The sequence below is a fragment of the Pelodiscus sinensis genome, chromosome 12 (assembly GCF_052426305.1).
Source record: "Pelodiscus sinensis isolate ZL-2025 chromosome 12, ASM5242630v1, whole genome shotgun sequence".
In the NCBI taxonomy this organism is placed as follows: Eukaryota; Metazoa; Chordata; order Testudines; family Trionychidae; genus Pelodiscus; species Pelodiscus sinensis.
In genome coordinates this window covers 4134414-4268872 of record NC_143063.1, presented here as the reverse complement: position 1 = coordinate 4268872, position 134459 = coordinate 4134414, and the positions used below count along the sequence as shown (strand labels likewise).

At 53.0% G+C, this 134459-nt stretch overlaps 5 protein-coding genes across 12 annotated transcripts; 3 read left to right on the top strand and 2 right to left on the bottom strand.

Moving 5' to 3' along the window:
- The first annotated feature begins 10062 nt into the window (after positions 1-10062).
- Positions 10063-62915, top strand: LOC102462653 (uncharacterized). The gene is made up of 9 exons (XM_089781608.1): positions 10063-10442; positions 10922-11048; positions 11601-11702; positions 14346-16080; positions 17824-17902; positions 49750-49830; positions 50324-50450; positions 51003-51104; positions 53786-62915. The coding sequence occupies exons 1-9, from the start codon at positions 10419-10421 to the stop codon at positions 55519-55521; spliced, it is 4113 nt and encodes a 1370-aa protein (XP_089637734.1). The 5' UTR covers positions 10063-10418; the 3' UTR covers positions 55522-62915.
- On the bottom strand, positions 32630-40675 carry LOC102462165 (uncharacterized). The gene is made up of 4 exons (XM_089781414.1): positions 40289-40675; positions 39502-39587; positions 38759-39002; positions 32630-36847 (listed from the first exon to the last, which is right to left on the bottom strand). Exons 2-4 carry the CDS (start codon positions 39523-39525, stop codon positions 34866-34868), a joined length of 2250 nt encoding a protein of 749 aa, XP_089637540.1. The 5' UTR covers positions 39526-39587; positions 40289-40675; the 3' UTR covers positions 32630-34865.
- Positions 62916-70556: 7641 nt separating the features above from the next.
- Positions 70557-78546, bottom strand: LOC149523684 (uncharacterized). 3 transcript variants are annotated; one of them, XM_089781412.1, is made up of 4 exons: positions 78479-78546; positions 77423-77508; positions 76681-76924; positions 70557-74780 (listed from the first exon to the last, which is right to left on the bottom strand). In XM_089781412.1, the coding sequence occupies exons 2-4, from the start codon at positions 77444-77446 to the stop codon at positions 72793-72795; spliced, it is 2256 nt and encodes a 751-aa protein (XP_089637538.1). In that variant the 5' UTR covers positions 77447-77508; positions 78479-78546; the 3' UTR covers positions 70557-72792. The 3 variants fall into 3 exon arrangements, with proteins under 3 accessions (XP_089637538.1, XP_089637537.1, XP_089637539.1); XM_089781411.1 differs by lacking the exon at positions 78479-78546 and having other exon boundaries at positions 77423-77658; XM_089781413.1 differs by lacking the exon at positions 78479-78546 and having other exon boundaries at positions 70557-74777; positions 77423-77587.
- An 8009-nt stretch (positions 78547-86555) lies between these two features.
- On the top strand, positions 86556-95601 carry LOC149523683 (uncharacterized). 4 transcript variants are annotated; one of them, XM_089781416.1, is made up of 5 exons: positions 86556-86664; positions 87706-87791; positions 88284-88410; positions 88963-89076; positions 92443-95601. In XM_089781416.1, exons 2-5 carry the CDS (start codon positions 87768-87770, stop codon positions 94338-94340), a joined length of 2163 nt encoding a protein of 720 aa, XP_089637542.1. In that variant the 5' UTR covers positions 86556-86664; positions 87706-87767; the 3' UTR covers positions 94341-95601. The 4 variants fall into 4 exon arrangements, with proteins under 4 accessions (XP_089637542.1, XP_089637543.1, XP_089637544.1 ...); XM_089781417.1 differs by lacking the exon at positions 86556-86664 and adding an exon at positions 87131-87206; XM_089781418.1 differs by lacking the exon at positions 86556-86664 and having other exon boundaries at positions 87220-87791; positions 92446-95601.
- Positions 95602-104132: 8531 nt separating this feature from the next.
- KATNB1 (katanin regulatory subunit B1) lies at positions 104133-130631 on the top strand. Of its 3 annotated transcripts, none has more exons than XM_089781419.1 (20): positions 104133-104154; positions 106286-106596; positions 109783-109913; positions 114942-115059; positions 116674-116774; positions 118041-118082; positions 118812-118895; positions 119694-119809; positions 120326-120397; positions 120650-120800; positions 121883-122070; positions 122188-122318; positions 123107-123157; positions 123348-123424; positions 124347-124451; positions 126734-126883; positions 127301-127377; positions 127760-127834; positions 129272-129388; positions 129635-130631. In XM_089781419.1, the coding sequence occupies exons 2-20, from the start codon at positions 106557-106559 to the stop codon at positions 129765-129767; spliced, it is 1959 nt and encodes a 652-aa protein (XP_089637545.1). In that variant the 5' UTR covers positions 104133-104154; positions 106286-106556; the 3' UTR covers positions 129768-130631. The 3 variants fall into 3 exon arrangements, with proteins under 3 accessions (XP_089637545.1, XP_075796564.1, XP_075796563.1); XM_075940449.2 differs by lacking the exon at positions 104133-104154 and adding an exon at positions 104258-104407; XM_075940448.2 differs by lacking the exon at positions 104133-104154 and adding an exon at positions 104366-104517.
- The last annotated feature ends 3828 nt before the right edge of the window (positions 130632-134459 follow it).

The following is a 134459-nucleotide window of genomic DNA, read 5'->3' as shown; positions in this document are numbered from 1 at the left end:
TTTCCCTTGGACGGAAGCCCGGCGGGGACAATTTTCCTCTGCCGCGTCTGGCGGGAGTGAGTGAAGAGCGCGGGACCATTTAAAGGCACAACACCCCCTTTTTTTTTATTGCTCGACATCTTTGGTCTCCCCCCTTTTTTTTCTCAACAGAATTTTTTCCCAGTATTTTTTTTTGGGGGGGGGGGGGTTCAGTGTTTTTTGTTAAACCATCTGGCAACCCTAAGTCTAAACGAGCCCTTAGCTTTAGCCTCTGAGCCTTTGTCTACACTAACCCCTGCTGTTGATCTAAGCAACATGAGTTCAGCTATACAAATAATAATAATGTCACTGATGTCTATGTACTTACCACAGCCTCTTCTGAGTGGTAAGGTTGGCAGGTACTGCTCTCCTGTCGACTCTGCCTACTCTTCTTACGCTGGTGGAGTGCTGGAGTCAACAGGAGAGCGTTTAGAGATTGATTTATTGTGTCTGTGAGGAGTAGAAGAGCTGTCATTTGATAGAATTTTCAAGAATTTTGTTAAAGAAAAATAACTTTTTTTTTTTTTACTGTAACTCCAAAATACCAATACACAGATTGGAGGTCTGGCAGCTCTGATCTTGGAGCTGCATCCTGAAGTTGGTTCCCAAAAAAATTCCTTTTGGACCCCAGTTTACACAGTGAAACTTGAGTCCTGCTTAGCTCAACCTTGACCAATTATTTTACTAAAAATTTGGCTAACAGAATTGTAATAGAATGATCTAACCAATCATGCCTCTCCATTAAGCAGGAGTCATATAAAAGTGGAAACTAGGTCAAATTACAAAGGATGAATATAAGCAAACAACACAGATATGCAGGGGCGAGATTAAAAAGGCAAAGGCACAAAAAGATATCAATCTAACTAGAGACATAAAGGGTAGCAAGAAGACATTTTACAAATGTATTAGAAGCAACAGGAAGACAAAGGACAGGGTAGGCCAATTGATGAGTGAAGAGGGAGAAACAACAACAGAAAACTTGAATATGGCAGAAGTGCTTAATGACTTCTTTGTTTCGGTTTTCGTCAAGAAGATGAATGGTGACAGGATGCATAACATAGTGAGTGGTACTGGCGATGGGGTAGGTTTAGAAGTTAAAATAAAAAAAACAGAACAAATTAAAAATTACTTAGAAAAGTTAGATGTCTGCAAGTCACTAGGACCTGATGAAATGCATCTTAGAATTCTCAAGGAGCTAATAGAGGAGGTATCTGAGCCTTTAGCTATCATCTTTGAAAAGTCATGGAAGTTGGGAGAGATTCCAGAAGACTGGAAAAGGGCAAATCTAGGGCCTATCTATAAAAAGAGAAATAAGAACAACCTAGGAAACTACAGACCAGTCAGTTTAACTTCTGTGCCAGGGAAGATAATGGAGCAAAAAATTAAGGAATTCATCTGCAAACATCTGGAAGATAATAAGGTGATAGGAAAGAGCCAGCATGGATTTGTAAAGAACAAATCATGTCAAACCAATCTGACAGTTTTCTCTGATAAGATAATAAGTCTTGTGGATCAGGGAGAAGCAGTGGACATGGTATACCTAGACTTCAGTGAAGCATTTGATACGGTCTTGCGTGACCTTATAAAACAATCAGGGAAATGCAACTGGTTGGATAATCATTCTCAGAGAGTAGTTATTCATGGTTCACAGTCATGCTGGAAGGACATAACAAGTGGGGTTCTGCAGGGGTCTGTTTCTGGGACTGGTTCTGTTCAATATCTTCATCAACAATTTAGATATCGGCATAGAGAGGACTCTTATCAAGTTTGCAGATGATACCAAGCTGGGAGGGGTTGCAAGTGCTTTGCAGGACAGGGTCATAATTCAAAATGACCTGGACAAACTGGAGAAATGGTCTGAGGTAAACAGGATGAAGTTTAATAAAGACAAATGCAAAATGCTCCACTTAGGATGGAACAATCAGTTTCATGCATACAGAATGGGAAGCGACCGTCTAGGAAGGACACAGCACAAAGGGATCGAGGGGTCTGTGCCGGGGTGTATCAACCCCGCACTGAGAACCAGGGAGTTGCCCTGGCCCTGCTGGCTAAAAGGGCCACATTGCCACAGCTCTACTGGGCATGCTCCCAGGGGAAACTGAGTATAAAAGCCTCTGGAGCCACTTGGTCAGGGCTGACTGCAGAAGGGGGAGGCAGCAGGGAGGGAGTGCCAGACCCAGGGGGGTGGAGCCAGCTGGAACCTCCAGCAGCAGCTGCAGCCAGGGAGGCCGCTGGAAAGGACGCTACCCCTAAGCAACACAAGGAAAGTGCAGCAACCCAGGATGGGGGATTGTCCTCCGGGTGCTCAGCGTGTTGCAGTAGGCATCCCGCGGAGCAGGCATTGGGTTGCACCACCACCAACAGGGCCCTGGGCTGGGACCCAGTGGAGCGGGAGGGCCCGGGTCCCGTACCCCTCCACAACAAGCCAGTGCCATAGAAATTTGGAGGTATATCTCAGGTCTAGACCTCTGGGCCGTATTGCCTCTAATAGGAGGGACTTCTCTCGGGACTAGGCCTCTGGGCTGTAATGCCTCTAATAGGAGGGTCCTACCTCTAAATAAGGCCGCTGAACCATATTGTCTCTAATAGAGGGGACTTACCTCTGGACTAGGCCTCTGGGCCATATTGCCTCTAAGACAAGGACCAGGGCTCCAGGCTGTATTGTCGTAATAGAAGGGACTGACTTCGGGCCAACGCCTCAGAGTCGTATTGTCTCTAATAGAAGGGACTGACTTTTGGACTGGGCCTCTTGGCCGTATTGGCACTAATAGAGGGGACTTATTTCTGGACTAGGCCTTGGGGATGTATTGTCTCTAACAGAGGGGACCCACCCAGGTACTAGGCCTCAGAGCTACATTGTCACTAACAGACTGGTATAGGGATGCTGAGTTAGCACTGGGTGAAGGGGGTGTGTGAGCAGCCTTGGGAGAAGGCTGAGCCCCACTCTTAAAAGGGCTAAAATTGAGGGGCAGCCCGGGATAAGACACTCCCCAACCTCACCCCTCAACAAAGTCATCCTGCACCACAAGCTAAATATGAGTCAACAGTGTGACACTGTTGCAAAAAAAAAAAAAAAAAGCAAACATGATTCTGGGCTGCATTAACAGGAGTGTTGTGAGCAAGACATGAGAAGTCATTCTTCTGCTCGACTCTGCACTGTTTAGGCCTCAACTGGAATACTGTGTTCAGTTTTGGGCATCACTTTTCAAGAAAGGTGTGGAGAAATTGGAGAAGGTCTAGAGAAGAGCAACAAAAATGATTAAATGTCTAGAAAACATGAGCTATGAAGGAAGACTGAAGGAATTGGGCTTCTTTAGTAAAAAGACCGAGAGGGGACATGATAGCAGTTTTCAGGTATCTAAAAGGGTGTCACAAGGAGGAGGCAGAAAAATTGTTCTCCTTGGCCTCTGAGGATAGGACAAAAAGCAATGGGCTTTAACTGCAGCAAGGGAGGTTTAGGTTGGACATTAGGAAAAACTTCCTAATTGTCAGGGTGGTTCAACACTGGAATAAATTGCCTAGGGAGGTTGTGGAATCTCCATCACAGAAGCTATTTAAGAGCGGGTTGGATAGACATCTCTCAGGGATGATCTAGACAGTGCTTGGCCCTGCTGTGAGGGCAGGGGACCGGACTCGAGGACCTCTCGAGGGCCCTTCCAGTTCTAGTGTTCCGTGAGTCTATGACATTTGTAAACTTTGTGATTCACCAGGTACAATGCGATATAGTCTGTGAAAGGGTCAGTCCTCTGTCCATGCCCACCCACAGATCAAAATTCCTAGAGATTTTGAACAAGTCGCTCAGTCTTATTAATTGTATGAGCGTGTGTGTGTGTGTGTGTCTTTAGGTCTCTGGATGAGTGTATTGTGATGTCATGTGTGACAATAACAAAGACTGTGGCTGCAGCGTTCTTGTCCTGCCTCCAGTCCAACTGGCTGGCAACGGCCGGCGCCCAAGGATCCGAGAGACGAGAACTGAGCCTCTGTCAAGAACCTCAGGCAGCCGCTGTCCCCGCGGGCGCTGGAGAGAGGATGAGTCTGTACAGAAGGTAATTCCCGGAGCCTTTCCCAGCCCACCGCAGAGATTGGTGCCTCCTCGGCCTAGGGACGGGTGGGGGCTGGGGCTGCAACAGGCGCTTCCCAACACTCCGTTTTGATTTGACTCAGAGCATCTTCCCCTCTCCTCCTGCTTCAGCCTTTCCCGCACTCCTGAGGCAGATGGGGATGATTTTCTCTCACTGCTGACTCGTGGGGGCGAATTTCCATGTTTCTTACCTGAAGGGATCATCACAAAACTTGAGTAGAATTTGGGTTTAGGTCTCCATAACAATTGTTTCCCTTGGAGGTGCCCCGAATCTATTCCTTGCCTTCAAGGTGGGAATGTAAATATACATGTCTGTGTACGGAGACAATATCTAGCTCCGAATTTACATGACTAAAATACACATAAATGAGACCAAATCGTGCACCAGAAATAAATCTGATAGTGCAAGTGCTACATCTCCACTGCCAGTCTCATCGAGAGAGCATGTGCAATTCTTCATTGAAATGTTATTGGTTCTTAGCCCCATGCCTATAAATTCCAGATTTTGAAAAAGTTGAGAGCAATTAAACATCTTCTCCACTGCTAAACCATCCTTCTAGACCAGTGGTTTCCATCCTTTTCAATCTATTCAAATTTCACAGACCCTCCAAACAGTCCATTTTTGCAAACAGCCCAACTGAACGCTTCCTGCCGCTTGGCAATGTAACCAGTACCTGTGCTCGGAGTGAAGGAATTACATCCACGGTGGATGGAGGTTTCCTGTTATAGAGCAGGAGGGAGAACCTAGCACATGCTCCCTCCTGGGCTGCCGTGACAAAGGGGGAACAGGGATCCTGGTGCCTCTCCCCAAGGAAACCTCAGACAAAGCCTCTCCTATTGTATGGACAATAACCTTCACGCCAGCACCTCGCGCCAACTTTAGGATCATCAGCTCCTAGAGTCCCAGGCCGGAAGGCCAGAAGGGACAGCCCTGCTCACTGAGTTTGACCTCCTGCCAGGGCCGGCCCGAGCCCTTTTGGGGCCTGCCCCTGGGATGCTCAGTGCATGCACGGGCTGGTCACGGCCACTGGCGTGCAGCCTGGGGCCCGCCCCCTGAGGCGCATGGCGCATACCCTGCCCAGCCGGGCCTGGCCAGTGCTGCTGGCGCACGTGCCGGACCGTGCAGGGCCCCGCAGCTGTGGGGGCAAGGGAGCTGCTGTCCGGCGCCGCGGGGCCGGCGCTGCGGGAGCCGGGCGCGCGGCTCCTGATGGCAGCTGGTAGGGACACTGCGTGCCTCTTACAACTGCCATCAGGCACCCCCCCGTGGATTGGCGCCCTGGGCAGCTGCCCGGCTTGCCCATGCCTCCCTCCGGCCCTGCCTCCTGCACAACACAGGCCCGAGAAATTCCCCACAATAATTCCTGTCACCCATGACTCCATGGCTACGTCTAGACTGGCATGATTTTCCGCAAATGCTTTTAACAGAAAAGTTTTTCTGTTAAAAGCATTTGCGGAAAAGAGCGTTTAGATTGGCACGGACGCTTTTCCGCAAAAGCACTTTTTGCTGAAAAGCGTCCGTGCCAATCTAGACGCGGTTTTGCGCAAGAAAGCCCCGATCGCCATTTTCGCCATCGGGCCTTTTTTGCGCAAAACAGTTTGCAGCTGTCTACACTGGCCCTTTTGTGCAAAAGCATTTCCGGAAAAGGGCTTTTGCCCGAACAGGAGCAGCATAGTATTTGCGCAAGAAGCACTGATCTCAGACAGTAGGAAGTCAGTGCTTTTGCGCAAATTCAAGCGGCCAGTGTAGACAGCTGGTAAGTTTTTCCGCAAAGGCGTTTGCTTTTGCGGAAGAACTTGCCAGTCTAGATGCAGCCCATGTGTCTTCACCTTTGGCTGGGTTCTATGGACGAGCTCTGGCTCTTACGGGAGCGGATGGGTTCAGGAGACCGCTCTTGTGTGTGAATCCTGGGCAGACTAATTCCCTGTCTTTCCAGATGGAAAAAAAAATCCATTGGCTCCTTTTTATTCCAGGCTGTGTTCCCTCTTGCGAAGACTCACGTCAAGGAAGCACAGACACAGCCAGGTGCTCAGGGTGGTGGTCCAACCTGCAGCAGCCGAGGCATGCTCCGGCCTCAGCCAGGAGGAGCAGGCCTTGCCAGAGGAGCCCAAGAAAACCAGAGGCCCCTGGAAGTTCCTATCTGGCCTGAAAAGACTCTGTGTCTGTGGCCAGTGTGGCAGCTCCATGGCTGATGAGGAGAGAACAGATTCCTCTCCAAGAAGGTGGACACACAAGAAGAGGGAAGGGGAGAGAGGGGGGAAAGGAGAGGGGGAGGAAGGTCTGTCACTGTGGGGTGGGGGGAACTATCATTTCTCCAGGCCTTAAGGAGAACAGAGAGGCCAGGCGTTGTAGGAAACCATTTCTTGTCTCCTGCATCAGGCCTGTTTCATCAGGAGAATGTTCCAAAGGTCTCAGCAGCTTGCAGCTAGGAACTGGGCTGGGTCTGGGCCATTCCTTCTTGAGGGACGGGGTCACACACAAAATGAGGCCTGTTCCCATCACTGATGGGAAGGGGGCGAGACCGGGGAGAGCAGAACACGCCATGGGAGAGACGCTGCCCCTAGGTTAGAGGAAGCCCAGTGGGGAGAACACCGTCGACAGACCATGTAGTCTAGACATCCCCTCAGTGACTCTCCCTGCCTGGCACTGCACAGGGGAGGGTGTAACAGCAGAACGGCCACACTGGGTCAGACCAAAGATCCATCCAGCCCAGTATCCTGTCTGCCAACAGTGGCCAGTGCCAGATGCCCCAGAGGGAGTGAACCGGACAGGTAATGATCAAGCGATCTCTCTCCTGCCATCTCCACCCTCTGACAAACAGAGGCTGGGGACACCAGCCCTACCCATCCTGGCTAATAGCCATTGATGGACCTAACCTCAATGAATTTATCTAGTTTTTTTTTTTAACCCTATTAAAGTCCTGGCCTTCACCACATCCTTTGGCAAGGAGTTCCACAGGTTGGCTGTACACTGTATGAAATACTACCTTTAGTTTGTTTTAAACCTGCTGCCTAATAGTAGTGACTCCTAGTTCTTACGTTAAGGGAGCAAGTAAATAACTTTTCTTTATTCCCTTTCTTTATTCCTGATCTTTGTACACACAACAGTGACTGAATCCCATGCCTGCAGCCCTGCACAGATGAAATGCAATGCGGGCTCTGTTAAGGCAGAGGCAACCTAAGCATATGTCCAGGGCCCACTGTGTGTGTGTGGACCTGCCCCATGGCAGAGGGAGGAGCAGGACTTGTTGCCCCAGTGCTCACTGAGGTTTGTCCCAGGCCTGCTTCTCATTTCCAGTGGGGTGGGGGTGCATGAGGCCGAAACTGAGCAAGTGGCAAGGTACCCTTCCCCCCTGCGCACCCATGTGCCAGGTCACACCACAGCTCACTCCATGTGCATCCCCCACACCATGCCCCTTGTAATATGGGGGGGGGGGGGCAATAGAGCCAAACCTGAGGAGGCAGTGCATGAGCCAGCTGTGTGACAGGGAGCTGCAGTCGAGCCCAGGTGGGGGATCCGGCTGGGAGAGGGGTGGGGAGATCCCTGGTGGGAGGAGGCAGAGGGATCCTGGTGGGGGGATCCGCCTGGGAGAAGGGCAGGGGGATCCCTGGTGGGGGGGGCAGGGGGATCCCTGGTGGGAGGGGCAGGGGGATCCCTGGTGGGGGAGGCAGGGGGATCCCTGGTGGGGGGGAGGGGGATCCCTGGTGGGGGAGGCAGAGGGATCCTGGGGGGGGCAGACGGGAAGGGGGTAGCCTGGTGCCCAGGAGGGGGAACGCGGCCCCAGGGAGCCGGTGGCTCTGACGGGCCCAGGGGAGGGGAGCGGGGCTGGTCCCGGGGGCGCTGCCGGGGAGCCCGGCTCTGCCCCGCCGCTCCCAGAGCCGCTCCCGGCCCGCGGGTGTCCCCGAGACTCTGCCCCGGCAGCTCCCGCTCCGGGCGGGCTCCCCCGGGTCTGCGGCCCCGGCTGCAAGACCCCCCCGCCCCGGCCCCCGCGGGAGACCTGCCGGGCGGGGCTGTGGGGCGGGTTCCCGCTAGGACCCAGCAGCAGCGGCAGCGGCGCCGGGACCGGGGCTGGGCTCAGGCCCCGCAGCGGGAAGCGCCTCTGGGCCGGGTCCCGGGCGGTAAGAGAGCCGGGGAGCGCACGGTGGGGGGAGCCGGGGATGCTCCCCGCGGGGCCGGGCCTGGCTGCAGCCTGGGGGCGCTCGGAGCCGCCTGCGAAGCCCTTTGCGCCGCGTGGGAACCGCCTGCGCGATCCGGATTCAGGGGCGCTCTCAGCGTCGCTCCGGTTCAGCCGCTTCCCTCGGGACCGCGCGGGCGGGGGGCTCTGTCTGTCTGGCTGCGCCTGGGAGTCGGGGCTCCATGAGCGGGGGGGGGGAGCCAGCACCCCGCCCCCCACCGCAGCAGGAGGGGGGGGGCTGGGCAGCGCCTGTCTGCCCACAATCAGCACCGGAGTCCGTGGGGTGGCCCCCCCACAGGCACCGACCCTGCATCGCCCGCGGGCGCCTTCCTTCCCTGCCGGGCTGGGGACCGTTTTGGGGTCGGGGGGGGGGGGGGCCACTGACCCGCAGAAGAATCAGCGGGAGAAAAAAGCCCCCTCACGGGTGGCCCCCGCCGGACATTCACCCCCCTGTCCCCAAGCTCCCCCGCAGAGCCGAGGGGGCAGGGCCCAGGCTGCAGGGTGGGGCCAGAATGTGGGGTTCAGTGCACAGGAGGAGGCTTCGGAGGATTGGGTAATGGTGCGGGGGCAGGCTGGGGGTGGGGGCTCTGGGCGGGAGGTGGGGTACAAGGGCAGGCTGGGGGTGAGGGGTCTGGACGGGAGGTGGGGTACAAGGACAGGCTGGGGGTGAGGGGTCTGGACGGGAGGTGGGGTACAAGGACAGGCTGGGGGTGAGGGGTCTGGACGGGAGGTGGGGTACAAGGACAGGCTGGGGGTGAGGGGTCTGGGCGGGAGGTGGGGTACAAGGACAGGCTGGGGGTGAGGGGTCTGGACGGGAGGTGGGGTACAAGGACAGGCTGGGGGTGAGGGGTCTGGACGGGAGGTGGGGTACAAGGACAGGCTGGGGGTGAGGGGTCTGGACGGGAGGTGGGGTACAAGGACAGGCTGGGGGTGAGGGGTCTGGGCGGGAGGTGGGGTACAAGGACAGGCTGGGGGTGAGGGGTCTGGGCGGGAGGTGGGGTACAAGGACAGGCTGGGGGTGAGGGGTCTGGGCGGGAGGTGGGGTACAAGGACAGGCTGGGGGTGAGGGGTCTGGGCGGGAGGTGGGGTACAAGGACAGGCTGGGGGTGGGGTACAAGGACAGGCTGGGGGTAAGGGGTCTGGGCGGGAGGTGGGGTGCAAGGACAGGCTGGGGGTGGGGGGTCTAGGCGGGAGGTGGGGTACAAGGGCAGGCTGGGGGTAAGGAGTCTGAGCGGGAGGTGGGGTACAAGGACAGGTTGGGGGTGGGGGGTCTGGGCGGGAGGTGCAAGGACAGGCTGGGGGTGCAAGGACAGGCTGGGGGTAAGGGGTCTGGGCGGGAGGTGGGGTGCAAGGACAGGCTGGGGGTGAGGGGTCTGGGCGGGAGGTGGGGTACAAGGACAGGCTAGGCTGGGGGTGGAGGGTCTAGGCGGGAGGTGGGATACAAAGGCAGGCTGGGGGTAAGGGGTCTGAGCGGGAGGTGGGGTACAAGGACAGGCTGGGGGCAAGGGGTCTGAGCGGGAGGTGGGGTACAAGGACAGGCTAGGCTGGGGGTGGGGGGTCTGGGCGGGCGATCGGGTGCAAGGGCAGGCTGGGGGCTGGGGTCTGGAAGGGAAGCCTGCTGGGTGTGCAGAGTCTGGAAGGGGGCATAGAAGTGGGGTGGGAGGGAGGGTGCAGGAGAGTGGTGGGTGCAGGCAGGGGATGGAGGTGGGTCACCTGGTGCAGCTCGAGGGGGGGCCATGTGGCTCTGCACGCGGTAGAAAAGCCCCTCTCCCCCCCCCCCCCCCCCCCCGCTGTTCCCATTAACCGTGATTTGGCCATTACTGGGTGTGGGGAGGTACCTACAGCCCCAGCCAGAGCAAGTCAAGTCACAGGCTGTAGGTTCCCCATCCCGGGTTCAGGGCCCGTGTCAGAGGGAATCCCCCAAAGTGGCTCCTTCGGCTCTGCTCTTGCCCAGCCTTTGTCTCCGAGACTGAGTCCCTGGGGGTTAAAAGTGTCCCGGGGTCCTGGCTGGGGGAGGGGCTGGAGGAGTCAGGGTGTGACATGGACTCAGGCTCCTTCTGAAACCTCCCCCTCTTCCCCTGGCAGGCTGAGGAATCGCGTCCCCGTTTCGCTCCAGAGCATCCCGTCTTGCAGAGACAGGGCTGGGAATGGCTGGGATGGAGCCAGCTCAGGTAGGGGATTTTCAGGGAGCTGCGGGAGGTGAGGGGGATGCAGGAAACACTCAGGGAGGAAGGGAGGGCTACTGGGTGATACACCTGCTGGGATGAGAGCAGCCTGGGACAGGCCCCTTGGCAGGGCTGCTGGGGACGTTCCCCTGTTGCTGGGCCAGGACACACCCCACGGGGCAGGGCTGAGCAGACTCCCAGTGGCGGAGCCTGACCCCACTGGCCGGAGGCTGCTGGTCCCTGTCCCTGTGCCCAGCTCAGAGCTCTGCTTCCCGGAGCAGCCTGTGGCCGGCAGCCATGTAGGAAATGAGAAGCTCCTGCCCTGCTCTGTCTGCTGGGGGCAAGGAGCTCTCCCCTTCTCCCACCCCCTCCTGGCCGCTCTGAGCGGGAGGGGGGAATTCCGCTGTTGTGGGCCCCTCCCCTGTGAATCGCGGGATTGTGGGGTAGGGCAGCCGGTGCTGAGTGGGGGACTTTGGCTGTTCCAGGTGCCGGTGACCTTCGAGGAGGTGGCTGTGTATTTCACCCAGGGGCAGGGGGCTCTGCTGGGCCCCGCTCAGAGAGCCCTCTACAGGGACGTCATGCGGGAGAACTATGAGATGGTGACCTCGCTGGGTAAGAGATTCCCGTGGGGCCGCGTGTCTGAATCTGCTCAGGTTCTGCCCTGGGCAGGTGGATTTAGCAGGGGAGGCTCAGGTAGTCCCCAGCTCCAACAGGAGAGACTCTTTCATCTCCGTACCCCCTTCGAGGGAACAGGGTCAGAAACTTAATGGACATGCTTGTTCATCCCCATCTCCCTTGTTTTCAAGGGGCCAGAAGCAGGGAATTGCGCTTCCTGTATTATTTCTCCTCCACGCCCGGTTCAGCTTCTTGCCTGGGACTTTCTCCAGCCCTGGGGAGGGTTCTAGGTTCTGCAGACTTGGAAATAGGCCGAACTTTACCCCCTGAGGTTGTGTGTGTGAGAGAGCAAGTCCCCCAGAGCACGTCTACCCTGAGACTCCTCATGAGGCTGTGACAATGCCCCCTCCCAAAGTCTTCTGCTTGCCAAGGGGTCTGATTTCCCACTGTCCCACGCAGGGGCCGGTTACACTCAGGGCATGTTCCTCGCGACAGATACTTTCCCCTGACTCTGTGCTTTCTGACCTTGCCTGATTTCACCCTCTGCAGGATTCCCTATTCCAAAGCCTGACCTGGTCGCCCGGCTGGAACGAGGGGAAGAGCCGTGGGTCTCGGATTGTCAGGCTAGTGAGGACGGAGGCACCCGCAGAGGTGAGGAACAAGGGAAACTGAGACACAAACACCTGGAAGTGAGGGGAAACTCGGACTCCTAAAAAGCTGCCCCCTTATTTGCTGAGAAAAGCGGCTACTGCTGAGCTCTGTTTGAAACAATCCCATTGGCTGGTTTCTGACCAATGGGAGCTGCCTGTTGTCAAGCAGGAGAGTTTCCTGGCCAGAGCCTGGCTCTTGCATCGCAATCCTTTGCCTCTCTACCCCACATAACCACACCCTCTGCCCTTAGATCCTGCACCCCAATCCTCTGCCCCAGGTCACAACCTAAACCCTCTATCCCCCTCCTTCACCCATATACCCTCCCTGACCCCACACCCTCTCCTGCACCCCAGTCCCTTATTGCAGGCTCCCTGCTGCACCCAACCTCCATCCCAAACTCTGCATGTCCTCCTTTAACGTGGAAGAGTGCAGCCCTTGACCACTTCCCAAATTCTTGGAATGCACTTGTTGAATCTACACACCCCCCCATCAAAAATTATTACCCACCCCTGGGTTAGACAGACATCTCTCAGGGATGATCTAGAAGGTGCTTGGTCCTGCTGTGAGGGCAGGGGACCGGACTTAATGACCTGTTCAGGTCCTTTCCAGTTCTAGTATTTCACAATTCTACAATTACCAAACTGGTCTGGTAATTACTGATCTGGGTGTGGATTCATTAGCACCAGGAGCAGAGATTTCCCATCAGGCACTGCTTTCTTGCTTTCTGTGTCCCTCCCAGAGTTCAGTTCGGTTCTTGCCTTGCAATTCCTGTTCTTCATTCCGTGTACTGATACTGCCCTGTCCTGTCTTCACTGCGTGTGAGCCCGGGGTATTTCCTTGACTCTGTCACCCTTGTCCGGAGGGGTTTGGTGCGTCTGCCCCTCCCTTTTCACTGCTTCTTTGTAAATCTTCCTTCTCATCAGCTTTAGTTCAAGCAGAGGCTGGGGGGAGAGGGAGGGGAGGTCTTTCCTGAGCTTTACGCCCTGGTTTCCCAAGAACACAAAGCTGGTAGGTAACACAAGGGGGATGTTCTCCCCCATCTCACCCAGGGGACAGAGAGAATCAGAGAATCCCAGGGCTGGAAGAGACCTCAGGAGTCATCGAGTCCTGCCCCCTGCCCAAGGCAGGACCAATCCCAGCTCAATCATCCCGGCCAGGGCTGTGTCCAGCCAGGACCTAAAAACCTCTAGGGATGGAGATTCCACCCCTCCCTGGGGAACCCAGCCCAGCGCTTCCCCCCATCCTAGGGAAATAGTTTTTCCTAATATCCAACCTAGACCTCCCCCACTGCAACGTGAGTCCATTGCTCCTTGTTCTGCCATCCGTCACTACTGTGAACAGCCTCTCTCCAGCCTCTTTGGAACCTCCCTTCAGGAAGTTGAAGGCTGCTCTCAAATCCCCCCTCACTCTTCTCATCTGCAAACTAAACAGACCCAACTCCCTCAGCCTCTCCTTGTAGGTCGTGCTCCAGACCCCTAACCATTTTGGTTGCCCTCCTCTAGACCCTCTCCAATCCATCCACATCCTTTCTCTGGTGGGGGGCCCAGAGCTCGACGCAGTACAGGCAGTCCCTGACTTACGCGGATCCGACTTATGTCAGATCCACACTTACGAACGGGGCTTTTCTCGCCCCGGAGCTCACGGGCAGCGGGTCACCACCCGTGTCCTCCGGGGCAAGAAAAGCTTCTCCCGGTCTCCCTGGTCTGCTGGGGGGGTCCAGCAAAGCCGCTGGACCCCCCCAGCAGACCAGGGACACCCAAGCAAAGCGGCTTTGCTCGTTGCTCCGCCTGTGCGGCTTTGCTCGGGTCTCCCTGGTCTGCTAGGGGGAGAGGGGGCGCAGCTAGTGCGCCCCCCCCCCCCAGCAGACCAGGCTTTTGTTGCGGGTCGCCTCGGGTAGAGCAGCTGGGGTGCTGCCCGGTTGGTCCTGTGGGAACCTACCGGGCAGCGCTCCAGCTGTTCTGTCCCAGGCTCCAGATTCAGCAGCTGTTGAAACTGATCAGGCTGATTCCAGGAAGCTGGGGGCAGAGCAACTCTGCCTCCCGCTTCCTGTAGTCAGCCCCTGGTCAGTTTCAGTGGCAGCAGCTGAATCTGGAGCCAGTTCTGACTTACATACAAATTCAACTTAAGAACAAACCTATAGTCCCTATCTTGTACGTAACCCGGGGACTGCCTGTACTCCAGATGTGGCCTCACCAGAGCCAAATAAAGGGGAATAATCACTTCTCTGGATCTGCTGGCCATGCTCCTCCTAATGCACCCCAATATGCCATTAGCCTTCTTGGCTACAAGGGTGTCCTGTTGAATCATCTCCAGCTTCTCATCCACTGTAACCCCCAGGTCCTTTTCTGCCAAACTGCTACTTAGCCAGTCGATCTCCAGCCTGTAACAATGCTTCATCCAATTACAGTCAGCCAGTGCCATGTCAAGGTAAAGATGAGTCCTGGCTTCTCATCCATCCTGACAGCTGTCAGTAATTTCCTTCCTACATTCATTTCCCTGGGAGTGTTTGAGTGGGATGTGGAGCTGGAATCCAATGTCTCAATCTCTCCAATAGTTACTGTGCTGTGTTCTTCTTCTTTGCCTTCTGCCCTTTCCTCCCGCATTGGTAGTGACTCCTGTCTAGAGTCTCTCTCTTTCTCCCAGCAGATGATAGGACAGTGAATGACAACAAGGACGTGAATCAGCAGGAAGATCCTGGGGAAATGGAACCTCTGGAGGCGTTTTTGGGCAGAGCTGAAGGGAATGTTCCCCAGGACTTGGAACAGGGAATTGCCTGGGGAGATGGACACAGATCAGAGGTTCAGCTGGGAACCTATCCCAGAAAGAAAATGGGTGAATCCATTCCATGTGGTGGAGCATCCCAAGGAAATGATCCCAAGGAAATGACCGTCCAGCAGACAAGTCACAATGACAAGAAATCCTACAAATGCCGTGACTGTGGGAAAAGCTTTCGTCATAGCTCAAGGTTTATTATACATCAAAGAATCCACACAGGAGAAAGGCCCTATAAATGCCCCGAGTGTGGGAAAAGTTTCAATCACAGCTCAAACTTTTTTCAGCACCGGAGAACACACACAGAAGAAAGACCCTATAAATGCCGTGAGTGTGGGAAAGGTTTCAGATTGAAGTCCACTCATATTAAACATCAGAAAATCCATATAGAAGAGAAACCCAATAAATGCCTGGAGTGTGGGAAAAGTTTCATCCAGAAGTCACATCTTATTATACATCAGAGAGTGCACACAGGCGAGAGACCCTTTAAATGCCATGTGTGTGGGAAAAGTTATATTGACAACTCCAAGCTTACAAGACATCAGCAAACCCATGCAGTTGAGAGACCTTTTAAGTGCCTTGAGTGTGGGAAAGCTTACAATTGGAAATCAAGCCTGACTGTACATCAAAAAATCCACACAGGAGAGAAACTCAATACATGCTTGGACTGTGGGAAATCTTTCAGCCAGAGTGCATACCTTACTTATCACAGGAGAACGCACTCAGAAGAAAGACCCTATAAATGCTTTGAGTGCGGGAAAGGTTTCAATTGGAAATCTACCCTTAATTCACATCAGAAAACCCACACCAAAGAGAAACCCCATACATGCTTGGAATGTGGGGAATCTTTCAGTCGGAGCTCACACTTTCTTGATCACATGAGACTGCACCCAGGAGAAAGACCCTACAAATGCCCTGAGTGTGGGAAAGGTTTCAATTGGAAATCAGCCCTTAAATCGCATCAGACAACCCACACTGGAGAGAAACCCTATACATGCTTGGACTGCGGGAAAGCTTTCAGTCGGAGCTCACACCTGACTTATCACAGGAGAACACACTCAGAAGACAGATCCTATAAATGCCTTGAGTGTGGGAAAAGTTTCAGTGTGAAATCAACCCTTCATGCACACCAGAAAACCCACACTGGAGAGAAACCCCATAAATGCTTGAACTGTGGGAAAACATTCAGTCAGCGCTCGTACCTTAATAGACATGAGAAAATCCACCTGAGAGAGAGGTCTTATGAATGCCTTGACTCTAGTCACCTGTCCTCACCCCTGTCTTCCTCCAGGCCCCAGACTGTGCTCCCCGCTCACCTCGGGCTGTTCCCTGCAGGAGAAGTGTCCCTGGGGGCTGGTAACGCCTCCCCTCCCTGGATCCCCCAGGGTTCTGGGCTCTGGGGATCAAACAGGAAGGGATCAGGCCAGTGGGTTCTGGAGAGAAAAGTGGGGATTGAATGGTGGGGGCTAAGGGAGCTGGGCAGCAGGGGGAGCTGGGTGCTGGGGCCAGGCGTGCCCCGTGGGGAGGACACGAGGGGGCACGTGCCCCCTGAATGCCATGGGCAGGAGGAGCAGGGTGCAGAACTTCCAGGTGGATCAGAACACTAGCAGGAGGCCTGACATCCAGAGCAGAGTTCGAGCTCCCCAAGCATACCGGCATTGGTGGGGGGAGCAGAGTGACGAGGCCCCACCTGCCATGTTCCTGCAAGCGGGAGCCGGGAAGCAGAGCGGGTTTGAGCTCCACTGCCCACGCACCTGCCAGTGCATGGGGGGCACCCGAGCCCTGCTCCTGCCACCAGACTCCTAGTCACCTGGGCCTCGTTGGAGGGGCGGTGCAGTAGAGGTGGGGGCTGGGATAGAGGGGTGTTGTGCTTCTCCTGGGCTAGTAATGGCGCAGGGAGGAGTCGTGGCGGGGGGGTCACATGGCCAGCACCCTCCCCTTGAGTCCCTCCTTAGTCGTCGCCCCTAGCTGGGGCTTCCAGGTGTTTTTGGGAGCAGGGGATAAGGGGCGAGGGGGAGCACAGGGAGGTGCTGAGTCTCATCACTCACCCCCTTGTCCCCGCCCCGCTGCATTGCGACAGCACCGCTGGGGGGTTCTCATTCCCCCAGGCCTCTTGCGGGAAACCTGGAGATCTGGCCTCTGCAGGATCAGCCCCCAGGCGTGTCTGGAAGGGAAGGGCCCTGTGGCCCTGCAGCAGATCGCTGAGTGTAAGCCCGTCCCCTGGATCGTGCGTGGAAGGCTCCGATTTCGTCATGGCTGTTGGTAGGATAAACGTCCCGGGCAGGTCACGGGTAATAAAGAGAAATGCACAGAGCCCAGGCACTTTTACTACTTATATCCCTGAGAACTGGGAGGGGGACGGCTCCGGCGCCCATTGCTGCTGTGACTGGGGTCTCATGTCAGCTGTGTGGCTCTGGCTGGGAGTTCCATGAGTCCCTGCTGCCGGAGGCTCAGGGATCTGAGGGACTCCCTTTGCCCATGGCAGCCTGGAGCTACAGGGGGCCCCAGCTGGCCACAGAGACCCACAGCTCTGGGGCCATCTACTGTGGGTGGGGGCTGTGGATTGCCCCCAGGTCCTGCAGCAGCTCTGAGCTCTGGTAGGCAGCTTTGGGGTGTGAAGGGGACCCTGCAGCTCGGAGCAGCCGCTGGCTGTCGTCAAGGGGGTCTCTGGAAGGCCCCAATTCTATGACTTTTTTGAGTTCTGAAAAAGAAACAAGTGGCTTTACTCGTGTTCTGGGCCAGTCGTTAGCACAATGATCATTACACTCCTACTCCCTTGCCCCAGTCTGGAGTCCCCTCCTCATCCCAAAAGCCTCACCCCCCCACTCCTAGAATCCTAGGGCTGGAAGAGACCTCAGAAGGTCATCAAGTCCTGCCCCCTGCCCAAGGCAGGACCAATCCCAACTAAATCAACCCAGCCAGGGCTTTGTCAAGCTGGGACTTAAAAACCTCTAGGGATGGAGATTCCACCCTCTCCCTAGGGAGCCCATCCCAGTGCTTCGCCACCCGCCTAAGGAAATAGTTTTTTCTAATATCCAACCTGGACCTGCCCCACTGTAACTTGGGACCATGCTTTTCACTCTGCCATCCTTCACCACTGAGAATAGCCTCTCTCCAGCCTCCTTGGAAGCCCCATTCAACTAGGTGAAGGTTGCTATCAAACCCCCCCTCAGTCTTCTCTGCCCGCTCGTCAAACCCAGAGCCTCCCCCCTCCCACAAATCGGCCATGTGCAGAATGGATCTTGTTACGGGTGCCCATATGGAGACGAGGTAGACATAAAAAAAGAGGGGACTCTGCCTCTTTGCCCACCAGGTGTCTCTTACTGTGTCCCTGCTTCTCCATGCTTAGCAACCACCGTTTTGATGTCTATGACCCTATCTCAGGCTCCACAGGACTGGAGAAGAAAGTGCCCTTGACTTGGGAGGAGGTGGGGAAATCCCACGGAACCGAAAGCCCAGTTTGATCTTACAGATCTCATACCCCTGTTTGTGTCATTGGGAAAAATGCTTCCCAGCTTTTTGAGGCTTGGTGCGGATCATTTCTAGATGGGAAGATTTGTCCCTTTCTTTCATTAAAGTGATGTGAAACGTTTTACAACCAGTACAACCAAATGCTGAGGTGAGAAGTGAAGCCAGTTTAGCCGCTTGAGAGGAAAATGGGAACATTTCTTTTCCTGATGTTGAGTCTCAGGCTACATCTAGACTACACAGTTTTTCCGGGATACTGGAGGTATCCCGGAAAAACTGTTCCATGTCCAGGGAACACGTTTGTTCTTCTGCTTTTTTTGCGGAAGAGCAAACACGCTTTTTCAGAAGCCCCTGTAGTCCTCCTTCCATGAGGAGTAAGGGGGCTTCTGAAAGAGGGAGTTTCCGACATGTGGCCCAGTCTATCGGAAAAACCTACGCAAAATGCCGAGTGCTTTTTGAGTAGCTTTTTCCGAAAAAAAGCAGCAGTGTAGACCTAGCCTCAGAGTATTTGTAGCCTGACTTGGACTGGGTGGGGTTCTCTCTGTGAAGGCTGATTAGTCAGATATTTTGATATTAGTTGAGTTGCACAGGATGGAGCTCAGATTTCTTGAGGACTTCACAGGAAAAATGATCATTTGCCCGAATAGTCCCTTTGTACCTTTTATTTTACTCTTTAGCTCTTTGTTGTGAAATCTGTTTGTGATTTGAGCAATGAGAGTGATCAATATCGCTAAGCACAAACGCCAAGGGTGCAAGCAAGATCCACTCTGTGAGAGGCAGAGGCTGAAAGAGAGAGAAGTCCCTGCCGGATCCCTGCAGTGATGTGAGATACCTGCGGGTGGGGGTCAGAGCTGGAAAACGGCTGGCTTTGCTCCTCAGAGCCAGACGGCTGAGAACTGTGGACTCATTGCGCTAATGCCAGCAAGAAACCAGCAATGGATGATGAGTGTCGTGTGAAGCTGCCCCTTCGCTCTAACGCACCAGGAAAGGCCCCCCCCAAAAAGAATGGTGGAGGAGGGGCCGCATTTCCATTTTGTATCTCGTTATGAGTATTGCCTGTGCATCTGAGGACTTGTCTATCAGTGGGAGGAGTGTTGAATTTGCTGCAAGTGGCCTGAAGGACGTGGGACACGTACGGTCACATTCCTAGAGCCCTTTGGGCAAAGGTACCTTGCACTGCAGAGCCAGGACCGAGGCAGGTGTACCAGGAGGCAAACAGCCAGTCTGGTGCTGCCCCCAAAGCATGCCGATTTTATACAGCACTATAAGCAACCCTGGGTGGGGACCCCACATCCACGGCCAAGGACCCTGGGGGTACTTTCCACACCACAGTCAGAAACAGGAACCCGGAGGCAGATGTTCTGGGAAGAGCTCACTGTGGGGCCAGCCTGTGCGTCAGGCAGTGAAGAATTGTTCTGAAGTCCAAAGGATTCTCAGCATCCGTATGTAGAGCAGTGGTTCCCAAACTTTTCAGCGTCATGCCCCCTTTTTGATTTTTGAGAAACCCTCACTCCCCCCCCCCCCCCGAAAATAGCAGCAAAGCTTGTTGAGCAAAAAAAAAAAAAGGAACTGACCAGGGCTGAAAAACAGTTGCTGCCCCTTTAATTCCTGGGACCAGTGTAAAAAAAACGGTATTCCAGGGGAAAAGTTGACTTAAAAAAAAAAAAAGTTGCCCTTTTAAGAGCAGGCATTGCCCTTTTAAGGTGGCCACTTTGAAGTCTGCCCAGGACACTCCATTCTCTTTCTCTCCCCCACTCTCCCCCATTCTCCCCCAAGCCAGCCTGAGCTGCACGTGTTCCGGCAGACGCCCGAGTCAGGAAAAACAAAATTCTGGACATTTCACGTGGTATTTTCTGAATTTTTTTACTGGACAGACCAGGCTCTTTCTTCGAGGAGAATTGACGAGGGGGAGGGGCGGGGGGAGAGGCTGGGTCACCTAATCCCCCCCCTGAAATTTCTTCATGCCCCCCAGTTTGGGAACCTATGATGTAGAGCATGTAGAGAGGGGTGGTAAGTTGCCGTGTATTGCAGTGGGATGGGGGAGGGGTAGTCGCAGCACAGACAATTGCTCTGGCTGCCAGGGGCAGTGGCGTGGGGTGATGGGAGCTGGCCATGCCCTACCTGGCTCTGCATTGTGTCCAAACAGAGCATGGACGTACACAGAAATGTCGATAGAATCGTGCTGGGAGATGGTGTCAAAGCTTTTCCCACGGTATTTACTAACGGTCCCATGGAGATTCTACGGCCAGGCTGCTATTTTGCCACCACCACGGTACGATGCCCTCCCAAACCATTCCTCAGACTGCTGCCGGAAGCCAGGCAGCACCGAGTCTGGCTGCAGAGGGAAACCCGCACTGGCATCCAGAAGCAGAGCCCGGGTTTACCTGTTAACCGTCAGTAGGGGTAAGCCAGCCAGAGGAACAGCAGCCTGTGGACAAGAGTAGGATCCTCGCAGATTGTTCCATGTACACCTGCTGCACAAGTGTGTCTGGAGAGACCTGTGTTTGCGGCCAGCATAAGAAGAGAAGTGGCCAGTTTTGTTCTGAGATGCACGTTAGTGAAATGTTGCAATCTTTGTCATGACTAGTGTCGGGGACTCAAACCCAGACGGCTTCAGTTCGTTGTCTGACCGCAAAGAGACAGGCAACACCAGCAAGGTCTAATCACAAAGCTCTTTATTGAAGAGTGCACACGCCAATAGAGAGCAGCCCGTCTCTCCGAGAACCAGCCCCCGATTTCTATAGCAAGTAGGGTTATATAGACATTTCCGTCGCGTCATAGACTATTTACTTAAGCAACTCACCCCCCTTTGTTAGTTAGAAACTTCTAGCATGGGTGCATACCTTGCCAACTATACAAGGTGGCCTTGATACATTAGCAACTTTCTTATTAAGACAGAAGGCGAGTACCAGACAACGAGGAGACGGGGAGTTTTCTTATCGGTTTCTTAAGCAAGCTGTTCAGCTCAGCAAGTACAAAAATGCAGCTGTTTGCTTATCTCATGCCCTTGCTCAACTCATGTCTCAAATTTTGTTCAGGGACTACCCAGAACCCTTTGCTGGACTCTTCTCCGTCTGTCTTAGCATAACTGCCGTAGGCCCAATTTTCTGTGGCCTAACAGTTCCCCCTTTGTCCCTAGAGTACCACAAAGGGACTCTTGGGACAACCTCGCGGTACTGGATGGCGCGCTGATCAGAACCTTGTTCATTATATTTTAACATCATGAGTTTCACATTCCTTTTGGTAAGTGTTTTTTAGAATACAAGAAATACAGCATTTAATTAACAAGAAACAGCAATAAGCACAAAAGACTATAACCAATACTAGAACTATTCCTTGCAGAATCCAAGTTTCCACATGTTCAAACCAGCCTTCCCACCAACCCCAGAGGGTCCAGTTTTTCTTGTCTTAGGCTTTCCACAGTTCTTTTAATTTCTGAGGCATCTTCCTTTACTTCCTTGCTGGTGTCAGAAATATATACACAGCATTCTCTTCCCACTAAGGCACAGACCCCGCCCTTACTTGCTAGGACGTAGTTTAGAGCCATCCAGTTTTGGCTTTTTCTACCCTGGCTCCGTAACGATTACATGTTCAGCAGTACTCTCCAATTGGGGTCAGGGCTAGGCGGATATACCCTGGGTTAGTAAACCCTTTATCCTGCCAAGTATTATTTTGGGCCCAATTTACTAAACAGTGTGCCATTCATTTGAGTGTTGTTCAGTGGGACTGGAATTATTGGGATACCTCCTTTTGAATGTACAGGACTGAGAGCACATATCCAGCAACCTGTGGAATTAAATTTTTGGGAAACTTGGTTCATTAAAAGCATAAACACTTTTGAACTATATAAATTATAACTGCTAAGTATTAAAAACAAAATTAAGCATAAGTTTAGCATGTATTGTTTGTCCAGCCTTATGCTGGCTGTTCTTCAGGACTTTGTAGTTTGCTTCACTTATCGCTGTAATAGGGTATGAAGATTGGGAAGTTGACGGGGAGTTTCAACCACATAACCAACACTTGGATCAGTGTAAAGCTTGAGCTATAACTACAGTCGCATGGATATAGGAATTTATGAATTTTCTTTTCACTCATTATCAGTATTCAAGGGAGGGCTCCTCTAATTGGAGCCTGAACGTGTTACATTCCATACCACTGAAAAAGAAAGACGACAAATAATAAACAGATTGCAAACCCAAGAACCTAGGCAAGGAAACGAGGCCATCTTTCCGGGAAAGGACACCACTAATCTAAGGTGCTCTCAGTTGAAGGCGAAGCTTCAGGTTGCCTAAGGGGGTAGCAGTTCATTTGCCTCGGGCACAGATGTCATTTGCTTCTGGTTCACCCGATTCGCGGTGGGGTGAACGTGCGTGGCTCCCTTGAAGTCCAACGTCGTCTGCTTCTGGGCCTGGATTGCCGGTACCAGGCCTGCACTGATCCCCGTCTACTTCCGGACCTGGGTTTCTGGTACCAGGTCTGCGGTGCTCCTTGTTGGGGCTAACCTATGTAGGCACTGGAACCAGTTTGCAGTGGGAGGCGTGAATCCAGGTGGGCAATTCCTCGCACTTTACAGCAGTATGAGTGGTCAGAAGCACTTGGTAGGGACCCTTCCACCTGGGTTCTAGGGCAGTCTTTCACTGTGAACTTTCACGCAAACTCAATCTCTAAGTTGTTGTTTATGGCACGGCTCAGTCAGGGCCTTCTGGAAGGCGTCCTTAACCTGTGAATGATAAGACTGTACACACCTCATAAGTTCCTGACAATACTTGACTATGCTTCCTTTAATAAGTGTGGCATCAGCCAGGTCAATTTTTGGGCTGCTTAACAATTTCATAGGTCGGCCACATGCAATTTCATGGGGACTGAGTTCAGTTTTCTGATTAGGAGTCGCTCTCATGCTCATTAGGGCAATCGGGAGTGCTTCTACCCATGTTAAGCCAGAGTTCTTACATATTTTTGCAAGTTTGTTCTTTAAAACCCCGTTTCATTTCTCTCCTGCTCCTGCGCTCTCCGGGTGTCACGCGCAGTGCAGTGCTTGTCTGATAGAGTAGTACTTTTGCCAGTTTTTTTAAACAATTTGCCCAGTAAAGTGGGTACCTTTATCACTGGAGATCACAAGGTGTATTCCTCATAATGGGATGTAATGATTTAGAAGTTTCTTTGCCACTGTGATGGCATCAGCTTTCCTGCAGGGAATAAGCTTTTACCCATCCCAAAACAAGCAAACAATAACCAACACATATTCAAAAGATTGACATTTAGGCAATTGAATAAAGTCCATTTGTAAATTCAAGCATGGTCTCAAAGGCGGAGGTCAGGTTGCCGGAACTGTCTTTACAGGTTTACCCACATTGTGGGCTTGGCAGACAGGGCAAGCCAGACAGTAATCTTTGGCTGCTTGGGAGAATTTGGGAGCAAACCAATTTTGTTTTACCTTTGCCAACGTGCGACAATCCATGGAGCACGGAGGCAAGGTGAGGTAGCAAGACCACTTAGGCAACAATGCGGCCATCAGAGCTGCACCACAAGTGGTCTGGGTGCAAGGTGCACCCTGCCAGTCTCCACTCCTGCTTTCCCGATTTGGGGGCTTGGTCTTGCAGGAGGGCCAGTTCCGAAAGAGATGGCAAAGGAGCTGGCGATGGTAGGAGAGAAGGGAAAAAACAGCAGGTACAGGAGCAGATTCCGCTACATTCCAGACAGTACAAACTGCATAGCCTGCTGCTAAAACTTCACTAGATTTATAAAGGCAAAAACCATCTGTGTAAAGCACAAAGTTAAGATTATTTAAGGGACTTAAATTATTCTTTCATTAAAACAACAATATTGTACACACAACAATGCTCGAAATACATATATCACAATTAAGACACACAAGACCAATTTGGATAGAACACAGAACATAAACTTATTATGTCATGACACAGAACCATGGTTTTTTTTCTTCAGTTAACTTTTCAGCTGATATTAGCGCTTTTTAATGATCTGAAAGACAAAGAAAACATTTCTACCCACATTGGGGTGGTGCATTATATTTTAGAATACTTTTTCTTTATAGATGTTCTTTGCTAATTTTTGTATTAGCCTGCTATTACCTAATGGTATGCTTTGTTTTGCACACCAGTTTCAGAGGGTTTGAGTAAATTACTTCATTGTTCAATTATTAAGTTAAAGATGGTATGCTTAAGTTTCTCTCTTGTACTGCAGACTAGGCCTTTTTTTGTCTTTAATGTGTGAAGCTTCAAATAATTTACTGCCACAGAAACTTTTTCTTAGAACAAGGCCCTTGCTAGTTACTATTCCAGCAAGCAAAAAGGTTTTCTTTTCCTGAAAAGAATCATATACAATGTTACAGGCTTACTTATGGGGGACAGTGCTCTTCCTCCCCCCCCCCCTCCCCCCTTCCAGAACAGACAGGCAGTTTGCAGACACACACAACCTTGGATCTGAAAGCAAGCCAAAAGTGCTATCAACTTAGCCTTGAACAGAAACACAGTGAAGTTTCTGGGCTTGGATTTTTAAAACAATAATTAGTTTCCTTAGAAGACACATTTAACCCTTAGGGTGCAGGTTTTACAAATTTGCAATGTATAGCTTTTATTTTTTATGCAGTTAACTAATAAAGTTTCAGTAGAATTCCTTATTTCTCTATAATAGATTTAACAAAATGTCTGTAGCCTAATGTTTAAACTTGATTGTTTCTTTGCCTAGATCAGGCATGTCCAAAGTCCGGCCCACGGGCCAATTGTGGCCCGTGTTCCGATTTAATACGGCCCCCACTTCCTCCCCCTCTCCTGGCTCCCCGGCGCTCTTTTGAACCGGCGCGCCCAATGCGCCGCTTCCGGCCGCGCCGCCGCCGCCACCGCCCATGGCCTCCGCGGTCCTAGAGCCTGCCCTGTAGGGCACATCTGCAGCCCCACTCCCCCGCTCGGCTGCGGGTTCGCCCTGCCCCCGGGCCGCCGTGAGGCCGGCGTGCCCTGCGCCCTCCGCCTTGGGGCTGAGTGCGGGGACGGCCCTCACGCATGTTCACTTCTTCAAATCTGGCCCTCTTTGAAAAAAGTTTGGACACCCCTGGCCTAGATGATTAAAAGAGGCTGCAAGAAACGAGTCATTTTTAAAGCAGGTTTCCCTTCATATATAACAACAATCGCTTAATTCCTGCTTATGGTCTGTCCTGATTCCTGCTAAATGACTTTTCCCAATGACACTGGTTTATCCAGTATTAATTTGGTAAGGAGGATGGACTTTCCAATTAGCCCCACCCTTCCTAATTCCTTTCGGTAGGTAAATCGGAATGTTTAGTATTGCAGTCAGCTATTACTAATTTTAAACTTCTCAGTATAGGGTTTTCATAACATCTATGCTGCAGCAGTTGATCTATGCTGCTGACTCTGGGGTGAATCACTCGCCCATGTTCTGTGAGGAGCTTTATGTTGCAGAATGTGTCTCCTTGTTACGGCAGATTTAGCTTCTAGTGATTACATCTTCAAATTCAATTTCTACCGGTTGACTTTAAGGTGGCTTTTAGGTTACCTCCTCCCACGCCCTCAAGCCAATTATAACAGCGTGTGAGGGAAAGGTTTTAACTGTTTATTTTTTCTCTGGACGGCCCCTGCTCGTGCGTTGTGAAACATCCTTGGGTTGCCTGCGATTCCAGCCGGAGAGGCTGTAGTTATCTATTTGCTAACAAGGGCTTGAGAATCTCCTGAAGTTGCTCGGCAGCTCTTTCCTACTCCTGTATTGTGTTCTGTGTAAATGTTTCCAACCAAAATGCCTAGGGTCAATATGGCTTGATGGCCGGCAGGCATTCCTTCCTTCAGAATTTGGAGAAATACTTTCCACAAGCTGTTAAGTCTATTTCAAAACTTGGTGTTTTGCTTTGGATCGGGCAAGTTTGTTACAGGAGCCCGTGTTTCCAAAGGGAAGAGCTAATTCCTTTCAGTTATTTTTCGTGTTTCCTCTTTATCTGTGTATGCATCATAAAGAGGGGTAGGGGGTGATGTTGTGCCGAATTCCCCCCCTACGCTTGGTTGATACGGGTGTGCCAACTGAGAAATCCTTTTTTTTTCTTTTCTTTTTTCTTTTTTCACTTCTTGTGCATTATTTTGGCAGCAGTTTGTAAGTTACATTTTGCACTGCAGGGCGGATTTTTGCTTTTCTGAGCTTTACTTTCATCCCTCAGGGCTTTAATTTTTCCTCTTTTCCCATTCGTTAAATGCTTACAAGTCCTTGGACCATTATGTACGTACATGTAGTACATAGGGGTGCCTTCAGCAGTGTGGGGGGATATGTTTAGACTAACCCCCACCTAAACTAACTCTACACACTCCAAAGAAAGAGTCTGCCGGGTCTAGCGTGTCAGACCTTAGCAGCTTATGAAATAAGGGGAGTCGTCACTACCTTACATACCCGCTGAGTCTCGAGATTCAGCTGACTCACTACCTCAGGCTTGCAATCAGGGTTTGGTCTGAAAGGACATTCCCTTTTCCAGTGTCCTGCCTCACCACAATAGTGGCACTCATTATGACCAGGGTCAACACTACCTCCGCGTCTTCGCCGTCTTGCTATTCCACCCCTTCCCCTTCCAATAGGTCCTCCCTGATTACCACAACTCCACCCGCGGCCCCCTCCTCTGCCTCCTGCTACAGCCATTGCCAACAACGATCCCTCATATCCTTCTGTTTTTCCTTCCTTCTTTTTCTCTCTCTCTTCTCCTCTTTCCCATTGTACACCCGTGTCACAATGCTAACCACTTCAGGTAAACTTTTCCCTTGCATCCCGTCTGAATTCGGATCCTAATTAGGCTCAGCGGTGAGCATACCTCCCCAAGCTTGATTCTGGTGATATGCTACAGCCTTTTCTTTAATCTTTTGATGCTCATCTTCCGTGAGGAGGGTATCCAACAATTGGTTCACATCAGCCCAGGTTGGTAGATGGATAGAGAAAATGGTACGGAATGTTCTTTCTACCACCTCCAGGGCATAGGGTGGGGGAAGTTTAACAGACTCCTCCATACAAACGGCCTGCAGGGCCATCTCCCTCTCTTTTGGCTTATAATTGTACCATACAAATAAATATTCCATTTGTCCCGGTCTAAGACTGACCAATACATCTCTCAAGGCATCCATCTTCTCTATGGAGAAAGTTCCGCAGTCTGGACAATCATTAGTGGGGGACAAATGGGCAGTAAAAGAAGGCCATTGAATTTGACATAAATTTCTCATTTTTGACTTAGCTAAACCGGTTGTTCCAAAGATACCCTTCCAATCTCTGAGTACCAGGCACAACGGGGCGTCCCCCGGGCAGTAAGCCAACTTGTCCCATTTTCCACAGTTAAGGGACTCCAACCCCAACCTCTCAATACCGAGCGCTTGCTTACCTGTCCCGGGACTCGAACCCCGAACACTCCAGGGACTCGAACCCCAAACACTCCTGGGACTTGAACTCCGAAGACCTGGATCCTACACAACGTGTAGGTCGACGTTGCTGGATTTCTGCGGGCTTCGGCTGGTTCACAGGACATGCCTTATCACCGACACAGGGATCAGGCCACCGGGCAAGGCTCCTCAAAGCCGGAGGATGCGCGCTGCATTGCTTCAGAGTCTGATCCCGCACCGGAGAGTCAGACGAGTCTCATCTGAGGTGCCAAATTTGTCGGGGACTCAAACCCAGACGGCTTCAGTTCGTTGTCTGACCGCAAAGAGACAGGCAACACCAGCAAGGTCTAATCACAAAGCTCTTTATTGAAGAGTGCACACGACAATAGAGAGCAGCCCGTCTCTCCGAGAACCAGCAACTCACCCCCCTTTGTTAGTTAGAAACTTCTAGCATGGGTGCATACCTTGCCAACTATTCAAGGTGGCCTTGATACATTAGCAACTTTCTTATTAAGACAGAAGGCGAGTACCAGACAACGAGGAGACGGGGAGTTTTCTTATCGGTTTCTTAAGCAAGCTGTTCAGCTCAGCAAGTACAAAAATGCAGCTGTTCGCTTATCTCATGCCCTTGTTCAACTCATGTCTCAAATTTTGTTCAGGGACTACCCAGAACCCTTTGCTGGATTCTTCTCCGTCTGTCTTAGCATAACTGCCCTAGGCCCAATTTTCTGTGGCCTAACACTAGTACATCTGAAGAAGTGGGCTGTGCCCACGAAAGCTCCTGATCCCATCGACATGTTTTGTTAGTCTTTAAGGTGCTACCAGATTATTTGTTGTTTCTTAAGTTTATCCTGTACAGACTAACTTGGCTCCCCCCTGAAGCTTCTGAATAGGACAGTCTCTCTATAGCTAGGGGTCACTCTTCCAGACCAGACCCATTTCCATCAGCAAGGGAAAAACCTCAGAGGACCTGAAAGAATAACCCGACCCATCCCTTGCCACCAAGCATGCACCCGCTGTGTGCGATTGATTCAAAGGCCTCAATAAAGACACGAGTGATGCAGGTTTCCAAGAGTTTATTTTGTGTGACGCAACCTGCCGCAGTTGCTCTGGCCTTGTGGAAGCCTGTGATATCCCTTGGTTTCACGGGAATGCCTCCCTCAGGGTGACGAGGCAGGGAAGCAACACCCACAAATGTCAGTGCCCCTCATGGTCAGTGGTTTCTCAGGGCCTCCCTGCATATTGATGGCCGCCGTGTGGGCCCTCTGACAGCACGGGTGTCTGGCTATTCTAACTGCCCCCGGGCGCTGTCCTCAGTGCTCTACCCACGGGCAAACACGGCCCCCGTACTCCCCCACAAAGCATGCGGTCGCCACCGTGGGGATATGATTCTCCAAACGGCCCAGCCTGCCATAGAGACACCTCCATCACTGTCCCCTCCGCATCTGAGTCGGCTCCCTCAGTTACTCCTCTCTGCTTCCGTGCCTGATGTGCTGAGCACGCTGAACCCAGCATGGCACAGACGTCTGGATCCAGGATTTCCCACAGCAGCCGGAAGCCCAGGTAGGGCTGGGAAGCAAAGGGGGCTGATGGGGCATTTTTCGTGTTCCCAGAATGCCTAGCAATTGACGGTACGGCCGGTGCTCACTGAGGCCTGTGGCTCGTTTTCGGGGGTGGGTGCATGAGGCTAAAGCTGACCCCATGGCAAGCTGGCCTGCCAAGTCCCAGCACAGCTCGCTCCATTTTGTCCCCAGCACCATGCCCCTTGTCAGATTGGACAGGGGGAGGAGCCAAACCTGAGTGGGAGGAGCACTACCCCTGAACTGGACTCGCTGGTGCATCACAGCGGATATCAGCTGTGTGGCAGGGAGCTGCAGTCAGTGCCCAGGTGGGGGATCTGTTTGGGAGAGGGGCGGGGGGGATTGGTGGGGGGTAAGGACAGGGGGATTCCTGGTGGGGGGCAGACAGGAAGGGGTTTGCCTAGTGCCCAGGAGGGGTGAACGCGGCCCCAGGAAGCCGGTGGCTGGTCCCTGGGGCGCTGTCGGGGAGCCCGGGGCGCAGATGAGACCGGCTCTGCCCAGCCGCTCCCAGACTGTCAGGACAGGAAAGCATGTCACCTGCAGCTCTAGCGCGGAGCTGGCTCTTTAACACCACACCCCAGAGGCATCCTGTCCATAGGACAGATCTGGGTGTCTGCCCCAGGCCCTCAGCTTCCATGGTGGCTGCCTCAGCTCTCGGATGGATGGGTGAAGGGGTATTACCACGGGGCCTGGTGCCAGATGGCATCAGGATTTGCCCCCCGCCTCTACCCACGGCAGGAGCCTGAGCAAATTGGAGCCTGCTCCGCTGCTCCCGGCCCCATCGCCGACTGTTTTATAAGAATTATGAGAACAAATATCTTAATCTGAATATGCGGCGCTAGCCCCAGGAACGGGACTGAGTCCACATGCTCCATCCTGCTCACGGTGCTGGTTTTACAAATCCAGGGACCAACCCTCTGGCCAGCTGACTGGTTCCACGCTTCAGTGGACTGCCGCCTTCAGCGCCACAGTGGCATGCTGAGTCCGTTGAAATCAACATCAGCACGGCCTTGGTCTTCAGTGGGGCTAGGATTTCACTCTGTGGGGCAGATTCTGCCGCCATTAGACACCCCACTGTATGTCGGGTTCCCTGGGTTTCCGTGCGGTTGCCCACGGATGGCCCCCAATTGAGAAGCAGAAAAAAAAATACTCTCTATCCCCCTCACTATCCTCAAGCTAGGGTTGCCAGATGGTTTCACCAAAAATACGGGCTACACTTGACATGACATCACATCTTATTGCAAACATACCAAACAGTTCTAGTTTCTCAATTTGTTTCCCAAACAGAAAGCGCAAATACTGGACTCGCTGGTTCAAAACTGAACACCTGGCAACCCTACGAAGGGCCGGGGCTAGTAGATTTTGGGGGGAGCCTGCCTAGGCTCTGGGGTGGGGGCCAAAAATGTGGAGTTCAGTGCACAGGAGGAGATGGCTGGGGTGAGGTTGAGGGGGGGCCTGGGCAGAAGGTAGGGCGCAGGAGCGGGCTGGGGGTGCAGAGTTGAAGGAGGATGCATGAGCAGGGTGGGGTCTGGGCAGGACATGGCGTTTAGGAGTGGGGTAGGGCGGGGGGGTCTGGGCAGGAGGGGGATGGGATGGAGTGCCTACCTGGTGCAGCTCGGGGGAGGGGGACAGGTAGCCCCGTATTCTCTTTTTCCATGCCATTCATGATTGTCTAGACTTCTAACATATTCCCCCATCCTTTAGTCATTTCTTTTCTGAGCTGAAAAGTCCCAGTCTTATTAATGACTCCTCCTAGGGAAGCTGTTCCATACCCCTAATCATTTCTGTTGCCCTTTCTGTACCTTTTCCAAATCCAATAGATCTTGTTTTAGCTGGGGTGACCAGATCTGCCTGCAGTAATCAAGATGAGGGTGTACCGTGGCTTTAGATAGAGACAATATGGGATTTTGTCCTATTCTCAATTCCTTTTCCTAATGATTCCCAATATTCGGTTCGCTTTTTAGTTTTCAGACTGCCACTGCATGTGGAGATGTTTTCAACGAGCTATCCACAATGACTCCAAGATCTCTTTCTGGAGTGGAAACAGCTATTTAGACCCCATCATTTTGGGATCTATAGTTAGGATCCTATTTTCTCGTGTGCATTGCTTTGCACGTAGTGACCCTGAATTCCATCTGCCTTTGTGTTGCCCAAGCACCCAGCTTTGTGGGGTCCCTTGGGAACCCTTTGCAGTCAGCTTTGGAGTAGTCAGTTTATCCCTTTTTCAAGAACACATATGAGAACTTTAACAGCCATGATCCAAATGCAGATCCTTGTAGCACAACATTTTCCCCCTTATTTTTAAGTGGCGTACCCAACAATGTTTTCATGACAATCTAACACAGTGTTTCGTAAACTGTGTTCCACAGCTGCAACAAGGCAGTCGGAGGTGTGCGGCAGAGAACAACAGTTCAAAATGGCCACCCTTAAAGGGGCAGGCGACCTTTTTTTTCCCCTCAATAACTTTCCCCTCATCTTTTTGGTCAATAACTTTTCCCCAGTTTCCCCTCCTTTTTTTTTCTTTTTGCTCAACAAAAAAATCCTTGATGTTCATCATAAAAAAAAATTGTTTGGTGTTCCTCGGTCTTAAAAAGTTTAAGAAACACTGATTTAAAAATTCTTCAAATACCTTTTGATATTCTTAATCCCCTTCCCCCTCCCTCTTTTTCTAACAAACTCCCTGCCCCAAGGGCAAAGCTGCAAGCAGCCTGAACTGTTGCATTTGAGAAGTGCCTTTGGAGGAGTCAGGGTGTGGGCTTTAAGCAGACCCCAAGTATGAAATCCAGGGGTTCAAACTCGGGAGTGAAGGCTACTGCCCCCTCCCCCCCAATATCCCCTAAATGGTGTTCCTGCCCTGGACATATCCTTAAGTTTCCTCTGCCTTAATTCAGCCCTCACTGCATGTCATCTGGCCAAGCCTACAGGGGCATGATTCAGTCACTGTTGTATCCATAGGGGTCGGGTCCACACTAAGAGGAGGGGGCTTTGCTCGTACTGTGGATGCCTTGTACTGGAAAGGGGTGTCTGTTCTACCCTAGCTCACTGATTAACATGACCCCCACTATGTTTGGCATCAAAGGGAGAAAAAATGGGATGGAGCAGGGATTTTCTGTTATAAATTTGTATGAATTGTGTGTACCTTGGTTTCCTCTAAATGTGGCATGGTTAACTAGGACTATGTCTACACTGCAAATTCACAAAAGCATGTTTACACTGCTAAACTCTGTCGAGATACCATGGCCTCTTTCTTAGCTCCACCTTGAAGAGTACTTCTAGACTACAGAGCTTTTCCGGGATACCAAAGGAATCACAGAAAAGCTCTACCGTGTCCAAGGAACACGTCTGCTTTTCTGAAAAAAATCAGAAAAGCAGACGCGTTTTTTTCGGTATCCCTGTGAACCTCCTTTTACGAGAAAGAAGGAATGTTCCAAAAGAGGGGCCAAATGTCGGAAAAGCCTCTTTCAGAAGAAAGATGGAAAAAGGGCGGTTCGCAGTTTGCGTATCGTTTTCCGACTTTTCTCTGTAGTGTAGACACAACATGATAGAAACAGCAAAGCAACATGGGTATGCATCTCATGGTGCGTAGTGTTATCTGCAGTCGCTAGGCACTGGGGGAACAGGCAATGCAGCTTTAGACATATTGGGAACGTGAAAAACATCCCATCAGGATTTTACAGGCTCCAACAGGGGCCAGAGTGACTGCAGTGGGTTGTGTCACACACAAACTCTTGGAAACCTGCATCACTTTTGTCTTTATTGAGGCCTTTCAATCACAGTGACACACATCAGGTGAATGCTTGGTGGTAAGCGATGTTCATGGTTATTCTCTCTTGTCCTGACACACACACCTGGCCCCAATTCCTAGGGCTCAGGGCATAACTTCTGTGGGGTTGTAGGGTCTTTCACCAGGACAGAGCCTTACACACGAATATCCATGCTCTCTACTTATTAGTAATTACTGAGCAAGCAGAATACACATGCTGAGCACGAGGTGCCATTCTCCCCCAGCCTGAGCAAGGCAGGCAAACGTCCACTGTTGGCCAGGCAAGCTCAGTCTCCTCCGAATTCGGGTTGCTCCATGTCACAGTCATGCAGAGGATTCCTGGAAGCTCTGCTCTTAGGCTGTGCCCTGTAGGTCAGCTGCTTTTCTGGGTCTTTTCTTTTTCTTCCTTGTTTCCTTTCTTCTGGTCGTCTTCTTTGACCCCAGGTTATATTGTGAAATGTGAGTCTTGCTTACCTCTACCATACCCAATTATTGTACTAAAATTTTACTAACCAATCATTACATAACTAAATTACCTAACCAATCATATCCCACCACCTTAAATGATTTACACAGTGTAATTAATTACACAGCAGAGAAATAAAACCAGAGATTGTACAAACAATAGGAAAGTGAGCAGAACGAGGATTCCACAACCCCCAACTCTTAATAGGGAGTTTTGTGTCAGACAAAATGCTACCAGTAAACTAAGTTTGCTTTGCCCATCTTGAGATCTGTTTCTCTGAGTTAGTGGGTGCCACTGGAACGGGGTGTCCCTCTACACAGCCGGGCATTCTGCTATTTTAATGCGATTTAGATGGAATACAACGATGTGACTCTCTGCTTTGCAACTCGTGGCTGCTGATCTTTCAGTCTGGCTGGAGACAGAAGCCCTAGGCTATAGGCCTTCCAATACGGCTATAGAAGAAGCCCATTTCCTTACAGCACAGGGTGGCCCCGCAGTGAGTCCCTCCTCCTCATCCCCTTCCACCTCTTCCTCATCTCTGGGCTCCTGTTTCTGACTCTGTGCTATAAGGAGTACCCCCAGGATCCTTGGCTGTGGACATGGGGCCTCACCGAGGATTGTGCCGAGTCTTTATGAAATGAAATGTTTTGGCAGCAGCACTGAACCGGTTGCCTCCTTGACCTTGTGACTCACCTGCTGGAGTCCCCTAACTTGGCTCTGCATTGGAGGGCGTCTCAACCACACCCCTTTGCACAAAGGGCACAAGAAACGCGACGGTACGTGTCCCAGTTCCTACGGGCCACTTGCAGCTCTGATTGCACCGATTCTTCACCCTCACGCCAATAAGATCCCAAAGCCTCTCCCCCATCGTTCTGTGTGGGGTGCTGTTCATGGCACATGAGTGTTAAGGGGCAGCTTCACGCGACACTCATCATTCATTGCTAGTTTCTCAGTGGCACTGGTGCAACGAGTCCAGAGTTCTCAGCCTCAGCCGTCTAGCTCCGAGGAGCAAACCCAACCATTTCTCAGTGCTGTTCCCCCAGCTGCTGGTATCAGGCAGTGACTTCACTCTTTGTTTCGGTCTCTGCCTCTCCCAGAGTGGATCTTGCTTGCACCCGCTGAGTTTGTGCTGGGTGATGTCAATCACTCATTGCTCAAATCTCACGACCAAGAGCAAAATGAAACGTAGAAAAGGAGTATTGGGACAAATGATCGTTTTTCTTGTGAAGTCCTCAAACCTGTGCTCCATCCTGTGCAACTCAACTACAAAGTTTGTGACCAAACAGCCTTCACAGAGAGGGAAATCCCAGAATCCAGAACTACAAAAGGCTTTCAGATTCCTACAGTGAAATCTCGGAGAACACTCTGAGACCCCACATCAGGAAAGAAACGTTCCCATTTTCCTCTCAAGTGGCTAAACTGGCTTCACTTTTCAACTCAGCATTTGGTTGTATTCGTTGCAACACTTCACATCATTTTAATAAAAGAAAAAGAAGGACAAATCTTCCCATCTAGAAATGATCCGCACTAAGCCCAAAAAGTTGGGGAAACATTTTTAGCGATGTTGCCTCTCGCCCTGCTGAAAGGAAGGGCCGATCCAGAACACAGCAGCTTTATGGGTTGCAGCCCAGGACCCCGGTCGAATAGATCCCCGCTTATCCTGGGGCCTGCAGCTGCAGCCCTTAGAGCTTCTTTCTTAGTCCGACTGTTCTAGGGCCAAAGGAGCAACTGGCCCCCCTTCTAGTGTTCTGGTCCACCCAGAAGCTCTGCACCTTGCTCCTCCTGCCCATGGCATTTAGGGAGCACGTGCCCCCTCGTGTCCTCCCCACAGGGCACGTCTGGCCCCAGCACCCAGCTCCCCCTGCTGCCCAGCTCCCTTAGCCCCCACCATTCAATCCCCACTTTTCTCTCCAGAACCCATTGGCCTGATCCCTTCCTGTTTGATCCCCAGAGCCCAGAACCCTGGGGGATCCAGGGAGGGGAGTTACCAGCCCCCGAGGACACTTCCCCTGTAGAGAACAGCCCGAGGTGAGGGGGGAGCACAGTCTGGGGACTGGTGGAAGACAGGGGTGAGGACAGGTGTCTAGAGTCAAGGCATTCATAAGACCTCTCTCTCAGGTGGATTTTCTCATGTCTATTAAGATACGAGCGCTGGCTGAACTTTTTCCCACAGTCCAAGCATTTATGGGGTTTCTCTCCAGAGTGGGCTTTCTGGTGTGCATAAAGGGTTGATTGCCAACTGAAATCTTTCCCACACTCAAGGCATTTATAGGGTCTTTCTCCTGAGTGCACTCTCCTATGGTGAATGAGGTATGAGCCCCAAGTGAAAGATTTCCCACAGTCCAAGCAGGTGTGGGGTTTCTCCCCAGTGTGGGTTTTCTGATGCGATTTAAGGGCTGATTTCCAAATGAAACCTTTCCCACACACAGGGCATTTATAGGGTTTTTCTCCAGTGTGGGCTTTTTGATGTGTATGAAGGGCTGATTTCACACTGAAACCTTTCCCACAGTCAAAGCATTGATAGGGTCTTTCTCCTGAGTGTGTTCTCCTGTGATGAGTCAGGTGTGAGCTCCGACGGAAAGTTTTCCCACAATCCAAGCATTCATGGGGTTTCTCTCCAGTGTGGGTTTTCTGGTGCGATTTAAGGGCTGATTTACAACTGAATCCTTTCCCACACTCAAGGCATTTAAAGGGTCTTTCTCCTGAGTGCATTCTCCTGTGAGCAAGAAGGCGTGAGTTGCAACTGAAAGTTTTCCCACAGTCCGAGCATTTATGGGGTTTCTCTCCAGTGTGGGTTTTCTGATGTGATTTAAGGGATGATTTACAATTGAAACTGTTCCCACACTCAAGGCATTTAAAGGGTATTTCTCCTGGGAACATTCTCATGTGATGAAGAAGGTGTGAGCTCCGACTGAAAGTTTTCCCACAGTCCAAGCATGTATGGAGGTTGTCCCCAGTGTGGATTTTCTGATGTATAGTAAGGTTTGATTTCCAAGTGTAAGCTTTCCCACACTCAAGGCACTTAAAAGGTCGCTCACCTGCATGGGTTTGCTGATGTCTTGTAAGCTTGGAGTTATCAATATAACTTTTCCCACACACATGGCATTTAAAGGGTCTCTCTCCAGTGTGCACTCTCTGATGTATAATCAGTTGTGACTTCTGAATGAAACTTTTCCCACACTCCAGGCATTTATTGGGTTTCTCTCCTCTGTGGATCAGCTGATGCTTAACTAGGGTCGATTTCAAGCTGAAGCCTTTCCCACACTCACGGCATTTATAGGGTCTTTCTTCTGTGTGTGTTCTCCGGTGCTGAAAAAAGTTTGAGCTGTGATTGAAACTTTTCCCACACTCGGGGCATTTATAGGGCCTTTCTCCTGTGTGGATTCTTTGATGTATAATAAACCTTGAGCTATGACGAAAGCTTTTCCCACAGTCAAGGCATTTGTAGGATTTTTTGTCATTGTGACTTGTCTGCTGGACGGTCATTTCCTTGGGATCATTTCCTTGGGATGCTCCGCCACATGGAATGGATTCATCCATTTTCTTTCCGGGATAGGTTCCCAGCTGAACCTCTGATCTGTGTCCATCTCCCCAGCCATTTCCCCGTTTCAAGCCATGGGAAACATTCCCTTTGGTTCTACTCAAGAACGTCTCCAGAGGTTCCATTTCCCCAGGATCTTCCTGCTGATTCATGTCTTTATTCTCATCCACTGTCCTGTCACCTGTGGGGAGAAAGAGACAGAATACAGAAACAAGTCACTGTCGGTATCAGGAGGAAAGGACAGAAGGCAAAAAAGGAGAACACAGCACAGTAACTACTAGAGAGATTGAGACATTGGATTCCAACTCCACATCCCACTCAAAACTCCCAGGGAAATAAATGCAGAGAGGAAATTTCTGACATGATGAAGGGGAAACCAGCTCCGATCTTTGACTTGATGATACAGCACCTGCTGACTGCAACCTTCCCCTAGGTGATACGGGGGAGAACTGCGGTCTCTTGTGTTACCTACCAGCTTTGTGTTCTTGGGGAATCAGAGCATAAAGCTCAGGAAAGATCTCCGCCGCTCCCGCAGCCTCTGCTTGAACCAAAGCTGATGAAAAGGAAGATTTACAAAAAGCAGAGAAAAGGGAGGGGCAGATGCACTAAAACCCTCCGGACAAAGGTTACAGGGTTAAGGAAACACCCCAGCCTCACTTGCATTGGAGGAAGGAGAGGGAGGCCTTTCCATCAGCATACAGAATAGAGAATAGCAATTCTAAGACAAGCACTGCAGGGAATTCTGGGACAGGGAAGCAGGATAGCAGTGCCTGATGAGAAATCTCTGCTCCTGATGCTAATGAACCCACACCTGTCCATACCCAGATCAGTAATTAACAGACCAATGTTAGTAATAAATCCTCTATTGGTATCCAAAATACTGAAGCTGACTAATTGCATTCGGAGCTCCCTCAAATGATCTCCACCCCATCGCCAGGAATGAGCCGTTCCTATTGTCTAGCCTTAACAAAACAACTTTGGGATACTCCATGAGCCCTCAGTTTACCAGAAACAATCCCGTGTTCCCCATTACACTGTTGTTGTTTCCCTACATAACTGCCCCCAAAGCCTCCAGTGGCCTTCTGATGCCTGGATGTCCATTCCGCATCAGTCCCATTGACACTGCATCTGCTCCTGACGGACCCTGCTGGGAGCTTTCCTCTGTTTGTCTCCAACGCTCTGGACCCTCAGCTGCCATCACCACCTGGGAACCCCGATCGAGTCAAGCTTCACGGAGCGGTGAGATCTCTCTGTAGGCAAAACCTCCCGACCCTGCCTCGTGATCAGGGATGGATCACTAGCCCTGACACTTGGATTCAGATTTAAGTCAGATATAACAGTGTAACTGTTTTGTTTCTTAGCATCCCCTTATATGGTTCTTGCATGGAAATATAAAATTTCATGGTTCAGCAGACTGTTTCTCTCTCTGCCTTCCTTTCTCTGCCCCCCTCTTTGGGGTGATGTTTTTGGCTTCCTCATTCACTCTGCAACACCACTCCTTGTACCAACGCTGAAGATCCCCGTGTCTCTCAAGAATCCGGTGGGGTTTGCTCAGCAAGCGGGTTACTACCAGAATGGTCATGGCGTAAAAGTGGAGATCAGGACGTGCTGTACCTGAGAGTATATGAGGGTGGCAGCTTAAAATGCTGTTTAAATGCAGCTCCCTGAGTCCAAAGGCACAAGACGGCCACATGCTGACATTGCTGTAAAACCCACCTACTCAGTCCAGGGACATATCAGAGGTAAGCTGTTGAATGCTGATTAACCAGTCCTCTCACATGTGCTCAGTTAGCGGGTGTGAGTATCTGTGCTCCTCTGATTCTAGGGCGGGCAGAACCCAGTTCCGGGAAACCTGGATCCCACAGGAGAGCTCCATTGGGAGGGAACTGGCAGAAGGTAGAAGTCGAACCCCATGTGAGAGCACAAGTAACAAAAGCAGCACATTGACAGAGTTACCACCCCCACCCTCTTCAGAAGTGAAACCCCAATCAACAAGCGTACCCCATGGTAACACTTGCTCACAGGACATTTTAGGACACTGAGCTTCCCCTCACTTCCAGGCATTTATGACTCAGTTTCCCTTGTTCCTCACCTCTGCAGATGCCTCCTTCCTCACTAGCTTGGCGATCCGGGACCCACAGCTCTTCCCCTCGTTCCAGCCGGGTGACCAGGTCAGGCTTTGGAACAGGGAATCCTGAGCAGCTCTTACCCAGCGAGGTCACCATCTCATAGTTCTCCCGCATGACATCCCTGTAGAGGGCTCTCTGAGCGGGGCCCAGCAGAGCCCCCTGCCCCTGGGTGAAATACACAGCCACCTCCTCGAAGGTCACCAGCACCTGGAACAGCCAAAGTCCCCCACTCAGCACCGGCTGCCCTACCCCACAATCCCGCTATTCACAGGGGAGGGGCCCACAACAGCGGAATTCCCCCCTCCCGCTCAGAGCAGCCAGGAGGGGGTGGGAGAAGGGGAGAGCTCCTTGTCCTGCAGCAGACAGAGCAGGGCAGGAGCTTCTCATTTCCCACATGGCTGCCGGCCACAGGCTGCTCCGGGAAGCAGAGCTCTGAGCTGGGCACAGGGACAGGGACCAGCAGCCTCCGGCCAGTGGGGTCAGGCTCCGCCACTGGGAGTCTGCTCAGCCCTGCCCCGTGGGGTGTGTCCTGGCCCAGCAACAAGGGAACGTCCCCAGCAGCCCTGCCAAGGGGCCTGTCCCGAAAATCTGGCCCAGGCTGCTCATATTCCAGCAGGTGTATCACCCAGTAGCCCTCCCTTCCTCCCTGAGTGTTTCCTTCTCCGCCCTCCCTACAGCCCCCCAAAGCTCCTTGAAAATCCCCTACCTGAGCTGGCTCCATCCCAGCCATTCCCAGCCCTGTCTCTGTAAGACGGGATGCTCTGGAGCGAAACGGGGACGCGATTCCTTAGCCTGCCAGGGGAAGAGGGGGAGGGGGGAAGTTTCAGAAGGGACCTGGCTCCATGTCACGTCCCCGGAGTCAGATGCTCTGGGCTCTGCCATGCTGGGAGAACCTCAGTCCATTTATTACAATGTAAAGCCAGCCCCAGCCCCACCCCCAGCCCTAGGTCAGCTCCTCCCCTGGCTCCCGGGAGTGTCAGTCTGTGCGCGGGGGGGGGGGGGGGGGGGGGGGTTGCAGGGAATGGATGGGGCACCGCTCGGGTCCCCATCCCCTCAATCCCCCTCCTGCCCCCCACATCTCCGTTCCCCCATCCCCACGTGTCCCCGCCCCCTCCTGCCCCCCACATCTCCGTTCCCCCATCCCCACGTGTCCCCGCCCCCTCCTGCCCCCCACATCCCCGTTCCCCCATCCCCACGTGTCCCCGCCCCCTCCTGCCCCCCACATCTCCGTTCCCCCATCCCCACGTGTCCCCGCCCCCTCCTGCCCCCCACATCCCCGTTCCCCCATCCCCACGTGTCCCCGCCCCCTCCTGCCCCCCACATCTCCGTTCCCCCATCCCCACGTGTCCCCGCCCCCTCCTGCCCCCCACATCCCCGTTCCCCCATCCCCACGTGTCCCCGCCCCCTCCTGCCCCCCACATCCCCGTTCCCCCATCCCCACGTGTCCCCGCCCCCCGGCAGTCCGGGCACCGCTGGGGGCGAGTCTCTCTTACCGCCCAGCGGCCCCGCCCGGGACCCAGCCCAGAGGCCCCGCGAGCAGAGGCTGCGAGGCGCTTCCCGCTGCGGGGCCTGAGCCCAGCCCCGGTCCCGGCGCCGCTGCCGCTGCTGCTGGGTCCTAGCGGGAACCCGCCCCACAGCCCCGCCCGGCAGGTCTCCCGCGGGGGCCGGGGGGGGGGGTCTTGCAGCCGGGGCCGCAGACCCGGGGGAGCCCGCCCGGAGCGGGAGCTGCCGGGGCAGAGTCTCGGGGACACCCGCGGGCCGGGAGCGGCTCTGGGAGCGGCGGGGCAGAGCCGGGCTCCCCGGCAGCGCCCCCGGGACCAGCCCCGCTCCCCTCCCCTGGGCCCGTCAGAGCCACCGGCTCCCTGGGGCCGCGTTCCCCCTCCTGGGCACCAGGCTAACCCCTTCCCGTCTGCCCCCCCAAGATCCCTCTGCCTCCCCCACCAGGGATCCCCCTCCCCCCACCAGGGATCCCCCTGCCTCCCCCCACCAGGGATCCCCCTCCCTCCCCCACCAGGGATCCCCCTGCCCTTCTCCCATGCGGATCCCCCACCTGGGCACCGACTGCAGCTCCCTGTGACAGCCAGCTAGTCTGGTTCAGGGGCTGGTGTTCTGCCCACTTGGGTTTGGTCCCATTGACCCCCCAGATGACAAGGGGCATGGTGGGGGGGACTCCAATGGACTGAGGAGAGCAGATTCAACCGTGTTACTGAGCCTGCTCAATACAAGCCAAGCAGCAAATTGAGGGGGGCTCCTGGGCTCTATTTCAGCTCTGGGAGGGGAGTAGGGTCTAGTGGTTACAGCTGGGGGGCAGACAGATTTGGATTCCATAAGAATGTCAGAATGGCCACACTGGGTCAGACCAATGGTCCATCAAGCCCAGTCTTCCAATAGCAGCCAATGCCAGGTGCTTCCATCATCATGATCCATCCCCTGTCGCCCATTCCCAGCTCCGGCAAACAAGCTAGGGACACCATCCCTGCCCATCCTGGCTAGTAGCCACTGAGGGACCTGTCCCCCTTGAACTTTGGGCCTTTCCACCATCCCCTGGCAAAGAGTTCCACAAGTTGTCTGAGCGGTAATAACGTGTTTTGTTTTAAATGTGCTGCCTATAAATTGCACTGGGCGAGCTTCTTGGGTTAGTGCGGGTAGAAATAACAGTTCCTCATTTTATTTTTCCACACCATGCATGATTTTCTAGACCTCTAACATCTCTTCCCCACCCTGTAGACATTTCTTTTCCAAACTGAAAAGTTCCAGCCTTGTTAATCTCCCCTCCTAGGGAAGCTGTTCCTTACCCCTAATCGCTTCTGTTGCCCTTTCTGTTCCTTTTCCAAATCCAATAGATCTTTTTTAGATGGGGAGGTCTGCATGCAGTATTCAAGATGTGGGCACACAATGGCTACGTCTACACTGGCATGAATTTCCGGAAATGCTTAAAACAGAATAGTTTTCCATTATAAGTATTTCCGGAAAAAGAGCGTCTACACTGGCAGGCTGCTTTTCCGGAAAAGCCCTTTTTCCGGAAAAGCGTCTGTGGCCAATGTAGACGCGCTTTTCCGGAAAAAAGCCCCGATTGTCATTTTCGCGATCGGGGCTTTTTTCCGGAAAAGACTACTGGGCTGTCTACACTGGCCCTTTTCCGAAACAGTTTTCTGGAAAAAGGACTTTTGCCCGAGCGGGAGCAGCATAGTTTTTCCGGAAAAGCAGCTGATTTCTTACAGTAAATCGTCAGTGCTTTTCCGGAAATTCAAGGGGCCAGTGTAGACAGCTCGCAGCTTATTCCGGAAAAGCGGCTGCTTTTCCGGAATAAGTGGCCCAGTGTAGACACAGCCAATGACTTTATAGAGAGAGGCAATATGGTATTTTGTCTTATTTATTCAGGGGGAAACCTTTTTTGGGTCAGGGGCCTCTGACCCACAGAAAAAGCAGTCGGGGAACGCACTAAGTGAGAAGCAAAAAACAAAAGAGCCCTCATTGAGGTGGCCTCTGAGAAGGAGAAAGACACTCCCCACATTCCCCTCCCACACCAGAGCCTGGGGGCTCAGCCTTGTTTGCTCTGGCTCCGCAGGAGAGGCAGCGGGACGGGGGGAGGCTGGAGCTCTAGCGTAGGCTCCCCAATACTGGGGAGGGATCCTGAGCCTCGCAGGCTGAATCCAGGCAAACCAGGGGCCGCATCTCGCTCCCGGGCCTCAGGTTTCCCACCCCTGATCTATTCCTTTCCCAATGATTCCCAATATTCGGTTAGCTTTCCAGTTTGCAGGCTGCCTCTGCACACACGCTGAGCAGATGTTTTCGGGGAACTAGACACAAGGATTCCAAGCTCTCTTTCTTGAGTGGTAACAGCTATTTTAGACACCCCCCCCCCCTCATTTTTGTGTGGATTGTTGGGATGATATTTATCCAGGTGCATTACTTTGCATTTATCAAAGTTACAGTGGGGGAGGTCTAGGTTGGATATTAGGAAAAACTATTTCCCTAGGAGGGTGGTGAAGCACTGGGATGGGTTCCCTAGGGAGGGGGTGGAATCTCCATCCCTAGAGGTTTTTAAGTCTCAGCTTGACAAAGCCCTGGCCGGGATGATTTAGTTGGGATTGGTCCTGCCTTGGGCAGGGAACTGGACTTGATGACTCACGCGTCCCCACCACCTCAATCCTCCTCCTGCCCCCCACATCCCCGTTCCCCCATCCCCACGTGTCTCCGCCCCCTCAATCCCCCTCCTGCCCCCCACATTCCCGTTACCCCATCCCCACGCGTCCCCACCACCTCAATCCCCCTCCTTCCCCCCACATCCCCGTTCCCCCATCCCCACGCGTCCCCACCACCTCAATCCTCCTCCTGCCCCCCACATCCCCGTTCTGCTGTTGATCTAATTCACCCAGCTGCTCTTGAGCGAGAAGAGTCCCTGGCTTTGTTCTAATTCATCAGCTGCAGCAAAATTATTACATCACACATGGACAGGGGTGAACCCCCCCTCAGGGAGGCTAATCTGTCAGCCCCTCCCTGTTGTCCTGCAGCCCCATCCCACCATGGCCAGAGCCCCCAACCCCTGAGAGCTCCTCCACCACTTGACCTGAGTCCTGGGCTGACCAACAACCGGAACTGGCCTAAGCCACCCAGGGCAACACCGGCACCTAGCTGGCCTAGGGTCCAGAGCGCTGGCTGGGCTGAGCAGCACCCTTATTTCATGGAAGATGAGGAGGGAGGTGGGGACTTGGGGCAGAACATGGTCAGGGCCACAGCCTGGGGTAGGGGAGGGTGAGCCTGCCTTGTAGTTATTCCTCTCTGCAGCCAGACAAATCTGCCCCCCTCCCCATGCTGGTAACTCCCTCTCCAGGCAGTGGGGGATAGGGGATGCCTGCCAGAAGGGATTGCTTCTTCTGCAGCTGAGGCCTTTTCCCCACTGACCCATTGAAGGCAGAAAAGCTGACCAGTTGGCAGCTTGGGATCTGTCCTCTGAGCTGGGGAAGGCTGGGAAGGGAAGCTTTCCAGGTGGCCCTGAGATTGTCTCCCCCTTTAGTCAAGACCCTGGGAATTTGAGAGGCTAATTTCTACCTTATTCCTTGAAAGCAAGAAAGGAAAGTCAGCATTCCCCTCCGCTCCCGAGTGCATGCCCAGCCTCGCCCGGCAGCTCTCTCTCCTCCCGTGGGCGCCCTGCAGAGAGGAACGAGTTACAGAGGGTAGAAAACCGCAGACAGCCGGTGAAGGACCGCGGGGCCCAGTCACTGGGACAAATGTCCCAGGAGCAGGAAATGCAGGGCGTTGGGGTGCGTGGAGACCAGCTGGATCACGAGCTCTGTGCGGCTCTGGTGATGGGGGTCGGTTTGGCTTTAGGGTGGTGAGTCCGGTTGATTTCCTCCTCTGCTCTGCCCTGACATCCTCTCAGCCAGCTGGAGAGCCTCTTCCTTTCTCATCCTTGCTCTTGGGGGGTCATTTGCAGCTCTTTAGAATTCAGAACAGCTCCTCCCCCCCCCCCCCATCCCCTGCACTTGTAGGAAAATTTCTGTCTCTCTCTGGCACTGGTGTGGCGAGTGCACCGTTCTCTGCCTCAGCTGTCTGGCTTTCAACAGCAAACCTTCCAGTTTCCCAGCTCTGTCCCCCCCACATCTCTCATCCTCTCCTGACTCTATCTCACACCCTCCTGCGGCTCAGGCAGCAAATTCCTGCCCCTTTCCAGTCTCTGCCTGTGGGCCTTTGAATCTAGCACTTCCCCCTCCCTGTCTGTGCCGACAGAGATTGAGCACGGTCATTGCTCAGCCCACACCACCATCACATGCCCGTGCTACAATGCAATTCAAAAAGGGCTATTCTGACAAAGGGCCATTTGGCTGGCGATTTCCTTCCTCCCTCCCTGCTGCATCCTGCCAACGGGCACATCAAAGCAGATTGCCCCACAGCCTTCAGGAACAGAGGGAAACCAACGGGCATGGAGAGGAAAGAATAGAAAGGAAGGGCCGCCGAGACCCAAGTGGGACATCAAAGCTAATGAAGTCGGAGCGGGCCTGCGTCACCTCCCACAGCGATGAGGAGCTCAGAGAACCTGGAAGGGACATAACCCGGCTCTTGCAGTGACAGATTTCTTAGCGTGGTGCTCTGTGAGTGCACAGGGAGCAGGGGCAGAAGAGGTGAGTGAGGAGAGACAGCCCTTGCCTCTAAGCCCATACGCCCCAAAGCCCTGGCACACATACCCTGCTTCCCAGCTCCACAAGCCCCCACCACTCAGCCCCACTTCCTCCCCACAACCTACTGGCCTGGTCCCTTAGCACATGGTGCCCCACAACCCAGCAGCCTGGGGGATTTGAGGAGGGGAGGAGACACCAGCCCTCAGGGACCTGCCCCCTGCAGGGAACAGAACCAGCTATTGAGGAACCCGGCCCAGGGGCTGGTGGAAGATGGGGGAGGAGACGGTATCTACAGTGAAGGGGCCTGGCCCAAGTATCCTTCTCCTCAGCAACATGGCAGCGGATCCCTGCTGGGAAGGGAAGGAAGAGGGGGAAATTCAGCCAGGCAGAAGGAGCATCTGGAGACGTTTCCCCGCCCTGTCTCTGCAAGACGGGATGCTCTGGAGCAAAACGTGGACACGATTCCTCAGCCTGCCAGGGCAAAGGAGGCGAGGGGGGCACTTCAGAAGGGGCCTGCATCCATGTCACCCACCCAGGGTCTCTCCCTGCAGATGGATGCTCTGGGCTCTGCCATGCTGGGAACCCTCAATCCATTTATTATAATGTAACCCCAGCCCCTCCCCCAGCCAGAACCCCGGGACACTTTTAGCCCCCAGGGACTCAGTCTCAGAGACAAAGGCTGGACAAGAGCAGAACCAAAGCAGCCACTTTGGGGGATTCCCTCTGACACGGGCCCTGAGGGCAGCGCGTCTCCCCAGCAGCGCGGGGCTCAGCCAGGGCAGGACCTGCCTGTTCCTAGGTCAGCTCCTCCCCTGGCTCCCAGGAGTGTCAGTCTGTCCGGGGGGGTGCAGGGAAGGGATGGGAGCAGGACTGGGACCCTCCCTCCCCCTCCCTGCTCCTGCCGCCCCTTTCGCTCTCCCCACGCCCCTTCTGTCTCCTCTCTCTCTCCTGGGCCTGGCAGCGCTGGGGACTGGCCTGTTCCCAGGGGCCTTTGCTCTCCAGGGGCAGCCTGGCTGTGCCCCTGAGGGCAGCTGCTCTAGGACCCTCCAGTGCAAACTCCCCAGCAGGGCCCTGAAACCCACTCCCCTTCCAGAGCTGAGAGACAGCCCAGGAGTCCTGCCAGGGTCTCTCTCTCCCCAGAGTTAGTGACTAAGTAAGAATGGACATTAACATTGTAAGGCTAACTCGTGTCCCTTAAGTCAGTGTTTCTCAACCTTTTTTTTATAAAGTACCCCTTTAAAAAAAGGAAGCACACCCCTTTTCAAAAAAATTCATAAGTACCCCCAGTACCTACAGTTTCAGACATACACAATTTTTTTCGACTATTGCAACACATTTGTTTAAACTACTTAATCGTAGCTGGGCAGGCAATGAAATTTTTGGGTGTAGAAAGTACAAAAAATAATAAAGCGCTGTAAAACTCAAAGAACATAACATAAGAACATAAGAACGGCCGTACTGGGTCAGACCAAAGGTCTTTCTAGCCCAGTATCCTGTCCACCGACAGTGGCCAGCACCAGGTGCCCCAGAGAGGGTTGACCAAAGACAATGATCAAGCGATTTGTCTCCTGCCATCCTTCTCCAGCCTCTGACAAACAGAGGCCAAGGACACCATTTTATCCCCTGGCGAATAGCCTTTTATGGACCTAACCTCCATGAATTTATCCAACTTCTCTTTAAACTCTATTATAGTCCTAGCCTTCACTGCCTCCTCTGGCAAGGAGTTCCACAGGTTGAAAACACGCTGTGTGAAGAAGAACTTCCTTTTATTAGTTTTAAACCTGCTACCCATTAATTTCATTACTTTCAACTTAAAACAACAATTCAGTTTTCTCCAAATATCAGTTGTGTTGACGTGCGCCCCGGACTTCTCTCAAGTACCCCAAGGGTGCTGGTACCACTGGTTGAGAAACACTGCCAGTGACTTGTGACAAGATGTTAGTATTAGAGCTGAGTGGGTTGAATATTTATTTAATGTTCTTGTATATAGGAATTAGATACAGTGCTCCCGCCAACCACTAACTTGCCACCCTGGTGGGGGAGGCAGGGGGATCCTTGGGGGGGGCAGAGGGATCCTGGTGGGGGGATCCGCCTGGGAGAAGGGCAGGGGGATCCCTGGTGGGAGGAGGCAGGGGGATCCCTGGTGGGGGGAGGGGGATCCCTGGTGGGAGGAGGCAGGGGGATCCCTGGTGGGGGGGGCAGGGGGATCCCTGGTGGGAGGAGGCAGGGGGATCCCTGGTGGGGGGAGGGGGATCCCTGGTGGGAGGAGGCAGGGGCATCCCTGGTGGGGGGAGGGGGATCCCTGGTGGGAGGAGGCAGGGGGATCCCTGGTGGGAGGAGGCAGGGGGATCCCTGGTGGGGGGAGGCAGAGGGATCCCTGGTGGGGGGAGGCAGGGGGATCCCTGGTGGGGGAGGCAGGGGGATCCCTGGTGGGAGGAGGCAGGGGGATCCCTGGTGGGGGGCAGGGGGATCCCTGGTGTGGGGGGCAGGGGGATCCCTGGTGGGAGGAGGCAGGGGGATCCCTGGTGGGGGGGAGGCGGATCCCTGGTGGGAGGAGGCAGGGGGATCCCTGGTGGGGGGAGGCAGGGGGATCCCTGGTGGGGGGAGGCGGATCCCTGGGGGGCGCAGGGGATCCCTGGGGGGGGGCAGAGGGATCCTGGTGGGGGAGGCAGGGAGATCCCTGGGGGGGGCAGAGGGATCCTGGTGGGGGAGGCAGGGAGATCCCTGGGGGGGGCAGAGGGATCCTGGTGGGGGGGCAGGGGATCCCTGGTGGGGGGAGGCGGATCCCTGGTGGGGGAGGCAGAGGGATCCCTGGTGGGAGGAGGCAAGGGGATCCCTGGTGGGAGGAGGCAGGGGGATCCCTGGTGGGAGGAGGCAGAGGGATCCCTGGTGGGAGGAGGCAGAGGGATCCCTGGTGGGGGAGGCAGAGGGATCCCTGGTGGGAGGAGGCAGGGGGATCCCTGGTGGGAGGAGGCAGAGGGATCCCTGGTGGGAGGAGGCAGGGGGATCCCTGGTGGGGGGAGGGGGATCCCTGGAGGGGGGGGGAGGGGGATCCCTGGTGGAGGGGAGGGGGATCCCTGGAGGGGGGAGGGGGATCCCTGGTGGAGGGGGGAGGGGGATCCCTGGGGGGGCAGGGGGATCCCTGGTGGAGGAGGCAGGGGGATCCCTGGTGGAGGAGGCAGGGGGATCCCTGGTGGGGGGAGGGGGATCCCTGGTGGGGGGGGCAGGGGGATCCCTGGGGGAGGCAGGGGGATCCCTGGGGGAGGAGGCAGGGGGATCCCTGGTGGGGGGCAGGGGGATCCCTGGTGGGGGGAGGGAGATCCCTGGGGGAGGCAGGGGGATCCCTGGTGGGGGAGGCAGAGGGATCTTGGGGAGGCAGAGGGATCCTTGGGGGGGGGGCAGACGGGAAGGGGTTAGCCTGCCCAGGAGGGTGAACGCGGCCCCAGGGAGCCGGTGGCTCTGACGGGCCCAGGGGAGGGGAGCGGGGCTGGTCCCGGGGGCGCTGCCGGGGAGCCCGGCTCTGCCCCGCCGCTCCCAGAGCCGCTCCCGGCCGCGGGTGTCCCCGAGACTCTGCCCCGGCAGCTCCCGCTCCGGGCGGGCTCCCCCGGGTCTGCGGCCCCGGCTGCAAGACCCCCCCCCCCCGGCCCCCGCGGGAGACCTGCCGGGCGGGGCTGTGGGGCGGGTTCCCGCTAGGACCCAGCAGCAGCGGCAGCGGCGCCGGGACCGGGGCTGGGCTCAGGCCCCGCAGCGGGAAGCGCCTCTGGGCCGGGTCCCGGGCGGGGTGTCTCCCGCTGGGCGGTAAGAGAGACTCGCCCCCAGCGGTGCCCGGACTGCCGGGGGGCGGGGACACGTGGGGATGGGGGAACGGGGATGTGGGGGGCAGGAGGGGGATTGAGGGGGCGGGGACGCGTGGGGATGGGGGAACGGGGATGTGGGGGGCAGCAGGGGAATTGAGGGGGCGGGGACGCGTGGGGATGGGGGAACGGGGATGTGGGGGGCAGGAGAGGGATTGAGGGGGCGGGGACGCGTGGGGATGGGGGAACGGGGATGTGGGGGGCAGGAGGGGGATTGAGGGGGCAGGGACACGTGGGGATGGGGGAACGGGGATGTGGGGGGCAGGAGAGGGATTGAGGGGGCGGGGACGCGTGGGGATGGGGGAACGGGGATGTGGGGGACAGGAGGGGGATTGAGGGGGCGGGGAGATGTGGGGATGGGGGAACAGGGATGTGAGGCAGGAGGGGGTGTGGGTGGGAGGGAGGGTGGGGTGAGGCAGAGGAATCGGAAGATTTACGGGGCGGATGGAGGAGGCTGCAATGGAGGGAAACCCTGAGGGTGGGGCACTGGGAAGGAAGGGGCGTTGTAGGAGGGGAGACTGGGGGAGCCCTGATCTCCTCTGACACCCCAGTTGTTGCCCATACCCTGCACTCCGCCAGCTCCTGCCCTGAGCCTCCTCCAGCGCCTTAACTCCTTCCTGGTCCCGCACTCCCATCTCCTGCCCCCAGCCGCTCCTGCAGTGCAAACCCTTGGCCTCAGCCTGGAGCCCCTCCAGCATCCCTAGTGCCTCATCTCCAGCCCCACTGTAGACCCCGCATCCCCAGTCGGAGACCTCAGTCCCTCCTATGCCCATATCCTGTGGGCTGTGGTTGAGGCGAGCGCGCGCTTGCTGCCAGCCCCACCCCGAGGCCTGTAGAATAGTCGACTAACTGATAAGAATTCATGAGATTAATTGATTATTCAGTTAACTGATAGTTAATCTCCCTAAGCCTGGGGGAGTCGGGGTGTGACATGGACCCAGACCCCTTCTGAAACCTCCCCCTCTTGCCCTGGCAGGCTGAGGAATCGCGTCCCCGTTTCGCTCCAGAGCATCCCGTCTTACAGAGACAGGGCTGGGAATGGCTGGGATGGAGCCAGCTCAGGTAGGGGATTTTCAGGGAGCTGCGGGAGGTGAGGGGGGATGCAGGAAACACTCAGGGAGGAAGGGAGGGCTACTGGGTGATACACCTGCTGGGATATGAGCAGCCTGGGCCAGATTTTCGGGACAGGCCCCTTGGCAGGGATTCTGGGGACGTTCCCCTGTTGCTGGGCCAGGACACACCCCACGGGGCAGGGCTGAGCAGACTCCCAGTGGCGGAGCCTGACCCCACTGGCCGGAGGCTGCTGGTCCCTGTCCCTGTGCCCAGCTCAGAGCTCTGCTTCCCTGAGCAGCCTGTGGCCGGCAGCCATGTGGGAAATGAGAAGCCCCTGCCCTGCTCTGTCTGCTGGGGGGAAGGAGCTCTCCCCTTCTCCCACCCCCTCCTGGCCGCTCTGAGCGGGAGGGGGGAATTCCGCTGTTGTGGGCCCCTCCCCTGTGAATCGCGGGATTGTGGGGTAGGGCAGCCGGTGCTGAGTGGGGGACTTTGGCTGTTCCAGGTGCCGGTGACCTTCGAGGAGGTGGCTGTGTATTTCACCCAGGGGCAGGGGGCTCTGCTGGGCCCCGCTCAGAGAGCCCTCTACAGGGACGTCATGCGGGAGAACTATGAGATGGTGACCTCGCTGGGTAAGAGATTCCCGTGGGGCCGCGTGTCTGAATCTGCTCAGGTTCTGCCCTGGGCAGGTGGATTTAGCAGGGGAGGCTCAGGTAGCCCCCAGCTCCAACAGGAGAGACTCTTTCATCTCCGTACCCCCTTCGAGGGAACAGGGTCAGAAACTTAATGGACATGCTTGTTCATCCCCATCTCCCTTGTTTTCAAGGGGCCAGAAGCAGGGAATTGCGCTTCCTGTATTATTTCTCCTCCACGCCCGGTTCAGCTTCCTGCCTGGGACTGTCTCCAGCCCTGGGGAGGGTTCTAGGTTCTGCAGACTTGGAAATAGGCCGGACTTTACCCCCTGAGCTTGTGTGTGTGTGAGAGCAAGTCCCCCAGAGCACGTCTACCCTGAGACTCCTCATGAGGCTGTGACAATGCCCCCTCCCAAAGTCTTCTGCTTGCCAAGGGGTCTGATTTCCCACTGTCCCACGCAGGGGCCGGTTACACTCAGGGCATGTTCCTCGCGACAAATACTTTCCCCTGACTCCGTGCTTTCTGACCTTGCCTGATTTCACCCACTGCAGGATTCCCTATTCCAAAGCCTGACCTGGTCGCCCGGCTGGAACGAGGGGAAGAGCCGTGGGTCCCGGATTGCCTGGCTAGTGAGGACGGAGGCACCCGCAGAGGTGAGGAACAAGGGAAACTGAGACACAAACACCTGGAAGTGAGGGGAAACTCGGACTCCTAAAAAGCTGCCCCCTTATTTGCTGAGAAAAGCGGCTGCTGCTGAGCTCTGTTTGAAACATATGCTGCTCCTGCCCCCAGCACAATCCCATTGGCCGGTTTCTGACCAATGGGAGCTGCCTGTTGTCAAGCAGGAGAGTTTCCTGACCAGAGCCTGCCTCTTGCATCGCAATCCTTTGCCTCTCTACTCCACATAACCACACCCTCTGCCCTTATATCCCCTCCAAGATCCTGCACCCCAATCCTCTGCCCCAAGTCACAACCTAAACCCTCTATCCCCCTCCTTTACCCATATACCCTCCCTGACCCCACACCCTCTCCTGCACCCCAGTCCCTTATTGCAGGCTCCCTGCTGCACCCAACCTCCATCCCAAACTCTGCATGTCCTCCTTTAACGTGGAAGAGTGCAGCCCTTGACCACTTCCCAAATTCTTGGAATGCACTTGTTGAATCTACACACCCCCCCATCAAAAATTATTACCCACCCCTGGGTTAGACAGACATCTCTCAGGGATGATCTAGAAGGTGCTTGGTCCTGCTGTGAGGGCAGGGGACTGGACTTGATGACCTGTTCAGGTCCTTTCCAGTTCTAGTATTTCACAATTCTACAATTACCAAACTGGTCTGGTAATTACTGATCTGGGTGTGGATTCATTAGCACCAGGAGCAGAGATTTCCCATCAGGCACTGCTTTCTTGCTTTCTGTGTCCCTCCCAGAGTTCAGTTCGGTTCTTGCCTTGCAATTCCTGTTCTTCATTCCGTGTACTGATACTGCCCTGTCCTGTCTTCACTGCGTGTGAGCCCGGGGTATTTCCTTGACTCTGTCACCCTTGTCCGGAGGGGTTTGGTGCGTCTGCCCCTCCCTTTTCACTGCTTCTTTGTAAATCTTCCTTCTCATCAGCTTTAGTTCAAGCAGAGGCTGGGGGCAGGGGGAGGGGGAGGGGGAGGTCTTTCCTGAGCTTTATGCCCTGGTTCCCCAAGAACACAAAGCTGGTAGGTAACACAAGGGGGATGTTCTCCCCCATCTCACCCAGGGGACAGAGAGAATCGGAGAATCCCAGGGCTGGAAGAGACCTCAGGAGGCATCGAGTCCAGCCCCCTGCCCAAGGCAGGACCAATCCCAGCTCAATCATCCCGGCCAGGGCTGTGTCCAGCCAGGACCTAAAAACCTCTAGGGATGGAGATTCCACCCCCTCCCTAGGGAACCCAGCCCAGCGCTTCCCCCCGTCCTAGGGAAATAGTTTTTCCTAATATCCAACCTAGACCTCCCCCACTGCAACGTGAGTCCATTGCTCCTTGTTCTGCCATCTGTCACTACTGTGAACAGCCTCTCTCCATCCTCTTTGGAACCTCCCTTCAGGAAGTTGAAGGCTGCTACCAAATCCCCCCTCGCTCTTCTCATCTGCAAACTAAACAGACCCAACTCCCTCAGCCTCTCCTTGTAGGTCGTGCTCCAGACCCCTAACCATTTTGGTTGCCCTCCTCTAGACCCTCTCCAATCCATCCACATCCTTTCTCTGGTGGGGGGCCCAGAGCTCGACGCAGTACAGGCAGTCCCCGACTTATGCGGATCCGACTTATGTCAGATCCGCACTTACGAACGGGGCTTTTCTCGCCCCGGAGCTCACGGGCGGCGGGTCACCACCCGTGTCCTCCAGGGCGAGAAAAGCTTCTCCCGGTCTGCTGGGGGGGTCCAGCAAAGCCGCTGGACCCCCCCCAGCAGACCAGGGACACCCAAGCAAAGCGGCTTTGCTCGTTGCTCCGCCTGTGCGGCTTTGCTCGGGTCTCCCTGGTCTGCTGGGGGGGGAGGGGGCGCAGCTAGTGCACCCCCCCCACCCCCCCAGCAGACCAGGCTTTTGTTGCGGGTCGCCTCGAGTAGAGCAGCTGGGGTGTTGCCGGGTTGGTCCTGTGGGAACCTACCGGGCAGCGTCCCAGCTGTTCTGTCCCAGGTTCCAGATTCAGCCTGTTGAAACTGATCAGGCTGATTCCAGGAAGCTGGGGGCAGAGCAACTCTGCCTCCCGCTTCCTGTAGTCAGCCCCTGGTCAGTTTCAGTGGCAGCAGCTGAATCTGGAGCCAGTTCTGACTTACATACAAATTCAACTTAAGAACAAACCTATAGTCCCTATCTTGTACGTAACCGGGGGACTGCCTGTACTCCAGATGTGGCCTCACCAGAGCCAAATGAAGGGGAATAATCACTTCTCTGGATCAGCTGGCCATGCTCCTCCTAATGCACCCCAATATGCCATTAGCCTTCTTGGCTACAAAGGCATCCTGTTGAATCATCTCCAGCTTCTCATCCACTGTAACCCCCGGGTCCTTTTCTGCCAAGCTGCTACTTAGCCAGTCGATCTCCAGCCTGTAACAATGCTTCATCCAATTACAGTCAGCCAGTGCCATGTCAAGGTAAAGATGAGTCCTGGCTTCTCATCCATCCTGACAGCTGTCAGTAATTTCCTTCCTACATTCATTTCCCTGGGAGTGTTTGAGTGGGATGTGGAGCTGGAATCCAATGTCTCAATCTCTCCAATAGTTACTGTGCTGTGTTCTTCTTCTTTGCCTTCTGCCCTTTCCTCCCGCATTGGTAGTGACTCCTGTCTAGAGTCTCTCTCTTTCTCCCAGCAGGTGATAGGACAGTGAGTGACAACAAGGACGTGAATCAGCAGGAAGATCCTGGGGAAATGGAACCTCTGGAGGCGTTTTTGGGCAGAGCTGAAGGGAATGTTCCCCAGGACTTGGAACAGGGAATTGCCTGGGGAGATGGACACAGATCAGAGGTTCAGCTGGGAACCTATCCCAGAAAGAAAATGGGTGAATCCATTCCATGTGGTGGAGCATCCCAAGGAAATGATCCCAAGGAAATGACCGTCCAGCAGACAAGTCACAATGACAAGAAATCCTACAAATGCCGTGACTGTGGGAAAAGCTTTCGTCATAGCTCAAGGTTTATTATACATCAAAGAATCCACACAGGAGAAAGGCCCTATAAATGCCCCGAGTGTGGGAAAAGTTTCAATCACAGCTCAAACTTTTTTCAGCACCGGAGAACACACACAGAAGAAAGACCCTATAAATGCCGTGAGTGTGGGAAAGGTTTCAGATTGAAGTCCACTCATATTAAACATCAGAAAATCCATATAGAAGAGAAACCCAATAAATGCCTGGAGTGTGGGAAAAGTTTCATCCAGAAGTCACATCTTATTATACATCAGAGAGTGCACACAGGAGAGAGACCCTTTAAATGCCATGTGTGTGGGAAAAGTTATATTGACAACTCCAAGCTTACAAGACATCAGCAAACCCATGCAGTTGAGAGACCTTTTAAGTGCCTTGAGTGTGGGAAAGCTTACAATTGGAAATCAAGCCTGACTGTACATCAAAAAATCCACACAGGAGAGAAACTCAATACATGCTTGGACTGTGGGAAATCTTTCAGCCAGAGTGCATACCTTACTTATCACAGGAGAACGCACTCAGAAGAAAGACCCTATAAATGCTTTGAGTGCGGGAAAGGTTTCAATTGGAAATCTACCCTTAATTCACATCAGAAAACCCACACCAAAGAGAAACCCCATACATGCTTGGAATGTGGGGAATCTTTCAGTCGGAGCTCACACTTTCTTGATCACATGAGACTGCACCCAGGAGAAAGACCCTACAAATGCCCTGAGTGTGGGAAAGGTTTCAATTGGAAATCAGCCCTTAAATCGCATCAGACAACTCACACTGGAGAGAAACCCTATACATGCTTGGACTGCGGGAAAGCTTTCAGTCGGAGCTCACACCTGACTTATCACAGGAGAACACACTCAGAAGACAGATCCTATAAATGCCTTGAGTGTGGGAAAAGTTTCAGTGTGAAATCAACCCTTCATGCACACCAGAAAACCCACACTGGAGAGAAACCCCATAAATGCTTGAACTGTGGGAAAACATTCAGTCAGCGCTCGTACCTTAATAGACATGAGAAAATCCACCTGAGAGAGAGGTCTTATGAATGCCTTGACTCTAGACACCTGTCCTCACCCCTGTCTTCCTCCAGCCCCCAGACTGTGCTCGCCCCTCACCTCGGGCTGTTCCCTGCAGGGGAAGTGTCCCTGGAGGCTGGTAACGCCTCCCCTCCCTGGATACCCCAGGGTTCTGGGCTCTGGGGATCAAACAGGAAGGGATCAGGCCAGTGGGTTCTGGAGAGAAAAGTGGGGATTGAATGGTGGGGGCTAAGGGAGCTGGGCAGCAGGGGGAGCTGGGTGCTGGGGCCAGACATGCCCCGTGGGGAGGACACGAGGGGGCACGTGCCCCCTGAATGCCATGGGCAGGAGGAGCAGGGTGCAGAACTTCCAGGTGGATCAGAACACTAGCAGGAGGCCTGACATCCAGAGCAGAGTTCGAGCTCCCCAAGCATACCGGCATTGGTGGGGGGAGCAGAGTGACGAGGCCCCACCTGCCATGTTCCTGCAAGCGGGAGCCGGGAAGCAGAGCGGGTTTGAGCTCCACTGCCCACGCACCTGCCAGTGCATGGGGGGCACCCGAGCCCTGCTCCTGCCACCAGACTCCTAGTCACCTGGGCCTCGTTGGAGGGGCGGTGCAGTAGAGGTGGGGGCTGGGATAGAGGGGTGTTGTGCTTCTCCTGGGCTAGTAATGGCGCAGGGAGGAGTCGTGGCGGGGGGGTCACATGGCCAGCACCCTCCCCTTGAGTCCCTCCTTAGTCGTCGCCCCTAGCTGGGGCTTCCAGGTGTTTTTGGGAGCAGGGGATAAGGGGCGAGGGGGAGCACAGGGAGGTGCTGAGTCTCATCACTCACCCCTTGTCCCCGCCCCGCTGCATTGCGACAGCACCGCTGGGGGGTTCTCATTCCCCCAGGCCTCTTGCGGGAAACCTGGAGATCTGGCCTCTGCAGGATCAGCCCCCAGGCGTGTCTGGAAGGGAAGGGCCCTGTGGCCCTGCAGCAGATCGCTGAGTGTAAGCCCGTCCCCTGGATCGTGCGTGGAAGGCTCCGATTTCGTCATGGCTGTTGGTAGGATAAACGTCCCGGGCAGGTCACGGGTAATAAAGAGAAATGCACAGAGCCCAGGCACTTTTACTACTTATATCCCTGAGAACTGGGAGGGGGACGGCTCCGGCGCCCATTGCTGCTGTGACTGGGGTCTCATGTCAGCTGTGCGGCTCTGGCTGGGAGTTCCATGAGTCCCCGCTGCTGGAGGCTCAGAGATCTGAGGGACTCCCTTTGCCCATGGCAGCCTGGAGCTACAGGGGGCCCCAGCTGGCCACAGAGACCCACAGCTCTGGGGCCATCCACTGTGGGTGGGGACTGTGGATTGCCCCCAGGTCCTGCAGCAGCTCTGAGCTCTGGTAGGCAGCTTTGGGGTGTGAAGGGGACCCTGCAGCTCGGAGCAGCCGCTGGCTGTCGTCAAGGGGGTCTCTGGAAGGCCCCAATTCTATGACTTTTTTGAGTTCTGAAAAAGAAACAAGTGGCTTTACTCGTGTTCTGGGCCAGTCGTTAGCACAATGATCATTACACTCCTACTCCCTTGCCCCAGTCTGGAGTCTCCTCCTCATCCCAAAAGCCTCACCCCCCCACTCCTAGAATCCTAGGGCTGGAAGAGACCTCAGAAGGTCATCAAGTCCTGCCCCCTGCCCAAGGCAGGACCAATCCCAACTAAATCAACCCAGCCAGGGCTTTGTCAAGCTGGGACTTAAAAACCTCTAGGGATGGAGATTCCACCCTCTCCCTAGGGAACCCAGCCCAGTGCTTCGCCACCCGCCTAAGGAAATAGTTTTTTCTAATATCCAACCTAGACCTCCCCCACTGTAACTTGGGACCATTGCTTTTCACTCTGCCATCCTTCACCACTGAGAACAGCCTCTCTCTATCCTCCTTGGAAGCCCCATTCAACTAGGTGAAGGTTGCTATCAAACCCCCCCTCAGTCTTCTCTGCCCACTCGTCAAACCCAGAGCCTCCCCCCTCCCACAAATCGGCCATGTGCAGAATGGATCTTGTTACGGGTGCCCATATGGAGACGAGGTAGACATAAAAAAAGAGGGGACACTGCCTCTTTGCCCCCCAGGTGTCTCTTACTGTGTCCCTGCTTCTCCATGCTTAGCAACCACCGTTTTGATGTCTATGACCCTATCTCAGGCTCCTCAGGACTGGAGAAGAAAGTGCCCTTGACTTGGGAGGAGGTGGGGAAATCCCACGGAACCGAAAGCCCAGTTTGATCTTACAGATCTCATACCCCGGTTTGTGTCATTGGGAAAAATGCTTCCCAGCTTTTTGGGGCTTGGTGCGGATCATTTCTAGATGGGAAGATTTGTCCCTTTCTTTCATTAAAGTGATGTGAAACGTTTTGCAACCAGTACAACCAAATGCTGAGGTGAGAAGTGAAGCCAGTTTAGCCGCTTGAGAGGAAAATGGGAACATTTCTTTTCCTGATGTTGAGTCTCAGGCTACATCTAGACTACACAGTTTTTCCGGGATACTGGAGGTATCCTGGAAAAACTGTTCCATGTCCAGGGAACACGTTTGTTCTTCTGCTTTTTTTGCGGAAGAGCAAACACGCTCTTTCAGAAGCCCCTGTAGGCCTCCTTCCATGCAGAGTAAGGGACCAAGGCAGGTGTACCAGGACGCAAACAGGCAGTCTGGTGCTGCCCCCAAAGCATGCCGATTTTATACAGCACTATAAGCAACCCTGGGTGGGGACCCCACATCCACGGCCAAGGACCCAGGGAGGGGTAAGTTGCCGTGTATTGCAGTGGGATGGGGGAGGGGTAGTCGCAGCACAGACAATTGCTCTTGCCGCCAGGGGCAGTGGCGTGGGGTGATGGGAGCTGGCCATGCCCTACCTGGCTCTGCATTGTGTCCAAACAGAGCATGGACGTACACAGAAATGTCGATAGAATCGTGCTGGGAGATGGTGTCAAAGCTTTTCCCACGGTATTTACTAACGGTCCCATGGAGATTCTACGGCCAGGCTGCTATTTTGCCACCACCATGGTACGATGCCCTCCCAAACCATTCCTCAGACTGCTGCCGGAAGCCAGGCAGCACCGAGTCTGGCTGCAGAGGGAAACCCGCACTGGCATCCAGAAGCAGAGCCCGGGTTTACCTGTTAACCGTCAGTAGGGGTAGGCCAGCCAGAGGAACAGCAGCCTGTGGACAAGGGTAGAATCCTCGCAGATTGTTCCATGTACACCTGCTGCACAAGTGTGTCTGGAGAGACCTGTGTTTGCAGCCAGCATAAGAAGAGAAGTGGCCAGTTTTGTTCTGAGATGCACGTTAGTGAAATGTTGCAATCTTTGTCATGACTAGTGTCGGGGACTCAAACCCAGACAGCTTCAGTTCGTTGTCTGACCGCAAAGAGACAGGCAACACCAGCAAGGTCTAATCACAAAGCTCTTTATTGAAGAGTGCACACGCCAATAGAGAGCAGCCCGTCTCTCCGAGAACCAGCCCCCGATTCCTATAGCAAGTAGGGTTATATAGACAGTTCCGTCGCCTCATAGACTATTTACTTAAGCAACTCACCCCCCTTTGTTAGTTAGAAACTTCTAGCATGGGTGCATACCTTGCCAACTATACAAGGTGGCCTTGATACATTAGCAACTTTCTTATTAAGACAGAAGGCGAGTACCAGACAACGAGGAGACGGGGAGTTTTCTTATCGGTTTCTTAAGCAAGCTGTTCAGCTCAGCAAGTACAAAAATGCAGCTGTTTGCTTATCTCATGCCCTTGCTCAACTCATGTCTCAAATTTTGTTCAGGGACTACCCAGAACCCTTTGCTGGACTCTTCTCCGTCTGTCTTAGCATAACTGCCGTAGGCCCAATTTTCTGTGGCCTAACAGTTCCCCCTTTGTCCCTAGAGTACCACAAAGGGACTCTTGGGACAACCTCGCGGTACTGGATGGCGCGCTGATCAGAACCTTGTTCATTATATTTTAACATCATGAGTTTCACATTCCTTTTGGTAAGTGTTTTTTAGAATACAAGAAATACAGCATTTAATTAACAAGAAACAGCAATAAGCACAAAAGACTATAACCAATACTAGAACTATTCCTTGCAGAATCCAAGTTTCCACATGTTCAAACCAGCCTTCCCACCAACCCCAGAGGGTCCAGTTTTTCTTGTCTTAGGCTTTCCACAGTTCTTTTAATTTCTGAGGCATCTTCCTTTACTTCCTTGCTGGTGTCAGAAATATATACACAGCATTCTCTTCCCACTAAGGCACAGACCCCGCCCTTACTTGCTAGGACGTAGTTTAGAGCCATCCAGTTTTGGCTTTTTCTACCCTGGCTCCGTAACGATTACATGTTCAGCAGTACTCTCCAATTGGGGTCAGGGCTAGGCGGATATACCCTGGGTTAGTAAACCCTTTATCCTGCCAAGTATTATTTTGGGCCCAATTTACTAAACAGTGTGCCATTCATTTGAGTGTTGTTCAGTGGGACTGGAATTATTGGGATACCTCCTTTTGAATGTACAGGACTGAGAGCACATATCCAGCAACCTGTGGAATTAAATTTTTGGGAAACTTGGTTCATTAAAAGCATAAACACTTTTGAACTATATAAATTATAACTGCTAAGTATTAAAAACAAAATTAAGCATAAGTTTAGCATGTATTGTTTGTCCAGCCTTATGCTGGCTGTTCTTCAGGACTTTGTAGTTTGCTTCACTTATCGCTGTAATAGGGTATGAAGATTGGGAAGTTGACGGGGAGTTTCAACCACATAACCAACACTTGGATCAGTGTAAAGCTTGAGCTATAACTACAGTCGCATGGATATAGGAATTTATGAATTTTCTTTTCACTCATTATCAGTATTCAAGGGAGGGCTCCTCTAATTGGAGCCTGAACGTGTTACATTCCATACCACTGAAAAAGAAAGACGACAAATAATAAACAGATTGCAAACCCAAGAACCTAGGCAAGGAAACGAGGCCATCTTTCCGGGAAAGGACACCACTAATCTAAGGTGCTCTCAGTTGAAGGCGAAGCTTCAGGTTGCCTAAGGGGGTAGCAGTTCATTTGCCTCGGGCACAGATGTCATTTGCTTCTGGTTCACCCGATTCGCGGTGGGGTGAACGTGCGTGGCTCCCTTGAAGTCCAACGTCGTCTGCTTCTGGGCCTGGATTGCCGGTACCAGGCCTGCACTGATCCCCGTCTACTTCCGGACCTGGGTTTCTGGTACCAGGTCTGCGGTGCTCCTTGTTGGGGCTAACCTATGTAGGCACTGGAACCAGTTTGCAGTGGGAGGCGTGAATCCAGGTGGGCAATTCCTCGCACTTTACAGCAGTATGAGTGGTCAGAAGCACTTGGTAGGGACCCTTCCACCTGGGTTCTAGGGCAGTCTTTCACTGTGAACTTTCACGCAAACTCAATCTCTAAGTTGTTGTTTATGGCACGGCTCAGTCAGGGCCTTCTGGAAGGCGTCCTTAACCTGTGAATGATAAGACTGTACACACCTCATAAGTTCCTGACAATACTTGACTATGCTTCCTTTAATAAGTGTGGCATCAGCCAGGTCAATTTTTGGGCTGCTTAACAATTTCATAGGTCGGCCACATGCAATTTCATGGGGACTGAGTTCAGTTTTCTGATTAGGAGTCGCTCTCATGCTCATTAGGGCAATCGGGAGTGCTTCTACCCATGTTAAGCCAGAGTTCTTACATATTTTTGCAAGTTTGTTCTTTAAAACCCCGTTTCATTTCTCTCCTGCTCCTGCGCTCTCCGGGTGTCACGCGCAGTGCAGTGCTTGTCTGATAGAGTAGTACTTTTGCCAGTTTTTTTAAACAATTTGCCCAGTAAAGTGGGTACCTTTATCACTGGAGATCACAAGGTGTATTCCTCATAATGGGATGTAATGATTTAGAAGTTTCTTTGCCACTGTGATGGCATCAGCTTTCCTGCAGGGAATAAGCTTTTACCCATCCCAAAACAAGCAAACAATAACCAACACATATTCAAAAGATTGACATTTAGGCAATTGAATAAAGTCCATTTGTAAATTCAAGCATGGTCTCAAAGGCGGAGGTCAGGTTGCCGGAACTGTCTTTACAGGTTTACCCACATTGTGGGCTTGGCAGACAGGGCAAGCCAGACAGTAATCTTTGGCTGCTTGGGAGAATTTGGGAGCAAACCAATTTTGTTTTACCTTTGCCAACGTGCGACAATCCATGGAGCACGGAGGCAAGGTGAGGTAGCAAGACCACTTAGGCAACAATGCGGCCATCAGAGCTGCACCACAAGTGGTCTGGGTGCAAGGTGCACCCTGCCAGTCTCCACTCCTGCTTTCCCGATTTGGGGGCTTGGTCTTGCAGGAGGGCCAGTTCCGAAAGAGATGGCAAAGGAGCTGGCGATGGTAGGAGAGAAGGGAAAAAACAGCAGGTACAGGAGCAGATTCCGCTACATTCCAGACAGTACAAACTGCATAGCCTGCTGCTAAAACTTCACTAGATTTATAAAGGCAAAAACCATCTGTGTAAAGCACAAAGTTAAGATTATTTAAGGGACTTAAATTATTCTTTCATTAAAACAACAATATTGTACACACAACAATGCTCGAAATACATATATCACAATTAAGACACACAAGACCAATTTGGATAGAACACAGAACATAAACTTATTATGTCATGACACAGAACCATGGTTTTTTTTCTTCAGTTAACTTTTCAGCTGATATTAGCGCTTTTTAATGATCTGAAAGACAAAGAAAACATTTCTACCCACATTGGGGTGGTGCATTATATTTTAGAATACTTTTTCTTTATAGATGTTCTTTGCTAATTTTTGTATTAGCCTGCTATTACCTAATGGTATGCTTTGTTTTGCACACCAGTTTCAGAGGGTTTGAGTAAATTACTTCATTGTTCAATTATTAAGTTAAAGATGGTATGCTTAAGTTTCTCTCTTGTACTGCAGACTAGGCCTTTTTTTGTCTTTAATGTGTGAAGCTTCAAATAATTTACTGCCACAGAAACTTTTTCTTAGAACAAGGCCCTTGCTAGTTACTATTCCAGCAAGCAAAAAGGTTTTCTTTTCCTGAAAAGAATCATATACAATGTTACAGGCTTACTTATGGGGGACAGTGCTCTTCCTCCCCCCCCCCTCCCCCCTTCCAGAACAGACAGGCAGTTTGCAGACACACACAACCTTGGATCTGAAAGCAAGCCAAAAGTGCTATCAACTTAGCCTTGAACAGAAACACAGTGAAGTTTCTGGGCTTGGATTTTTAAAACAATAATTAGTTTCCTTAGAAGACACATTTAACCCTTAGGGTGCAGGTTTTACAAATTTGCAATGTATAGCTTTTATTTTTTATGCAGTTAACTAATAAAGTTTCAGTAGAATTCCTTATTTCTCTATAATAGATTTAACAAAATGTCTGTAGCCTAATGTTTAAACTTGATTGTTTCTTTGCCTAGATCAGGCATGTCCAAAGTCCGGCCCACGGGCCAATTGTGGCCCGTGTTCCGATTTAATACGGCCCCCACTTCCTCCCCCTCTCCTGGCTCCCCGGCGCTCTTTTGAACCGGCGCGCCCAATGCGCCGCTTCCGGCCGCGCCGCCGCCGCCACCGCCCATGGCCTCCGCGGTCCTAGAGCCTGCCCTGTAGGGCACATCTGCAGCCCCACTCCCCCGCTCGGCTGCGGGTTCGCCCTGCCCCCGGGCCGCCGTGAGGCCGGCGTGCCCTGCGCCCTCCGCCTTGGGGCTGAGTGCGGGGACGGCCCTCACGCATGTTCACTTCTTCAAATCTGGCCCTCTTTGAAAAAAGTTTGGACACCCCTGGCCTAGATGATTAAAAGAGGCTGCAAGAAACGAGTCATTTTTAAAGCAGGTTTCCCTTCATATATAACAACAATCGCTTAATTCCTGCTTATGGTCTGTCCTGATTCCTGCTAAATGACTTTTCCCAATGACACTGGTTTATCCAGTATTAATTTGGTAAGGAGGATGGACTTTCCAATTAGCCCCACCCTTCCTAATTCCTTTCGGTAGGTAAATCGGAATGTTTAGTATTGCAGTCAGCTATTACTAATTTTAAACTTCTCAGTATAGGGTTTTCATAACATCTATGCTGCAGCAGTTGATCTATGCTGCTGACTCTGGGGTGAATCACTCGCCCATGTTCTGTGAGGAGCTTTATGTTGCAGAATGTGTCTCCTTGTTACGGCAGATTTAGCTTCTAGTGATTACATCTTCAAATTCAATTTCTACCGGTTGACTTTAAGGTGGCTTTTAGGTTACCTCCTCCCACGCCCTCAAGCCAATTATAACAGCGTGTGAGGGAAAGGTTTTAACTGTTTATTTTTTCTCTGGACGGCCCCTGCTCGTGCGTTGTGAAACATCCTTGGGTTGCCTGCGATTCCAGCCGGAGAGGCTGTAGTTATCTATTTGCTAACAAGGGCTTGAGAATCTCCTGAAGTTGCTCGGCAGCTCTTTCCTACTCCTGTATTGTGTTCTGTGTAAATGTTTCCAACCAAAATGCCTAGGGTCAATATGGCTTGATGGCCGGCAGGCATTCCTTCCTTCAGAATTTGGAGAAATACTTTCCACAAGCTGTTAAGTCTATTTCAAAACTTGGTGTTTTGCTTTGGATCGGGCAAGTTTGTTACAGGAGCCCGTGTTTCCAAAGGGAAGAGCTAATTCCTTTCAGTTATTTTTCGTGTTTCCTCTTTATCTGTGTATGCATCATAAAGAGGGGTAGGGGGTGATGTTGTGCCGAATTCCCCCCCTACGCTTGGTTGATACGGGTGTGCCAACTGAGAAATCCTTTTTTTTTCTTTTCTTTTTTCTTTTTTCACTTCTTGTGCATTATTTTGGCAGCAGTTTGTAAGTTACATTTTGCACTGCAGGGCGGATTTTTGCTTTTCTGAGCTTTACTTTCATCCCTCAGGGCTTTAATTTTTCCTCTTTTCCCATTCGTTAAATGCTTACAAGTCCTTGGACCATTATGTACGTACATGTAGTACATAGGGGTGCCTTCAGCAGTGTGGGGGGATATGTTTAGACTAACCCCCACCTAAACTAACTCTACACACTCCAAAGAAAGAGTCTGCCGGGTCTAGCGTGTCAGACCTTAGCAGCTTATGAAATAAGGGGAGTCGTCACTACCTTACATACCCGCTGAGTCTCGAGATTCAGCTGACTCACTACCTCAGGCTTGCAATCAGGGTTTGGTCTGAAAGGACATTCCCTTTTCCAGTGTCCTGCCTCACCACAATAGTGGCACTCATTATGACCAGGGTCAACACTACCTCCGCGTCTTCGCCGTCTTGCTATTCCACCCCTTCCCCTTCCAATAGGTCCTCCCTGATTACCACAACTCCACCCGCGGCCCCCTCCTCTGCCTCCTGCTACAGCCATTGCCAACAACGATCCCTCATATCCTTCTGTTTTTCCTTCCTTCTTTTTCTCTCTCTCTTCTCCTCTTTCCCATTGTACACCCGTGTCACAATGCTAACCACTTCAGGTAAACTTTTCCCTTGCATCCCGTCTGAATTCGGATCCTAATTAGGCTCAGCGGTGAGCATACCTCCCCAAGCTTGATTCTGGTGATATGCTACAGCCTTTTCTTTAATCTTTTGATGCTCATCTTCCGTGAGGAGGGTATCCAACAATTGGTTCACATCAGCCCAGGTTGGTAGATGGATAGAGAAAATGGTACGGAATGTTCTTTCTACCACCTCCAGGGCATAGGGTGGGGGAAGTTTAACAGACTCCTCCATACAAACGGCCTGCAGGGCCATCTCCCTCTCTTTTGGCTTATAATTGTACCATACAAATAAATATTCCATTTGTCCCGGTCTAAGACTGACCAATACATCTCTCAAGGCATCCATCTTCTCTATGGAGAAAGTTCCGCAGTCTGGACAATCATTAGTGGGGGACAAATGGGCAGTAAAAGAAGGCCATTGAATTTGACATAAATTTCTCATTTTTGACTTAGCTAAACCGGTTGTTCCAAAGATACCCTTCCAATCTCTGAGTACCAGGCACAACGGGGCGTCCCCCGGGCAGTAAGCCAACTTGTCCCATTTTCCACAGTTAAGGGACTCCAACCCCAACCTCTCAATACCGAGCGCTTGCTTACCTGTCCCGGGACTCGAACCCCGAACACTCCAGGGACTCGAACCCCAAACACTCCTGGGACTTGAACTCCGAAGACCTGGATCCTACACAACGTGTAGGTCGACGTTGCTGGATTTCTGCGGGCTTCGGCTGGTTCACAGGACATGCCTTATCACCGACACAGGGATCAGGCCACCGGGCAAGGCTCCTCAAAGCCGGAGGATGCGCGCTGCATTGCTTCAGAGTCTGATCCCGCACCGGAGAGTCAGACGAGTCTCATCTGAGGTGCCAAATTTGTCGGGGACTCAAACCCAGACGGCTTCAGTTCGTTGTCTGACCGCAAAGAGACAGGCAACACCAGCAAGGTCTAATCACAAAGCTCTTTATTGAAGAGTGCACACGACAATAGAGAGCAGCCCGTCTCTCCGAGAACCAGCAACTCACCCCCCTTTGTTAGTTAGAAACTTCTAGCATGGGTGCATACCTTGCCAACTATTCAAGGTGGCCTTGATACATTAGCAACTTTCTTATTAAGACAGAAGGCGAGTACCAGACAATGAGGAGACGGGGAGTTTTCTTATCGGTTTCTTAAGCAAGCTGTTCAGCTCAGCAAGTACAAAAATGCAGCTGTTCGCTTATCTCATGCCCTTGTTCAACTCATGTCTCAAATTTTGTTCAGGGACTACCCAGAACCCTTTGCTGGACTCTTCTCCGTCTGTCTTAGCATAACTGCCCTAGGCCCAATTTTCTGTGGCCTAACACTAGTACATCTGAAGAAGTGAGCTGTGCCCACGAAAGCTCCTGGTCCCATCGACATGTTTTGTTAGTCTTTAAGGTGTTGCCAGATTATTTGTTGTTTCTTAAGTTTATCCTGTACAGACTAACTTGGCTCCCCCCTGAAGCTTCTGAATAGGACAGTCTCTCTATCGCTAGGGGTCACTCTTCCAGACCAGACCCATTTCCATCAGCTAAGGGAAAAATCTCAGAGGACCTGAAAGAATAACCCGACCCATCCCTTGCCACCAAGCATGCACCCGCTGTGTGCGATTGATTCAAAGGCCTCAATAAAGACACGAGTGATGCAGGTTTCCAAGAGTTTATTTTGTGTGACGCAACCTGCCGCAGTTGCTCTGGCCTTGTGGAAGCCTGTGATATCCCTTGGTTTCACGGGAATGCCTTCCTCAGGGTGACGAGGCAGGGAAGCAACACCCACAAATGTCAGTGCCCCTCATGGTCAGTGGTTTCTCAGGGCCTCCCTGCATATTGATGGCTGCCGTGTGGGCCCTCTGACAGCACGGGTGTCTGCCCCTGGGCGCTGTCCTCAGTGCTCTACCCACGGGCAAACACGGCCCCCGTACTCCCCCACAAAGCATGCGGTCGCCACCGTGGGGATATGATTCTCCAAACGGCCCAGCCTGCAATAGAGACACCACCATCACTGTCCCCTCTGCATCTGAGTCGGCTCCCTCAGTTACTCCTCTCTGCTTCCATGCCTGATGTGCTGAGCACGCTGAACCCAGCATGGCACAGACGTCTGGATCCAGGATTTCCCACAGCAGCCGGAAGCCCAGGTAGGGCTGGGAAGCAAAGAGGGGGCTGATGGGGCATTTTTCATGTTCCCAGAATGCCTAGCAATTGACGGTACGGCCGGTGCTCACTGAGGCCTGTGGCTCGTTTTCGGGGGTGGGTGCATGAGGCTAAAGCTGACCCCATGGCAAGCTGGCCTGCCAAGTCCCAGCACAGCTCGCTCCATTTTGTCCCCAGCACCATGCCCCTTGTCAGATTGGACAGGGGGAGGAGCCAAACCTGAGTGGGAGGAGCACTACCCCTGAACTGGACTCGCTGGCGCATCACAGCGGATATCAGCTGTGTGGCAGGGAGCTGCAGTCAGTGCCCAGGTGGGTGATCTGGTTGGGAGAGGGGCGGGGGGGATCGCTGGGGGGTAAGGACAGGGGGATTCCTGGTGGGGGGCAGACAGGAAGGGGTTTGCCTAGTGCCCAGGAGGGGTGAACGTGGCCCCAGGAAGCCGGTGGCTGGTCCCTGGGGTGCTGTCGGGGAGCCCGGGGCGCAGACGAGACCGGCTCTGCCCAGCCGCTCCCAGACTGTCAGGACAGGAAAACATGTCACCTGCAGCTCTAGCGCGGAGCTGGCTCTTTAACACCACACCCCAGAGGCATCCTGTCCATAGGACAGATCTGGGTGTCTGCCCCAGGCCCTCAGCTTCCATGGTGGCCGCCTCAGCTCTCGGATGGATGGGTGAAGGGGTATTACCACGGGGCCTGGTGCCAGATGGCATCAGGGTTTGCCCCCCCACCTCGACCCACAGCAGGAGCCTGAGCAAATTGGAGCCTGTTCCGCTGCTCCCGGCCCCATCGCCGACTGTTTTATAAGAATTATGAGAACAAATATCTTAATCTGAATATGCGGCGCTAGCCCCAGGAACGGGACTGAGTCCACATGCTCCATCCTGCTCACGGTGCTGGTTTTACAAATCCAGGGACCAACCCTCTGGCCAGCTGACTGGTTCCACGCTTCAGTGGAATGCCGCCTTCAGCGCCACAGTGGCATGCTGAGTCCGTTGAAATCAACATCAACACGGCCTTGGTCTTCAGTGGGGCTAGGATTTCACTCTGTGGGGCAGATTCTGCCGCCATTAGACACCCCACTGTATGTCGGGTTCCCTGGGTTTCCGTGCGGTTGCCCACGGATGGCCCCCAATTGAGAAGCAGAAAAAAAAATACTCTCTATCCCCCTCACTATCCTCAAGCTAGGGTTGCCAGATGGTTTCACCAAAAATACGGGCTACACTTGACATGACATCACATCTTATTGCAAACATACCAAACAGTTCTAGTTTCTCAATTTGTTTCCCAAACAGAAAGCGCAAATACTGGACTCGCTGGTTCAAAACTGAACACCTGGCAACCCTACGAAGGGCCGGGGCTAGTAGATTTTGGGGGGAGCCTGCCTAGGCTCTGGGGTGGGGGCCAAAAATGTGGAGTTCAGTGCACAGGAGGAGATGGCTGGGGTGAGGTTGAGGGGGGGTCTGGGCAGAAGGTAGGGCGCAGGAGCGGGCTGGGGGTGCAGAGTTGAAGGAGGATGCATGAGCAGGGTGGGGTCTGGGCAGGACATAGCGTGTAGGAGTGGGGTAGGGCGGGGGGTCTGGGCAGGAGGGGGATGGGATGGAGTGCCTACCTGGTGCAGCTCGGGGGGGGGGGACAGGTAGCCCCGTATTCTATTTTTCCATGCCATTCATGATTATCTAGACTTCTACCATATTCCCCCATCCTTTAGTCATTTCTTTTCTGAGCTGAAAAGTCCCAGTCTTATTAATGACTCCTCCTAGGACAGCTGTTCCATACCCCTAATCATTTCTGTTGCCCTTTCTGTACCTTTTCCAAATCCAATAGATCTTATAGCTGGGGTGACCAGATCTGCATGCAGTAATCAAGATGAGGGTGCACCGTGGCTTTAGATAGAGACAATATGGGATTTTGTCCTATTCTCAATTCCTTTTCCTAATGATTCCCAATATTCGGTTCGCTTTTTAGTTTTCAAACTGCCACTGAATGTGGAGATGTTTTCAACGAGCTATCCACAATGACTCCAAGATCTCTTTCTGGAGTGGAAACAGCTATTTAGACCCCATCATTTTGGGATCTATAGTTAGGATCCTATTTTCTCGTGTGCATTGCTTTGCACGTAGTGACCCTGAATTCCATCTGCCTTTGTGTTGCCCAAGCACCCAGCTTTGTGGGGTCCCTTGGGAACCCTTTGCAGTCAGCTTTGGAGTAGTCAGTTTATCACTTTTTCAAGAACACATATGAGAACTTTAACAGCCATGATCCAAATGCAGATCCTTGTAGCACAACATTTTCCCCCTTATTTTTAAGTGGCGTACCCAACAATGTTTTCATGACAATCTAACACAGTGTTTCGTAAACTGTGTTCCACAGCTGCAACAAGGCAGTCGGAGGTGTGCGGCAGAGAACAACAGTTCAAAATGGCCACCCTTAAAGGGGCAGGCGACCTTTTTTTCCCCCCTCAATAACTTTCCCCTCATCTTTTTGGTCAATAACTTTTCCCCAGTTTCCCCTCCTTTTTTTTTTTCTTTTTGCTCAACAAAAAATCCTTGATGTTCATCATAAAAAAAAATTGTTTGGTGTTCCTCAGTCTTAAAAAGTTTAAGAAACACTGATTTAAAAATTCTTCAAATACCTTTTGATATTCTTAATCCCCTTCCTCCTCCCTCTTTTTCTAACAAACTCCCTGCCCCAAGGGCAAAGCTGCAAGGAGCCTGAACTGTTGCATTTGAGAAGTGCCTTTGGAGGAGTCAGGGTGTGGGCTTTAAGCAGACCCCAAGTATGAAATCCAGGGGTTCAAACTCGGGAGTGAAGGCTACGGCCCCCTCCCCCCCAATATCCCCTAAATGGTGTTCCTGCCCTGGACATATCCTTAAGTTTCCTCTGCCTTAATTCAGCCCTCACTGCATGTCATCTGGCCAAGCCTACAGGGGCATGATTCAGTCACTGTTGTATCCATAGGGGTCGGGTCCACACTAAGAGGAGGGGGCTTTGCTCGTACTGTGGATGCCTTGTACTGGAAAGGGGTGTCTGTTCTACCCTAGCTCACTGATTAACATGACCCCCACTATGTTTGGCATCAAAGGGAGAAAAAATGGGATGGAGCAGGGATTTTCTGTTATAAATTTGTATGAATTGTGTGTACCTTGGTTTCCTCTAAATGTGGCATGGTTAACTAGGACTATGTCTACACTGCAAATTCACAAAAGCATGTTTACACTGCTAAACTCTGTCGAGATACCATGGCCTCTTCCTTAGCTCCACCTTGAAGAGTACTTCTAGACTACAGAGCTTTTCCAGGATACCAAAGGAATCACAGAAAAGCTCTACCGTGTCCAAGGAACACGTCTGCTTTTCTGAAAAAAATCAGAAAAGCAGACACGTTTTTTTCGGTATCCCTGTGAACCTCCTTTTACAAGAAAGAAGGAATGTTCCAAAAGAGGGGCCATATGTCGGAAAAGCCTCTTTCAGAAGAAAGATGGAAAAAGGGCGGTTCGCAGTTTGCGTATCTTTTTCCGACTTTTCTCTGTAGTGTAGACACAACATGATAGAAACAGCAAAGCAACATGGGTATGCATCTCATGGTGCGTAGTGTTATCTGCAGTCGCTAGGCACTGGGGGAACAGGCAATGCAGCTTTAGACATATTGGGAACGTGAAAAACATCCCATCAGGATTTTACAGGCTCCAACAGGGGCCAGAGTGACTGCAGTGGGTTGTGTCACACACAAACTCTTGGAAACCTGCATCACTTTTGTCTTTATTGAGGCCTTTCAATCACAGTGACACACATCAGGTGAATGCTTGGTGGTAAGCGATGTTCATGGTTATTCTCTCTTGTCCTGACACACACACCTGGCCCCAATTCCTAGGGCTCAGGGCATAACTTCTGTGGGGTTGTAGGGTCTTTCACCAGGACAGAGCCTTACACACGAATATCCATGCTCTCTACTTATTAGTAATTACTGAGCAAGCAGAATACACATGCTGAGCACGAGGTGCCATTCTCCCCCAGCCTGAGCAAGGCAGGCAAACGTCCACTGTTGGCCAGGCAAGCTCAGTCTCCTCCGAATTCGGGTTGCTCCATGTCACAGTCATGCAGAGGATTCCTGGAAGCTCTGCTCTTAGGCTGTGCCCTGTAGGTCAGCTGCTTTTCTGGGTCTTTTCTTTTTCTTCCTTGTTTCCTTTCTTCTGGTCGTCTTCTTTGACCCCAGGTTATATTGTGAAATGTGAGTCTTGCTTACCTCTACCATACCCAATTATTGTACTAAAATTTTACTAACCAATCATTACATAACTAAATTACCTAACCAATCATATCCCACCACCTTAAATGATTTACACAGTGTAATTAATTACACAGCAGAGAAATAAAACCAGAGATTGTACAAACAATAGGAAAGTGAGCAGAACGAGGATTCCACAACCCCCAACTCTTAATAGGGAGTTTTGTGTCAGACAAAATGCTACCAGTAAACTAAGTTTGCTTTGCCCATCTTGAGATCTGTTTCTCTGAGTTAGTGGGTGCCACTGGAACGGGGTGTCCCTCTACACAGCCGGGCATTCTGCTATTTTAATGCGATTTAGATGGAATACAACGATGTGACTCTCTGCTTTGCAACTCGTGGCTGCTGATCTTTCAGTCTGGCTGGAGACAGAAGCCCTAGGCTATAGGCCTTCCAATACGGCTATAGAAGAAGCCCATTTCCTTACAGCACAGGGTGGCCCCGCGGTGAGTCCCTCCTCCTCATCCCCTTCCACCTCTTCCTCATCTCTGGGCTCCTGTTTCTGACTCTGTGCTATAAGGAGTACCCCCAGGATCCTTGGCTGTGGACATGGGGCCTCACCGAGGATTGTGCCGAGTCTTTATGAAATGAAATGTTTTGGCAGCAGCACTGAACCGGTTGCCTCCTTGACCTTGTGACTCACCTGCTGGAGTCCCCTAACTTGGCTCTGCATTGGAGGGCGTCTCAACCACACCCCTTTGCACAAAGGGCACAAGAAACGCGACGGTACGTGTCCCAGTTCCTACGGGCCACTTGCAGCTCTGACTGCACCAATTCTTCACCCTCACGCCAATAAGATCCCAAAGCCTCTCCCCCATCGTTCTGTGTGGGGTGCTGTTCATGGCACATGAGTGTTAAGGGGCAGCTTCACGTGACACTCATCATTCATTGCTAGTTTCTCAGTGGCACTGGTGCAACGAGTCCAGAGTTCTCAGCCTCAGCCGTCTAGCTCCGAGGAGCAAACCCAGCCATTTCTCAGTGCTGTTCCCCCAGCTGCTGGTATCAGGCAGTGACTTCACTCTCTGTTTCGGTCTCTGCCTCTCCCAGAGTGGATCTTGCTTGCACCCGCTGAGTTTGTGCTGGGTGATGTCGATCACTCATTGCTCAAATCTCACGACCAAGAGCAAAATAAAACGTAGAAAAGGAGTATTGGGACAAACGATCGTTTTTCTTGTGAAGTCCTCAAACCTGTGCTCCATCCTGTGCAACTCAACTACAAAGTTTGTGACCAACCAGCCTTCACAGAGAGGGAAATCCCAGAATCCAGAACTACAAAAGGCTTTCAGATTCCTACAGTGAAATCTCGGAGAACACTCTGAGACCCCACATCAGGAAAGAAACGTTCCCATTTTCCTCTCAAGTGGCTAAACTGGCTTCACTTTTCAACTCAGCATTTGGTTGTATTCGTTGCAACACTTCACATCATTTTAATAAAAGAAAAAGAAGGACAAATCTTCCCATCTAGAAATGATCCGCACTAAGCCCAAAAAGTTGGGGAAACATTTTTAGCGATGTTGCCTCTCGCCCTGCCGAAAGGAAGGGCCGATCCAGAACACAGCAGCTTTATGGGTTGCAGCCCAGGACCCCGGTCGAATAGATCCCCGCTTATCCTGGGGCCTGCAGCTGCAGCCCTTAGAGCTTCTTTCTTAGTCCGACTGTTCTAGGGCCAAAGGAGCAACTGGCCCCCCTTCTAGTGTTCTGGTCCACCCAGAAGCTCTGCACCTTGCTCCTCCTGCCCATGGCATTTAGGGAGCACGTGCCCCCTCGTGTCCTCCCCACGGGGCACGTCTGGCCCCAGCACCCAGCTCCCCCTGCTGCCCAGCTCCCTTAGCCCCCACCATTCAATCCCCACTTTTCTCTCCAGAACCCACTGGCCTGATCCCTTCCTGTTTGATCCCCAGAGCCCAGAACCCTGGGGGATCCAGGGAGGGGAGTTACCAGCCCCCGGGGACACTTCCCCTGTAGAGAACAGCCCGAGGTGAGGGGGGAGCACAGTCTGGGGACTGGTGGAAGACAGGGGTGAGGACAGGTGTCTAGAGTCAAGGCATTCATAAGACCTCTCTCTCAGGTGGATTTTCTCATGTCTATTAAGATACGAGCGCTGGCTGAACTTTTTCCCACAGTCCAAGCATTTATGGGGTTTCTCTCCAGAGTGGGCTTTCTGGTGTGCATAAAGGGTTGATTGCCAACTGAAATCTTTCCCACACTCAAGACATTTATAGGGTCTCTCTCCTGAGTGCACTCTCCTATGGTGAATGAGGTATGAGCCCCAAGTGAAAGATTTCCCACAGTCCAAGCAGGTGTGGGGTTTCTCCCCAGTGTGGGTTTTCTGATGCGATTTAAGGGCTGATTTCCAAATGAAACCTTTCCCACACACAGGGCATTTATAGGGTTTTTCTCCAGTGTGGGCTTTTTGATGTGTATGAAGGGCTGATTTCACACTGAAACCTTTCCCACAGTCAAAGCATTGATAGGGTCTTTCTCCTGAGTGTGTTCTCCTGTGATGAGTCAGGTGTGAGCTCCGACGGAAAGTTTTCCCACAATCCAAGCATTCATGGGGTTTCTCTCCAGTGTGGGTTTTCTGATGCGATTTAAGGGCTGATTTACAACTGAATCCTTTCCCACACTCCAGGCATTTAAAGGGTCTTTCTCCTGAGTGCATTCTCCTGTGAGCAAGAAGGCGTGAGTTGCAACTGAAAGTTTTCCCACAGTCCGAGCATTTATGGGGTTTCTCTCCAGTGTGGGTTTTCTGATGTGATTTAAGGGCTGATTTACAATTGAAACTGTTCCCACACTCAAGGCATTTAAAGGGTATTTCTCCTGGGAACATTCTCATGTGATGAAGAAGGTGTGAGCTCCGACTGAAAGTTTTCCCACAGTCCAAGCATGTATGGAGGTTGTCCCCAGTGTGGATTTTCTGATGTATAGTAAGGTTTGATTTCCAAGTGTAAGCTTTCCCACACTCAAGGCACTTAAAAGGTCGCTCACCTGCATGGGTTTGCTGATGTCTTGTAAGCTTGGAGTTATCAATATAACTTTTCCCACACACATGGCATTTAAAGGGTCTCTCTCCGGTGTGCACTCTCTGATGTATAATTAGTTGTGACTTCTGAATGAAACTTTTCCCACACTCCTGGCATTTATTGGGTTTCTCTCCTCTGTGGATCAGCTGATGCTTAACTAGGGTCGATTTCAAGCTGAAGCCTTTCCCACACTCACGGCATTTATAGGGTCTTTCTTCTGTGTGTGTTCTCCGGTGCTGAAAAAAGTTTGAGCTGTGATTGAAACTTTTCCCACACTCGGGGCATTTATAGGGCCTTTCTCCTGTGTGGATTCTTTGATGTATAATAAACCTTGAGCTATGACGAAAGCTTTTCCCACAGTCAAGGCATTTGTAGGATTTTTTGTCATTGTGACTTGTCTGCTGGACGGTCATTTCCTTGGGATCATTTCCTTGGGATGCTCCGCCACATGGAATGGATTCATCCGTTTTCTTTCCGGGATAGGTTCCCAGCTTAACCTCTGAACTGTATCGATCTCCCCAGGCATTTCCCCATTCCAAGTCCTGGGGAACATTCCCTTCAGCTCTGCCCAAAAACGCTTCCTGGGGTTCCACTTCCCCAGGACCTCCCTGCTGCTGAGTCACGTCCTTGTTGTCACTCACTGTCCTATCACCTGCTGGGGGAGAGAGAGAGAGAGAATCCAGAAAGGTGTCACTGCCAGTATCAGGAGGAAAGGGCAGAAGGCAAAGAAGGAGAACACAGCACAGTAACTATTGGAGAGATTGAGACATTGGATTCCAACTCCACATCCCACCAAACACTCTCAGGGAAATAAACGTAGGGAAGAAATTTCCGACAGGATGAATGGGAAGCCAGGACTGATTCTGATTGGATGATATGGCACCTGCTGACTGCAACCCTCCCCTCGGTGAGACGGGGGAGAACTGAGGTCTCTTCTGTTACCTACCAGCTTTGTGTTCTTGGGGAATTAGGGCATAAAGTTCAGGAAAGATCTCTGCCCCTCCCGCAGCCTCTGCCTGAACCAAAGCCGATCAGAAGGAAGATTTACAAAAAGCAGTGAAAAGGGAGAGACAGACGCACTAAAACCCTCTGGACAAGGGTGACAGGGTTCAGGAAACACCCCAGCCTCACTTGCATTGGAGGAAGGAGAGGGAGGCCTTTCCATCAGCTTACAGAACAGAGAACAGCTATTCCAAGACAAGCACTGCAGGGAATTCTGGGACAGGGAAGCAGGAACGCAGTGCCTGATGGGAAATCTCTGCTCCTGATGCTAATGAACCCACACCTGTCCATACCCAGATCAGTAATTACCAGACCAATGTTAGTAATAAATCCTCTATTGGTATCCAAAATACTGAAGCTGACTAATTGCATTCGGAGCTCCCTCAAATGATCTCCACCCCATCGCCAGGAATGAGCCGTTCCTATTGTCTAGCCTTAACAAAACAACTTTGGGATACTCCATGAGCCCTCAGTTTACCAGAAACAATCCCGTGTTCCCCATTACACTGTTGTTGTTTCCCTACATAACTGCCCCCAAAGCCTCCAGTGGCCTTCTGATGCCTGGATGTCCATTCCGCATCAGTCCCATTGACACTGCATCTGCTCCTGACGGACCCTGCTGGGAGCTTTCCTCTGTTTGTCTCCAACGCTCTGGACCCTCAGCTGCCATCACCACCTGGGAACCCCGATCGAGTCAAGCTTCACGGAGCGGTGAGATCTCTCTGTAGGCAAAACCTCCCGACCCTGCCTCGTGATCAGGGATGGATCACTAGCCCTGACACTTGGATTCAGATTTAAGTCAGATATAACAGTGTAACTGTTTTGTTTCTTAGCATCCCCTTATATGGTTCTTGCATGGAAATATAAAATTTCATGGTTAAGCAGACTGTTTCTCTCTCTGCCTTCCTTTCTCTGCCCCCCTCTTTGGGGTGATGTTTTTGGCTTCCTCATTCACTCTGCAACACCACTCCTTGTACCAACGCTGAAGATCCCCGTGTCTCTCAAGAATCCGGTGGGGTTTGCTCAGCAAGCGGGTTACTACCAGGGTAAAAGTGGAGATCAGGACGTGCTGTACCTGAGAGTATATGAGGGTGGCAGCTTAAAATGCTGTTTAAATGCAGCCCCCTGAGTCCAAAGGCACAAGACGGCCACATGCTGACATTGCTGTAAAACCCACCTACTCAGTCCAGGGACATATCAGAGGTAAGCTGTTGAATGCTGATTAACCAGTCCTCTCACATGTGCTCAGTTAGCGGGTGTGAGTATCTGTGCTCCTCTGATTCAAGGGCGGGCAGAACCCAGTTCCGGGAAACCTGGATCCCACAGGAGAGCTCCATTGGGAGGGAACTGGCAGAAGGTAGAAGTCGAACCCCATGTGAGAGCACAAGTAACAAAAGCAGCACATTGACAGAGTTATCACCCCCACCCTCTTCAGAAGTAAAACCCCAATAAACAAGCGTACCCCATAGTAACACTTGCTCACAGGACATTTTAGGACACTGAGCTTCCCCTCACTTCCAGGCATTTATGACTCAGTTTCCCTTGTTCCTCACCTCTGCAGATGCCTCCTTCCTCACTAGCTTGGCGATCCGGGACCCACAGCTCTTCCCCTCGTTCCAGCCGGGTGACCAGGTCAGGCTTTGGAACAGGGAATCCTGAGCAGCTCTTACCCAGCGAGGTCACCATCTCATAGTTCTCCCGCATGACGTCCCTGTAGAGGGCTCTCTGAGCGGGGCCCAGCAGAGCCCCCTGCCCCTGGGTGAAATACACAGCCACCTCCTCGAAGGTCACCAGCACCTGGAACAGCCAAAGTCCCCCACTCAGCACCGGCTGCCCTACCCCACAATCCCGCTATTCACAGGGGAGGGGCCCACAACAGCGGAATTCCCCCCTCCCGCTCAGAGCAGCCAGAAGGGGGTGGGAGAAGGGGAGAGCTCCTTCCCCCCAGCAGACAGAGCAGGGCAGGAGCTTCTCATTTCCCACATGGCTGCCGGCCACAGGCTGCTCCGGGAAGCAGAGCTCTGAGCTGGGCACAGGGACAGGGACCAGCAGCCTCCGGCCAGTGGGGTCAGGCTCCGCCACTGGGAGTCTGCTCAGCCCTGCCCCGTGGGGTGTGTCCTGGCCTAGCAACAAGGGAACGTCCCCAGCAGCCCTGCCAAGGGGCCTGTCCCGAAAATCTGGCCCAGGCTGCTCATATCCCAGCAGGTGTATCACCCAGTAGCCCTCCCTTCCTCCCTGAGTGTTTCCTTCTCCGCCCTCCCCACAGCCCCCCAAAGCTCCTTGAAAATCCCCTACCTGAGCTGGCTCCATCCCAGCCATTCCCAGCCCTGTCTCTGTAAGACGGGATGCTCTGGAGCGAAACGGGGACGCGATTCCTTAGCCTGCCAGGGCAAGAGGGGGAGGGGGGAAGTTTCAGAAGGGACCTGGCTCCATGTCACGTCCCCGGAGTCAGATGCTCTGGGCTCTGCCATGCTGGGAGAACCTCAGTCCATTTATTACAATGTAAAGCCAGCCCCACCCCCAGCCCTAGGTCAGCTCCTCCCCTGGCTCCCGGGAGTGTCAGTCTGTGCGCGGGGGGGGGGGGGGGGGGTTGCAGGGAATGGATCCCCTCAATCCCCCTCCTGCCCCCCACATCTCCGTTCCCTCATCCCCACGTGTCCCCGCCCCCTCCTGCCCCCCACATCTCCGTTCCCCCATCCCCACGTGTCCCCGCCCCCTCCTGCCCCCCACATCTCCGTTCCCCCATCCCCACGTGTCCCCGCCCCCTCCTGCCCCCCACATCTCCGTTCCCCCATCCCCACGTGTCCCCGCCCCCTCCTGCCCCCCACATCTCCGTTCCCCCATCCCCACGTGTCCCCGCCCCCTCCTGCCCCCCACATCTCCGTTCCCCCATCCCCACGTGTCCCCGCCCCCTCCTGCCCCCCACATCTCCGTTCCCCCATCCCCACGTGTCCCCGCCCCCTCCTGCCCCCCACATCTCCGTTCCCCCATCCCCACGTGTCCCCGCCCCCTCCTGCCCCCCACATCTCCGTTCCCCCATCCCCACGTGTCCCCGCCCCCTCCTGCCCCCCACATCTCCGTTCCCCCATCCCCACGTGTCCCCGCCCCCTCCTGCCCCCCACATCTCCGTTCCCCCATCCCCACGTGTCCCCGCCCCCTCCTGCCCCCCACATCTCCGTTCCCCCATCCCCACGTGTCCCCGCCCCCTCCTGCCCCCCACATCTCCGTTCCCCCATCCCCACGTGTCCCCGCCCCCTCCTGCCCCCCACATCTCCGTTCCCCCATCCCCACGTGTCCCCGCCCCCCGGCAGTCCGGGCACCGCTGGGCGGCGGGGGGCGAGTCTCTCTTACCGCCCAGCGGGAGACACCCCGCCCGGGACCCGGCCCAGAGGCGCTTCCCGCTGCGGGGCCTGAGCCCAGCCCCGGTCCCGGCGCCGCTGCCGCTGCTGCTGGGTCCTAGCGGGAACCCGCCCCACAGCCCCGCCCGGCAGGTCTCCCGCGGGGGCCGGGGCGGGGGGGTCTTGCAGCCGGGGCCGCAGACCCGGGGGAGCCCGCCCGGAGCGGGAGCTGCCGGGGCAGAGTCTCGGGGACACCCGCGGGCCGGGAGCGGCTCTGGGAGCGGCGGGGCAGAGCCGGGCTCCCCGGCAGCGCCCCCGGGACCAGCCCCGCTCCCCTCCCCTGGGCCCGCCAGAGCCACCGGCTCCCTGGGGCCGCGTTCACCCTCCTGGGCACCAGGCTACCCCCTTCCCGTCTGCCCCCCCAAGATCCCTCTGCCTCCCCCACCAGGGATCCCCCTGCCCCCACCAGGGATCCCCCTGCTCCCCCCACCAGGGATCCCCCTCCCCCCACCAGGGATCCCCCTGCCCCTCCCACCAGGGATCCCCCTCCCCCCACCAGGGATCCCCCTGCCCCCCCACCAGGGATCCCCCTGCTCCCCCCACCAGGGATCCCCCTCCCCCCACCAGGGATCCCCCTGCCCCTCCCACCAGGGATCCCCCTCCCCCCACCAGGGATCCCCCTGCCTCCCCCACCAGGGATCCCCCTCCCCCCACCAGGGATCCCCTGCCCCCCCCACCAGGGATCCCCCTGCCTCCCCCACCAGGGATCCCCCTGCCCTTCTCCCATGCGGATCCCCCACCTGGGCACCGACTGCAGCTCCCTGTGACAGCCAGCTAGTCTGGTTCAGGGGCTGGTGTTCTGCCCACTTGGGTTTGGTCCCATTGACCCCCCAGATGACAAGGGGCATGGTGGCGGGGGGACTCCAATGGACTGAGGAGAGCAGATTCAACCGTGTTACTGAGCCTGCTCAATACAAGCCAAGCAGCAAATTGAGGGGGGCTCCTGGGCTCTATTTCAGCTCTGGGAGGGGAGTAGGGTCTAGTGGTTACAGCTGGGGGCAGACAGATTTGGATTCCATAAGAATGTCAGAATGGCCACACTGGGTCAGACCAATGGTCCATCAAGCCCAGTCTTCCAATAGCAGCCAATGCCAGGTGCTTCCATCATCATGATCCATCCCCTGTCGCCCATTCCCAGCTCCGGCAAACAATCTAGGGACACCATCCCTGCCCGTCCTGGCTAGTAGCCACTGAGGGACCTGTCCCCCTTGAACTTTGGGCCTTTCCACCATCCCCTGGCAAAGAGTTCCACAAGTTGTCTGAGCGGTAATAACGTGTTTTGTTTTAAATGTGCTGCCTATAAATTGCATTGGGCGAGCTTCTTGGGTTAGTGCGGGTAGAAATAACAGTTCCTCATTTTATTTTTCCACACCATGCATGATTTTCTAGACCTCTAACATCTCTTCCCCACCCTGTAGACATTTCTTTTCCAAACTGAAAAGTTCCAGCCTTGTTAATCTCCCCTCCTAGGGAAGCTGTTCCTTATCCCTAATCGCTTCTGTTGCCCTTTCTGTACCTTTTCCAAATCCAATAGATCTTTTTTAGATGGGGAGGTCTGCATGCAGTATTCAAGATGTGGGCACACAATGACTTTATAGAGAGAGGCAATATGGTATTTTGTCTTATTTATTCAGGGGGAAACCTTTTTTGGGTCAGGGGCCTCTGACCCACAGAAAAAGCAGTCGGGGAATGCACATAAGTGAGAAGCAAAAAACAAAAGAGCCCTCATTGAGGTGGCCTCTGAGAAGGAGAAAGACACTCCCCACATTGCCCTCCCACACCAGAGCCTAGGGGGCTCAGCCTTGTTTGCTCTGGCTCCGCAGGAGAGGCAGCGGGACGGGGGGAGGCTGGAGCTCTAGCGTAGGCTCCCCAATACTGGGGAGGGATCCTGAGCCTCGCAGGCTGAATCCAGGCAAACCAGAGGCCGCATCTCGCTCCCGGGCCTCAGGTTTCCCACCCCTGATCTATTCCTTTCCCAATGATTCCCAATATTCGGTTAGCTTTCCAGTTTGCAGGCTGCCACTGCACACACGCTGAGCAGATGTTTTCGGGGAACTAGACACAAGGATTCCAAGCTCTCTTTCTTGAGTGGTAACAGCTATTTTAGACCCCCCCCCCCTCATTTTTGTGTGGATTGTTGGGATGATATTTATCCAGGTGCATTACTTTGCATTTATCAAAGTTACAGTGGGGGAGGTCTAGGTTGGATATTAGGAAAAACTATTTCACTAGGAGGGTGGTGAAGCACTGGGACGGGTTCCCTAGGGAGGGGGTGGAATCTGCATCCCTAGAGGTTTTTAAGTCTCAGCTTGACAAAGCCCTGGCCGGGATGATTTAGTTGGGATTGGTCCTGCCTTGGGCAGGGAACTGGACTTGATGACTCACGCGTCCCCACCACCTCAATCCTCCTCCTGCCCCCCACATCCCCGTTCCCCCATCCCCACGTGTCTCCGCCCCCTCAATCCCCCTCCTGCCCCCCACATTCCCGTTACCCCATCCCCACGCGTCCCCACCACCTCAATCCCCCTCCTTCCCCCCACATCCCCGTTCCCCCATCCCCACGCGTCCCCACCACCTCAATCCTCCTCCTGCCCCCCACATCCCCGTTCTGCTGTTGATCTAATTCACCCAGCTGCTCTTGAGCGAGAAGAGTCCCTGGCTTTGTTCTAATTCATCAGCTGCAGCAAAATTATTACATCACACATGGACAGGGGTGAACCCCCCCTCAGGGAGGCTAATCTGTCAGCCCCTCCCTGTTGTCCTGCAGCCCCATCCCACCATGGCCAGAGCCCCCAACCCCTGAGAGCTCCTCCACCACTTGACCTGAGTCCTGGGCTGACCAACAACCGGAACTGGCCTAAGCCACCCAGGGCAACACCGGCACCTAGCTGGCCTAGGGTCCAGAGCGCTGGCTGGGCTGAGCAGCACCCTTATTTCATGGAAGATGAGGAGGGAGGTGGGGACTTGGGGCAGAACATGGTCAGGGCCACAGCCTGGGGTAGGGGAGGGTGAGCCTGCCTTGTAGTTATTCCTCTCTGCAGCCAGACAAATCTGCCCCCCTCCCCATGCTGGTAACTCCCTCTCCAGGCAGTGGGGGATAGGGGATGCCTGCCAGAAGGGATTGCTTCTTCTGCAGCTGAGGCCTTTTCCCCACTGACCCATTGAAGGCAGAAAAGCTGACCAGTTGGCAGCTTGGGATCTGTCCTCTGAGCTGGGGAAGGCTGGGAAGGGAAGCTTTCCAGGTGGCCCTGAGATTGTCTCCCCCTTTAGTCAAGACCCTGGGAATTTGAGAGGCTAATTTCTACCTTATTCCTTGAAAGCAAGAAAGGAAAGTCAGCATTCCCCTCCGCTCCCGGCGAGTGCATGCCCAGCCTCGCCCAGCAGCTCTCTCTCCTCCCGTGGGCGCCCTGCAGAGAGGAACGAGTTACAGAGGGTAGAAAACCGCAGACAGCCGGTGAAGGACCGCGGGGCCCAGTCACTGGGACAAATGTCCCAGGAGCAGGAAATGCAGGGCGTTGGGGTGCGTGGAGACCAGCTGGATCACGAGCTCTGTGCGGCTCTGGTGATGGGGGTCGGTTTGGCTTTAGGGTGGTGAGTCCGGTTGATTTCCTCCTCTGCTCTGCCCTGACATCCTCTCAGCCAGCTGGAGAGCCTCTTCCTTTCTCATCCTTGCTCTTGGGGGGTCATTTGCAGCTCTTTGGAATTCAGAACAGCTCTCCCCCCTACCCTCCTCCCCCACACTTGTAGGAAAATTTCTGTCTCTCTCTGGCACTGGTGTGGCGAGTGCACCGTTCTCTGCCTCAGCCGTCTGGCTTTCAACAGCAAACCTTCCAGTTTCCCAGTTGTCCCCCCCACATCTCTCATCCTCTCCTGACTCTATCTCACACCCTCCTGCGGCTCAGGCAGCAAATTCCTGCCCCTTTCCAGTCTCTGCCTGTGGGCCTTTGAATCTAGCACTTCCCCCTCCCTGTCTGTGCCGACAGAGATTGAGCACGGTCATTGCTCAGCCCACACCACCATCACATGCCCGTGCTACAATGCAATTCAAAAAGGGCTATTCTGACAAAGGGCCATTTGGCTGGCGATTTCCTTCCTCCCTCCCTGCTGCATCCTGCCATAGGGCACATCAAAGCAGATGACCCCACAGCCTTCAGGAACAGAGGGAAACCAACGGGCATGGAGAGGAAAGAATAGAAAGGAAGGGCCGCCGAGACCCAAGTGGGACATCAAAGCTAATGAAGTCGGAGCGGGCCTGCGTCACCTCCCACAGCGATGAGAAGCTCAGAGAACCTGGAAGGGACATAACCCGGCTCTTGCAGTGACAGATTTCTTAGCGTGGTGCTCTGTGAGTGCACAGGGAGCAGGGGCAGAAGAGGTGAGTGAGGAGAGACAGCCCTTGCCTCCAAGCCCATACGCCCCAAAGCCCTGGCACACATACCCTGCTTCCCAGCTCCACAAGCCCCCACCACTCAGCCCCACTTCCTCCCCACAACCTACTGGCCTGGTCCCTTAGCACATGGTGCCCCACAACCCAGCAGCCTGGGGGATTTGAGGAGGGGAGGAGACACCAGCCCTCAGGGACCTGCCCCCTGCAGGGAACAGAACCAGCTATTGAGGAACCCGGCCCAATAGCTGGTGGAAGATGGGGGAGGAGACGGTATCTACAGTGAAGGGGCCTGGCCCAAGTGTCCTTCTCCTCAGCAACATGGCAGCGGATCCCTGCTGGGAAGGGAAGGAAGAGGGGGAAATTCAGCCAGGCAGAAGGAGCATCTGGAGACGTTTCCCCACCCTGTCTCTGCAAGACGGGATGCTCTGGAGCAAAACGTGGACACGATTCCTCAGCCTGCCAGGGCAAAGGGGGCGGGGGGGGGGGACTTCAGAAGGGGCCTGCATCCATGTCACCCACCCAGGGTCTCTCCCTGCAGATGGATGCTCTGGGCTCTGCCATGCTGGGAACCCTCAATCCATTTATTATAATGTAACCCCAGCCCCTCCCCCAGCCAGAACCCCGGGACACTTTTAGCCCCCAGGGACTCAGTCTCAGAGACAAAGGCTGGACAAGAGCAGAACCAAAGCAGCCACTTTGGGGGATTCCCTCTGACACGGGCCCCGAGGGCAGCGCATCCCCCCAGCAGCGCGGGGCTCAGCCGGGGCAGGACCTGCCTGTTCCTAGGTCAGCTCCTCCCCTGGCTCCCAGGAGTGTCAGTCTGTCCAGGGGGGGTGCAGGGAAGGGATGGGAGCAGGACTGGGACCCTCCCTCCCCCTCCCTGCTCCTGCCGCCCCTTTCGCTCTCCCCACGCCCCTTCTGTCTCCTCTCTCTCTCCTGGGCCTGGCAGCGCTGGGGACTGGCCTGTTCCCAGGGGCCTTTGCTCTCCAGGGGCAGCCTGGCTGTGCCCCTGAGGGCAGCTGCTCTAGGACCCTCCAGTGCAAACTCCCCAGCAGGGCCCTGAAACCCACTCTCCTTCCAGAGCTGAGAGAGAGCCCAGGAGTCCTGCCAGGGTCTCTCTCTCCCCAGAGTTAGTGACTAAGTAAGAATAGACATTAACACTGTAAGGCTAACTCGTGTCCCTTAAGTCAGTGTTTCTCAACCTTTTTTTTATAAAGTACCCCTTTAAAAAAAGGAAGCACACCCCTTTTCAAAAAAATTCATAAGTACCCCCAGTACCTACAGTTTCAGACATACACAATTTTTTTCGACTATTGCAACACATTTGTTTAAACTACTTAATCGTAGCTGGGCAGGCAATGAAATTTTTGGGTGTAGAAAGTACAAAAAATAATAAAGCGCTGTAAAACTCAAAGAACATAACATAAGAACATAAGAACAGCCGTACTGGGTCAGACCAAAGGTCCATCTAGCCCAGTATCCTGTCCACCGACAGTGGCCAGCACCAGGTGCCCCAGAGAGGATGGACCAAAGACAATGATCAAGCGATTTGTCTCCTGCCATCCCTCTCCAGCCTCTGACAAACAGAGGCCAAGGACACCATTTTATCCCCTGGCTAATAGCCTTTTATGGACCTAACCTCCATGAATTTATCCAGCTTCTCTTTAAACTCTATTATAGTCCTAGCCTTCACCGCCTCCTCTGGCAAGGAGTTCCACAGGTTGACAACATGCTGTGTGAAGAAGAACTTCCTTTTATTAGTTTTAAACCTGCTACCCATTAATTTCATTACTTTCAACTTAAAACAACAATTCAGTTTTCTCCAAATATCAGTTGTGTTGACGTGCGCCCCGGACTTCTCTCAAGTACCCCAAGGGTGCTGGTACCACTGGTTGAGAAACACTGCCAGTGACTTGTGACAAGATGTTAGTATTAGAGCTGAGTGGGTTGAATATTTATTTAATGTTCTTGTATATAGGAATTAGATACAGTGCTCCCGCCAACCACTAACTTGCCACCCTGGTGGGGGAGGCAGGGGGATCCTTGGGGGGGGCAGAGGGATCCTGGTGGGGGGATCCGCCTGGGAGAAGGGCAGGGGGATCCCTGGTGGGGGAGGCAGGGGGATCCCTGGTGGGAGGAGGCAGGGGGATCCCTGGTGGGGGGAGGGGGATCCCTGGTGGGAGGAGGCAGGGGGATCCCTGGTGGGGGGGGCAGGGGGATCCCTGGTGGGAGGAGGCAGGGGGATCCCTGGTGGGGGGAGGGGGATCCCTGGTGGGAGGAGGCAGGGGCATCCCTGGTGGGGGGAGGGGGATCCCTGGTGGGAGGAGGCAGGGGGATCCCTGGTGGAGGCAGGGGGATCCCTGGTGGGAGGAGGCAGGGGGATCCCTGGTGGGGGGAGGCAGAGGGATCCCTGGTGGGGGAGGCAGGGGGATCCCTGGGGGGGGAGGCAGGGGGATCCCTGGTGGGGGGAGGGGGATCCCTGGTGGGAGGAGGCAGGGGGATCCCTGGTGGGGGGCAGGGGGATCCCTGGTGGGAGGAGGCAGGGGGATCCCTGGTGGGGGGAGGCGGATCCCTGGTGGGAGGAGGCAGGGGGATCCCTGGTGGGGGGAGGCAGGGGGATCCCTGGTGGGGGGAGGCGGATCCCTGGGGGCGCAGGGGATCCCTGGGGGGGGCAGAGGGATCCTGGTGGGGGAGGCAGGGAGATCCCTGGGGGGGGCAGAGGGATCCTGGTGGGGGAGGCAGGGGGATCCCTGGTGGGGGGAAGGGGATCCCTGGTGGGGGGGCAGGGGATCCCTGGTGGGGGGAGGCGGATCCCTGGTGGGGGAGGCAGAGGGATCCCTGGTGGGAGGAGGCAGGGGGATCCCTGGTGGGAGCAGGCAGAGGGATCCCTGGTGGGAGGAGGCAGGGGGATCCCTGGTGGGAGGAGGCAGAGGGATCCCTGGTGGGAGGAGGCAGGGGGATCCCTGGTGGGGGAGGCAGAGGGATCCCTGGTGGGAGGAGGCAGGGGGATCCCTGGTGGGAGGAGGCAGAGGGATCCCTGGTGGGAGGAGGCAGGGGGATCCCTGGTGGGGGGAGGGGGATCCCTGGTGGAGGAGGCAGGGGGATCCCTGGTGGAGGGGGAGGGGGATCCCTGGAGGGGGGAGGGGGATCCCTGGTGGAGGAGGCAGGGGGATCCCTGGGGGGGGCAGGGGGATCCCTGGTGGGGGAGGCAGGGGGATCCCTGGTGGGGGGGGCAGGGGGATCCCTGGTGGGGGCAGGGGGATCCCTGGTGGGGGAGGCAGGGGGATCCCTGGTGGGGGAGGCAGGGGGATCCCTGGTGGGGGGGAGGGGGATCCCTGGTGGGGGAGGCAGAGGGATCCTGGGGGGGGCAGACGGGAAGGGGGTAGCCTGGTGCCCAGGAGGGGGAACGCGGCCCCAGGGAGCCGGTGGCTCTGACGGGCCCAGGGGAGGGGAGCGGGGCTGGTCCCGGGGGCGCTGCCGGGGAGCCCGGCTCTGCCCCGCCGCTCCCAGAGCCGCTCCCGGCCCGCGGGTGTCCCCGAGACTCTGCCCCGGCAGCTCCCGCTCCGGGCGGGCTCCCCCGGGTCTGCGGCCCCGGCTGCAAGACCCCCCCCCCCGGCCCCCCGCGGGAGACCTGCCGGGCGGGGCTGTGGGGCGGGTTCCCGCTAGGACCCAGCAGCAGCGGCAGCGGCGCCGGGACCGGGGCTGGGCTCAGGCCCCGCAGCGGGAAGCGCCTCTGGGCCGGGTCCCGGGCGGTAAGAGAGACTCGCCCCCAGCGGTGCCCGGACTGCCGGGGGGCGGGGACACGTGGGGATGGGGGAACGGGGATGTGGGGGGCAGGAGGGGGATTGAGGGGAACGGGGATGTGGGGGGCAGGAGGGGGATTGAGGGGAACGGGGATGTGGGGGCAGGAGGGGGATTGAGGGGAACGGGGATGTGGGGGGCAGGAGGGGGATTGAGGGGAACGGGGATGTGGGGGGCAGGAGGGGGATTGAGGGGGCGGGGTCGCGTGGGGATGGGGGAACGGGGATGTGGGGGGCAGGAGGGGGATTGAGGGGAACGGGGATGTGGGGGGCAGGAGGTGGATTGAGGGGGCGGGGATGCGTGGGGATGTGGGGGGCAGGAGGGGAATTGAGGGGGCGGGGAGATGTGGGGATGGGGGAACAGGGATGTGAGGCAGGAGGGGGTGCGGGTGGGAGGGAGCAGGGGTGTACTGAAGGGAGGGTGGGGTGAGGCAGAGGAATCGGAAGATTTACGGGGCGGATGGAGGAGGCTGCAATGGAGGGAAACCCTAAGGGTGGGGCACTGGGAAGGAAGGGGCGTTGTAGGAGGGGAGACTGGGGGAGCCCTGATCTCCTCTGACACCCCAGTTGTTGCCCATACCCTGCACTCTGCCAGCTCCTGCCCTGAGCCTCCTCCAGCGCCTTAACTCCTTCCTGGTCCCGCACTCCCATCTCCTGCCCCCAGCCGCTCCTGCAGTGCAAACCCTTGGCCTCAGCCTGGAGCCCCTCCAGCATCCCTAGTGCCTCATCTCCAGCCCCACTGTAGACCCCCACATCCCCAGTCGGAGACCTCAGTCCCTCCTATGCCCATATCCTGTGGGCTGTGGTTGAGGCGAGAGCGTGCTGGCTGCCAGCCCCACCCCGAGGCCTGTAGAATAGTCGACTAACTGATAAGAATTCATGAGATTAATTGATTATTCAGTTAACTGATAGTTAATCTCCCTAAACCTGGGGGAGTCGGGGTGTGACATGGACCCAGACCCCTTCTGAAACCTCCCCCTCTTGCCCTGGCAGGCTGAGGAATCGCGTCCCCGTTTCGCTCCAGAGCATCCCGTCTTACAGAGACAGGGCTGGGAATGGCTGGGATGGAGCCAGCTCAGGTAGGGGATTTTCAGGGAGCTGCGGGAGGTGAGGGGGATGCAGGAAACACTCAGGGAGGAAGGGAGGGCTACTGGGTGATACACCTGCTGGGATATGAGCAGCCTGGGCCAGATTTTCGGGACAGGCCCCTTGGCAGGGCTGCTGGGGACGTTCCCCTGTTGCTGGGCCAGGACACACCCCACGGGGCAGGGCTGAGCAGACTCCCAGTGGCGGAGCCTGACCCCACTGGCCGGAGGCTGCTGGTCCCTGTCCCTGTGCCCAGCTCAGAGCTCTGCTTCCCGGAGCAGCTTGTGGCCGGCAGCCATGTGGGAAATGAGAAGCTCCTGCCCTGCTCTGTCTGCTGGGGGCAAGGAGCTCTCCCCTTCTCCCACCCCCTCCTGGCTGCTCTGAACGGGAGGGGGGAATTCCGCTGTTGTGGGCCCCTCCCCTGTGAATCGCGGGATTGTGGGGTAGGGCAGCCGGTGCTGAGTGGGGGACTTTGGCTGTTCCAGGTGCCGGTGACCTTCGAGGAGGTGGCTGTGTATTTCACCCAGGGGCAGGGGGCTCTGCTGGGCCCCGCTCAGAGAGCCCTCTACAGGGACGTCATGCGGGAGAACTATGAGATGGTGACCTCGCTGGGTAAGAGATTCCCGTGGGGCCGCGTGTCTGAATCTGCTCAGGTTCTGCCCTGGGCAGGTGGATTTAGCAGGGGAGGCTCAGGTAGCCCCCAGCTCCAACAGGAGAGACTCTTTCATCTCCGTACCCCCTTCGAGGGAACAGGATCAGAAACTTAATGGACATGCTTGTTCATCCCCATCTCCCTTGTTTTCAAGGGGCCAAAAGCAGGGAATTGCGCTTCCTGTATTATTTCTCCTCCTCGCCCGGTTCAGCTTCCTGCCTGGGACTGTCTCCAGCCCTGGGGAGGGTTCTAGGTTCTGCAGACTTGGAAATAGGCCGGACTTTACCACCTGAGCTTGTGTGTGTGTGAGAGCAAGTCCCCCAGAGCACGTCTACCCTGAGACTCCTCATGAGGCTGTGACAATGCCCCCTCCCAAAGTCTTCTGCTTGCCAAGGGGTCTGATTTCCCACTGTCCCACGCAGGGGCCGGTTACACTCAGGGCATGTTCCTCGCGACAAATACTTTCCCCTGACTCCGTGCTTTCTGACCTTGCCTGATTTCACCCTCTGCAGGATTCCCTATTCCAAAGCCTGACCTGGTCGCCCGGCTGGAACGAGGGGAAGAGCCGTGGGTCCCGGATTGCCAGGCTAGCAAGCAAAGAGAGAGCCCAAGAGGCTCCAGCACAGGTGAGGAACAAGGGAAACTGAGACATAAATGCCTAGAAGTGAAGGATAACAAGAAAGGTTTCTACAGGCATGTTAGCAAGAAGAAGGTGATCAGAGAGGGTGTGCGGCCCCTACTGGATGAGGGAGGTAACCTAGTGGCCTATAGGCCAGTCAGTCTTACCTCGGTCTCTGGAAAAATCATGAAAGGGATCCTTAAGGAATATATTTTGAGGCACTTGGAAGAGGGGAAAGTGATCAAGAATAGTCAGCATGGATTCACAAAGGGCAAGTCGTGCCTGACCAATCTGATTAGCTTTTATGATGAGGTAACTGGCTCTGTGGACATGGGAAAGTCAGTGGATGTGATATACCTTGACCTTAGCAAGGCTTTTAATACGGTCTCCCACAATATTCTTGCCAGCAAGTTAAGGGAATGTGGATTGGATAAATGGATGGTAAGATGGATAGAAAGATGGCTAGAAGGCCGGGCCCAGCGGGTAGTGATCAACGGCTCGATGTCAGGATGGCGGCTGGTTTCTAACAGAGGGCCCCATGGTTCAGTTCTAGGACTGGTTTTGTTCAATGTCTTTATTAATGGCCTGGATGAGCGGATGGATTGCAACCTCAGCAAGTTTGCAGATGACACTAAGCTGGGGGGAGAGGTAGATACGCTCCAGGGCAGAGATAGGGTCCAGAGTGACTTAGACAAATTGAAGGATCGGGCCACAAGAAATCTGATGAGGTTCAACAAGGACACGTGCAGAGTCCTGCTTTTGGGACAGAAGAATCCCAAGCATTGTTACAGGCTGGGGACCAACCATCTAAGTAGTAGTTCTGCAGAAAAGGACCTGGGGGTTACAGTGGATGAGAAGCTGGATATGAGTCAACAGTGTGCCCTTGTAACCAAGAAGGCTAATGGCATATTAGGGTGCATTAGGAGGAGCATTGCCAGCAGATCCAGATATATGATTATTCCCCTTTATTCGGCTCTGGTGAGGTCACATCTGGAGTATGGTGTCCAATTCTGGGCCCCCCGTTGGATGTGGACGCATTGGAGAGGGTCCAGCGGAAGGCAACCAAAATGATTAGGGGGCTGGAGCATATGACCTGTGAGGAGAGGCTGGGGGAGTTGGGTCTGTTTAGTCTGCAGAAGTGAAGAGTGAGGGGGGATTTGATAGCAGCCTTCAACTTCCTGCAGGGAGGTTCCAAAGAGGATGGAGACAGGCTGTTCTCAGTGGTGACAGATGGCAGAACAAGGAGCAATGGTCTCAAGTTGTGGTGGGAGAGGTATAGGTTGGATATTAGGAAAAACTATTTCCCTAGGAGGGTTGTGAAGCACTGGGATGGGTTCCCTAGGGAAGTAGTGGAGTCTCCATCCCTAAAGATGTTTTAAGACTCGGTTTGACAAAGCCCTGGCTGGGATGATTTAGTTGGGATTGGTCCTGCTTTGGGCAGGAGGCTGGACTTGACCTTCTGAGGTCTCTTCCAGCTCTAGGATTCTATGATTCTATAAGTGAGGAGAAGCTGGGACTACTAAGTGTCACCGGATTTGCCTGTTACCATGGGGTACACTCGTGTACTGGGGTTTCACTTCTGAAGAGGGTGGGGGTGATAACTTGTCAATGTGCTGCTTTTGTTACTTGTGCTCTCACATGGGGCTCAACGTCTCCCCTCTGCCAGTTCCCTCCCAATGGAGCTCTCCTGTGGGATCCAGGTTTCCCGGAACTGGGTTCTGCCCGCCCTAGAATCAGAGGAGCACAGATACTCACACCCGCTAACTGAGCACATGTGAGAGGACTGGTTAATCAGCATTCAACAGCTTACCTCTGATATGTCCCTGGACTGAGTAGGTGGGTTTTACAGCAATGTCAGCACGTGGCCGTCTTGTGCCTTTGGACTCAGGGGGCTGCGTTTAAACAGCACTTTAAGCTGCCACCCGCATACGCCCCCAGGTACAGCACATACCGATCTCCGCTTTCGCTCCACGACCATTCTGCTAGTAACCCACTGGTTGAGCAAACCCCACCGGATTCTTGAGAGACGCGGGGATCTTTAGCGTAGGTACAAGGAGTGGTGTTGCGGAGTGAATGGGAAAGCTAAAAACATCACCCCAAAGAGGGGGGCAGAGAAAGGAAGGCAGAGAGAGAAACAGTCTGCTTAACCATGAAAGTTTATATTTCCATGCAAGAACCATATAAGGGGATGCTAAGAAACAAAACATTTAGCACATTAAATCAAATGTAAGTCTGAATTCAAATGTCAGGGCTAGTGATCCATCCCTGATTACATGAGGCAGGGTCAAGAGGCTTTTACATAAGAGATCTCACCGCTCCGTGAAGCTTGACTCGATCGGGGTTCCCAGGTGGTGATGGCAGCTGAGGGTCCAGAGCGTTGGAGACAAACAGAGGAAAGCTCCCAGCAGGGTCCGTCAGGAGCAGATGCAGTGTTAATGGGACTGATGCGAAATGGACATCCAGGCATCAGAAGGCCACTGGAGGCTTTGGGGGCAGTTATGTAGGGAAACAACAACAGTGTAATGGGAAACACGGGATTGTTTCTGGTAAACTGAGGGCTCATGGAGTATCCCAAAGTTGTTTTGTTTAGGCTAGACAATAGGAACGGCTCATTCCTGGCGATGGGGTGGAGATCATTTGAGGGAGCTCCGAATGCAATTAGTCAGCTTCAGTATTTTGGATACCAATAGAGGATTTATTACTAACATTGGTCTGTTAATTACTGATCTGGGTATGGACAGGTGTGGGTTCATTAGCATCAGGAGCAGAGATTTCCCATCAGGCACTGCGTTCCTGCTTCCCTGTCCCAGAATTCCCTGCAGTGCTTGTCTTGGAATAGCTGTTCTCTGTTCTGTATGCTGATGGAAAGGCCTCCCTCTCCTTCCTCCAATGCAAGTGAAGCTGGGGTGTTTCCTGAACCCTGTCACCCTTGTCCAGAGGGTTTTAGTGCGTCTGTCTCTCCCTTTTCACTGCTTTTTGTAAATCTTCCTTCTGATCGGCTTTGGTTCAGGCAGAGGCTGCGGGAGGGGCGGAGATCTTTCCTGAGCTTTATGCCCTAATTCCCCAAGAACACAAAGCTGGTAGGTAACAGAAGAGACCTCAGTTCTCCCCCGTCTCACCGAGGGGAGGGTTGCAGTCAGCAGGTGCCATATCATCCAATCAGAATCAGGCCTGGCTTCCCATTCATCCTGTCGGAAATTTCTTCCCTACGTTTATTTCCCTGAGAGTGTTTGGTGGGATGTGGAGTTGGAATCCAATGTCTCAATCTCTCCAATAGTTACTGTGCTGTGTTCTCCTTCTCTGCCTTCTGCCCTTTCCTCCCGGCACTGGCAGTGACTCCTTTCTGGATTCTCTCTCTCTCTCTCTCTCCCAGCAGGTGATAGGACAGTGAGTGACAACAAGGACGTGACTCAGCAGCAGGGAGGACCTGGGGAAGTGGAACCCCAGGAAGCGTTTTTGGGCAGAGCTGAAGGGAATGTTCCCCAGGACTTGGAATGGGGAAATGCTTGGGGAGATCGATACAGTTCAGAGGTTAAGCTGGGAACCTATCCCGGAAAGAAAACGGGTGAATCCATTCCATGTGGCGGAGCATCCCAAGGAAATGATCCCAAGGAAATGACCATCCAGCAGACAAGTCACAATGACAAAAAATCCTACAAATGCCTTGACTGTGGGAAAAGCTTTCGTCATAGCTCAAGGTTTATTATACATCAAAGAATCCACACAGGAGAAAGGCCCTATAAATGCCCCGAGTGTGGGAAAAGTTTCAATCACAGCTCAAACTTTTTTCAACACAGGAGAACACACACAGAAGAAAGACCCTATAAATGCCGTGAGTGTGGGAAAGGCTTCAGCTTGAAATCGACCCTAGTTAAACATCAGCTGATTCACAGAGGAGAGAAACCCAATAAATGCCTGGAGTGTGGGAAAAGTTTCATTCAGAAGTCACAACTGATTATACATCAGAGGGTGCACACAGGAGAGAGACCCTTTAAATGCCATGTGTGTGGGAAAACGTACATTGACAACTCCAAGCTTACAAGACATCAGCAAACCCATACAGGTGAACGACCTTTTAAGTGCCTTGAGTGTGGGAAAGCTTACACTTGGAAATCAAACCTTAATGTACATCAGAAAATCCACACAGGAGAGAAACGTCATACATGCTCAGACTGTGGAAAAACTTTCAGTCAGAGTGCATACTTTACTTATCACAGGAGAACGCACTCAGAAGAAAGACCCTATAAATGCCTTGAGTGCGGAAAAGGTTTCAATTGGAAATCTACCCTTAATTCACATCAGAAAACCCACACAAAAGAGAAACCCCATACATGCTTGGAATGTGGAGAATCATTCAGTCGGAGCTCGCACCTTCTTGATCACATGAGACTGCACCCAGGAGAAAGACCCTTTAAATGCCTTGAGTGTGGGAAAGGTTTCAATTGGAAATCAGCCCTTAAATCACATCAGAAAACCCACACTGGGGAGAAACCCTATACATGCTTGGACTGCGGGAAAACTTTCAGTCGGAGCTCACACCTGACTTATCACAGGAGAACACACTCAGGAGAAAGACCTTATAAATGCCTTGAGTGTGGGAAAAGTTTCAGTGTGAAATCAACCCTTCATGCACACCAGAAAACCCACACTGGAGAGAAACCCCATAAATGCTTGGATTGTGAGAAAACATTCAGTCGGAGTTCACACCTTATTTATCACAGGCGAATGCACTCGGGAGAGAGACCTTATAAATGCCTTGAGTGTGGGAAAGGTTTCAGTTGGAAATCAGCCCTTCATAGACATCAGAAAACCCACACCAGCGAGAAACCTCATACATGCTTGGACTGTGGGAAAGCTTTCAGCCAGCGCTCATACCTTAATAGTCATGGGAAAATCCACCTGAGAGAGAGGTCTTATGAATGCCTTGACTCTAGTCACCTGTCCTCACCCCTGTCTTCCTCCAGGCCCCAGACTGTGCTCCCCCCTCACCTCGGGCTGTTCCCTGCAGGAGAAGTGTCCCTGGGGGCTCGTCACTCCTCCCTTCCCTGGATCCCTCAGAGTTCTGGTCTCTGGGGATCAAACATGAAGGGATCAGGCCAATGGGTTATGGAGAGAAAAGTGGGGATTGAATGGTGGGAGCTAAGGGACTTGGGGAGCTGGGTGCTGGGGCCAAGGGTGCCCTGTGAGGAGGATACGAAGGAGCATGTGCCCCCTAAATGCCATGGGCAAGAGGAGCAAGGTGCAGAGCATCTGGGTGGACCAGAACACTAACGGAGGGGCCAGGCACCCACAGCTATGATCAGGTTCTCCCAAACTTACTGACATTGGCAGGGGGAGTGGAGTGAGAAGGCCCCATCCTGCCTTACTGCCATAACTAGGTGCCCAGGGAGCCGAGCGGGTTGGAGCTGCAGTGCTCTGCTCTGCTCTGCTGCTGCCAGTGAATATGGGGGCACCCGAGCCCTGCGTCCGGCATCAGACTCCCGCTATCCTATGGGCTCTAATGCACTGGGAAGAGGGAAGGAGGGGAGGGGAGTAGAGGCAGGGCCTGGCACAGAGGGGGAGTTGTCCCAGCCTTCTGCTGAGCCAGTAGTGGCGCAGGGAGGAGTCGTGGCATTTTTATAAAGGACTAGACACAATCCAGAGTGGGGCTGCCGCATCCACAACCAAGGATACTTCCTATAGCACAGAGTCAGAAAGATGGTGAAGAGGTGGAAGGGGATGAGGAGGAGGGGTTCACTGTGGGGCCACCCTGTGCTGTAAGGAAATGGCCTTCTTCTGTAGCCGTATTGGAAGGCCTATAGCCTAGGGCTTCCGTCTCCAGCCAGACTGAAAGATCAGCAGCCACGAGCTGTAAAGCAGGGAGTCACATCCTTGTATTCCATCTAAATCGCAGTAAAATAGCAGAGTGGCTAGCTGTGTAGAGGGACACCCCATCCCAGTGGCATCCACTAACTGAGAAAAACCGATCTCAAGATGGGCAAAGCAAACTTAGTTTACTGGTAGCATTTTGTCTGACACAAAACTCCCTATTAAAAGTTGGGGGTTGTGGAATCCTCGTTCTGTAATTAAGCTCCTCATTTTCCTATTGTTTGTAGAATCTCTGGTTTTATTTGTCTGCTGTATAATTAATTACACTGTGTGAATCATTGAAGGTGGTGGGATATGATTGGTTAGGTAATTTAATCATGTAACGATTGGTTAATAAAATGTTAGTAAAATAAAGGTAAGCAGAACTCAATTTTCACTATCTAAACTGGGGTCCTAGAAGACCAGCAGAAAGGAAAAAAGGAACAAATGGAAGAAGGAAAGACCTGGAAAAGAGCTCAATTCCAGACATGGCCTAAGAGTAGAGCTGCTAGAAATCCTCTGCACGACCGTGACATGGAGCAACCCGAATTCAGAGGAGACTGACCTTGCTTGGCCAACAGTGGACGTTTGCCTGCCTTGGTCAGGCTTGGTGAGGATGGCAATTCATGTGCTCAGCATGTGTATTCTGCTTGCTCCGTAATTGCTAATAAATAGAGAGCAAGGATGTTAGTGTGTGAGGCTCTTTCTTGGTGAAAGACTTTGCAAACCTGCAGGAAGTTACGTCCTGAGCCCTAAGAAATGGGTAAAGGTGTGTGTCCATCAAGCGTGGGAGTGAAATGCCTACAGTGAACTGCGTGTGGCTGCTGGCTCCTGCTACCGGGGGGGATTGACAGTGGGAGCCAGGAGAATGGGGATGGAGTGTTTGAAAGCAGAAGCAGAAAGTTAACCAGGATTTTACTAAGAACATAAGAACGGCCGTACTGGGTCAGACCAAAGGTCCATCTAGCCCAGTATCCTGTCTGCCGACAGTGGCCAGCACCAGGTGCCCCAGAGAGGGTGGACCAAAGACAGTGATCAAGCAATTTGTCTCCTGCCATCCCTCTTCAGCCTCTGACAAACAGAGGCCAAGGACACCATTTTATCCCCTGGCTAATAGCCTTTTATGGACCTAACCTCCATGAAATTATTTAGCTTCTCTTTAAACTCTATTATAGTCCTAGCCTTCACAGCCTCCTCTGGCAAGGAGTTCCACAGGTTGACTACACGCTGTGTGAAGAAGAACTTTCTTTTATTAGTTTTAAACCTGCTACCCATTAATTTAATTTGGTGTCCTCTAGTTCTTCTATTTGGGGAATTAATAAATAACTTTTCTTTATCGGCCCTCTCCACACCACTCATGATTTTATAGACCTCTATCATATCCCCCTCAGTCTCCTCTTTTCTAAACTGAAAAGTCCCAGTCGCTTTAACCTCTCCTCACATGGGACCTGTTCCAAACTCCTAATCATTTTAGTTGCCCTTTTCTGAACCCTTTCCAAGGCCAAAATATCTTTTTTGAGGTGAGGAGACCACATCTGTACACAGTATTCAAGATGTGGACGTACCATAGTTTTATACAGGGGCAGTATGATATTCTGGGTCTTATTTTCTATCCCTTTCTTAATAACTCCTAGCATCCTATTTGCCTTTTTGACCACCGCTGCACACTGTGTGGAAGTTTTCAGAGAACTGTCCACGATAACTCCAAGATCTCTTTCCTGATTTGTTGTAGCCAAATTAGCCCCCATCATACTGTACGTATAGTTGGGGTTATTTTTCCTGATGTGCATTACTTTACACTTATCCACATTAAATTTCATTTGCCATTTTGTTGCCCAATCACTCAGTTTGGTGAGATCTTCTTGGAGTCCCTTACAGTCTGCTTCTGTCTTGACTATCCTAAACAGTTTGGTATCATCTGCAAACTTTACCACCTCACTGCTTACCCCTTTCTCCAGATCATTTATGAATAAGTTGAAAAGGATTGGTCCCAGGACTGACCCTTGGGGTACACCACTAGTTACCCCTCTCCAATCTGAAAATTTACCATTTATTCCTACCCTTTGTTTCCTGTCTTTTAACCAGTTCTCAATCCAAGAAAGGACCTTCCCTCTTATCCCATGGCCATGTAATTTACACAAGAGCCTTTGGTGAGGGACCTTGTCAAAGGCTTTCTGAAAATCTAAGTATACTATATCTACTGGATCCTCCTTGTCTGCATGTTTGTTAACCCCTTCAAAGAACTCTAATAGATTAGTAAGACAGGATTTCCCTTTACAGAAACCATGTTGACTTTTGTCCAACAAATTATGTTCTTCTACGTGCTTCACAATTTTATTCTTTACAGTTGTTTCGACTAATTTGCCCGGTACTGAAGTTAGACTTACCGGTCTGTAATTGCCAGGATCGCCTCTAGAGCCCTTTTTAAATATTGGTGTCACATTGGCTACCTTCCAGTCATTAGGTACGGAAGCCGATTTAAGGGATAGGTTACAAACCACAGATAATAGTTGAGCAATTTCCCATTTGAGTTCTTTTAGAACCCTTGGATGAATGCCATCCGGTCCCAGAGATTTGTTAACATTAAGTTTTTCTATTTGTTCCAAAACCTCCTCTAATGACACTTCAATCCGGGACAGTTCCTCAGATTCATCACCCACAAAGGACGGTGCAGATTTGGGAATCTCCCCAACGTCCTCAGCCGTGAAGAATGAAGCAAAGAAATCATTTAGTTTCTCTGCAATGGCTTTATCGTCCTTGATTGCTCCTTTTATAGTTCGATCATCTAGGGGACCCACAGGTTTTTTAGCAGGCTTTCTGCTTCTAATGTACTTAAAAAACATTTTGTTATTTCTTTTTGAGTTTTTGGCTAGCTGTTCCTCAAAATCTTTTTTTGCTTTTCTTATTACATTTTTACACTTGATTTGACAGTGTTTATGTTCCTTTCTATTTATCTTACTAGGATTGGACTTCCACTTCTTAAAGGATACCTTTTTGTCCCTCACTGCTTCTTTTACATGGTGGTTAAGCCACGGTGACTCTTTTTTTAGGTCTCTTGCTATGTTTTTTAATTTGGGGTATACGTTTAAGTTGGGCCTCTATTATGGTGTCTTTAAAAAGTTTCCATGCAGCTTTCAGGGATTTGGCTCTAGTCACTGTGCCTTTTACTAGGGCTGTTAAGTGATTTAAAAAAAATTAATCGCGATTAATCGCACTGTTAAAGAATAATGTGATTCCAGCTGACCCCTGGCTCCAAGTTGCGCTGCCCCTTTGAAACACCGGGTCAGCATTTCAAAGGGGCAGCGCTGCATGGAAACACCTGCGATTAACGCACGTTAATTTTTTTAAGATATTAATTCTGCCCTGCGTTAATTGCAGGCATTAACATGCGTTAATTGACAGCCCTAGATTTTACATTTCTAACTGAATCTCTTTCCGAGAGTTGCTTATTCTCAGGCTCTCCTTTGTCTCTCGGTTACAGTTACGTTTTTAAATGACTCTATTCTCTTTCACAAGTCTCTGATTCACTTAGTGACATTTCTGAACAAACCTCCAGTGTGCTCTTGTCCCAGCCAAACACTAATATTAAAGTACTTGCCACTGATAGATCGAGACAGCTCTTGTCCTATGGAAGATGTTGTTTCTGGGGGATCCTTGCCAATATCCAGTTCAGACATCTTCCAGCTTCCTCGGTGACAAATAGGAAGAGGTGGCTGTGGTGGTTTGTTTTGTTTTGTTTTTGTTTTTTTGCAACCAACAAGAAGGATGTAGGCTTTCATCCCAGGTGGGATTTGAACCCACGGTCCCTGACTTACAAGGCCAATGCTTTGTCCATTAACCTATGTGGCTAAAAGAGACACATAGAAATTCTCTCCCAGATTTGTGTTCAACAAATTCACGTGGCAGACACCCTGTTTCTACACCTAACAGAAAGAACTGTAACCCCTCTCAGGCTAGGTCTAGACTATAGTCTTTTGTCGGAAAAAGCTACACAAATTGTACTCCGCAATTTGCGTCGCTTTTTCTGATAGCTTTTCTGGAAGAGGCTTTTCCGCCATTTGGCTCTGTCTTGACTGTGCCAAATGGTAGAAAAGCCTCCTTTTTCGGAGGAGCCCTTATTCTTCATTGAACGAGGTATACAGGGCTCCCCGAAAGAGCGTGTTTGCTCTTCTGCAAAAAAACGTGTTCCCTGGAGGTGGAGGAGTTTTTCCGGGATATCTCTGGTATCCCAGAAAAACCCACCAGTCTAGATGTCCCCTCAGTGAGGCAACTGAGCAGGTTGGTGACCGAGCTGAACACTACCTTTCTTCCAGACATCATTAGAGACGGCCCCATATTATAGTTTCCCTTCCTTCATGTCTGTGGCTCTGGTGGCAGTAGGACAATTTTGTGGCCAATAGGAGGCTGGAAAGGTGCTATGGTCAGCCTGCAAGGAATAACCAGGCTGGGTATCCCAGGGTGAGGCTTATGAGCTGCTGGGGGATGGTTGCATTGGGAACTCTTGATCAAAGCTGCACAGCCACATAATAGCCGGGGTTGTAAGGCAGACAGTGAGTCCAGTCCCTTGTAACTAAGGACATGCGGGAGTTTCTGTCGCCTAGTAACTTCCAGGAGATTCCGAGCAGGCCGCAGCCTCAGCTGCCACCTGCCTCACGGCTGAGGCTCTTGCTGCTCTGCTGGCCACCCCCTCACCTGAAAGGCCCAGAGTTAAAAGAAGCAGGCCTGGGGCAAGCAATGGCCAGCTTTGATAACCCATAACCACTGGGTTATGGACCCAGCCAGCTTCCGCTGCCCCACTCCGCAGGCTCAGCTGGGAAGGTGTTCCTTGGCCCACACCACCGTGACAGAGCAATCTTGTCACCTTCAAGCCTCATCTCCCTAGATCTCTTGGAGTCAGTCCTATGTGCCGCGCCTCAGTTCTGAAACCGCCCACTGAGAGTACGTTTCCCTGTGGAGCCCATTCACCACCCCCAGTGGCCCAGGAGGAAGAGGAAGCATTTGTTCATGAAGTCCTTGTGAAAGGGGAAAATGATGGTACCTGATCACTTGGGAATTTTGTGGCCCAAAGGAAAGCACTTGGGAGCCAAAGGAAAATGTTTGTGTTTCCAGATTCATCCAGAGCTTCCATAGTATAGGAGCAGTGCATAAGCCAGGATGGAAGTCCCCCTGAGTACACCCAAGGGGAAGGGGTGAGGTCTTGTGTTGTGTTGTGCAAATTATTTCCTGTAACCCATCAATCTTCATGTCCCGTTCAACTGGTTCTGTTTAATCTTACTTTGATGTATGTATCACGTGTGTGTGTAAAATAGACATATAGAATGGGGGATACTTTGTGTGTTTCACATATGTGTATGGGAGACATGGAGGGTGTTACCTGCAACTTCTTGATGAGCCACAGTTAAACAATCTTTTGTCCTTAAGTCTGAGCAGTGTTTGGTAGGGAGTGGCCTCAACTCCTTAACAAAAAGAATAAGAAAGCAGAGGCCTGGGCCTTTTGGCTGGGCTGCACCTGAAGGAAGGAGCCTGAGACCCCGGGATGGGGAGACAGCCCTGGTGTAGAGTGGCAGCTGGAAAAGAGGTTTTAGGGTGAGTGTGAAGAGTTTGTACGGAGGTTTCAGTGGAGAATTAGCCAAGCGGTTTTGTTTCCTTTGATTTGTAATCTACTTTGCTCTGCCTGTTCTCGCTTATATCCTATTGGCAGGCGCGGCCGGAGGCGGGCTGCGGCAGCTGGCGCCCCAGGCGGAGTGCACGATTGGCGCCCCCGCCTGCAGGGCCGTCAATGGGCTGACGTCATCATTGGGCGCCCTGTGACGTCATCATTGGGCATCCCGTTGAAGTCAGCGGCCAAGTCCGCCTACAGTCATGGGCCACCCCTGCCTACTGCTTCCACTTAATAAAACCATTTTTATTTTCTATCAAACCCAGTGTAAGTCATTGTTACCTGGGAGGCAACCAGTGTGCACATTCCCCCTAAACTGCCCTCTCCTTGGACCTGAAGTGGTTCAGTGCCTGTGCTGCTTCTCGGTGGGGGCAGACACCTCAGCTCAGGGCCTTGGCTGGGGGAGACCAGCAGGCCTGGGCCAGCAGGCCTGGGCAGTGAGAAGCCCCAGAGAGCAGGAAGGTAAGTGGCAGTGGCCATGTCAGCACCCTGGGAGGCACCCCCGAGGGGCTGTCTGTGACTGCACCCCATCACAATGTCATAACAGTGACCTGCTGTATCTGACAGTAGCTCCCCGACACCCCCGCATTCACCGCTAGGAGAGGACTATGAGGTGTTTTGCACAAAGTGAGCACGGTAAGCGCTGTTGGAGGAGTTTGAAGTGAAGCTGGAGCGCTGGGCTGAAAACCGCTCAAGAGCTCACAGTTTTAGTATTTTCTGTTGGCGTCGTTTGGGAGGGGGAACCAGAAAAGGGAAAGCCTACAATAAGTAATCACGGAGCACAGTTAGCCTGGCCAAGTTGAAGGCAAAGGGAGAAATGCCGGCATCAGAAGTATTTATTAGGAATGATTTGTGTATGTGGCTAAGACTGAGGATGTGATGACCAGCGGCAACGGGGACCATTGTGCTGAGATCCCCGAGGAAAGGAGGGAATCCCAGAGGCTACTAAGAGAGATGGAGAAGGTCTCTTTTACACCCCTGCAGCAGGGAGACGCTACCAATGCCCTCGGAGCCAAAGGGGTTGAGGAGCTGGTAATCCCTGAGACGGGGGGCTGACAGCCTCTGTGGGTCCCTGGACAAGGTGTGTGTGGAGGCCAGCTCCAAGCTACCAGAAGGAGTGGGGCTTCAGGTGGAAGGGGCATGATCCTGGGGGAGATCTGTAATGTCTTGAGTAAAAGTCACAGGAAAATCTCCTTGCCAGGATGCTGTCAGAGCCATATTAGAGAGCAGCCCTGTCAGCTGTTAAGGTCAGTGTTTAATGTGGAAAATAAGCAACCCGGCATCACACCAGCCCTGTCACCAGTGGGATTCCACTCACCACTTTCATAGATTCATAGACTTTAAGGTCAGAAGGGACCATTATGATCATCTAGTCTGACCCCCTGCACAGTGCCAGCCACAGAATCTCCCCCTCCCCCTCCTAGAATAATCCTCTCAGATATTGAAGCCTTCAAATACTTTGAAGACCCCAAGATGCAGAGAATCCTTCAGCTGTGATCTGTGCCCCATGCTACAGAGGAAGGCGAAAAACCTCCAGGGCCTCTGCCAATCTACCCTGGAGGAAAATTCCTTCCCAACCCCAAATATGGTGATCAGCTAAACCCTGAGCATGTGGGCAAGACTCACCAGCCAGACTTTCTCCACAGGAGGGCTGGGCTAGGGAGCTACTGCGGCACTGGGAGGAAACATGGAGCACAGACCGGCAGGGAAATTGGGATTCTTTGCTGAGAGGCATCTTGTGCAGTCCTCTCTGGCAGACTTTCTAGGGTCAAGCTCAGAAATGTCCCCTTCCCACCAAGGCTGCTCATTCCCATCTCTGGGGAGCATGAAATGACCCTTTTCAAAAGCAGCTGTAGCTTTAGGTCTCACCGGAAGAGTGTGCTGCACCCAAACATCATGGAGTTGTACTGACACCAGTCAAAGGCGAGGAAAGCCGGGAGGGACAGAGAAAGAATTCTACAGCAGCCTGGGTGGGAAACAGGAGCAATTTCCCTTAGTCCTGTCCTGCAGCTTGCAGGTTTCTAAGATGTCAACAGGAGAGAAATGACTTGTAAATCAGAACAGAAAGGGGAGAAAAGACATTTGTCTTTGCAAAGGGGGAGGCAGTTGTATGATCTCAAAGAACCAACAACTTTAAAATCACAAAAAAAAAAAAAAGCAGTCATGTAGCACTTCAAAGACTAACAAGATAGTTTATTAGGTGATGATTTTTGCAGAAGAGGTTTCTGTGGAAAAAAAAAGCAGTGTAGACAAGTCCATTTTGCTGCCCCTCACATACCACATACCACAACCCAAATTCCTGAACCCTCACATCCAAAAGTCTGTGGCTTACTTAGTACCCTAACCCTACATCTGACCCCAACACTGCCCGGCCTGCAACTCCCTCCCCATGCCAGTGTTCCCTAATCCACTTCCTCCTGCATCCAGATTTCCTCCCAGAGCTTGCACCATTCACCTCTTCCCGCACCCAAATCCCTCATTCCCACCCCGGAGCCCACACATCCTGTCTCAGCCCAGCAAGGGTACGGCTAGACTGCAAGAGTTTTTCAGGATTCCGGAGATAGCCCAGAAAAACTCTTCTGCATCCACGGATGTGTTTGTTCTTCCACTTCTTTTAGTGGAAGAGCAAACATGATCTTTCGGTCACCCCTATACTCCTCTTTCCACAAGGAATAAGGGGACTTCCAAAAGAAGGGTTTTTTCTGACATTTGGTCAAGTCTAGACAGGCCAAATGTTGGAAAAACTTCTTCCTGCAGAAGAATTGGGGGTAAAAAAGCGGGAGTGTAAGGGTTGGGGATAGCAAGTGATGGAGAGGAGGCGAACAGAGAGGGCGGGCTTCAAGGAAGGGGCAGGGCAGTAAAAAGTGATCTTGGGTGTAAAAAGGTTGGAGACCACTGGTCTAGAGAGACCCAGAGAAGGACCCCAGGGGCCGGAAGACGTGACGAGCAGCCACCCACACGTCCCCTTCAGGCCTGCAGGCGGGCGGACTCGCACGCCGGTCCCTGGATTGAGTGTTTACACCACCTGGAACGTGCGCGTGCCCCACTTCCGTGGGCGTGTGACCCCGGCCCTCCTTGTGACCCTGATGGAAGCGCCCGCCTCTCCTTGCACCAAGGTGTGGGACGGAGCCTTTCCCCGGGGCTGGGGCTCTTGGCAGGGCTGTGGGAGCCCAGGCCTGTGGCAGGAGCTAGGGGCATCCCTGGGGGCCCATCAATGGCTGTGGGGGGAGGGGTGTCCCTAGCCTCTACTGGCCAGAGCCAGGCAATGGGCACAGGGCGTGGGTCACGTGACGGCTGGTCCGTCCATTCCTGCCCGGCACCGGCCGCTGGGGGGAGGCAGGATCCTGGGCTAGAGCGCGCCCGGCCCTCGGCGCCCCCCTCCCTTCGGGTACCCTCGGGACAGCCCCGCCCCCCGACTGCCATTGGCAGGGGCAGGCCCCGTGTCACGCCAGGGGCCCGCGCTCCCAGCAGAGCCGCCCTGAGCCAACATGGCGGCCACCGAGCTACACCAGCTGGCGGGGCCTCTCTCCCCCCTTTCTATTGGTTACCGACCCGAGGGCCTAGCCAGCAAGCTCCGCGGTGAGTGGCCATAACGTCCGCGGTCGCTAAGGCGACCGACCGACCTGTCATTGGTCGCGTTCATACCTGGGGGCGGGGCCCCGAGCCGCTCCGCCTGTGCGGATTGGCGGGGCGGGAAGGCTGAGCGGCGGCTTGCCTGCAGAAGAACGGCGGGGACAATGGGCTGCGCGGATTGGCTGGAGGGCTGCGTCGGGAGGGCCAGGCGGCGCGTGTGATTCGGCGGAGGCGCCGCGGGGGCGGGGCCCGGCCCGAGGTTTGTTGTGAGGGGCCGGTTGTCAGGCAGGGGCCAATCAGGGTGGGGGATGGGCGCAGGTGGGGGACGGGGCCTGGAAGGCGGAGCGGGGCCCGGAGCCGCCGCGGCAGGTAGGCGGGGGCGGGAACGAGCCGGGTCCATCCCCTGCCGCGGCCTGCGCCGGGGTGTGAGCTGGGAGGGTCCCGTGCCCATCCCCCTCCCCGGCTCGCAGGCCTCGGCGTGGGGGGCGGTTGGGATTCGGGGCCCAGTGTGTGTGGGGGGGGGGCCTTGTTCACCCCCCCCGCTGGGGGCCCAGTGTGGGGGGGTCATTCACACACACCCCAGTCGGGGGCCCAGTGTGTGTGTGTGGGGCCCTTGTTCACCCCCCCGCTGGGGGCCCAGTGTGGGGGGGTCATTCACACACACCCCAGTTGGGGGCCCAGTGTGTGTGTGTGTGGGGGGGGCCCTTGTTCACCCCCCCGGGGGCCCAGTGTGGGGGGGTCATTCACAGACACCCCAGTTGGGGGCCCAGTGTGTGTGTGTGTGGGGGGGGGCTTGTTCACCCCCCCCTGCTGGGGGCCCAGTGTGGGGGGGTCATTCACACACACCCCAGTCGGGGGCCCAGTGTGTGTGTGGGGGGGCCCTTGTTCACCCCCCCCAGGGGCCCATTGTGGGGGGGTCATTCACACACACCCCAGTTGGGGGCCCAGCATGGTGGAAACCCTGGTTCATCCCACCCCAGGAGCCATCCCCAGGCTGGGTTGTTTGGTAGCTATGGGGTTTGAATTTATTCTGATGCTGGTTCATGGAGTAATAAGAACCAGGGGAGCTTGACTGTGGGGACCCCCCCCCCCCAGCTCCCAGAGTGTCCCAAGTCATGTGTGGAGCCTGGGGGAAGCTATAATTGTGGCTTCTCCCAGTAAGGGGTTTGGGGGCTTTATGTGTCCAACCAGTTCGGAAGCAGGAACCCCTATAGCAAACTAGCCACACAACTGGCCAAATAGCCACAGGTGGCTAGCGGCTAGCATGTTGGACACCTCGGCTTTATGCCGAGTAAGCAGAGTGGGGCTGCTTGCTTGCCTGAAGAGGCTTTCCCCATGGAGGCATGATTGGAGGAAGTTTATTAACTCACCTGTTGGTCCTCTCTGGAGCACTGTGGTGAGTGGATTCACGTACACATGCTCACTTACCTTATAGATCACCAAAGAGAATTGGGTATCAGTGGGCAGGTGACAAATACTAGTGTAAGGATGCTACGCTGCCCCTGAAGAGAGATGGATTGTAAGTCAGTGAAGACAAGAAAGAGCTGTCACCTTCATTATGATTTTGTTTGTGGCTTAAGTTACAACTCAAGGGTTTAAAATTCAATTGCTTAACCGCAGTGGCTTCCTAATAAAGGTGGAGTAGAACTTGACTGACTGTGTTTTGAGTGACCTGTTAAGTGGTTGCCTAGTAAGCTTTTTCCCTTGTGCTAGTTACATTGATTTGTAAACGTCTTCAGGACCTAGCCACTGAACTAATCTAGTTATTTTAATAGTTTTAATTACTGTATGAATAACCCGAATTAGCCATGCAGCAATCTTACTGAATTGATCCTTGTTTTCCTTTTGCTGTTGAAAGCTGGGAGATATGAAGTGATCATATTCTTTAGCATACACTAGAATATACTTCGATGACCTTTCTCGCTAATAATAATGATAATACGTTTATTATTTGTAGTGTTATAGCACTTAAGAGCCCTAGTATTTGACCAGAACTCTGTTGGGCTAGGTGTTGTATAAACTGAACAAATAGATGCGTATTACAACTAGGCACTGAAAATGTGCCATCTTGAATTGATTTAGTTGTATCACAACACCTTGCTTTAAACATTAAGATTCTTTTTTTTTTTTCCTCCAGGCAAACATCACACTGATACAGATCAAGAAGACTAAGTCAGAACTCAAGATCTGTCCTGTTGATGGGAGGAAACTGGCCACTGTTCCAGATACAACAGAATAAGAATTTTGAAAGGAATTTCATTAGTCTGGATGTGTCTGAACAGAATACACAGCATAAACTGAGGCCTGGGGGGTTGAGCCCCACACAGATCTACAACGTGAACCTTTGTTGAAAGGAAAGGGGACACTTTTGTTTTGTGGTGACCATCGGAAAGCAACTGAATAAGGAAATGGCAACTTCGGTTGCCACCAAGACAGCTTGGAAGCTGCGTGAGTGTCTTTTATAGTGTTCTTCTGTCCTTCATTACATTTTTCAGTTTGAAAATGGGGGGAGGAGGAGAGAGAGAGAGACTTCCTGTTCTATCTTGTGCTATGAATGAAATTTCCCCAACGAACTGTGCTCTCCCTTTCTAATATGACAAAAGAGCACTCTTTTAATTCAGTGGTTCGGAGGGGGGTGGAGGATGAGAGAGACACTTGTAGAATGGTGACACATGGTTTCCTCTGAACATCCAGCCAAGGTTTCTGATAACTGGAGGTTGATCCAGAGGTAGTGTCCCTTTGGGATTGGCAGTGATGATAATCTCCTATTCATCATGGTGATTCATTTCCATCATCAGGAATCTTCAGATTCCTGTGTTCTGAGGTGGTTTTGGTCATTACATCTTTTTCCCTAAATTTCTAGCTTGTAACAACCCTATTGATTCTCTAATTTAGTACAAGAACAGCCGAGAAACAGGTTGGAACTTTTATAAAGCCAAGCTTGCCTTGGATTGTTCTCCTTGTTTAATGTCCTTATTCTGTTTGGATCACTTTCTATTGCTATCTGTACCATTGGTACTGGTATAGTAGGTTCTTGGCTCACTGGAGGAAGTGTGGTGAGATCATTATAAAACCTGTGTGTCTTCTTCTGTTGATTATGTCTCTGGCTTCAGCAGAAAACATTCATGAGAGGTGGTAAACTTCTATTTTTAATCTTTTCTCCAAAGAAAAACAGTGGCAAAAGATGTCCAAAAGAGAAATACAGAAAAATGCTTCTCTTGAAACTGTTGCAAATTTTTTGTGAGATGGCCGAGGATAAATAGAATGAGTAGGAAGTAATTGTCCACAAATGTGCATTCCAGGCTGACTCTTTGAGGCCCAGAAATGCATTACTGGGAATATTGCCAGTCTGGGTCACTATGGGATGCGTCTACACTGCACCTGTAGCTCGAAATAGGTTAAGCAATTTAAGCTACACAAATTGCGTCGCTTATTTCGACTGTATTTCAAAATAGCTTATTTTGAAATTTGGCGCTGCCGACACAGGGACTCTTTACAGGGACATCAGAATAGTGAGCCTGTTTTGAATAGCTGTTTCAGGGTACTGGAGGTATCCTGAAATAGTGCCACTGTCTAGACACAACTCTATTAGCGCCCTTCTTCTAAATATACAGGGTAACTGGCATATATAAACAAAGTCTGTATAGCACCTTTCCATACTACATACCTGGCATCAGTCAGTGCTTCTATTCATTTTTTCAGAATCAGAAAAACAGTTTTCTTACTGTCTTCTCCTTACTTGCCCCCTCCCTCAAATTCTGAAGTTCACAGATTACTGGAAAAGACAGCACTTTGGTCAATTTAAAATCTCCATCCCATTTCATTCAGCAACTATACATGTGCTTTTGATCTTTAATAACACTGTGTCCTACCTCATTTTTAGCTCCACCTTCAGAGTAGTGATCATTCAAGTCCTAAGAAAAAGGTGTAGCCAGGATAATTAGGTGTTTAAAGGTTGCTGAACCAATATGTGGTAGTTAATGAGAGCATCTTATGAAAGGGTTTGTGGACTTAGGGAATTTAGTACTTCAAAGAGTGAGGGTTCTATTACCACTTTTTTTTAACGCTGGCATAAAATTGTAATCTGACGTTTATAATCAGGGGTTGAATGCTTCAGCAATGACTTTTAAACACTGCACTACATTATTAATAAAAGATAAAGAGGGGGGTATTGTGAATATTCACATTTCACTACAAATTTAGCACTGCACCATCCAATGTTAAATAATCGCTATTTGTCCATTGATACCAAAGGAGGATTTATGTAACTGGTATTATATGTGACTTTGATTTTCATGTGTTGACACATTCTCTGGTTTAGTACTGTCACGTAGAATACTGTCATTATACCGCAAGTCCATCTTCAGCAAACTTCCTTTTCTCATTTAATGAATAACCTAATTACAACTGTAACATGAAAGATGTTTCTCAAGCCAATGTGAAAGTTATGCGTATTCACTTTTTGTAAAGTGCTTTGAGATCCTCAGATCAAAGAGCATGTAATTTATTCCTGCCCTCTAAAATCTTGGAATATTAGTGTCACTTGTAACAAGTGAGTCATTTCACACCCAACTATCAGAACGAGGGCTGGATTGGTTATTAGCTAGCATTTTTACAAATGTTTTTTAACTATTATCAATACAAATCCAGTGGGCTTTAAAAGACAAGAACTTTTTAGTTTTGTTATTCAGGAAGTGGTAAGTGCATTTGGTGAAAATGTAACAATTTAGGTTCATTTTGAAATGTGCGCTAATATAAAACATGCAGGTCTGGCTCCTTATAGTGAGAATTCTCCAAAGTACACCAAGATATTGGGGCTGCCTTCTCCACCAGTCTTTATGAAAAGCTACTTTAACCCCCTCCCCCCAAACATGACTTTTTAGTTTTTCTTCCTCGTTCAGTCCCTCTAAAGCATATTCGTGTCCATCCTGCCAATAGGGATGTCTTTTGTCCTTGCCCCATGCTGACTGTATTGCTCTGCTTCACTTACATTACATGCTGAGAATATAGGCAAAGTCCCTGCCAAAGCTGAAGTAGAAGGGAGCTCCACCCATCCCAGGAGCTGAGTCTGATTTTGTCTGTAAGGTAGCACGCTGTGCAGTTACTGCAAACCTGCCAGTTTGTCTCAGCTAGTCAGTCTTAACTTTTGCTTCCATCCAAAACAATATTAGCGGGCCTTTCTCTAAATGAGTGGTAGCTGCTTTGTACTATGCCAACTTCTGAGACCATTCATCATGCCAGGACAGTTCATACAGGTACTGATGACAAACTAGTTTCTACAAGGCATGTGCTGGAACCAAGCAAATTCTTCTTTTAAAAGCTACTGAGTTACTATTAGTGAGATAAGAGTCTTTGTGAACCACCTTGAGACTAGAGAGGGATGGGGAAAGTTGATTGGCACATGTCATCAAGCATGACGGACAGGGCCAAGAGGGGGCTGCCGCAAACAAGATAAGTAAGTAGTGTGGTTTCTTATCTGAACTCTAGGGTGGTGCAGTTTGCCCAGTTGAAACTGGGAAGTCTTTCTGTAGAATGAAGATTACTAGTCTGCCAGGGGAAGAAAGTGATTACACAAGATAAATTGGGTATAATAAAAATACTTATTGTGGCTCTTTTTTGCTTTTTTTTATACAGAAGAGATCACAGCTCATAGCAGCAATGTGTCCTCGCTGGTACTGGGCAAAAGTTCAGGTCGGCTGCTGGCAACTGGCGGAGATGACTGTCGGGTCAATTTATGGTCAGTTAACAAGCCCAATTGCATCATGGTAAGAGGTGGCTGTTTTTTTTTTATTTGGTTATTGTTTTGCTTGCTGCGGGAGGAGGCAATTGGTTTGCATTATGAACACCAGAGAGAATCTGGCACATCCAGTTATAAATGCCCCAATGAGGCTTCACTAAACCTTCTTCTTTACTTGGGATTGCTGCAGATACAGTCAGCTAACTTTGGTGGGCTAATGGCAGCCAGCAGCCACAGAGTTTGAAAGTGACGTTGTCCCTTACGCTCACATGACTCAGAACCGGCTCTAGTTCTCTTCCCATTCCCTGATAAGGCCCAGCTTTGTGACAGAGGCCTGCAAAAGAGAAGGGTCTAAAATGAGTGACATTTAATAAAAATGGAAATGATTCATTTCTTCAGCAGGTGTACATTTTTTCTATGACTCTAGTTTCTTGATTCATTAATTTTTATTGGGGAGATCACCAGTTACGTGGGTATCAGGTGAATCTGGGTCTCTAGTAAGGGAAATGCACAGAGCGAGGGGATAAGAACAGGAGCAGTATTTAGGAGGAGTTCATAGGTGGTTGAATATGTGGGGAGGGCAATAAGATGTCCTCATAGACTTCCTCGTTCACCATCAACTTAAAAGTGTAATCCTTAATTCTTTCGTCCCTCTCAGCTAGGGATGTCAAGAAGCGTGTAATTCGCTCTCGTGTAGTCAGCAAAAATTGTGTTGACTATATGATTAATCAATAAGGCTTAGCAGTGAAAGCCCTCAGTCCCAGCTTGAGCTGGGTGCCAGCCTCAACCCTGCTGCTGCTCTGCATTATTAATCGATTGGGGAGCCGGCTTGCAGGCAGGCTGGCTCAGGTCTAGCTTGTGCCAGCTCCCCAGCCCCTTAATAATGCAGTGCACAGTGACTATTTATTCTGGGACCTGATACGAGCCAGGACTGAGCCAACCTGTCTGTGTGCTGGCTCCCCATCCCTTATTAATGGAGAGCCATGGAGGGGTTGATGCCAGGACCTGGCCAGCCTGTTAAAAAAATGTACTTGTAGAGCTGTGGGGAAGTGAGGGCAGAGATGTGTATATCTGATAGAGTTAACCAATTATTTAGTCAACTACACCAGCGTTTCCCAAACTGTGGTCCGCGGCCCGAAAAAAAATGCCGGGCCTCAGCGTGCCTGGTGGCTGCCGGCCCTTAGGCCGATTCGACCCATTTCGTCGAATCGGGCCCCACGCCCCTGCACTCGGAAGTGCGGGCGAGTTAAGAGCCAGGCCCTGCTCCAGCGCTCTGTGGAGCTGGGTCTCTCCCCGTTGCACGTGGGCGGGGAGAATGCTCGGGCATGACGTGACGTCACGGCCCGGGGTTTCGAATCCCGCGGGAGGCACGTGGCTGGCTCCGGGTTCGGCCTCCAGGGCCTGAGCGCGGACCCCGGCCCCGCAGCGTGGAAGGAGAAGGTGGGAACCGGCTCGTGCGGTGGCGGCGGCGGCGAGGAAAGGAGAGGGGGAAGGCACCAAGGGACAGGGGTGCAGGAGAGAGAGACATATGCCAGGGGGCCAAGTGCAGACCATGAGGGAAAGGGCAGGAGGGGAGGTGTCAGTGGGAGGGGGGGCAGGAGTATGCTGAGAGAGGGGAAGGGCACTGGGGGCTGGAGGGGGAGGTGCTGGGAGAAGGCTTGAAAGAAGGGGTGGGCATGAGGAAAGTCAGGATGGAACAAATTGTGTGTGAGGGGCAGGAGGGGAATGGGGCAGAGACTGGTGAGGGGGTGGGTATTAGGGGAAAAAGCGGGGAAAAGGAAGCACCAGGAGGGTGCAGGGCTAAGGAAAGGTGCAGGTGCCAGGGGATTCTGGGGTGAGGAGGAGGGGAGAGCTGGCCACCGGAAGCAGAACTGGACAGGGGAATCAGGGCAGGCTGGGGAGATTGGGGGGCTGGTGGAAGCGGGGCTGCAAGGTTGGGGGCAGGGAGCTGGCCGGGGAAGATGTGGGCGGGGTGGGAGAAGTGGCCGTTGGAAGGAGGGCTGGATGCAGGCAGCGGGGCTGGCCAAGGGAGACTGGGAAGAGAAGCAGGGGAGAACTGGCTGCCAGGGAGGGTGTTGGGGGAAGTGGGGCTGGCCAGAGGCGCAGCAAGGGGAGCAGGGGGGAGGAATGAATCGGCCTGCAGGGAGTGGAACTGACCCGACCCTGTTCCTCTCTCCCCCCCACCTACAAAGCACGAGTTAGTCTGGCACAGGGATTCTACTGTCCTGTCGTGTCCCCTCCTCCCCCACACACACAAACCCCTCGAGTAGTTGCGAACTCTCTGGCTGGTAGACACACTCATGCAGCCTGAGCACATTTACCAGCCAGGCAGTTCGAAACTACAAACTGATACATCTAGTAGTAATACAACTTACCTCCTGAGAAAATACCAGACATGTCATATGTCTGGTATTTTCTCAGTTTGTTTTTCATGTGTTTATATTTTTGGGCTGCAAAAAGCAGAACTGAAAAAAAAAAAGGGGGGGGGTTCCAATTAAAGTAAAAAGTTTGGGGAAACCCTGGTCTAACCAGCTTTCTGTCTGTCTTACAGCCCATTTATCCAATCCATATTCCTTAACTTGCTGGCAAGAATATTGTGGGTGACCATATCAAAAGCTTTGTTAAAGCTGGCACTGGGAGATTTGGGAGGACCAGAAACAACTTATTTGAATATTCATCATTTGATTAATGAATATGCAAATGAACATTACCGGTCCTCCAAAAGTTCCTGAATGGATTTACTGGTCCCCGTGGCAAAAAGTTTGGGAACCCCTGAACTACACTATTCCATCCCTACTCTCAACTGTAGGCATTTCTTCATTTTCCTCTCTACTCACCTTTTCTTTTTTATGGTTGTTTCCACTTCCATTTGTCACTCTTCCGTTCTCTTTGCTGTTGATTTTTCCACATCATTTTTTACTACCCTCTTCTCTCTCTTTGCCCAGCTTAGCCCAATCTTAACCCTTGACATCTGGGGGGCTGGAGAGAGCAGTGCTCCTGTCTCTGCAAAGGTCTTGGTTTTGTGTCTTGTGTCCAGTGAGAAGGCAGAGATCACTTCTCTCTGTAGAACTGCTGAGATGTGGCTGTGGGGTTGGGAGGGCAAGAGATCGCGGGCTCATAGCACATCAGTGCTACTGAGTGCAGGGTGACCAAGTTCTAGTTTCCAGCGAAATTGGATCAAAATCCTAGTTAGTAACTGGTGGGGGCTGTCATGCAAAACAAGGGCAGTCCAGAACATCTGACCACTTTTGATATCCGTCCTAGCACTTGCTCAAACAGTACGTATTGGACCTGCTGTTATTTGCAGCATGCAGCTATTACAGGGTTGCAAACTATTAAAGGCTTAGTGTTATGAAGGGTTTGTTTTACAGATGAGCATGTCAGGTGATGGGGCTTGCGCCCTGGAACTGGGACACATCTTGGAACAGGACGCGCTCCCCGTTGCATCATATCCACTGCTGGCCAGCCTTTGCCTCTGCATAAAACTGCGTCAGGACATTGTGCTGACTTGACCATATGCTGGGCAGGGAGAAGCTGTGTGCAGCATTTGAAAACATGCTATCCTAAGAGCGCAGCTACCACAATAATAGGAACTGAAGTGAAGCACGTGCCAATTACAAAGGCATCTAGTGTTCATCGGTGTTGCATCCTGCTTTGATGTTTGATTTGAATGTTGGAGAGGTGTGCTAAGTCAGCGGGGGTTTAGGATTAGTCAGAAGAGGCATAAGATTCTTCATCTCTTCACCCCACCATTGAGGGCTGACACTCCTGCAGCTGAGTTTGTGATGTTACCATAAAGATTTGCCTGGGTTTTCCAGGGAAGAGGGAGAAGTCCGGACCTAGAATTTTTAGTGTTTGTCTGTCTGTTTGTCTCTCTCAAAGCACAGGCTCTGTTTGTCGGGGGCAGGGTAATTGCTGTGACTATACTGCTTTGTGTATAAAAGACATCCTCAAAGAGATGCCGCTGTTTTGGATTGCTCTGATATTCGCTGTTAGTGCTCCATTTGCTTGGACCCCCAATACCTAATGTTTCAGGAGAGGGGAGCCAAGTGACTTAAGCCTTGTGACCCCTGATTGGAATCAGTTCTCCGTTGCACACAAAACTTTAACAGTTGCAATGTGACCGAAAAGCGATCCCAAGCATAACGTGAAGAAAGAGCCAGGTGGGTTTGAACTTGTCACTCCCTAGAGAGCTAGCTAGTATTATTCCAGGGAGCCATACAAAGGACAAATAAAGGAGAGAGTGCGATCGCAAGTGTTGCTTAATGGTACCAACACACATCTAAGAGCACACATTCATTAGTTGTGGTTGTGCACAAATGAATTTGATTATTAGAATAACTCAGTGTTTTGATGTGTTCTGCATTTCACGACAAAGGCATTTTAATTCAGTTGTTACCTATTGCACAATATTTATACAATCAAGTTAGTAAGCCCTGCCTGCCCCTTGAGGATGAAAAGCACTGTGTACGTGTGGGTAGTTGTTACTGATGTTGCGGTATTTTAACACTGCTGGTGTGGAAGCCGGCACTGGCTAGTGGCATGTACGACTTTGCTTGTGAGAAGGCTTTCAAATAGTCCTGCTTATGCTCTAAGTAGAGCCGTAATTTTGTAACCAGTTCATGACTCATTTACTGCGAACATGGTGTAGTTGTGTCTATATGGCATCTTTTTGCAGCATAAGCATGTGTTGACCTAATTTGCACATTCACACCTACCAATTGACCTGCCCGCATCTGTACCAGCATGTTCTGGAAAAATCTGGGCAACTATCTCCTAGTGCCATAGCAACAGATACAGCGCTCGGAGGATATGCATGCGGAGTGATACCTGCAGTACTTGGCAGGGGTGGGGGAGGCAATGCATTGTGGGATGTTATGCCACACTGAGAGCGGGCAGGAGGGCAGACCAGCCAAATTGGCTATGTACTTAGGAGATTCTGTCCCTGTTGCCATCTAGCACGCCAGCCCAGTTACAGGATAATGCCATGTGCCAGCATAGATCTCTCCAGAGTTGTACCTCGTCTGCTGACTGCTTCTGTTGGCTTTTCTTGCAGAGTTTGTCAGGTCATACAACGCCAGTGGAGAGCGTGCGGATCAACACAAATGAAGAGCTCATTGTCTCAGGATCCCAGTCAGGGTCCATTCGAGTTTGGGATCTGGAAGCTGCCAAAAGTACGTTTCGCTTCCCCTTCTCGTCTTCTATTTCAGAGACAGTGAGTGTTCCCTTCAGTTCAGAGCCGGGGTGGTGCTTGAATGCTTTGGTGCCAGGTTCCACTGAAGCTGTGTTAATGCATGTGTACACTTGCACAGTTATACGTGTACACACGGTGTCCATGTGGGTGTACATAGTTTCATGTTGAATCTGATTTGAGAGGACGGATGTTTGGGAATTTGGCCTGTGCGTTCCTGACAAATTCACGTGCAAGTCATCATTGTAGGACACCTGCCGGTAATCAGCAATAGATGAAACGGTACGTTTTAGAACGTTGATGGTAGAAGTCATGTTCTTGAGTCTAGTCAATTGAGGGTACATTTCTGTAAATAAAATGTTCATATAACAGCCAGCAACATGTTACTTGAACTTCTGAGGCCAGAAATATATTTTTCTTGTTTTCCTTCTATATATCTTTTTGTAGCTTGCTCTAATGTTTGCTAACTGTATGCTACCAGATAAAGTTTTTAATTTGATTCGCAGCTTGGAGCCCTTTGACCACTGTGAATGGCCTCTGACCCTAGCCCTAAGAATTTTACTCTGCACATCTGAACCCAAAGGTCACTGGGCCAGTCCATGTACTGCAGTTTCTGTGTATTGCTGAAGTAGACTCAAAAGCATTTTGATGAAGTGATGTACCTGTCACAGTTCAGAGGTGAACAACATCTGCATTCCTCCTCTGTGGCCCACCAAGGCATCCACTATAGGCTCCCAGCTCCTCAGCTGTCACCCCTCTTGTCTCTCTCCCCTCTGACTGGGGTTTTTCTGGGCCATACAGTTCCTGGCCTACAGTGATACACCCAGCTCCTCAGTAATCAGACTGCTTAAGCAGGGCAGTGGTACCTGTTTGAATAGCTCTAATTGCCAGCATCTATAGCTGACCAGCCCTTTTTAGACCAGCACATTTATTCTTAAGATAAAAGCAGTAGAGAAAACGTATTCAAACCAACACAAGAACTTCCATGCATGCCCCTAGGCTTACCAGACATCACCCCAGCTCCTGCAAGGGCTCTGCCAGGGGTCAGTCTTCCACACCCCACCAAGGAGTCCCGACTGCCAAATTCATGACGGCCTTCAGTCAGAACAAGCGCTCCCCCAGATAGGTCAGGCTTTCCTTTGTACAGCTTGGGCTTTGCTCCTGACACTCCCGGAACAGATAATCAGCAGACAGTAGCACCACGTCAGAAACTGGGTGTTGGTGTGTTTTTCTCAACAGTCTATTCTTGTCTGGCTGATTGTTCACCGAAGTCCTTCGAAGTGCCTAACGCACTCCAGGTTCACGTTCCATGACCCCCGAGAAAGAGAGATTATACACTGTCCTAGCCCACAGTACCACGCAAATCCTTCATTCCATACGGTGCCCCCCAACCATGCTTCAGCTTATTTCCCTGAGGTCTCCAACAGAAATTGCCCTTTGTCACAATGTGCAGATGCATAAGCTGGGCCCAGGATACAGCAGGAGTTTGTGTTTGATGGTAGGAAGCAGCATAGCTGGACGTGTGCATTGTCTGTGGGAAAATTAACACTGACCCATGGGTTTTCCCTCCCTCCCTGTGCATCTTCTCCCTTTCCAGTTCTTCGTATATTAATGGGTCACAAAGCAAATATCTGCAGCCTGGATTTCCATCCATTTGGCAGCCTTGTAACTTCTGGGGCCCTGGACACGAATATTAAGGTAAGGCCGGTCTCTTCTGGACATACCTCTTTACTCCCTGTGCATTTGTGTTGGATGGTGAATAGACTGTCCTGGGGGAGGTTTGTAAAGCGTCAGTTGCATGTGTGAGGCGGTGTGTTCATGGATGATGGCACAGTTCCTGCTTGTCTGCGGTATATTTGAGGGAGTCCATCTGTCGAAGAACTCCTCATAAACAGTGAGAGCTAGGACCACCAAATTCGGTATGAGCAAGGGAAGGGTTTGGTTGTGCCAGGAAAATGGGATGTGCCTGGGATGGGGTTGCGTCTCAGAAAACCATAGAGACCTGACAGAATCACCAGGCAGGGGAAAGGGGCTGGCTGGGATGCTCCCCTCCCTCCCTCCTGCATGGGACTGTCCCAGCCCCCACGCCTCTTCCCCCTCCCAGTTCCCTTTAGGGAGGGTGACAGAGGCTGAAGCTTCTTTCTGCTATGCCCTCCCCCGATTTGTACAGGAACATTGCCGGCTGTTCCTCTTCATCAGGGGGCGAGGGGAAAGTGCCCAGTTTGCTACATTCCTCACTCTGGCTGGAGACAGACAAACCTGGACCTTCCCCAGCCGGGGGACATGCACCCTTCCCCTGGCTGTGTCCGCTGGAGTTGCAGCGTCCATGGAGAGGTGCTTCTCACCTGGCCCCTAGCTGCTGCGGTGAGAGGGGCCTGGAGTAGTCCTCTCTCCCCAGGGCAGCCTGCACCCCACCTCCCCAGCCCCACCATTTTATTTTCCAAAATAGCTAAAATGAATCGCGTTAAGGACTGGAGCAGGGCTGGGTACGTTTTCTAGTATCCTTATAACTGAAACGCCTCCCAGTAGGAGGAATCTGATTCATCACTTAGCATTTATGGTTTATCCTTCAAGAGTCTCGGTGTTAGATGCCAAATAACCGCGGGGTACGCAGGTGTGATACCATCGGTGGGGCTGCACCTGCTGGCACCAGGCCTGCATTTGGCCCTAAGAATTGAGCTTTCCGGGGATGAACTGGCTTGCCAGCAGGCTTTCCCACTGAACGCTGCAGCTGTAGCTGGATCCCATGCCAATCCTCCCTGGGCAGAGGGGTGGAAAGGGTAAAGAAATACACCTTGTATAGGCTTGTGTTTTAGCAGCCCCCTGAACTGCTGGGTTCCTGTCCCATAGCCGTACCACCGCGTCTTTGAACTCTCCAGGAGGGAGAGCTGCCATTCTCTTCTGACTTTCAGGGTCCTTCATAACTGTGGTTCTAAGCCCATGATTTGTTTCCCTTTCCTGTAGCTCTGGGATGTAAGAAGAAAAGGCTGCGTCTTCACTTACAAGGTAAGGGGGGGCTTTGCTCTCATCTGGTAGAGGAGATTCTCTCCGATTTAGGGCACGTCTAGACTACGGGTTTTTTCGACAGGAGATATACAAATTCAGCGCTAATTTGCATATTGTCTTCCAATCACATTTTCGAAAGCAGGTCTTTCGAAAGTGAAAGTAGTCTGGACGCGTTTTTTTCAGGGGAAAAACCCCTTTTTCGGGGGAAAAAAACGTTCTTCCTAAAAAAAAAAAAAAAGGAGGCTTACAAGTTCCCCCTGCCCCCCAGAAAAAGGCAGGAATTGAGAGGGAATTGCCTAGAATTAATGTATTAATCCCTTGGTATTGGAAATGGATCAGATGTGACTTGTGAAGCATGCAATAATATCTGATGGCCAGAGCATGTGTTCAGTGCCTGCTTGGAGAGAGAGGCGGCTAGAAATGATTAGCATCTCATTAGCTTACTGTGCGCTGGCTGGTGTTGGTGTTGGCAGATCATCCCGTGAGTGAGTGTCCGGTGGGTGATGGATGCATTGCCCTTGTGTTGGAGACTGTTGAATTCTTCGTGTTGCTTTCCCACCTTACGGTGGACCTTTGATACTGTAATCAGCATTGCTCGATTGGGCTGGTATCAAAATACAATCTACAATATGGAAAGAGGAAGCCAGGAATTCCTTCTCAGGGCACAACGAAAATGCAAAGCCATTGCAAGTAGTATCTGTTTTTTTTTTTTTTTTTTTTTTTTTTAAGGGTCACACACAAGCAGTTAGGTGTCTCCGATTTAGTCCTGATGGGAAGTGGATTGCATCTGCTGCCGAAGATCACACCGTAAAGGTATGGGCAAGACTATGTCAGGAGCCTTTACCCCTGTGGCACGTGAAGGGGGGAGATCTGTGTTTCACTTTTCCTCGCCAGTTTCTTCTCCACCCTCTCCCTCTCCTTATGCAGTGATGCGTATCCCTTAGCTTGACAGGGTAAGTCTCTGTGCAGGGACCATGTTCTGTTGTCCAATAGGCAAAATAATCATAAAGGAGGTATGGCTAAGTGAAATACAATTCCTTCCTGTCCAACAAACAAGGCAGTGTCCTGCCTCTAAAAGTTCAGGGTACGTCGATTGGCAGGTGAGTTGAACCCCGGGCTGAAAATGAATGCTCAGTTGTCAGTCGGGTGGTTAGCCGTGTGTGCTCTCCAAAGAGCTGTCAGGGACACAGCTCACCGAATGCGATGAAAGAGAGAATTCAGAAAAGTATCTGATCTAGCGGCAGTTTCTTCTGATACAGTAGGGAAAGGTCAGGACAAGAGGCTGGCTTCGTTTTCAGCCTCAGTCGGTCACTGCACCCAGAATTTATATGTGAAGACCAGATGATGTGAAAGGCGCAGGAAGAATAACACGCAACACCTCCTAAATTCAACCCTCCCTCTGGAGCCACTGTATTTTCTTGCCACTCCCCCGCTGTGATAGAAGTTCTTTGACAGATCTCCAAAGAAAACCAAGACCGGAAAGACCCCTTCAGTCTGTTTGAAACCCTGTGTGGCCCAGAAGCAGGCCTGCCGGTTAGCAGCTTTCCAGTGGAGAACGATCCAGGGTAGACAAATTCTCTCTAGCGTCTGACTGTGTTTTCCTTCTTCCAGCTGTGGGATCTGACGGCTGGGAAGTTAATGTTCGAGTTTACGGGACATACAGGCCCAGTAAACATTGTTGAGTTTCATCCCAACGAATATCTCTTGGCCTCCGGCAGCTCTGATAGGTATGTGCACAGAACGAGAAAGCAGGAGTTCTAGGCATCCGCTGCTATACCAGCAGCATTGCTGTGCTTGTAGGGGGGTGAGGCATTCCCTCACTAGAGGAGTAGGACAGTTCCATTGCAGATTGCAGGTGTGCTATGGTGCCCTGCAGATCCTGCTGTGTCCTCCCAAAATCTAAGAGCAGCGTCTGTCATACTAGAAATCGACATGCTAGACTTTGGAGTTGCATGCTAATGCGGCCACAGACACACGCCTTTTCCCCACTGACGTGGAGGCAGTGCTAGAATCCCGTGGAACAATACACGTGTCCCTTTGCACCCGGGGCAGATCCAAATTCTGCTCTAGAGTGGCCTGCTGTTGGGTTCATCATTAGCACCCAGCAATACACTGCTGGGGAAATGGCTGTCCCATGCTAGTAGTAACTTCACACCCAGGTCTGGGTCTGCGGCCTGCTAGAATACAGCAGACTTGCAAGGAGACGTACAATTATTCTTCCCTTCGTTACGTTGTGCTTGTAGGACAGTCAGATTCTGGGACCTGGAGAAGTTTCAAGTGGTGAGCTGTATTGAAGAGGAGGCCACGCCTGTCAGGTATTACACTTGTACCTCAGTGTACCTGGTGGGAGGACATGGTCTGGTTTAAGGGGCCAGTTCTCACTAATAGGGCACTTAGCTAAGGAAGCTCATGCTACTGAAGCTGTAGCTATAGGGCACTTGTCCGTGGTGTTCACTGTGAAGCCCTAGCAGATGTCTAATGACCTCAGGTGTGCAGCCCCGGTTTCCTTCGGAGACTTTATTGTTCAGTAACGTCTTGGCTAAAGCGTGGTCTCTTTCCTTTTCCAGGTGTGTTCTTTTCAACCCGGATGGCTGCTGCTTGTATAGTGGCTACCAGGATTCGTTGCGTGTGAATGGCTGGGAGCCTGAGTGCTGTTTCGATGTGGTCTTGGTGAGCTGGGGAAAGGTGGCTGACTTATCCATCTGCAACAACCAGCTGGTGAGCCCCTCTTCCTGAAATGGAGAGAAGAGTCTGAAAAATGACACCCATTCCCTGGGCTCCTTCCTGGGCCTCTGCCTTCTAGACACATGGGCCATGTTAGACAGTCACAGCTCACAGGTGGCCGGGGTCGGAATGCTTGTACAGTGTTCCTCAGCGGATCTCGGAATGACAGGTAGACGTGGGGCAGGATGGTTTCCATACGCTGCCCCTCGTGCCCTACTCCACGTTCCTCTGGCTTCCTGAGGAAGAAACGGGGTGAGTCCAGTCCCGTTTGCACCCTCGAACGTGGATGTGTGACACCGTGAGTGTGGTCCAGTGAAGAGTGCTAGCTTGGAAGGGTTTGCGCCCCAGTGCCAAGAGTCGGACTGTGTGCAGACACTCGTCCTGTAGAAAACAGGAGCAGTGGCATTTCTGTTCCCATCTTCAGGTGGGCGGGAATAGGAGATGGTGAGGTGGCACTAGGTTGGAGAGTAGGAAAAACTATTTCCCTGGGACGGGGAGGGGGTGGAATCTCCATCCCTAGAGGAGTTTAAGTCCCGGCTTGTCACAGCCCTGGCTGGGATGATTGAGTCGGGGTTGGCCCTGCCTTGGGCAGGGGATTGGACTCGATGACTCCCGAGGTCTCTTCCAGCCCAGGATTCTATGACACGAGCTCAGACTCTCCTAGTGAAGCCCTGTCAGAGCTCTGGATAGGACCTAGGTTTCCCGAGTTCCACTCCCATCACTAGCTCCTCCGCTAAGCTGCTTCTCATGTCCCCTAGTGCAGCCATTTGAAATATACCCCTGGTGCGCTTGGCCCGTTCACTGTGAGCAGTATCCGAGCTGTTACACTGGTGCCCTGTGACTAGTCTCAGCAACTTTCCCTGCTTGATTCTTCCATGTCTTGCTTATGTTCCCAGTTGCTAAAGGCCCTTCTGGCCATTATTATGGGATGCCTTGTTTTGAATGGCTTCTCGGCGGCGTTGTGCAGTCGATTTAAAGGAGACGAAACTCGAAGCCTAGGCCACAGGACCTCAGCTTAGAGGGGCGAATGTTGCACTTAGCCTCCTAACAAGTTTCCTTCCTCTTGCTCCTGGCAGATAGGGGTTTCCTTCTCCCAGAGTACAGTCTCCTCGTTCGTTGTGGACCTCAACAGAGTCGCCAAGTCTGCTTCTGTTCTTCCTGGGCTGATCAAGGATGATAGGCCACTGGCTCAGCCCACGCCCACCGGCTCCTCCCTTCGACGCATCTATGACAGGCCGTCAACTACCTGCAGCAAGCCCCAAAGGTAAGGAGGATCCCTCTGCACGTGGGTAAAGCATTCCAAATGCTTTACTGGGACGTGCAGAGATCTCTTGGACGTTCCCTGCCCGTCTGCTCCTGACCGGGTCCCTCTCGTTGGCAGAGTGAAGCACAGCTCGGAGAGCGAGAGGCGCAGTCCCAGCAGTGAAGACGATCGGGATGAGAAGGAATCAAAGGCCGAGATCCAGAATGCAGAAGATTACAAGGAGATCTTCCAGCCCAAGAATTCCATCAGTGAGTGCCGGGCTCTGTTCTGCTTTCCCGGGGGTAGCCAGGTCAGGGTTTGAGCACTTCAGAATTAACCGGCTCTAGCAGGAGGCGTGAACTTTGGCTAACTGGCCAGGCCTGTGGCTGTTTGGAGTTCAGAAAACCTCTCTCTAAAATTCTTTTAACATGGGCCTCTGAACCCAGGGCTACATTGGCAGCTTGCTAGAAGGCTGTATCTAACTAGGCAACGGGGAAGCAAATTGCAACCCCTCCCCACTTTCAAAACAGAGGTATGGCCCAGAAGCCTACTCCTCCATCTTAAGTGGGATGCATTTCTGTAGGAATTACTGGATTGTGGGGTGGCTTTCATCACTTGTACCGCACAAAACCCATCAGTCTCCCATTGGAGGTTAAGTGCTACTCCAAAGGCCAGCTATGTCAATTTAGAAGGCCAGTAAGATGTTTAAATGTAGTAGAAGCAGTTTTATTAGCTTCCTTACTGGTGTCATTAAGAATCCATTATCTGTGCACGCTTCTTTCTGCTTCACTCTTCTCACTGACTTGGCTGCATGTTACCTTACTCTGCACTTCACTCCTGAATTCTGAGAATGTATCCGTCCGATTTGCTCCTCAGAAGCACAGCGGCTACAAACCGTCAAGCTGACACCCAGCAATACCAGCGTAGAAGCTCATGGGGAGATAACCCAGCTTGCAGTGTCAGTGGCTGTCTAGTGTGAATTACTCAAGGCTGCTTTTGCTAATCTGTGGCCTTGACTTTCTTTCTTTTTTTTTTTTTTTTTTCCTCCTCTTTGTAGCTCGAACTCCACCACGAAAGAGCGAGCCCTTCCCCGCCCCCCCTGAGGACGGTGAGTTGAGATTGTCCCTCTGAATGCTGGGTGAGGGTGGGTGGGAGTTGGTGGGCAGGTGGCTGCTTCAACGGGATGCTTCTTGTCCAGAAACACATTTGCCTTGTACTCAGACCTTTGACTTACATAGGCTCTGTGCTGAAAGCTGTTCCCGGCAGGGTGAGTGTGACTTTCCCTCTTCTCGCTCCAGAGCCTATTGCCATAAAGGAAGCAGCAAAGCCCAGCCAAGCGGTGAACGTTCAGACGCCATTGCCAAACCCAGACAACGTACGTACCACCTGAGCCATTCGGGTCTGTCAATGCCCCCCTTCCTCACGAGCTCCAAGCCTGAAGATTCTGGAGTGTTGCTAATCATGCCGGTTCCGCCATGCTCGTCAGTGCAGCCCCGGAAGGGAAAACTCTCCTCACAGCAGGGTCAGGTGTTGCACTGGAGGCCAGGTCTCCAGCGTGGGTCCTTTCACAAGCAGATTTTTGTCTCTGCTACTTTAATTCTGTTTCCACGTTTCTAGTCTTGTTTCTCTTCGCCTCAAAGTCCGGTGTGCACCACAGAGAAACAGCTGTCAGATGTCCAGGGATTCTTTAACCAGGGCTGATTTGTACGTGAAGACTGACTGAGCCCCGTAGGATGGGGCCTCTCCAGGCACGTTCCGGCGGCCGATGCCCATTATCCTGGAACAATGGAATAATAATTTCCTGCCTTTTCCCAATGCCTTTCAATGGAGAATCTCTATGTTCTTCGCAATCATTAAATAAACCCCACAGTGCCCCTGAGAAACGCTTTCTCGCTCTGTCATGCCAGCCATCTGGAGACTGCTCCAGAAGAAAGAGGGTGTGAGACTTGGGCACCAGGTATAAGAGGCAAGGAAAGGCAATGCTGTCTCAAACTGCCAGGCATGGCCCTCCCCACACACTGCCCCAAGAACATCCCCCGGTTCAGCCCGGCTCCTGGGCTTCAGCCATGCTGGGGCTGGGGCCGCTGGGGCAGAGAGACCTCCCTGTGCTTTGAGGCTGGCGAGGCTGTCATGGGGCTGGAGGCTTGCCCCTATAGTAGGAGGGGCTTGGCTCCTGTGGGGGCGGGGTCTCAGGCAGAAGGGGCGGGGCTGGTGGTTTGCCTTGCCCGGCTCTACGTTCACCCTCCGCCCATGGGGCAGAGCATTGCAGCTGTAACTTCTTTCACTTTCTCCTGCAGCCTGCGCCAATTGCCTCCTCCACCCCTGTGACCAGAGCTGAGCCATCAGTCATTCCTGCAGCCAGGAACGCACCCATTGGGCTGAAGGCCTCTGACTTTTTGCCGGTAAGTAACTCGCTTATTACACAGGCTGGGAGGCAAGCAGGCGGCTTGGGAGACAGGGCGAGTCGCGTGGATACCTGGATCCGTTAGGAGGTAGCATTGTCGCCTGCTCTGCCCACACATGGCAGGATTGGCTTGTGTTCGGCCAGATTGCTGCCCAAAGAACACGGGATAAATCCCCTGAGACTGCTGGTGTGCGGGGCTCCTCTTCGCACTGCCAGATCACTGCTCCCTGGGTGAGTCTATAAGCCCCATCACTGAGTGACGCCTGACTGGTCTCACCCGCCCTCTGCTCGCTCCTTGTCAGCCTAGAGATGCTCCTACCCCAGCTCCTGACAAGCTGGTGGTTGGTTGTTACTGCCTGATTGACAAGAGACAGCTGCCGAGGCGTGGAAGCGTACACACTGAGACCGTGCTGGCCGGTATGATGGGCAGTGGGCCAGCATGCAAGCTGCTTGACCTCGGTTTCTTACAGACCTTGCGGCACGGGTCCGTTGGTCTCTGAATTATTTCACTTGCTTCTTTGGCTCCCCATCTGGGATTGTCCCGAGAAGTTTCCCTGGGCAGAGTCCCTCCCTCCCCATTTCAGAGCAAGCCCAGGCTCTCCTCTGAGACCAGACTGTGGTCCGATGAAAGACAGCCGCCAGCGTGGCTTCGACAGGCGTCTCGGTGAACCGCAGACGAAATCCACAGAGAGGGTTGGTGTGTTTGGGAGAGGGAGTTCGGGGGAATGTGAAGTTGGTTGAAAATTTTGTGATTAGAAGATTTTTGAATTGGAAATAGAGTTTGTTTGAAAACAGCCTTTTTGACAGCAAACATTTGTGTGTGTCCGTGTCCGTGTCCGTGTCCGTGTCCGTGTCCGTGTCCGTGTCCGTGTCCGTGTCCGTGTCCGTGTCCGTGTCCTTTCCAGCACTTAACTGTTTTCTAATACTTGTAAGCTGGGACACAGTGAAAAGGAGTGAGGGAAGAACCCACCCAGTGCTAACTAGTAAAATCCCATGAAAGATACATTTACCACACTCTTTTTTTCACCTTTCTTCCTTGTTTCCAGTACGGAGAAGCAGGGTGTGTCTACACTGCACCGTTATTTCGAGAGAACTGGCGTTATTTTGAAATCACAATGCGAGCGTCTACACAGCTGTTCCGTTATTTTGAAATAATTTTGCAATAACAGACGGCTTATTTGGAAATCTGTAGACCTCATTCCATGAGAATAATGCCTATTCCGCATTCGCTATTTTGAAATAAGGCGTGTGTAGACACAGCTTCTCACCAGGGCCATTCTAAGTTATTCCTCCCCACTGCCTCCTGGGGCTCTAAATCAAGAGAGAGCATCTACATTAGGGAAGCCTGTCTCGGACTACAGGCGACCGCCGCACTTATTGGTTCCTGGAGAACCGTCGTAAGTCAAACCCTTATTTCCCACAGGCGCAATGTTATAAATAGCGGTTCCATTCCTAGAAACCCATTTTGTACCCTAAAAATACCAAAATGGACTATGGAAATGGAGGAAAACTAAACTAAATAGTTCAAATAATGCACAAAAATAACTAAAACGTGAAGACTGATGTGGCAGAGACGCATGTAGGTCAAGCAGCAGCTGCAGACTGGCGAGTCTGACTGACCTTGTGCGTTTCCTGTTTTGGGATGACACATGGAGTCTGTGTCGTACGCCGTTGTAAATGTGAGCTGTGGACGTTAATTTGGGGGGTTTAGGAGCTATCTTGAATGAAAAAAAAGTGGTCGTAAATGTGGGAGGTCGTAAGTCGGGGGTCGTTTGTCATTTTGAGGCTCCTCTGCGGTGTAGACGTGCTATTTCGGAATAACTATTCCAGAATATCGTATTTTGAAATAGCCGGGCAGTGTAGACGTCCCCTTAGAGATTAGAATTTAAATATTTCTCTTTGAAAAAAACCAAGTGCAATTTTTGAATGGGAGACGGAATGAAAATGAGAATTTAAAAATGTTCGTTTTGTACTTTCTTGCGGGAAATCAATATTTTTCCAGCGGAAACATTTCAGTGAAGGCTTTTTTCTTTGAAACTGTCCACCGGAAAGAACCCCACTTCTCTCCCCGCGCTAGGCTGTATTAGCTGTGTTCAGTTTGTGCTTAAAACTTCTGAGAACACAAGTCCAGGTTCTTTCCCAGAGAGCCCGTGTTCCTAATGCCAAGGGAAGCGGGGTTCAATCTAGGAAAGCTCCTCTTTATCCTCCTCCCCCAGTCTCATGCCAGAGCACCCAGCTCCACTGTCACATCAGTTGGTGTCCCTGTGTCTGTCCTTCCAGGCTGTGAAAAAACCAAGCCAGTGTGAAATTGTGGATGAGGAAGCCATGTCCCAGATCCGTAAGGGCCATGAGACCATGTGTGTGGTGCTCACCAGCCGTCACAAGAATCTGGACACCGTGCGAGCGAGCTGGAGTACCGGTGACATCAAGGCAAGGAAGTGGGATGTGCTGGAGCCGGGGCTGGGTCAGATTTACTCTGCGGGGTAGGGGTAGCAATGGGACAGGCCAGCTCAGCTTGTAGAGGGCTGGCTCTGAACTGCCAGCTACAGGAAGATACAATGTGTAAGCGTCAGCTCCTGCCACTGCGCTTTGGTGTCCTGTCTTTGTTCTGTAAGTCCAAAGAAACGTGGGATGAACTGTGGTGTGGCCGAGGCTGGAGCTAGAGTAGTCTCCCTGTTTCCTGCCGCGGACCCTCGTGTGAATTTGTGGGTGTGCTGCTGGAAGCGTGTAGCTGGCTACTGGCAGCATGTGCTTCTTGTGTCTCTGGGCCTGGAATTTGGCAAGTGATTCTCATGATGATCCCATGGGGCCTGTAACGTTTCTGTTCCTCCTCTCCCCTTGCCTCAGACGTCTGTGGACTCTGCCGTGGCTATCAACGATCTTTCTGTTGTGGTGGACCTCCTGAACATCGTCAACCAGAAGGCGTGAGTACTTGCCGTTGCCGTGTCTGTGTCCGGTCGGGACCGTCTCCTGCTCTCTCCGCTTGCTGTATCCGATAGCGGCTAGACCTGCGCTACCACCCGTTCAGCCCCTGAGTTGGCCCTGTGGCAGGCCTGGGCCCCAGCAGCGTAAGAACAAATGCATTTGTCATGTGCTTGCCTTGGTGGCGGTTACTGTCTTGTCACCAAATTCTCAAGTACTCCAGCCAAAAAGGGCCACAGCGGCTATTACGCCACTTTGCGTCATAAGGTGGAGTGAGTGCACTCGTTAGCGCTGCGCAGAGCTGAGTGGTTAGGGCTGACCCCAATGCCCTTCTCCTCCCGCAGGCTTGTCCTGTTCTCTTCGAGTGTCTTCTTCTCTTCCCAGGTCTCTCTGGAAACTGGATCTGTGCACTATCGTCCTGCCCCAGATAGAGAAGCTCCTTCAAAGCAAGTACGAGAGGTGAGATGGCCAGGAGGGGACCTCCTTGGAGGACAAGCCGGTGGAGAGTGGCTTTAAGAGCCACTGTGGAGAACGTAGCTGATCTCTAAAGCAAATCCCAGAAAGCCATGGAGGATGGAGCATTGCATGGATCCAGCCTCTGCAGGAGCGGGGGGAGTAGACCTTGCTTGGGCTTCCCCAGTACAAGGACATTGAGGGCAGCTGACTGTTGGCTTGTAAATACCCTGGGTTGAGGGGAGCGGTGGCAGAGCCAGGAGCGAGCTTGAGGCAGACTCGCTGGGCTGCTGGCAGTGGAGCTTTGGATAACTGCTCTTGGGAGCCGAGACAGTCAGAGAAATGCGCAGGAGTGGAGCGTGCAGGACACTGGTTGGGCAGGTGACTGAGAGAGCGGGAGCATGGGGGTAGGTAGAGTGGAGCCAGAAGAGCAGGGTGCTCCAGGCACCATGTGCCGGGGCACTGAGCCACGAGGCAGCCTCCGAGTAGTTTGGAAGGTCCTGGGGCAGGCAAACTACAGCCCACGAGCCAGATCTGCGCCCCCGGCCACTGGATCCAGCCCAGGGGAGCCTCTGCCAAGCTCCCTGCCGGCCCTGCCCACCCCACTGCTCAGAGCAGCCCTCTGAACGCTGCGCCCGGCCGGGAGGACAGTTTGCAGGACAGGCAGTCACAAAATACCCTTCTCCTGGGCGTGCAGTGTTCACACTCAGCCCCCCATGGCTCCTGCAGCCAGTGCAGAGGCATGAAAGGGACCCTGGCTGAGGAACCAGCTGGGCTGCTGGCTGGGAGCCACCCAGGGAAGCACCTCCCAGCCTCTGGTGCCCTGCCCTGCCCCCCCAACACTCTGCCCTCCTGCGTCTTTACCCGTGTGACCCAAGCCCTCTGCACCCCTGCTTTAGCACCCATCCCCCCTTCCAGACCCGGCACCTCAGTGCCCTCTCCCCGGTCACAACCCAAATCCCTGCCCCCCTCCTGCAGTCCTGCCCCGGGTCTCAGACCCTGCGCCCCTCCTCCAGGTCACAGCCCCCTTTCCGCCCATCAAAACCGATTGCCCGCCCCTGCTGTGGCTGCGCAGGGAAGAAATGCAGGATGCCCCTCGGGAAGGACTCCCTGCCCCAGCTCTTCAGCACCACAGATTGGTGGAGCCCGAGTCCCGGCACAGAGCGCTTCTGTCCTGGAGCTGAAGATGGAGCAGGGGTCAAAGGTCAGCATCTGAGGTCAAAGGTCAGCACGGAGTTGGCGCCATCAGCAGCTCAGGCCCAGCTGGTGCTTTTCCTTCCTCCCTCTGATCCCTCCTTCCCCAGGGGGAAGGGGGGTGGGTGTCACCCCAGTGTGGGAGGCTGGCTCGGGGAAGGACCTCCGGCAGCGCAGTCTGCGTGTAGCGGGCGGCGTAAATAGGGGAGGGACAGGCAGGTGACGTCCGCCCCTCTGTGTCTGTGTCAGTTACGTACAGACCGGCTGCACCTCCTTGAAGCTGATCCTCCAGAGATTCCTGCCGCTCATCACAGACATTCTCGCCGCGCCGCCTTCCGTGGGGGTGGACATCACCAGAGAGGAGAGGTAAGGAGCCCAGGCTGCCCCACCGCAGTGGGCACGAGCCTGGAACTGGTCAGGGGCCTTCCTCACCCAGGGCGCGGGGCCGCCCCTCCTTGCAGGGCAAGGGCTGGCTGCTCACAGCGGCGGTAGGATCCGAGCCTCGGCACGAGCCCGCTGGCCGAGCAGCCGCTCTCCTCCTGCCCATCCCAGGCCCCCAGGACCTGCTGAGGGCTGGCCCGGGGTTCACGCCCTGCCCTTCTCCCCTGGCAGGCTCCACAAGTGCAAACTGTGCTACAAGCAGCTGAAGAACATCAGCAACATCATAAAGAACAAGTCCGGGCTGAGCGGCCGCCATGGCAGTGCCTTCCGGGAGCTGCACCTGCTCATGGCTGTCCTTGAGTGACAGCTACCTCCTCGTCCTCCGCATGCGCAAACACCCTGGCGGCCCAGCCCCCCCGCTCCAGCCAGCTCCCCTCTGCCTCCCTGCACCCATCCTGGTCCCCAGAGCACAGCAGGGAACTGGAGCCCCACTGGGGAGCTGGCTGCCTGCCCCACTCCGGTGCCTTGGGGCTGGCTTGCAGACCTGCCTGGAGATCTGTCCGACGGGGGGGGGCCTGGCTGGACAAGGACACGCAGCGGAGCCTGCACCTTTCTCCAGCTCTTGTGTGGCTCTCCCCTGCCTCCTCCCAGTCCCATCATCGGCACGCCGGCCAGCCGAGCCTGCGGGTCAGACCAGCTGGGATGCTGCCTCTGGGCCTGGGGGCCTGCTCCGTTTTCCCTTTCCTGGAGCATGGACGTGGCTTAGGACCAGCCCCTTCCTGGGTGAACTGTCGGAGGGTCGAGCCAAGACCCCTCTCAGCAGGAGCCCTCCTGGTCTCATGCCTGAAGCCATTTCCAGTGAGGGGCTCTGGGCCGTGTGGCGGCAGCCGGGTTACAGTCTAGCAAGCAGTGGGTGGGGATGGGGCCTGGGGAGCTAGTTGGAAATGGGGCTCAGCCAGGGCGTGCCTGCGTGTTTTGCCTTTGGGGAAGGCCTTGAGCTAAGAGTGGGTGGCTGGGTCCGGGGCAAATGGACACGGACCAGGCTCCTTCCAGGCCCACGGGACTGGAGATTTTTCAGTCAGTGGCTGTAAACCTTTGTCCGTTCTTGCTCCTTCCCTGGAGGCAAGGAGGCTCGTGCGCTCGGGGCTCCCTCCCCCCTGGATCCACTGGAGCCCGCTGTCCAGGAGAGGAGCTTCCAATGGCTTTTATTAAACAGATTTATAACTTATTTGGCAAATCACGTGAAACGTTTGAGTCTCTTTCCGCACCAAAGCCCTGCGCTGCCCTCTCTCCTGCTGGGCCACGAGTGGGGGGCAGGACTCGGCTTCCTAACAGCGACCTTGCAGTCTCCTCCCGCGGCCCCTGCTGCCGAACAGCGTCGCTTTCCATGTCCTGGCCCAGTTGGAGCAGGCACCTAGGTTAGATTTTAGGAGGCATCTTTACTCCACTGGTTCGTTCCATCCTAGAAGCTTTAAAAGGAATCTCTGTTCACAGCCTGTTCTTGACTGGGCCAGTTCCCTTCCGGTAGGACTGGGCCCCTTAGCTGGGCTCTGCCCTGCCTGTGGCCAAGGCCCTGCCTGGAGGCTTTGGCTGAGATGCGCAGGCAGCTTTGCAGGCGGGAGAGACCGCACGTATGAGGGACAAGAACCAAACCTGGCGACGGGCTTCACTGCCTGAGCCAAATGCAGTGGAACCGGCAGTAGGTAACCAAACCTTTCCAGCACTGTGCAGGCATGATGCACGGGCGGTGCTGAGGTGCCTACAGCGATGCGCTATGGGCCCCCGGCCCTGGGGCCCATCCGGCGATGAGCGGGGGCGGACAGTGCTGAGGAGCGCCCGGCAATGCGCTGTGGGTGCCTGGCCCTGGGGTGCGTCCGACGATGCGCTGTGGGCGCTCGGCCCTGGGGTGTGTCCGATGATGCGCTGTGGGCGCCCGGCCCTGGGGTGCGTCCAGCGATGCGCGGGGGCGGACAGTGCTGAGGGGCGTCCGGCAATGCGTGGGGGCGCGCTCTGCTTGAGCTCTTATTAAAGCCCTGCCCTGCCCAATTGACTCTGTTGTCCCAGTGCTGCGAGCAGACTGCCCAGGGGAGGGAAGTGTGGCAGCCGGAGGCCCGAGCGGTACCCTCGAGAGCAAAGCACAGGGCTTGTGACAGGTTAATCCAAGGATCTGAGCGATATGGAAGAAAGCCCAGACCCAGGAGTGAGAGCGAGCCCAGGGCTCAGACCAGGAGCAGACTGGATGATGGTTAAGGAGCAGCGGAGATGTCAGGATGGCTGTGCTGTGGCAGAGCCCTGTGTGGGACGCTTGCCTGGTGCCAGGGGTTTGATGCCTGGCTTCCTTAAACGTGGCCTGCACGCAACTCGAGTTACCCAGCCACCAGCCGTGGTCTCGGAAGAGAGCTCGCCACGGACGTGCTGAGGGTTCTGCCGTGGAAGTGCTCTGTAACTATGCACAATTCACCCTCCTCCACTGTGTCTCTCTCGCGCTTACGGGGCCCTACACCAGGTCTCCACTGGCTGAGTGAGTAGCAGTGTGCAGAGGGCTCGTCCCCTGGAGAGTCGAGCAAGACCCGCCTGTGGAAATTGGCTCAAGCCATGAGGCAGAGCAGGGCTGTGGATGAAGTCCGTCACAACCACGAGCTGTGCAGGGCCTTGGGAACTCCTTGCTGCTTGGGCTCAGAGCCAGGCTGCTTTGTGGGGCTACTCCCGCGTCCGGGTTCTGTTGCAATGGAAAATGCTCAGACAGCTGCGTCACTCCAGTTAGAAATGGGCGTAATTGGGAAATAACAACCCAAGGGAGAAGAATTGTGCAACGCTGCTCTGCCCACGGCAATGGCACACGCCCCAGGCAACGTGGCCTGTGCACCAGGATCGCTCAGTCGTCCCTAGCCTGAGCGGCCTGTCCCGGGCCAATGCTGTAAGTAAACAGGGATCCACGGGTGGGCAAGTGACCCTGGGCCTCCCGTAGATAAGGTGCAACTGGGACACCAGGCCAAACCCTGCAGATTTATCACCAGAACAGCTGAAGACGACCAGCGCACTTGGCGAGGGATGGAATTAATGGGAGCTGGAGTCAAACTTCCCCTCTCGGAATCCATTGTTTCTGCACCAGAAATGGTGGGTGTGTGTGTGTGTGGGGGGGGGGTTCCCTCTACCTGACCCTTTGCCAGTCACAAAACCACCAGTGAATCGGCCAGTCCTGCCAATAGCGTTACTCACGGCGCTGCTGAACTGAGGTGGTTTCTCTGAGTGACCGCGGTGGGGAGAACAGTTGAGTTAGAGCATCTCTCTTCTGGTAAATAAAACCACCGTTACGTGCTGAATGCTTCACTCTGGCCTCTTCAGCTGGGCAGCCACGCACAGCCTGGTTCCACGGGCTCCTCAGCCTCATTGACTTGCCCCCTGGGCCCATCTTCAATAATGCTTTGCAGGGCTCTGCCAGGCTGAAAGAAGGAACCTGGTTAGAGCTTCAGCGCAGCCCCGAGCAAACGTCCGGCGGCTTGGGTGAGTGGGTGCTTGGTGGTTTCAGGGGAGAGGTCCTGGCTCCACTCTGAGCATGGTGACTCGTGCCTTGCAGATGTTCTTCAGGCTTGAGTGCACAGGGGTTTAGTCTGCTGCTTAAAATAACCTGGCCAGCTGCTAGCTTTCTGACCGCCCCTGGGCCTAGCATTGGCTCTGTGGGGCAGCTTCCTTGGTTTGGTCCTTGCTGTATCTTTTCAGACCTTACATCAGTGGTTCCCAACCTTTTGGGACGGCCAGGCGCCCGGGGGTGGGGTCACTCATGGGCCGGGCACCCGGGGGCAGGGCCACCCATATGCTGTGTGCCCAATGCTGGTGCCACCCATGCGCTGCACTCCCGGGGCCGGTGCCATGCCTGGGCCCAGGGGCGGGGACGCCCATACACCACATGCCCGGGCTGGTACAGCCCATGCACTGCGCTCCCAGGGGCAGGGCCACCCATGTGCCGCGTGCCTGGGGACGGCACAGCCCTTGTGCCGTGCACCCAGGGGAAGGGCCACCCATACACTGCGCGCCCGGGGCCGGCACTGCCCATGCACCACGTGCCCACGGGTGGGGCTAGCCCCGATCACTCGGTGGGCACACAGAAATGGCCTGGCGGGTGCCATGGCACCCATGGGCACCACGTTGGGGACCACTGCCTTACGTGATCATGTAGTAGTCTAGGAACTGCTCCATCATGGTTGGTCTTGGAATGCCTCTCTCTGTGTCAGGCTCTCCAGTCAAGCTGCTACTTTGGAGGCTGCTAATTGTCTTACAACTCGAGGTGTTTTGCATGTCTCCCTATAAGGTGGCATAAAAATAGTATGTTTAGTAAAAGAAACTCGTTCAGGTTAAATCTGAATCGGCGGCTGTCCCCAGCACCCCACTGCCTAATTCCAGTTCAGCAGTTGTTTGAATTCCGGAGGTGGGAGAGAGAGCAAAGAATAAATGTAGGGAATCTGCTCTCTATTTTCTCCTATATTCCTAGCCACCTGCTTCTGGATCATGCAGCCTATGTGATGTCTAAAGCAGGCAGTGGGGGTCTATTCCTTTATGAAGTCTTGTGTGCGACAAATGTACTTAAATCTCCACTCAACAGGACCGACAACCAATTAAGCATGATATGTACTGGCCACGTCTTGTGGCTAGCACGAGCCACACTTCATTGTAGGGAAATCTATCTGAAGCAGACCCCCTCCTCTGATTTAACCTGAACTGTCCATACACGTTTTGCTGACTGCATAAGGGCTGGTCTGCCATTTCAGGGCTTTGATTCAGGTAGTGTTCAAAGGAGTGTTTGGGACAAATGAAGCTAAATAAAAATAGGCAAGTTAGCTTCACCCTTAACTAAGTCACTCGTCACCACACCGATGTAGAGGTGCACTTTATTTACAGTGTAGTATTGCTCATCTGTGGCAGTGTGTGAAATTGTGGTTGGGTGTGCTGGCTAGTTTATGGGGCAGCCAGGCAGGCTGCTGTGCTAGTTCGTTACAAAAGGGTCCCTTTTTGATGATTTCTGGGCAGCAGGAGTTCCTGGCTTGCACCAGTTGTGTTC

Bases quoted from the DNA above. Each gene is read 5' to 3' on its own strand.
- LOC102462165 (XM_089781414.1), bottom strand. From the start codon at position 39,525: ATGGCTGGGATGGAGCCAGCTCAG. The intron at 39,003-39,501 runs GTAGGGGATTTT...TGGCTGTTCCAG, and splicing joins CTGGGATGGAGCCAGCTCAG to GTGCTGGTGACCTTCGAGGA. The intron at 36,848-38,758 runs GTGAGGAACAAG...TTCTCCCCACAG, and splicing joins GGAAGGAGGCATCTGCAGAG to GTGACAGGACAGTGGATGAG.
- KATNB1 (XM_089781419.1), top strand. From the start codon at position 106,557: ATGGCAACTTCGGTTGCCACCAAGACAGCTTGGAAGCTGC. The intron at 123,158-123,347 runs GTGAGTTGAGAT...TTCTCGCTCCAG, and splicing joins CCCCGCCCCCCCTGAGGACG to AGCCTATTGCCATAAAGGAA. The intron at 127,378-127,759 runs GTGAGTACTTGC...TTCTCTTCCCAG, and splicing joins AACATCGTCAACCAGAAGGC to GTCTCTCTGGAAACTGGATC.
- LOC149523683 (XM_089781416.1), top strand. From the start codon at position 87,768: ATGGCTGGGATGGAGCCAGCTCAG. The intron at 87,792-88,283 runs GTAGGGGATTTT...TGGCTGTTCCAG, and splicing joins CTGGGATGGAGCCAGCTCAG to GTGCCGGTGACCTTCGAGGA. The intron at 88,411-88,962 runs GTAAGAGATTCC...CACCCTCTGCAG, and splicing joins TGAGATGGTGACCTCGCTGG to GATTCCCTATTCCAAAGCCT.
- LOC102462653 (XM_089781608.1), top strand. From the start codon at position 10,419: ATGGCTGGGATGGAGCCAGCTCAG. The intron at 10,443-10,921 runs GTAGGGGATTTT...TGGCTGTTCCAG, and splicing joins CTGGGATGGAGCCAGCTCAG to GTGCCGGTGACCTTCGAGGA. The intron at 50,451-51,002 runs GTAAGAGATTCC...CACCCACTGCAG, and splicing joins TGAGATGGTGACCTCGCTGG to GATTCCCTATTCCAAAGCCT.
- LOC149523684 (XM_089781412.1), bottom strand. From the start codon at position 77,446: ATGGCTGGGATGGAGCCAGCTCAG. The intron at 76,925-77,422 runs GTAGGGGATTTT...TGGCTGTTCCAG, and splicing joins CTGGGATGGAGCCAGCTCAG to GTGCTGGTGACCTTCGAGGA. The intron at 74,781-76,680 runs GTGAGGAACAAG...TCTCTCCCCCAG, and splicing joins GGAAGGAGGCATCTGCAGAG to CAGGTGATAGGACAGTGAGT.